At 40.5% G+C, this 144,179-nt stretch overlaps 3 protein-coding genes across 3 annotated transcripts in view; 1 reads left to right on the forward strand and 2 right to left on the reverse strand.

Moving 5' to 3' along the window:
• Positions 1-8,182, reverse strand: part of FDX1 (ferredoxin 1) — a 10,762-nt gene extending 2,580 nt beyond the window's left edge. The window contains exons 1-2 of the mRNA XM_053456454.1: positions 8,006-8,182; positions 5,073-5,197 (exon numbers count right to left, since the gene is read on the reverse strand). Coding sequence (XP_053312429.1) covers positions 5,073-5,197; positions 8,006-8,139 — 259 coding nt within the window. The 5' untranslated portion in view covers positions 8,140-8,182. The remainder of the gene's footprint in view (positions 1-5,072; positions 5,198-8,005) is intronic.
• Positions 8,183-30,018: 21,836 nt separating this feature from the next.
• On the forward strand, positions 30,019-74,790 carry RDX (radixin). Its single transcript, XM_053456453.1, has 14 exons — positions 30,019-30,117; positions 40,417-40,473; positions 51,027-51,110; positions 53,504-53,599; positions 60,528-60,802; positions 63,391-63,474; positions 64,601-64,747; positions 65,487-65,583; positions 66,030-66,193; positions 69,864-69,994; positions 72,152-72,312; positions 72,846-72,938; positions 74,003-74,260; positions 74,626-74,790. Exons 2-14 carry the CDS (start codon positions 40,462-40,464, stop codon positions 74,788-74,790), a joined length of 1,767 nt encoding a protein of 588 aa, XP_053312428.1. The 5' UTR covers positions 30,019-30,117; positions 40,417-40,461.
• Positions 74,791-87,911: 13,121 nt separating this feature from the next.
• On the reverse strand, positions 87,912-106,392 carry ZC3H12C (zinc finger CCCH-type containing 12C). The gene is made up of 6 exons (XM_053456451.1): positions 106,191-106,392; positions 96,247-97,004; positions 91,958-92,097; positions 90,631-90,865; positions 89,735-89,841; positions 87,912-89,504 (listed from the first exon to the last, which is right to left on the reverse strand). The coding sequence occupies exons 1-6, from the start codon at positions 106,212-106,214 to the stop codon at positions 88,144-88,146; spliced, it is 2,625 nt and encodes an 874-aa protein (XP_053312426.1). The 5' UTR covers positions 106,215-106,392; the 3' UTR covers positions 87,912-88,143.
• Between the last annotated feature and the right edge of the window lie 37,787 nt (positions 106,393-144,179).

Consider the following 144,179-nt stretch of genomic DNA (forward strand, 5'->3'; position numbering starts at 1 on the left):
GAGTGCTTCCAGGGCTCGGGGACGGCCGACTGGAGAGAGAGAAAAAAACTCCTGTACCTGTTCGGTTAGGTGCGTGGCCATCAGGTCTATCTGAGGAGTACCCCATTTCTCCGTGATGAAAGTGAAGACCCTTTTGTGTAAGGACCATTCTCCCGGAAGTACTGAGTTCCTGCTGAGGTAATCCGCCTCCTGATTCAGTGAACCCTTGAGATGAACCGCGGAGAGAATGCAGAGACTGAACTCCGCCCATCGGCAGATCTGAGCGGTCAGGGTCTGCAGGCGCCTGTTTCTGGTGCCATCTTGTTTGGACAGATAGGCTACAACGGTGACGTTGTCTGAAAGGATCCTGATGGACCTGTGTCGCAGGATTGTAGACCAGAACCTTAGAGCCCTCCAGACCGCTAACAGAAATTTGATGTGCAGGTCTGATTCCCGAGGAGACCAAGTTCCCTGGGTAATATTGCTTCCCATAACAGCACCCCAGCCTCTCAAACTGGCGTCGGTGGAAATTACCACCCAGACTCTCGTCTGCCAAGAGAGCCCCTGTGAGAGATTCTGGCTGTCAGCCACCATCCGAGTGACTCCCGAACGAAGGGGGAAAGTTGGACGTTCTTGCGAAAGGACATCCTGGAGCGATCCCAGTGATCCAGCAGGAACTGTTGAGGAGGTCTTGCATGAGCAAGTGCCCAGGGAACCGCTGAGATGGAGGAGGTCATTAGGCCGAGCCAAGACATGATGGCTCTAATGGACACTGACTTGTTCGTTAGAACCGCTTGTGTGAATTCCCTCAATCTTGGGATCTTGTCCCGAGGGAGAAACGTCCTCTGTACGTGTGAATCGAGGATAATTCCCAGAAAGGTACGACGTCTGTTTGGAAGTAACTGTGACTTGAGTCTGTGTACTAGCCATCCTAGGTCGTGGAGGGTCCTGGGAAAAAACTCCAGATGTGACTGGAGCAAAGTTGCTGAGACCGCTACGAGGAGCCAATCGTCCAGATATGGGACCACCTTTATGCCTTTTTGCCTCAGGAAGGCCACGACCACCGACATGAGCTTCGTGAAGATCCGAGGTGCTGAAGCAATTCCAAACGGAAGAGCCCGAAACTGAAAATGTCGAATCGCTTGAGGTAATGGAACCGCCAGACGGAGGAATCTTGGTGGTCTCTTCTGATGGGAACATGTAAATAGGCATCCCGCAGATCTATGGTGACCATGAAGTCCCCTGAAGAAATGATCTCTGTGGCGGACTTCAGGGATTCCATCCGGAACTTGTTGTATCTGATACAGGTGTTCACCACCTGTAGGTTGATTATTAGCCTGAATTTCCCGGATGGCTTTGGACAAAGACTTGGGAGTAGGTTCCCTCTCCTATCTCTTGATGAGGAACCGGGACCAGAGCTCTTTCGAGAATTAAGTTGTTGAGCGTGGAGAAGAAACCCGATCTTTTCCAAGGATCTGCAGGGGGCATGGACAGCAGGAATTTCCGGGCAGGTAGGTGAGTAAGCTCCAGAGCATAGCCTTGTTCTATGATGCGAAGGACCCAGGGGTCTGAGGTGATCTCTTCCCAGGCATGAATGAAACCGGTCAACCTGCCCTCTACCTGAAGCCTGCTGGCGTCAGAACCTTCCTGCTTTACTGTCCCTGCCTCTTCCTCTTCCTCTCTGGAATCTCCCTCTTGCATAGGGTTTACCCCGAAAAGGACTGGTAGTCCTGATTGGAGGTTCAGGGCCTGTAGGACTCTCTCTCTCTTGGAGCTCTGTAATAACTCGATCTGAAACAAGGTGGTCCTTTCATCTGAGGTAACCAGTGCTTGTCCCCCGTGGTGGATTCTAGGATCGTGTCGAGATCGCTGCCGAAGAGGCTCCCCTGGGACGGAATGCTGCACAGCTTGTGTTTAGAGGCATTATCAGCAGACCATGACTTAAGCCAGAGTGCTCGCCTAGAAACCGCTGAAAGCGCAGTGGCTTTAGCAGACGTACGGACTGATTCAATGGAGGCATCGGAGATGAAATCAACTGCTAAGCAGGTGTCGGACAGGTTGCTAGCGACCTGCTCAGTCTCTCGAATAGCTGCAAAGTCTTCCACCGCCTGTTGAAGCCAGATTTTAATGGCTCTAGAAGTTGACGCCATAGCAATCGCTGGACGAAATTCACCGCTGCTGCTTCAGAAGACCTTTTGGCAGACCTCAGCCCTCTGGTCCATGGGGTCTTTGAAATGGGCCGCGTCTACCAACGGAATGGCTATTTATTTTTTTTTTTTTTTTTTTTTTTTTTTTTTTTTTTTATTTTTTTTTTTTTGTGGCCTTGGTTACTGCGGTGTCGACTTTCGGGACTTCCCAGGCCTCAGAATTCTAATTATCGAAAGGAAAAAGCTTCTTGGTTCTCAAGGATGTGAAGAATCTCCTGTCAGGAAATTTCCACTGCTCTGTGATAATGGCAGAAAGAGAATCCTGGACTGGAAAGGTCTGCGGTTTCCTAGAGTGACCCTGAAAAGGATCTGGTTTTGCAACTGGTATGTCCTCCTGTAGATTCAGAGTAGAGTTTCCCTGTTTCTGTAGTCATATTCAAAAGGGAGCCGAATAATCTTCCGGGTTAACCGGGAGGTAATTTGGTGGACCCTGCTGGTAAGGTTGTTGCAGGGGTGCCTGAGAGGGGCTTGCCATGGCTCGAAAACAGTTAAAGGTAAACTGAAGTTCCCCCTTCAACCAGGAGGTAAATTCCGTTGTGGAAACTTCTTTAGGCCGAGAGCAGGGGTTGCACGTTTTGACCGAAGGGTCATGCAGGGTCTTTTTGCAGGATGAACAGGCTTGTGTTTTGACTTTCCCACAGATTTCCTATGTGGGGAGGCTTCAGGAGGGATATCCTGATTTTTATCAGACATGACTGAGGAGAAGAAACACAAGCTGTAACTGTAGAAAACAATGGCATAGGCAACGTAAAACTTCTTCCAAGCAAAGAGGGCAACACCTACTTGAAATGGCAGTAGACAATCCTCAGGCACGGGCAGGCACAATAGCAGAGAGGTATATGCAAAACTACAGTACAGAAACCAACAGCAAGGAAAGATCTTACCCATTCTGGCGTTGTATACAGAGGCATTTAGGTGCCCAGGGCCGGAAACCTCACATCCGGAAATTCCCAGCCAATTGACCTCTCGTGACCCCGGGTCGCTGCACCGGAAGTGAAGCCGATTGGGGATCTGAACATGTGCCGAGAAAACCGGCACAGCCGGTTAGAGATCTCCTCCTGCCGTGCCACACTCTGAGGATTCCCCGGGACGGAGTGAACCGGAGCCCGGGGATATACATCCCAGTGAGCCCCCTGGGCTGTGGGCAGAGCCGAACGAGGACTGAGCCTCGTGTGCGTTGCCGCGATACACGCGGAGTTGCAGCCTCCGAGGCTGCCGCACGAACCCTGGATCCACACGGGACCGCTGCCGGGTATCAGAAAAGGACGCCCCCCCGGGGCTCCGAGAAAACAAAAAAAGGAAGGAAAGGTAAGCTTCAGCCTAACCGCTACCTGAGTAGGGCAGGAAACAACACTGGGGAGGAAGGGGGAGGTCTCCTTTTTTTATAGTATTTCCTGCCCTACCTGGTAGGCGGAGCCTTCTCTTCTCATGTGCCACCTGGAATGGCAAGGGAAAAGGTTAATGCTAATCAGCTTCTATCTAATATTCCTATGGACATTGTGATCAGACATCCCCATTTAACAGAGAGAGACAGAGAGAGAGAGAGGGGGGGGGACGTAGTACACTAGCGGTGTACTTCCCAAATAAAATTGAAGTTCTAGTAATGTACAGAAAACCATCTAATGTTTAGAACTGCATTTCAGGAATAGGCTGTACGGCTGTTACTCAATGTTTATAATATGAAAACACAATGTGTCCAATGCAGCTGGGCCCAGGATAAAACGAGATCACATACGAGATGGAGATAAACACATACGGGATGGGAAATACATCAATGTTGCTTCATATTATGGCTTGGGTGTGGAATTGGACACTGAATAAATACTTGGGCCTTTACCCCAATCACAGAGTGCTGTAAAAAAATATTTTCTGCATATTTGTAACACTTAAATCTGTTAGATAATCAAACTAATTTTACTATTAGCCAAATATAAATGATGATTCCATGCATAGAAGGGGAAACAGCTATCCAACCCTACATGGCCATGTGTGAAAGAGTTAATGAAGTTACTAAGTCAACCAAATAAATTAAATTGATAATTGGGTTCAATGTCATTAGACACACCCAGACATGATTGCAAGACCGGTTCTATTTAATGTTTAGGTTCAACGGGTACGGCAGCAAAGTGAAATCGGCTAAACAGTCTCAAAAAGCAGCAGATGAAGCCACGATCTAAAGAAATTCAAGAAACCTAAAACTTTTGGGATAATGCTCTCTGGACAGGGGTGCTGTTACATCTGGCACAAAGCCCCAGGGCAACTATCAGAAAATCCTGAAGGAGAACGTCCAGCCGTAAGTTTGTGACCTAAAGCTCAAGTGCAGTTGGGTTTTGCAGCAGGACAACGAACCGAAGCACACAAGCGAGTCCACCTCTCAATGTTTCAAAACAAACAAAGTGAAGGTTTTGGAGGCCGAGTCAAAGTCCTGACTTGAATCTGATTGAGATGCTGCGGCACGACCTTAAAAAAGGCAGTTCATGCTTGAAAGCCCTCCGATATGGCTGAACGCCACAGTGTAAAAGACTCATTGGCAGTTATCACAAAAGTTTGGATGGCACTGATTGCCAGCAAGGGTGGCTCAACCAGTTATTGGGTTTACACACCCTTGCATGGTGGTAGCTGATTTATAGTTACATCAGCTTGACAGCATGCAGGGGCAACTCCTCTCCCAGTATCAAAACTTCGTATGCTGTTCTCACTTCTCAAACTTTTCTCAAAACGGGTTATCTAGGGCCTTTTCCCCACAGCCAGAAATATATACACGTGCATACATGTGTGTACACACACACACACACATAAACCGAAAGGTTTTCATACAGCATTACGATTTTGCAACCACCTATAATGTCAATAAATAAAAATGTTCTCTTTGGTAAAAATACTTACCAAATCCATCAATATCCAAGTTTTTCTCTACAACGAGATCAAGAAGCGACTCCCCAACTTTTCCTTCCGCTACCATTGTGTCGCCATCACGGTTTATAAACTTCACTGTGACTTTATCATCTGAACTGAAAGACATAAAAGAAGCACATCAAGTTAGAAAAGCACATTTTATACGACTCATTTCAGTTATGCATTAGGAAACATTATGAAAATATGCATTATATAGAAATATATATTTCAACTTAAAAATTTTAAGTTTTTATATCAAGTTTTGAAGAAAGCTTGAAGATCCTCAGCTACAATTTTAATGTCGCTGTTCTATAGATGAGCTTTTGCAGACAAACGTGTCGACCATCGCTGTATAGTGGCTTTTAGCATGTGTTTAGGGCTATTATACTGGTCCAATCAGCTAATGTTCTTACCATACTGCCCTGTGATAAACAGAATGCCCCAGTCTCAAAAACCCACTGGGACTTTTGGATTTACGAGCCAGGAACACCCACTATAACTGTATATCCTTTTGTCATTGCCCTATGATTGTAAGGAATATGTATGTCATACTTGTCACAAAACAAAGCATAAATAGTAACTTTATAATGGATTTCTGTCATAAACCGGCAGTTAAAGAGCTGGATCTGAAACGTCTTTACACAAGTCACACATGGTCGTAAAAATAGAAAAATACATCTGTATTCGCAACAATATTCTGGCTTCACGCATGGTGCTTCAGACATTAGCCCTGGCCGATATTCCTTCTTAGTGTAGTCCAGCAGGGAAAGGCGACACACCTGTACCAAATAACCCGCAGGTAAATCGCACTGGGAAACTCAGGAGCCAACAAGCATGCATCCAAAACGTTATACAATATTTTCTGATCTTCAGGAAAAAAACCCACAGCCAATAAATAAAAGTTGGGTGCAATGCAGGTAAGTGTGACGGTACACATACATCGTGTTAGGGAATTCACCAAACGTACATACAAAAAGTTATACCAACTCCTGTCCAATCCCAAAGTGCTGCGCATGCAGTGGGGGCTCACAGCGTCCTAGCCCCCCTGCTCAGCAGCCATAGTTGCATCTTTATGCATGCTTACCGCACCGATTGACCTGCATGTATTAGGATTAGTGCGATACAATGTATGGCTTGTTCTCGCGTTTCTATGTGTGGGGCTGGATTGTGCAATTATTACGGCTACTGAACAAGATTACCGACCACAAACGGGAACATTATCTCAGATTTAAGAGATTACGGTAAACCAACAACCTGTTCTTTCACTTCTACATACAGAAAATCAAAGGATTATTTAACGCTAATCCAACAGCTTTCTTTTACACGGTTTTTCCAAATACCAAAAGAAACCGGGTATATATCTAGAAGGAATATTCTACTTCTATATCAGTGCCACAAATATTGTTTTATACGTACGAGTATCGTTTCAAATGAAAGCCACGATCCCTGGAGAAGAAATAAAAATGTATAATGGGCAATAAATAATATTTAATAAATGTCAACCTTCGCCATCGTTTACGCTGCAATACACCCTATACTTCTTTACATGCATTAGCATACAGCGATGGATCAGAAAGCTAGCTTTACGTTTGCACCGCCGCAGCTCTTTGCCGGAGATGCAGATACTCAAAGCCATCCATCTCCAGTGCCGACATTTGCAGGGGGTCTACCGAGACCCCCACGTGTGCAGAAAGTGCTGCCACTGATTTTATTGGGGGAGCTTTGCTGTCAGGCGCCCTGTTTTGACAGGTAAAGAACGCATATTACAGGACCTACTAAGAACTCATGCGCAGTTACTGCTGATCAGCACCAGAGAAGACAGGAACGTGGAGACAACCATCGGAAGCCCAAGCTTTAAATCCAGGATTAACGCGGCCACCTAGAGCAGCATCCGCAGTGATAATAACGCCTTACGCGCTTCACGTTAATGGCTCTTAATCCCAGATCGTGTCTTTAGGAAAAAGGAAATCCGGACAAAAATAAACAAATTCAGTTCAGCTAAAAGTGCGGACGATGACAGTCGACTTCGTTAAAGCGTTCGTTTTTAAGAAAAAAAAAGAAATATGATTTAAGTATTATGCGCTAAGCAAAGGAGCGTCTAAATATGTTGGGGAAACCTTACATGTACTTAATAATCAATTCATTAAATTCTTTGATTTTCTTCCCCACTCACATCACAGAATAAATGATTATGATTTATAGAAAATATATGATTTCATCTAGAATACCCCTACCAAGCCTCTGTGTAACCCTTTCATATTACCGGTATTTCGTTGGGCACCATTTAACGGATCATCCGATCTATAACCGGTACACACAAACACAGCTACAACTATAGTTGGACTACAACTCCCATAATGCAGTGCCATTTTCAAGCTGCGTTCCTAGTTAGCAAAGGGTTGTGGGAATTGTAGGCCAGAGACAGCTGGATGCTCACACATGCAAAGCGTATTACCAGGGGGCCTTACAGGTGACAGCAGTAATAAGGGTATCTGGACCATTCCCGGCACAGGGCCGATACTCACCTGCTTCACCCACAAGCTGTAGATTTTCCATAATAGAAAACAAGTCAAATATAAAAGAAACGCCGCTTTATTCTATATGATACATAGATTGCCACAAGACACCTGATCAAAAGAACAGGAACACAATGGGTTAACAGAGCTGGCAAGAAGACTCTGAATGAGTAACACGAGGAAAGGGTTAAACAGAGTGACAGCCCAGTGACCTTCCGGCACTCCAGGGGTTAGACACTCAGAACTTACAGAAAAGTTTAACGCGAGAGATACCGGGAGATTATATCTATATATAACCATAACTGCGGGGGATAAAAGCGCACTTGATACAGGAGGGCGGAGGTTAAGGTGGCGTACAGGGTTAATTTGCCCCCCAAGGACCCCCTCGCCTTGTACCCAGCCTGTTACCTGAAGCATCGCGCCTGTCCCGGATTTCGCCTGCTCAGTACCTGCCAGCACGCTCCATGCGCGAAGGGGGAAGATAGCCGGGATCTGGCCAGCGAACAACACGAGGACACCAGCAGTCTGGCGGCGGCTGCCATGTCTTCTACGGTGTACCGGCCTACCGGAACCAGCCTGACTTACTGTGTTACACAAACGGGGGCGGGGGCACCGGGGCTCGCTCCGCCTCCCGTGCAGTACTCGCGGTGCTCCAGCAGAGGGCGCTCATAGGCTGGGAGCTCGTTCCGTTGCTCGCTGTTTTGCTTGGGACTGTCGGTATTAGACGTGTGCGCGCTGTTTGCTTCTCGGTTACATGCAGATCAGTCGTTACTCGTTTTTTGGTTATACCGCCTAATAACGCTATTTATACATAAGTCGCTGCCGCTCCAGCCCATACTAAATTACTTTAATTGTAATATAAGGTTCTGGTGTGGATTTAAATCGCCCCTGGTGCTTTAAAACCAGCAGCTGATAAATGTCATATGGGGCACAATATCCTCTTCCACTCTTATCAGTACCTGAGCCCAAAGCTGGGTGAGATGACGTTGGCTTGATCCCCCCTGCTTAACCTAGGATTTCAAGCTCGCCGACCTAACTACATTTCTGACACCCCTCTCATGCATGCATTTGCTTACAAACGTAAAATAAAACTTACCAGTGTCACCCTCCTCAAGTTCAACCCTTCTACCTAAACTAATTAAGCTACTTCGAATTCTGCCATCAGGGGAAAAAAATTCCTTGACTCGAAGAGGCAATCGGATTTCTGCTTGGATCAAGAAACTCTAAAATATTAATGTTACTCTATTTATATCCCTGTGTATCGTGCCTTTCTAAGAAAATATCGAGGCCCCTTTTGAAGGCATCTAATGTATTGGATAACACCACCTCCCTTGGCAGTGAATTCCATACCTTTATTGTCCTCACTGTAAAGAATCCTTAACTTTGTCGTCTATGAAATCTCCGCTCTTCCAGTCTCAGAGGGTGACCTCTTGTTCTTTGTATATTTCTGTTAATGAACAGGTCACCGAAGAGCTCTTTATATTGGCCCTGCATATATTTATATAATGTTATCACATCCCCTCTGAGACGCCGTTTTTCTAGCGTATATAATTTTCACTTTTTAGTCTCTCTTCATAACTAGGTTGCCATATATGATAGGATTTGGCCTCCTGGCTCAGCCTTGTTCAGCAAACGGTGCGGAGTACAAGCTGGACCCAAATGGCTTAAAATGCTTATGTGCTTCTTTGTATGCATCATCACGGTGGTCATGGGGCCTGACTGGGGTCACCAATAGGCTTGGGCATTAAATCAAACCAACCCATAGATGATTATAGTAGCACTGTGCAATATATGGTGACCCTTAAACTGGGATAGACCTACCTTCCAAAAACATACATGTGTGTACACATAATCTCTCCTGTCATACATACATACATACATACTGTGAGACTGTGAACCCCAGGGAGTTGATTGGCATGGCATCTGGGTACAGCTGCTATGCAGATTATACATATGGGTCCCTGGGGTGGAGCAATTGGAGAGCAGGGTGGGCCAATGCTCCGTTTCCCCATTCTGTGGAAAGTCCATCCCGGGTTTTCCAGGAGGCAAGAAATCTGCAGGATCCGGTCCGGGATTCCTATGGGGCCGGCATCAGGCACAGGTGCTGGGCATTAAAAACCCCTGGAGCCTGATACTCAGAGAGACTGTTGGGGAAAGAGGAAGTTTCCCTGTGCTCCCAGGGCAAGGAGAGGCCCTGAACAAGAAGACCATCCTGACCCTGAGCCAAGTGAGGCAATACCTGCCTGGACATTTTGTGTGCTGGGGAGGTTTTCCAGAGCCTGGTGTAGCTGGGTCTGGCTGGGAGGTTGAGGTAGTGGGTGATTAGGCTGGTCAGTCTGCACCAGCATAGTTCAGTTAGAGAGGGCTCCAATTGGGAGCTAGGTTTTCTCTTTATGATTTGTTTTTTTGGGGTTTAAGCGATTAAAATAAAGTGCTGTTTTGTTCAAAGCTGCTGTTCCTGACTCTGATTGCCCTAGAGGACTGTGCTTAGGACCCCTAAATGTGACCTGTATGGCCCTCATGCTACAGGGTTTGTCACAATACATACATACAGTTTCCCACCACAAACATACAAATACCCGTCCTGTTAATGACAAGTGGGGAATCTTCTCATAAATTAGCCATTACCCTATATTGCCCTCTGACCATTAATCATGAGATCAGAACCAACTGGGGCGGGAAAAGTAAATCATGAAGAAGTTAACTAGAATTAGGATATCAGATACAGATGGGTCGATGGCCAGAAGATAGACCGGAATTGGGGTGCAGGGACTGACAGCAAAGGGAGGAGTCCCTTTTATATTACACAAGACACAACTAAAATGCAAATACATTACCTTGTGATATCTAATCTGGATTATTGCAACTGGCCTCCCCGTCTCCCACCTATCACATCTCTATTCTGAACACCTCTACCTCTCAGACTTGTTTTCTTATCTTCTGCCTCGTGGCGCCAGCCCCTCCGCTGGATACCCGTACCAGACAGGATTAAACTACAACCCCTTGTATGTATGCTCCTACCTCCAATTACTCCCTAATTGAGTAGATTGTTAATATTGTTGCGATGGAGTGTGTGTAGTTTGTGTAAGTGTGTATGTTGGAAGGGGGGCAATGGGCAAAGAAGGCACAGACCAGTTGTGTGGGGCCACAGACTAGCTGTTGAAGTTGGGAGCTCTGGGCAACTTTTGCACCAAGGCCCAGTGGTTTCCAGTTACGCCCCTAGTGATAACCCTTTAAAGTATTGCAGGTACTGGGAGGTTAGCAGCATCAGGTACTTGGGTAAGACAGGATTCAGAACGATCAAGGGTAAACCAAAAGAAAATGTCAGGAGTGACCAAATGGGGATCACGCTAAAGGGTTTAAAAAATAACAAGTGATAGATAGTAAGGGCAGGAGCAGCTATAATGCAGTTACCAGGGCACTGGGCAATGAACAGGTGAACCAGACTAGCGACTTAGTGCTTAGTTAAACAAATGCCTGATGTTCAAATACCTTGACACAGACAAATGAGCATTGCGTCAGGCTGCTTTCTGCGCAAGGAGGACTGAGATTTCCGTGCCTTCGTCGTTGAGGCACAGCTGTTTGCAGTAGATGACCAGATACGTAATACTTCCCCTAGATCGTGAGCTCACCAGCCAGGAACTTTGTGTAAAAGTACCATAAGGTTAGATGGCAAGCTTACGGGCTGAGTTCTCAACTCCTGATGTATTTGTATGTGTTAGTGTATATTCGTTATCTGTGTGTTAACTGCCCCATTCAAATTGTACGGCGCTGCATCATTTCTTGGCGCTTAATTTAAATAAAAGATAATAAAAATAATAGTTGTTACCAGAGGACTAAAGGAGACTTGCTGCGAAAGTAAGTGACTTTAACACACGTTCTGTATGCATGTCACCACTCATTACACCAACATCCCCCATGAGGATTTGTCTAAGCTCCTGCAAGAATGCTGCAGCATTTTAACAAGATATGCATTTTTCATTTTCTTACAAATAAAGAATGCATATTAAAGTACTTGCTAAGTACTAAGTAGTGCTTACTTGAATATGCTTTTGTTGTTGACGAGCCTGTTTGTGGCCGAAGACTGTCCCTTTAATGACTTGCAACATATAATCTCTGAGGAGCAGGCTCTTAGAGACATTTTGGTAGACCCACACATCATACAACCGTCCAATCTCCAAAAAGCGCCAGTCAGAAGCAGATTTCCATCTATTGAGACATCTCTCACAGGAGTAAATGTGCCAGCACATGTCTGCGTATGACAAGTTACCTGTAGCCAAGGGTAGCACTAAATGCCACCACCAGGGAGCACGCCCAATACTGGTGTATGAGGGCCAGCTGGCCTGCCTGCTCTCTCAATGCTAGGCCGGTGTTTCAGGTCAGCGTTACTGTGTGTAGGTTTGTTAGTATGTGTATGTAGTATGTTGTTACTGTATGGTATTAGCATGAGTGTGTATATTCACATGCAGTGTTAAGAGTGTATGTGTGTGTACTAGTACATGGGGTTAGCATGTCTATGCATGAGTGTATGTGTGAGCGTATTATGTTAGCATTTGTCACTGTATGATGTTAGAGTATGTAAGTGTATGTCATTGTATGTTGTTTGCATGTGTCTATGTGTGTTAGTGTTTGGTGTTAGCATGCGCGTGTGGGTGATTGTCAGTGTATGGTTGGGACAATGTTATGGACATGGGGTACCAGGCTTTTAGCCTGTACTGGGCCAGAGATTTCTGATGGCGGCCCTGGCGAGTGAGTAGTGAGCAAATCCTATGTCCAGACTGTTCAATGGATGGTGTCCTGACGGTCCAGTTACCAATTCTTGGGTATTCTACCTGGCATACCTGGTTCTCTTCTTGATCTCTGATGCTAACTCCTGGCTTATTTTACTGGGTTCTGTTTGACCGTTCCTGCCACCTGATCTCGACCTTGAAACTGTTGACCACTTACATGCCTTTGTTTTTTGTACCCTACTTGGATTTGTTGCTGGCACTATTCTTGCTCCACGTTCTGCATCATTGGTGCCATCAGTTGTCCTGGCAGTCTAAACCACTCTCCAAGATGCACAAACTAAAGTTCTGTTACTTGCAAATCCAACAACATGGTATTTTTCAAACAATGCCAAAAATTCTTCAATATAAAATATTAAAAACCAAGACACTGTTGCACAAAATGGTTAACCACCATAATTCCTCATTCTGGCTCCACTGATCCTATGTCCCTATCAGACGATTACCGACATTACATCTAGTTGCTTCTTATAAAGACTTGGCTTGGAGTTCATCTTTTGTTGCAAATCCACAGAGAGCTCCAAGTAATAACTAGATTTGTTTCCCTGTCCCCCTAGCAGTGAATACGAAAGTAAGACATATCAAAGATGGAAATCATATCACATGAAAAATAAGCCACTTAACGCACTGTGATAAAAATGGATGAAGCAGTTAAGATCAAACATATTATTCAGGCTGCTGGCAAATTATAGAGCAGGCTCTTTGCGGAGTTGTATGCACATTGTCCAGCATGGTTCTAGAAATACAGCTATTATAGGCTGTACAACCAATGAACGCAAGACGTACCAAGGAATAAGGACCGTTACTCAAAATGTCTAATGTACTAATTTCACTCCAGGTTCAAAAAGGACTCTAATTTTGATTTTTTACAGTAAATTGGGTGAAAATGGTTGACTACTGAATAGCACACCATGGTAAAATGTCAAGCAGACATAATAGCCTAAAATCATATGCATTTAAAATACATAAAAATGAGTATGTAGGCATATAAGTAAATATCACTTACAAAATAGCCACAAAATATTCATAATAATAATAATAATAATAAAAGCCAACTATATGCAGTAATGCAATAAAAGTATAATAAATCAAATAATTAACCATAGCGATCTTAGGAAGCACTATTAGATCCTAAAAGAAGTATCCCAAACTACCATTTGGACATAATAATACATGATACGGACTATGCACCTTTGAGAGAAACATCCTACAAATACATGGGGAAGGGAACGGGCTTTTCTAATGACTAGAGTCTGCCCTGTCAGCAAGAGCCAGCATCACAGTATATAGTTTGTGTGGGTACACTAAAACCAGGGAAATTAAGATTGTAAAAAACTGCTGAAACTGCTCGTTTTTTTGAAGCACAAAAGACGTCTGCAGAACCTGGGTTGATGTTGAAGCTTTTCACATGAGCCTTTCTCTGCAAAGGTTTTTATTTAAGTTATTTTAAATGATTTTATATATATCATAACACATTGTGAGATTGTGAACCCCAGGGAGATGATTGGCATGGCATCTGAGTACAGCTGCTATGCAGATTAAACATAAGGGTCCCTGGGGTGGAGCAATTGGAGAGCAGGATGGGCCAATGCTCCATTTTCCCATTTTGTGGAAATTCCATGCCGGGTTTTCCAGGAGGCAAGAAGTCCACAGACCATAGCAGTGCTTTGCCCGCATTCTCCACCATATGTGACAAACCCTATAGCATGAGAGCCATACATGTCACTTTTAGGGGTCCTAAGCACAGTCCTCTAGGGCAATCAGAGTCAGGAACAGCAGCTTTGAACAAAACAGCACTTTATTTTAACCGCTTAAACCCCAACCCCATGCCAACCATCTCCCTGAGGTTCACAATCTCACAACATATATAACAGTATTAAACTATTGTGGTTTCGTTCTTCTCGTTTACTCTTTTATTTTCACTGAGATTGAGATAAGCCTTTCTGATCTCTCTGTGCACTTCAGCAAAACGGTAGAGACACAGGAACAGTCTCTCCCTCGTTCTGGCAATGCAGAAGTTCACCAGGAGGCCAGAATAACGAGAACAGATTCACTGAGAAAGAGAAGCGTTTCTGTACCTCTCTTTCTCTCCAAATCTATCTGCATTATTCTGATCTCTCTGTGCACTTCAGCAAAATAGCGGAGCCATTCCTGGTTCCTGGGAGAGGGTGTGCCCGGAGGCTCTGCACTTTTGTGGAAGTTCTCCAGGAGGACATGTCCATGGAGAAACAGACAAAGAAAGAAGACACAAGGAGCAGCTGACAAAAAGGAAGACAGAAGAACAAGAAGATACCTGCAAGGAGACAGAGACACACAAGCGGCTGGCGGAGAAGGTAGGGACACATCCAGACAGTGGTTGACAGTGTGAGGGAGCCTGAGAGTGGAAGAACCAACCCAATTCAAGCAAAAATTCAGAGCTCTTTTGCTTTGTTTTCAATTGCTTTGCTGGGGGTTCCTCCTCATTTTCAGAGCCCTCCAGCCCTTCAGCGAACAAACTGCTTCTGCTATATCCAAAGATTCATCAATCCAGAGCACCTGTTGCCATTTTCTGCACCCCAGTTCCTGTGTTCTTGTGAATATATATTTATATATATTATATACATATATTCTGTATATGTATATCTATAAAAAGTGCTGTTGGATGTTGTGTATGGTGTTCTGCATGTTATATTATGCGTTTGTGAGTATATGTGTGTTTGTTACCGTATGGTGTTAGTGTGTGTAAGTGCATGTTAGCCTATGGTGTTAGAATCAGTGCGTCTGTGTGTTAATATTTAGCGTTGGTGTGTAGGTGTGTGTCAGCTTATGGTGTTATTGTGATAGAGCGTGTGTGTCAGTGCATGGTGTTGGAGTGTCAGCTGTGAGCCTATGGTTAATGTCCAGAGGAAAAGCAGGAGAAACAATGTGTGTGTAAATTTATGATGTTGAGTGAGTTTGTGTATTAGTATGTATGCATGTTAGTTATGGGAGGGGGCTGAAGATATACTTTACCCAGGGGCGATTAACCCTTATGGGAGGATTATAATGAAGGACAATGAGTGGGACAACGGGATTGACATCTCGTTATTATAACATGTTTTTCCGGTGTCAGCTACAAGTTCATTCAGTTCCTGGATAGTAGACTGGGCATAACAGTGTTCACCTGTAGGTGGCGATAGTGGACAAAACTATGTAAATATTTCCACATTACCTGCAAAAATGAATGTATCTGGCAGTAATAGATGCTTTGTATCAGGTAACCCTAACCTTTGTTCCAAATACATGAATCAAGATGAAAAATATTTAAATTACTCCTACCAGAAATTGCTACTTGTGGACATTATAGGGGGTCACACGATCTTTAACAGGGAAGTAACATAAAAAAATCTTTGAGCTTTAACTAGTATTGTACAGGATAAGGTACTAAAGTGTTCCTTCCGCTATATTTTTTCAATGAACATTGTTTATCTGCAAGCCTGTGGTTCACCATTTTTGTAACTGTATGGTATATGGATGCCATTCACCAATCACAAACCACAATGAGATGACTGACCTGACAAAATTAAGGTGTGATATTAGACCTGATAAAATTAAGATTGTCTAATTAAGTAATTTCTGGTAATCTCAGATTTCATAAAGTTAAGTTTATCTAATTAAGTCATTTCATCTGCAAACATTCATTACTCAGAAGTAACATAAGAAACACGACTTTAGTTGTAATGGAAGGAAGTTTTACTTTATAGAAAGTTTTATAAATGTAACAGTGAGGGAATTTAAACATTTATGGTCAGGGCCAGACTGGAGATGATGAGGCTGAATGGAACTTTAAGGATAGCATCTGCAGTGCTGTATCTGCCTGTTGGGCAACTGCCTTGGTCGGCACATTTCAGGGGGAGGCAAAATGCCCATTGAATGCCCCCACAGCAGTTACTACTTCCCAGTCCCTCCCTGCAGTCATACTGATGATTGGCCCCACCCCTTTCTGCTTCCCAGCCCCTCCCGGCAGTCACACTGATGATTGGCCCCGCCCCTTTCCTTATAGCATCCACACTGCTCAGCAACTCATCTAACAGTAAGTATAAAATTAATATTTGGGCTGCTGAAAGTTTGGGGAGGTGGGGGTTAATTTAGGGGCAGTTAAGGTTAATGGGGCGTTTAGGGTTAATTAAGGGGCGGTTATGATTAATGGGGTCTTTAAGGTTAATGTAGGGGCAGTTATGGTTAATGGGGTCTTTAGGGTTCATTTAGGGGCAGTTATGGTTAGGGGTGGGCCAATTTTAGATTAGGGGGGTGCCCAAGTTTAGTCTTGCCTAGGGCAGCACAAAACCAAAATACACCACTTAGCGTCTGCCTGAGGCTAGGTTTCCACTTGGGTTTTTTTTGCTAAAAACGCCCATTATAACGCCAATTCAGCCACACTGCGTTTTTTTAGTGAAAAAAACGCTGCGGCCAGATGTTAGCTGTTCTACAATAGGAAATCGCACAATGCCATATCCACTTGGCGTTTTTCTGTTTGGCATTTTTCAGTCCTCTTTGCCGTTTTTCTGCTTTTTTGGGATCTGTGGAGGTTTTTCAAAATCGCAGCATGTTGACACTCTGGCATTTTTTGCAAGGAAATCTTGGCGTTTTTCTCCAATAGAAGTCTATGGGAGAGAAAAAACGCAATGAAAATTTGCACCATCATTTGGGGCCAATCTTTCTAGAGGAGCAGACATTCGGAATAAAGCATGGCTTACAAACCACAGAAAAGAGACAAAAGGGTCTGCCGTGGCGTGTTTAACCCCTTAAGGAAAATGGGCGGTCCCTAAACCCATTGAAAACAATGCATTTTGAGCCCGTACATGTACGGACTTTGTCGCTAAGGGGTTAAGTAGAACTCTACCAAGGAAATGACATCAGGAGGGGGCATATACTTGCCATTTATCCTAATCCCTTTAGCTGGGTGACAATTCTAACGTGTAAAGGCTGGAAAAACTGCCTAAGGTCAAAAAAGCAATTTCCACAGAAAGGCTAAAACGCCAGAAAAAACGCCAAAACGCAGGTAAATGCAGTGGCAGTTTTCTTGGTGTTTTTCCTGGCATTTTTCATCAAGAAAATGACGCAGGGCAAAAACCCAAGTGGAAACCTAGCCTGATGGCGTAAGTGCAGCTGACTAAGACCATCTGGGGCCCAGGCCACAGAAAGCCATGGGCCCCTCTTTGGTGATGCCCCTCCCTTAACCACACCCTATCATGACCACACCCCTTATCAGTTAAGCACCTCCCTTGTGCTTACACCTCCTCATATCTATTTTACAGTATTTGTAGTAATAAATGTGTAAAAAATATAATAACTTTTAAACAGTGTTAACACATTTTAATTTGTGGTTTTCATATAATTATTATTAAAGATATATTAAATATTATCAACAGCAATTGACTGTAAACAAGAACTAAAACTAGGAAGTATAAAGGCTAAATGAAAGCATAACATAGGTCTTTTTAAATAGAAACTTACAGGGATTGCACAGTAGATTGGCCTTGCTAATGTTTTGGCTTATAACATATTGAAGACTGAAAGAGCTGAGTTCAGCTGATGTCTTGGCAAACCTGTCTATGATTTTATCTTTGTCACTCTTTATTTTCAGTTTCAGAACTTCCTTTTCTATGGCAATAAACATCATTATCTCCAAGTTTTGCAGTGAAAGAGATATAAAAACTTTTTGTAAAAATGTTTAATGCATTCAATACAATACATTAAATAAATTACAATTTCTGAACAGATAATACTGCTTTTTATAACAAAACCCCCAAAAACACATAAACAAAGTGACCAAATCGGCCTATTCTGCAAAAGAATTACATCCTCTGCAAATGTATAACTTTATCAAAGCCATATTCATGTTCACTATATACTGAACCACACATTGACAGTGGTACAGCATAACTACCATCACTATATACTGAGCCAGACATTGACAGTGGTACAGCATAACTGCCATCACCATGTACTGAGCCAGACATTGACAGTGGTACAGCATAACTGCAATCACTTTATACTGAGCCAGACATTAACTGTGGTACAGCATAACTGCCATCACAATTTACTGAGCCAGACACTGATGGTGGTACCACCATCAGTGCCTGGCTGAGTATATAGTGTTTGGAATTAAGGTGCACTGTAGAGACTCAGACCTTATGAGTTAGTGAGTAACTTACATACAACAGTAAGGCCAGTTTCTCCTGAAGGATGCATGTATTGTAAATGTTTATTATTAAAGGGACAGTATGGCTATCCCATAAAATGTTGTGTAAAAATTACATGCACAAAATAAAAAACATTTCCCTGCCACCTGCTGTTCTTGAAATGCCTTCTACTTTTAACAATTAATTGCATGACAGTAGCCAGTATCTACTATCTGTTCGCTTCTGTTACTTAAACAACATCTGTTTTCATTTCCGTACAGAGTTTATGTAAATTATGTTGAATCACAAAGCATGCACCAGGTCAAGTTGAATTGTGATAAGAACACATGTTAAATAAAACATGCCTTTAAGTGAACTCTTTTTTATTTGCATTTGAAGATAAACTTTTACAGCCGAGATGTGGCTATAAAGATAATGCCCTTATTATGGCAATAAAACAATAAACTATATAGAATTTAGTGGTTACATAAAGATAGTATTTGCGCTTGGATATTCTGAACTCCAGCATGAGGTATCTTGAGCAGTCACAAATACTCAGCTATTGTAATTTATATCTTGTAAGGATTTATCGCCGCATTATTCTGTGATTAAACATTTTGGATTTTGTATCTCAATCAGTTTAATTATTATGGGGATGTTTAAAAGTTCGCCTAGTAAAAAAGGGCAGATCAGGGGCAGTGTATGGAAAGCCAAAATTGTTTAATCAATTTCCTTTCAATTTCAATTTCCTTTCATGAAGTTCACTCCCTTCTTCTCCATCACCCTTACAAAGGCGTCCTAAACCAGTGAACAACAATCAGCAACTCAACAGTAGGCAGAGATGACTTTCCCGGGAAAGAATAATCATCATGTTATTTTTTTGATGCAAATGCTGCGTTTCCAATGGTCCTCTCAGCTCCACCTTCCCTGCAGAGTGTTTTCTAGCAAGCAGCTCAACCCCTGCCCCATTTATTTTGATCTATAAGCCCGCACATACTTGCAGCGAAACACATGCCTATTATGCACAGTCAGCAGATTCTGAGTGAAACTGCTAATTTCACTGAATGATGGGCATCAGTGTGAGTGTTACTGACGCTTTTCTATGTTTCTTGTATTACTTGCATGCCTGTTGGGCACAGGTGGGGGTATTTGGAGCATTTTATATATATTTTAACTCATATGGGTCTATTTAACTATTGGTATGCCACTCTTTCTATGTTGCATTTTTAGACATAAATATTAGACATGTGCAAATGGACCAAAAAACGATTTGGACAATTATTTTGGTTTGTTTTTGGCCCATTCATTTTAGGGCAATGAATTGCATTCCCTACCCATTGGGTTTGGATGAAAACCAGGGAGGCATTTTTAATTAGGGAATTAAATTAATTGCCAGGTGCTCACATTCACTCTCATTCTCCTTCACTCTGTCATGTTCCTTACCTCAGCTACCCACCATTTCCGCCTCTTCTTGTTTTTGATCTTCTCTTTATGTCCATATCTCTGCGGACATAACTAAACATGTCAAAATTCTGCAAATCTGTAGTTCGTACATGCACAAGTCTAACAAACAAACACCTTTGCACAAACCAAATTACTATTGTCTACAGGCTATAAGCACTGCAGAAAATAATCATGAAGTGTGTTTGTTGCTTTTTGGCATATGTTATTTCTAAAAAGCTCATGGGAGAAATGTTGTCATTAAATTATATGCAAAAAAAGTCTGTACAGAGAAGGAAAATAGATTAGAATACATAGAGTGCTTTTTTTTACATTATTGAAGGTTCTTTCTTTACTAAGAACCTTGATCTCACAAACAGCTACCGCTGCTGGGTAAACACCTTTAATTAAATGAATATTGAATTAAAAGAACATTCCACAGCAATTACAAAATATTGACTGTCAATGTGGCTCAAGGACACTTACATATCATGAAGTATGCTTGTGTTCGCTAATCCGAGATTAGGCTTTAAAGGCTGATTCATCCTTAGAAAACCCTTTTGCAATTATGTTATTATGGTAAAAAATGTCCCTGTTTTCCGTGAAAACAGCCAAGTGACCCCAAACTTTTGAATGGTAGTGTATTTATTTATTAAGACAACTGATATAAGTTCTAGTGTAGCTAAGACTCAGTATGCAGTAGGTTATGGTTTTTAGCAACCAGATCCCCGCAGAGACTCACTTACTACTCCAACAGGGAGCGACTCATTTGCCGCCAAGGTCAGTAGAGGTGTTCTTAAGATCACTTAGTTATAGGAGATTACTCCAGTGGCATCTAATCTTAACTGACAGGCTGAAGCGCTGATCAGCTGTCAGTGGCGTGGATACAGAAATTATGCGCATCTTGATGTCTATCTGAAAAGTTATTTAAAAAATTTAATGGTTCTTTATTTGGTTGATCTTCACATCGTAATCCCGTGGTGAACAAGCACCAAAAGGATTTATTTACCGAAGGCAGAGGTGGCAGGAGATTTTGCAGGAGAGGGATTCATTACAAAAGAGACCTTGAAGAAACCTCAATGATTTAACCACACTTTATACAAAGCCAGCTGTGCTCCTCCTGCAACAGAAGGTCTCAAGGGTTGGCTCTTCATAATATAAACATGAATAAACCCCAGTGTACGCCCATGGAAAAGACGCATATTGATAATAATAAACACAAGAAAAATCAATTATGAACAAACACAAAGTTGGTTAAAGTAGTATTGTTGTCTCTTTGCATGACTTTTACTTCCACTTTTTCATCTCGGCTTTGTCCTCACTCCTACATTGTAAAATGAGCCGAGTAGAAGGGGAGACATAGCAGGTGGTCCAGCAGCGCACAGGCCAGTTGTCATGGTTGCACAGCAAGATTGCTCTAGTGTTGTGAGCTCTCTGCCTTTTCACTGTGGGTGGTACTTTGAAACTCCACCTTGCTCTGGCCTATATAAGCCTGCAGCCTGCATTTGCCCTTGTGTTTTGCTTCCTGCTACCAAGTGCATTCTACTATTCCATGAGCTCCATGAGACTTTTCTGACTACCCTCCTGGCTCCTGATTCCTGGCATTCGTATCCTGACTTTGCTGATCTCTGTACTCCTGATTCCGGCTTGTTTGATTTCCCGCTTTGGTTCCTGCCCCGGCTTGTCTTATTGGTATATGCTCCTAAATTGCGATTTGGCTTTGTTTGCTTGCTTTTTACAATAAAGGTGTTTTGCACTATACATTTTGTGTCAGTCTGGTTCCTGGTCCATAACACCAGCACCTCCTGTACGTATCACAGTTACTTTCCCCTTCTGCTGGCCGCCCTGTGCCATATGACATATGTGCCGCGGAGAGAAGAGAGATCTCTGATGGATGGCCTACCACCCCTCTCAGGATGCCACACTAGGTGTAGTTGGCCTAATTATGGCCAGCATATATGCCAGAATACACCTGTGTATTTAGAACCACATAGATGTATCTGATGTATCAATGTTTTTGGAAACAAAAACATGCAGAATTTTTCAGCGTTTTTTCATATCACTAGTTTTTAGAATTTAGACAAAAAATGCCAGAAAAAAATCCACTGCAGCCCCATTGAAACAAACTTCTTCGCTCTACAGCGGTGTCCAGCAATTACATAGTAAATTCACCTCTGCAGGGATTTAAACATATTGTTTTTCCAACCTCTTCTTCTCCGGTACTCCAATATGTTATTAAAGAACTCTTAAACTAACTCTACTATTGAAAAGGTAAATACTTTAATTAACAGCGCATAAAGCACTCCCTGTCTGTAGAGGTAACATTTGCAACCAACAGAAAAGCATTTTTAAGGAGAAAATAATTATAGGTACATTTCCTGTAATTATAATCATTTTCACAAAAGGTCTGTTGAATTTCTCTAAATTGAAAATCTTTATAGCAAGTATCCAAAAACAATCTCTTTCAGGATTATCACATTTAGGACACAGAACAAACTTTTATAATGAATGCATGCCACATGTCTTGCAACTTATTTGCCTCATGAGATCTATTGACAATATAATGGTCATTCTTAACATCAAACTGGGCCAGGGCTCCCAGCTCACAAGCATGACTCACCTGGCCAACTGCTATACTCGTTAACTTTGAAAGGATTGCTTAATTATGCATATTTAAGATGAATTAAGAATCATTATATTTATCAATAAGTATAATTATATAAAAATATTATTACAAAAAAAAAATGCTTTATGTACAGCATAAGATAATGGGATGGGGCTTTAAATGTGCTTGAAACGTAACAACGGATCCAACAAGAGATCCATCCAAACACACAACTGAAGTTCTAGCTACGATAACTAAACTTATCCAAGAAGATAAATCTAAGGATGCATTCATAAGACATGCACTGATAGACATATTCTCTGGGTTATTAATTAACACAACCCCTGTTCTATATTTATTTAACCCCTTCGAGACCAGGACGTACCTGGTACTTCCGGGTCAAAGGTCACCGGTAGACTGGGATGTACCAGGTACGTCATCGATGATGCGCGATCCAGCGTCGCTATGGACGCTGGGATCGCGAGGGGCGGCTGCTACTGATCGCTGGGTGTCCACAGCGATCCGTAGCAGCCACTCCCCCTTAATTCCGTGCACGTGATTGCTTTGCAGCAAATCACGAGTATGGAATTGAAATATTTAAAAAAAAAAAAACGCAGCCTTCAAGGGAAGACGCAGTTTGCCAACGCCGGTCCTGAAGGGGTTAATGTTTGCACTCAAAGCTTCCACTTCACACAAAATTAAGCAGAATATATTAAAAAAATAACATGATATCCAAGAGTCTATAATGCTGGTTATAATGAAATCATGATAAACTTTACTGCATCATTTCAAAATATAAAAGAACATAAATTACACTAGAATTCCAAAAAAAACCCTAACCTTCCATATATATTTATATACAACTCCTATTTACACATCTTGAACATGCATGCTCATATGTACCTGGCTTGAGAATGCCAGGTGTGTGATGTTTTGCTTCTCCTACATTCTCTGAAGATTACTCTTCTCTTTCTAACCCAGCAGCAGAAAGGATACCGGCAAGACTTGTAGCCATGATGATAACCCTTTAATGCTTGTCTTAACCTAACCTTCTTAGTAAGGTCTTCAAAACCATGATATTTAAAGAGAAAGGCCACAGCAGCAATCATTCTTTAAATGGTTGCACCCAAAACACCATCAGCATATGACCTACCGTATATTCCGACGTATAAGACGACTGGGCGTATAAGACGACCCCCAACTTTTACAGTCCAAATATAGAGTTTGGACTATACTCGCCGTATAAGACTACCCCTCTACCCAGCGTACAACAACCAGCCAATCACGGCAAGCGATGTACCTTACCGGTGATTTGCTGGTTGATTTGCTGACATATACATACATGCACTGCCCTTACACACACACACACATATATAATATATATATCTATATATATATATCTACACATATGCCTGTCCATACATACACATTTATACACTGCCCTCACCACACACCCCTGCCTTTACACACACATGTATATGTATATATATATATATATATATATATATATATATACACACACACACGTATGTATATATGTATATATATATATATATATATATATATATATATATATATATATACACACACCAGTATATATATATATATATATATATATATATATACATATATATATATATATATACACACACACCAGTGTGTGTGTGTGTGTGTGTGTGTATATATATATATATATATATTTCTCCCCCCTTTGTCCCTTTCTCCCCATCTCTTACCTTATCTTCTGTCTTCTGTCTTCTTTCTTCCATCCAGTTGTGGGAGCCCGATGTCTGGCACTTCAGACCTCGGCTTCCCTGCTCTCTAATCACTACGCGCCGGCTATTGATGCCGGGCGCCGGGACATGACATCATCCCTGCGCTCGGCATCAATAGCCGGCGCCTAGTGATTAGAGAGCAGGGAAGCCGAGGTCTGAAGTGCCAGACCTCGGGAAGCCCGAGGTCTGGCACTTCAGACCTCGGGCTTCCCTGCTCCCTCATCACTACGCGCCGGCTATTGATGCCGGGCGCCGGGACATGCCGGGACGTGATTAGAGAGATTGGTGGCTTCGTGGGAACCTCCGGCTTGGTAAGTACCCGGCGTATAAGACGACCCCCCACTTTTAAGAAGATTTTTTGGGGTTAAAAAGTCGTCTTATACGCCGGAATATACGGTAAATACCAAAGTATCCGAAGATATCCTCCTCAGTTTCCACCTCCACCGACTTATCAACATCGCTTAAAAATCTCTCCCAATTCCGCCACATACAGTACGCAGGCCAGGTGCCTGGAGCTACTGAGCCTTGAATTAGTTAAATCGCCTGCAATTCACCAGCTGCCATATCTGTGTCGGAAAGGAGGTCCCCTGACTTTCTGCTGTTGGAGCCAATGTCCAGAAGCGATCCCATTGAAACCAAGACAGAGAGTCAGCCACCTCATTAGTCACCCCAGCACATGATGTGAATGTAAACATACATTGAGCTGAAGGCAAAAAAACAAATGACAGGAGGAGAAGAGGTTTGATGTGTAGTAACCTGCAACCTTTCATTTTTGCAAATGAAACAGCATTTAAACTATAGAGGACAACTCCAGAAGAGTAATATTTAGCAGGATCTAAAAACAAAAAGACAATTAGCTCACAAGCAAGACATAGGAGCACATCATGGTATGTTTGAAACATGTATATGTTCTCCTAAGATCCAGGTGCTACCCAGCATTAATGAATTAATGCGTCAAAACATTCCAAAAGCAAGGCTCCACTGACTCAATTCTACCCCACTTGTTTGTCAACTTTCTAGGTTATGTTTCAGGGGCATATCCTATATTTGGCACCCATGGTGAATCCTATATTTAGTATCCATCCCCCACCCACTTTAAAATGTATCCCTGTGTCCTTTCCCGGAGCTCCATTTCTTCTATTGGCTCTTCTTCCGTCTTCTTCCTTTTCACTGGCTGCCTGTGTGCTTCAGGTTCATTTCAAAAGCCTGACTCTTACTTTCAAAGCTTTTCATCTCAGTTCCCCTACTTACATCTCCTCACTCACCTCTAAATACACTTCTAACCGGTCTCTCCACTCATCCGATAATCTTCTTCTGTCCTGTTCTCGATTTCTAGTTCTCATGCACACTTACAAGACTTCTCAAGGGCTGTCCCTATTGTCATGGTTTCACAGCCACACTTGGGATTTCTCTAGTGTTGTGAGCTCTATGGCTTCTACGGTTCTTTCTAAATCCACCTTGCTCTGTTCTATATAATCCTGCAGGATTCCATTCCCCTTCTGTTTTTGTACCTCTGGGTACCAAGTGTTCCTGACTTTCCTGTGTATGACCTGGCTTGGTGTGACTACCCTTCCGGCTCTTGAATCCTGGCTATTGTAACCCGACACCTATGGCTTCCATATTCCTGACTCTCGCTCATCTGACTTGTTCCTGATCCCGGGTTGTTTATAGGACTACCATTTTGCATTCCATTTTTGCTACTTTATTGTTTATTGACACCACTCACTCACACCTATCACACATCATTCTCATCACACAAAACATGTCATTTCCTCACACCTATCACACATCACTTCCTTCCACTTCCCACCTCCCTACTTTGCACGGAGGCATTCTTTACAGATGTTAGCACGGTGTGTGAGCAGCCGTAATATTACCGTAGGGTAAAGTAACATTGTGTTGAAGTGATCCCACTAAGGTCCTGCCTCCGTGGCCAGACTAGTCCAAGTTAGACTGGCCCTGTTTAAAGAATTTTGGACTGGCAATTGCCCCCTGGGCCAGCTCACCCATGACAACATTTTATGACACACCAGCAACACATATGCAGCAGATAGTATTCTAACCCCATCTCAACAGCACCACAGTACAAACAACTGACTGATATTATAGACGTGACATGTCATCAACAGGGCGAGTGTTCCGTCATGGCTTCTGAAATCTTTAAGGCAGGCTCGATGGCATCCTTCTTATACTACATTACAAAGCTTCAGAGTAATAGTACAATGTTTTACATGCAAATCTGAGCAGATGAGTCTTTCCCAAGTGTGCAGTTCACAAAAACAATGGTTTATAACACCCAAAGAAAGAGTCATGAACAGGCTCGGTCATCAAAGGCATCATGGAAATCAATTATCAAACTTTTGTTCCATGTGAGTACAAACAAAACTAATTAGTTATCATAGGTGTCAAAACATACCCCTGAATCAGGGCTGTCTTTCAGACAGGACAAAATGGTAACTACTAAGCACCCATGCTATAGGAGCATATAGTACCTGCCCCTTGTGGGATAATTAAGATGGCTGTGATAATATAAGAGGGTGACATTTGGGAGAATTTAGATGAGATGGCTCAGCTCTTCTTTCATGTCCTTTGCTCATACACACTGCAACACATCCTCCCCTAGATGTATGAATCAGGTCAGACCCTTATGGAATCCATATGTCACACTTGTGACTGGGTAAACCTGTATTGGCCTGGAACAGCTCAGATAAGGTGTTTAATACATACTGTAGCCCAACTGGCTCAGTCACTTTCCCTCTGCATGAATGTCCATAAAGATGCTCGCCTAGACATTCATTATTTTGTTTTTATTTATTTCATTTTACATAAACATTGTTTACAGTATCAGATGTTATATCATTACAAAATATTTGCATACTACAGTAAGTACTTCAACGCAGCACATGGTAATCTATGTACATTACATGGATTGCCAGTGGTACGGCAAATATCATATTGTATGGTCTTTGTCTGGGAATACCATCAGTAATAGCAGATTAGAATGCTATTTCCAGACGAAGAGCATAGAATTGGGTTTGACACGTAAGAAACATGCCCAGGGAAATGGGTAGTGTTGTGGGTGGGGTGAGTGGGCCAGGAGAGGAGTGGGGCTAGTCCTTTTCATTTAGGCTGTCCATAATAGAGTAGTCCTTAACATGATGAAACCTGCTCCCTCCTCAACACCAGGTGGTTCCTTGCCAAACCATGAAGCATCCTTTTACACAGCATATTAGGTGCCCATCATCCTCAATGCTGTCCTCCATGTCTGTTCCTGTAATGAGATTGTAAAGTACAGAGGGGTAATACAGGTGCTTTATCTCAACAGAGTCATTGAGCAAAGACATTCCTTTCTCACAGCTTGAAAAGCCAAGCCCTGGCCATAAACTCAACTCATACAGTGAAACTGACTGGCTTGCCCACCATTACTGGGCAGCCGTAGTAAATTAGAGTTACAAAACTGTTGTTTTAATGCTGCTGTAATATAAAGCCCACACTAACCCTCTGTTCAGCCGTTCGGTTCGGACCGCATTGCTTGTACTTCAAGAAGCAATGTTAACGCCGGATGTGGTGAAGTTAACAAAAAGAAGGAAAAAGCCCTGCAATTGAACACATCAGCTGAATCAAAACAATGAAGAGGAATTGCCAAGAAAAAGCACTGACTACAACAATGACAGAAATAGGAAAAAAGCCAAGAGACGGATGCAAAGGGAGCAAAGAATTTGAGGAGACGTGGGCACACGGCCCTCTATAATACATTTTACATGCACTCCAGTGCTACAGATAGCACAAAAGCACTGCTTTCCTTTCAAGTCTTTGGCTGGGAGGATTGCTTGGGAACTACACATTTACACAGATGTATAAATCTTTGCAAGTATCAAGTAATGCTTTATTAAAACAATATATTTTAATTCTGGATGCAGAGCATCGAAAACAAATACAGAGTGAGATTATCACAAAGAACTGAAATGTTAAGAAAAATGTAATGTTTTTCTACAGTGCTTACATATTACATTCCTACTGGTGCTTTTAACAAAAATAATCTAGATGACGCTAAGCAGGGTAATAATTACATTATGACCAAGGGGTTCGGATGCAGTCCAAGGTCATGACTTTTATTGAGCCAACGGTACAGAGTCTCCCATTACAATGACTCCTCTGTGGAACGCAGTATTCCAGCTGATTCCCGGTGTTCTTGTTTTGCCTCTTCCTCCTACACCAGGAATAACGTTCCTTCAAACCAGAAGATCTTCCATTCTCAGAGTGGAAATTTAGTCTATTTTTCTGATTTCTACTAAACAGGTAGCTAGGAATTGAATATCTACAATAAGAAAAGCGTTAAGAGTTACGGAAGGCAACAGGATTATGGAACAAACGTCCCATAAGCATAATAGGTGTGTATGAGAAGGTATAGTCCCTTTGGTTGATCCATCATACTAGACGTGGACGTTAAGCGTAGTCTTTATTTGAGTCAGGCTCATAGGGTGACTTCCCATATATACTCGATTGTGAGTTTAACCAGCTTTAGGTGATCTCTTAAATATAGTACAGCAAATATTCTGGATATCAGGTGCACATTGACCATTTCAACCTGTTCCTATTTTTTATTTACCTCACTTTTATTAATTTCATATTACCTATTAATGCGTTTATCTATTTATTATGTTCATCTTATATCGTCTTATTCGTCTCCTATACATTATAAATGTCCAACCCCGGTACAGAGCATGGCTGGCTCTGTGTAAGGCATAGTTAAATCAGTAAAATTTCCTCAAAGTCTCTTCAGCCATTAAATTATGCATTATGCAGGGCCAGCTCAGGCATTGTCGCTGGAGATCCTCAATAATGAATTCAGAGCAAACAAACCGCCGTGCTGTAAAAAAACATATATTTGCCCCCTTCCCAAATTCGTCTATTTTTGCTTATTTGTCACATTTAGATGTTTCAGATCATCCAACTAATTTTAATATAAGAAAAAGACAACGTGAGTAAACGCGAAATGCAGTCTTTAAACGATTGTTTCATTTATTGAAGGTATAGAGATATTAAAACCCATGTGAGGAAGTAATCGGTACCCGACAATGAGTGTTTCCCGTGGCCCAGGGGGCATTTTGTAAATAGGGGTTAACCGATGACAGTGTGTTTTATGTGCGTGTCCCCACGGTTACCGTAACCGCATATTAAGAATTAATGACAAGAATATACATATATATATATATATATAAATATAAATATATTAAAGATAAAATATATACCTTGCCACTATTAAAAATCGATGGAAATAATAAAAAATAATGTTTGACAGGTAAAAGCCAGACAGTTTATAATAACTTCTATTATTTTGGCAGTACTGGCTTTCTGTTACACTCCAAGTTATTAAAACTGAGGGAAGTTTATTCTGAACCCAAACTGAATTTTAGGAGCGCACAAGTCGCTTCGCACTCGGGGGCTGCTGTTAAAGCGGCCCAGAGTGTCTCCATTTTCTTCGTGCCCCCTGCAAGCTGCCTTCCCTCCCCTTCCCCGGGCTGAGGGCATGAGGAGCGGGGCGGCCATATTGTGTGAAGCTGCTGTCAGGCGCCCTGTCATCCCCTCCCTCTCTCCATCCATCCTACTGTAGCGGGCGCACAGCCGACTCCCCTCCCCTCTCCTTCCTCCCCAGGGAGACTGCGCGGCCCCAGCCCTCGCTGCCGACACATCCTACAGAGCTGCCCGAGTAACGGAGCCCACTGCCGGGAGGAGGACAGGGTGAGCAGAACTCCCAGGCCTCTGGCAGGTAATTACGGAGTAAGAAAAAGCTGGGCCCCGGGGTAGGGTGGGGTGCTTGCCGGGCCTCGGGAATGTGGAAGTTTAGCTTTTCCCCTTATATAACATTATTAATGAGCGCGGGGCAGGGAGACCGGCTTTAACCCTTCAACTTGGCCTACTTGTTGCTAATACCTAACGGGATATTTATATTATGTATGTATGTATGTATATATATCTGTCCTTGTCAGTGCATCACGCTGTGTTTTGGGGGTTTCTGAGTTTAGAGCCCTGGCCTACCCACTTGCACTGGGGGCAGTGTAAACTTTTAAGTGCAGTCTCACGGTGGGTTAGGGGGGGTTAGGTGCAGTCTCACGGTGAGTTGGGGGGGGGTAGGTGCAGTCTCACGGTGGGTTAGGGGGGGTTAGGTGCAGTCTCACGGTGGGTGCTTTATCGGTGGAGTAGAAGGCAGGGCAGAGTTGGCAGTTTGCGCTCCCGGTCTGTTTGCATAAAGACCCCAGGGGGTGATCTGAAGTCTAAAACGCCAGACACCCCGCTGTATTCCCGTCCGTCGCCTCCTGATAGGCCTGTTATTTTTGTTTAAGCTGATGAATAAGTCACTGGGGTCAAAACGTCAGCATATGTTATCACCTGGATATTTTTATCTTCATTTATTGAAGCGTGGACGCTCGCCTTCTTCCTATTGCTGATCCTGACCGGACGCGCCTCCGCTACATAAGCTTTTGTTGTTGTGGTGTTTTTTGTTTTGTTTTTCTTTTTGGTGTGCAGATCCGTTATTTATTGCCCCCCCCCAATAGATTGTAACCTCTCAGACACAGGACCTCCTTCTCTACCAGAAAGTCTCAACACATTGATTTCATAAAATGTAATGCTATTGGTTATTATAATTATTGTTTTATGTAGCACCATCGTATTCCACGGCGCTGTACAGTAGCTATTATGTTCTTTCCGCTATTGTGATAACACCATGCAATCTGCTTCTAATCTAATATCTAAGACAACTCGGTAAGGGTTAATGTGCCATAGATAGCACAGCACCTCTTTACAACGTTATATGTTTTTCAAATAATTTGTTAATTTCATGTATAAGAGTAATTTTGAATATTAATGTCATAGATTAGATTACATATATGTACTGTAGGTAGAAACCTACGTTTTATGGCTTGGATGCTACTAGTGTGTCCTGAAATGGTTAATTTCCACCGGTTTAAAAAGTGCTGTAAGTCTGGGCTTGAGTCAATATTTATATTTATAGCGATATATCAGGCATGTAATAGGAGTTATGTTTCGCTGTTTTTCAATATGTGATACCGAGGGATAGTTTCTGGCAATTTATGTCCGAGAAGATCTCAAACGTATTATCCTCTATATAGCGCCAACAATTTCTGCAGCCTTTCTTACAGTCCATGCACCCAAAGGGTACCATAGACAAGCTGATACATGACTATTTTTGTATGGTTTTATATAGCACCATCATATTCTGTAGCCCTGTCTACCCACTGTACAGCGACTGTATCCTATGACTACTTGTGATGCTGGAGGTGTAAACATGTTTGCTTTCTTCGGATTTGAATAGGAAGCTCTGTTTACAATGTGCTCTTGGTATTCCTGATGGGAATATACGTCTGTTTTATGACAAGCGTGAAGCGCTAAAGAAAAACTATAACGACCAGAGGACATGGTCTTAAGTTGGAGGGCCAAAAGTTTAAACGTGGTATCAGGAAGTATTGCATTACTGAGATAATAGTGGATGCACGGAATAGACTTCCAGCAGAAGTGGTAGAGGTTAATACAGTCAAGCTTTTTAAGCCTACATGGGATAGGCATAGGTCTGATGCTGACACATGTTCCTGTGAAATCCGGGTTGCTATGGCCTCTGCATCTTTATGTCTGGTTCATAAGTATTTGCACTCATGAGTTTGTACAAATACAAACTCCCTTATTCACTCTGACTTCGTAAAGCAGCAAATTACTGAAAGGGGAAGCACTTGAGATCATTGTGTGGTGGGTTTCGTTGGACCTCCTGGAACTCCTACTCTAGAGATAGCTGGCGGCGAGTAATCTGCCCAAATGCAAGGAAATGGCAACATCAACAAAAAAGAGGTTAGTGTTTATATTCTGTAATGTGTCAAAACGTAACCTCTGTATTTTACTGAACTAGTCAGGGTCTCGACTGCCAACAACACCCGCACCTGTTTTTGAACTACAATTCTCACAATCCCCTACCAGTTTCAGAGACTGCTTGAGGTTGTGTAAGGAGGAGTCTGGTAACAAGGCGAGGCCCGCTGTTGGCATAGGCCCGCTGTTGGCATAGGCCCGCTGTTGGCATAGGCCCGCTTGGTGAATACAATGGAACGTATTCACCAACTCTATACGTTGTGTATGAGGCAACCTATTTGTATGCCCTGTAGCAGGTGATTGGATGACACATTGCATCATAGGAAAGTGTTATTTTGTTATTCTGTTGAATTAATAGTATCATGGCAGCAAGGTAAAAGTACCTCCTTGACTGGAAGGCGCATTTATTATGCGAATGTACTGTGTGAATTGTGAAATGGTGAGCTTGATGTTCCAACAATACGCAGCCATGGTTGTTAAATTCACAATGTACAGTATGTTTTCTACAGTGTGTAGAAAAAATAATGTTCTTACCCCAAATGTTTTGGTCTTCCAATGTGAACTGTGTTCCCGCAGCAACAGAAGCGCTAGGAGTGCCATCCTCGAGTGTATTGCGTGCAACGCATTCGCGGAGCCGTAACCCGTCATTGTTCATGCGCATGTGCTCAGGATTTCTCACAGCCTGGCCTAAGGATAGTTAGGAATTATTATATGCCGATGGCAGGCAGGTATATGCAGTCAATTACCCCTGAAGGTAAATATAGCCAGACTTTCAGTGGTGTAAAAAGCCCCAATGTGTTGTAGACCATTTCTTGTGAGCCACTGGTTAATATTATACAAATACTTATAGGGGTAATACCAGCCACACTCTGATGACCTGTTCATCAAATGGACTTTATAAAGAACAAGCAGCAAAAAGGCTTCTTTATTCAGAAAAGTTTGAACAGACCCCTGCGCAGCATTTAGCTGGGGTGCAAATGCGTATGGGGTGATATGGGCAGAAGCCTCCCATTCATCTGCAACATGAAAATGTAAAGGAACCACACAGCTATACTATGGACTAATGTGCATATGATGGCTGGAGTGTCCCTTTAACTCAGTTGGTTATGTTATGCCTTGGTTAGCCATTGTACAATTCTGCAGAATGTGATAGTGCTATATAAAACAATGTTATTATTAACCCCTTAAGGACCGGACTGTTTTACATTTTTGTACGCTTCATGGCTATTCATGGGTGTGATTTTTGTATTAAAATGCCACCCCATGGGGTGTGTCATTTTCAAAAAGATATGGTTTGGTAGGTGGGTAAAATTGAGTTGGCCTGCATCAAAGATGTCCCAAATAGGACATGTATCCGCGAGGACAAGCTGTTGAAAAACTGGAATGCGCTCCCCAAAACTTATTTTATTTATTTAATAAAAAATGCAATGACCAAATGGATTAATAAAAAATGAATTTTTTTGAACACTACAAGTGATCGCTTCCGAAGCACTTGTGTAGAGAAGGGCAGTGCCGTATTTAAAAGGTGCACTGCCTTTCAATATGGCGCTTTTGGTCACTCTGGTGACAATCACATGGTGCCCTGTTTTTTTTTTCCTTCTCTTTTTCGGTGTTGCTCATTGCCTTGATATCGATGGTGGTAGAACGGGTCACACTGAAGGGCTCGGTGACCTTATATGTGGTCATGGGATGTTACAAGTCGGTTTATACAGTTTCCGCCCTGCTAGATCTGCCCTAGTTTAATGTAAATGTTGTTATTGTGAAGATGAATAGGTAGCAGGGCAGCTGAGTGGTAAAGCACACAGCATATAAGTCTTCGGTCCTCTGGAACTATATGGTGAGTGATGCTACAAACTGCCTCTGGAAGCAACAGCCGCACAAACAGTACGCTTCAGAAGCTTCATGACCACTAGACTATGGAGCAGTGGAAATGTGTGTGGAGTGATGAATCCTATAGGGACAGATACATTAGGTAAAGAAACAAGAGGAAACAATCTTCTTTCCCATACAGTGAAGAATGCATATTTGTACTTTTAATTTTAATATACATTGTTTAACCTATATGGGAGAAGGGGGGGGGTGGGGAAAGAGGCAAATGCAGACAATGATAATTTACGACTGGGTCAGAGCATCTCCAAAACGACAGCTCTTGTGGGATGTTCTGGGTCTGCAGTGGTCAGTACCTATCAAAAGTGGTCCAAGGAAGGAAAAGCGGTGGACCGGCGACAGGGTCATTGATGCACATGGGGTTGAAGGCCGGCCTGTGTGGTCAAACCCAACAGACGAGTGACTGTAGCTCAAATTGCTGAAAAAGTTAATGCAGGTTCTGATAGAAAGGTGTTAGAACATGGAGCAATGGAAGAAGGTGGCCTGGTCTGATGAATTGAGCTTTCCCTTACGTCACATGGATGGCCGGGCGCGTCACTTACGTGGGGAACACATGGCACCAGAATGCACTATGGGAAGAGGGCAAACTGGCGGAGGCAGTGTGATGCTTTGGGCAATGTTCTGCTGGGAAACCGTGGCTCCTGCCATCCCTGTGGATGTTCCTTTTACACGTACCACCTACCAAGGCATTGTTGCAGGCCATGTACACCCTATCATAGACACGGTATTCTCTAATGGCATGGGTCACTTTCAGCAGGGTAATGTGTCCTGCCACACAGCCAAAATAATTTAGGAATAGAAACACGAGTTTGAGATGTTGACTTGGCCTCCAAATTTCCCAGATCTCAATCCGATTGAGCATCTGTGGGATGTGCTAGACAAACAAGTCCCATCCGTGAAGGTCCCACCTCGCAACTTAAAGGATCTGCTGCTAACGTCTTGGTGCCGGATACCACAGCACAGCTTCAGAGGTCTAGTGGAGTCCATGCCTCGACGGGTCAGGGCTGTTTTGCTGGCAAAAGGGGGACCTACACAATATTAGGCAGGTGGCCATAATGTTATGACTGATCGGTGTATGTGCACTGTATATCCAGGTGTGTTGTGTATGCTCCTTTCATTGTACCCATTTTAGAAACATAGAAAGTGATGGGCGAGAAGAACCATTTGGCCCAAACTCTGAATACTTTCCTTAGTCCCTGGCTTTTTCTCATGGTATGAAGGTTTAAATGTAAGCATGTTTTGTTTTTACAGAGAGAGCTGTAAATAAGTCTTAAGGACTGATCATGTTTTTGAATAGCCTTCATTAGCCTGTTTTCATAGAAGCAACATTTTAGTTCTGTTCCAACTTCTACATTGTAAGTTGATTTGAGGATGGCCCTCCTTACCTCTTGTTTCTTTGACTCAAATGGTTATGCGCTAATTGTTTCGTATAGCCATTGTACAGCATTGCAGAATGAAATCGTGCTGTATAAAACAATAAATAACAATAAGTTTTCATTAGGCTGCTTGTGTACCCATACAACCCAATCATAACAGCTCCTCCATATCCTGTCCTCAGCATCTCTAAACATCTGTTTCTTGCTCCAGGAAGCGCATTCGTTGGCTGAAGTCCAGCGTGTCCTGATGCAGACCAGCTGAGGGGACAGATACAATACATTTATTTGCTTACTCCCTCGTATAGATATCGGCTGGACAGTCATTCTCCGGGACCACCATTTGATGGTTTCTGATACAAGCCCAGAGCAAATGTTAACCAAGTATTCTGTTATAGAATTGCTTACATTCCAACAAGCAATGACATTCTTTTTGAGATGTGTCCCTACAATGAACCGGTTGAAAAGTCACTTTGTGACAAATGTGTTTAGGAGTCTTGGATGATGCATACCGTGCATTTTTCTAAAATAATGCCCGCATATCTAGTGATACTACTGTTTGTTTGTTTTAGGATATCTTAAAGCTTTAGCACAGATTGTCGATTATTGGATGCATTTCTAAAATGTTTACAAAGTGGATTTATATATTTCTTGTAATTCTCTTTAACATTAACAACTAAACGTAGTTTCCTCAACGTTATTTCTAGAAAAAGCACTTTATTATAACATCCAGTTGATGATATTGTCCTGACCAAATGGAATCTTCTTTGATATTGTAATCTAATCTCTTATATTTAAACTTAGCATACAGGCACGGGGTTATCGAAACACAAACAGGACTGCGAGGTGGGCAGTAGCGATGGTGCTTATAACATAGGTGATGGGAACAGGGATTTATGAACTCAATCAGAAATGTGCAGGAGAGTTGGCGTTTCAATTGGCTGGCTCCAGTATGCGTTGTGAAGGGTCACCTCCGGTTTCTTCAGCAAGAATAGCTGAGCTGGCTAGCGTAATTGCAGATAGTTCACCGGAGTCAAGTTTTATAACTTGCCATTTATTATTTGATTTATATTGCACCATCTTTTTCTGCAGCATTAAAGAGGCGTAACAAGTGGGGCATCGTATAAACATTTGGACTTATAGAAGCAAAAGGTTGTGAGGGCCCCACTCAGAACATCCAACCTTCCCACTTTAACTATACGACCAAGTTCGTCTAACTTTTTTGAAGTCTTACATTCTCCTGGAATAATCCTTCCCTGTTAAATTAATGATCTTTTTTTTGCATATTCACTTAAGCACAGGTTGCTGGTGAATTTGCTGTGCATTAAGGGCCAAGCTCTCTGGACCATGGAGAGGAGCTGGAGTAGCCCTGCATAATGCATTGATAAACCAGTGAGCTTGTGAGGGGTAAAAGCTGTCACATAAACTGCTTGCGACACCACAACCCACTCACCGTTTTGGAGGAAACTGGTGGTTCTGTGCTTGTCGTTGCTTCAGTGTGTTTTCACCTGCCTAAAAATCTTACTTTTAGCGATAACTGTTGCATAGGCGATTTTTTTAATCCTTCCCCCAGTTCAAAACACCAGCTCCCTGCTTTGTCCCGATGCTGTGAGGTCTGGCGGAAAGTTGGGAAGCATCCATTATTCTGAGAAAGCATGATGAGGGTTGTAGTACTTGGTAGCTAGTACTCAGAGAGACCGCCCATCTCTGAATAACACGCATGTGCCTCAATCTTATAGCAGTTCTCGCGTGTATACTGTGGAGCACGCTCATGTTAACAACTTACAACATTACATTTTACCTAAACTATGTTAGAAGGAAATTTCTGTATGAGCGCTACCCGTTAGTCTGGGAAGGGAAGAACGTGTATGTGCTGATGGAATAGTATCGAGTATATCGCTTCCCTTTCATCTTTGTGGCTGTGATGACGGATACAGATTCTTGTCTTTGTAGGTTTAAGGGGAGAAAGTGAATTTGTTGTAACAGAAAACATGGGTTACAAACGTGGGTCAGTTAAAAGATTGAAGCACCTGGTTTCTGGGTGCATTATGGATTGGAGACTTGTGATAATGACTCCTTTTATACATCGTGAAGGTCCAACTCCAGTGAACTTTTGCTGCAGTGAGAGCTCAGATAGGCCTGTAGTTTAACCCCTTAAGCACAGAGCTTTTTTTTTGGTTTTTTATCTGGTCATCCTGTCCCCTTATGTCAGTTGAGACATTGTTGAAGCCGGCCGATTCAATTTACCCCATCAAATCGTATAATTTTGAAAACTAGACACCCCAAGGTATTTTAACACTTTCTATGCATTCATTTTACTATCATAGAGGGCTATAAATAGAATAAACATTAATATTTTAGAGCTTCTTTATCAAAGGATTGCCTTTTGGATTAAAAGCAGGAATGATAAGTAGAAGGTTGACCTTGATGGGGTAGTTATTTTCCCCTACCTAAATTACTATGTTACTATGTGATAAGGCATATACGTTGTAATGGGTTCACCAAGAGAGCTGTAGTAACTCCCAGAGATCACCCAGTATCCTCCTGTTGTCCCTGAGATGACTTCCAGCGCACCTTGGAACGCTGCTATGTGTACCCAATAAGTAGACACAACTACCTTGAATTGAGTACAGCAAGAATGAACAGTTTATTGTTGTAAAACACTCATATATCCACAGAACTTCATTAACATAAATTAACGGAGACATGTATACAACCCAACCTTTAATTCCCCTGGCAGCAATCCTATTGATGGGATTAGTTACACAGTGGAGTTCCTACCTGTGCTATTTGTTCGACATCCAGTCTGGAGCCATCTCTGAGTACCTTGGGGCCCTGTATGACAGCTCATTCTGTCACACGCGTTATTTCATCACATATGGTAGGGTCATAACTAAGGCATTGTGATGTCTCCTTCCGCTTACCGGAAGAGAATAAATATTTAGCGTATACCTTTAGCTCAGAGTTCTTTGGAGGGTCAGATGATTAATTTTTTTAATGCCGGCCACCATCTTGCTAGAGGCAAAATCTCTCGCTATGGTGCTTGTGACCGCTCTCCAGAATGGGTCTTCAGTGCCGTGGAATGCTTAGTAATCCAGCCATTTTAGCAACAACGTTTTGAACTTGGGCAGTCCTCAACAATCTCTTTTTAAAGCAGACACTGAACACCATATTTAACATGGCGCACCTTGACACTCCAATCAGACGTGGCCCCTGCTGGAGTTTTCGCTGTTGCTGAAAGCTTCTACAGCGAGACATTTACAGCACCATTATTTGGCCTCTTTCTAAACCTGTTTAACCTGATGATGTGCCAGGCACGTTAGTCGTCGCCAACAGGATGTATTTCCGTGACGTATTTTCAAGGGGTGAAATTAATTCTTTACACATTCAATTATACGTTGTTGAGGCTCCTTTTTGCTGGAGAAATGTACTAGTGTTGACCTTTAAGGATGTTGAAATAAACTCTCCTGGCAACGCTCCCTTTAGTGAATAAACCCCTATATGTGGGTGTTTGTGTGTGTGTGTGTGTGTGTGAACAGACCTTGGCGGACCTGCAAATCTTCTTTTAGTCTTGTGGCAGAGAAAGTCATGAAATTTCAGTTGCATTTATTTAGGAACACAATATCAAAACAGGGTTAAGTCATTTTTTAAAAATATTAATAAAACTTTAAAAGAGATTAAACTAAAAAGCATAGCATACCTCCCTGTGCTTATTTCCCACAGCGTGCCTTCACGTGACCTCACTTTAGCAAAGAGACATAAAATCTACTAGTTTTCTCCCAAACATTGGCTATGGAACTGAGGATATTGGTTACTAATTTACTGTATATTTTTATATAAATCATAGATATTCATTATACTGGGGAATAAGTCGTTCGTCCACACATTGTGTACGTTTTTTTTTGTTTGACAAAATAATCAGGTCATTTATTTCACTAACCCTTGCCAGTCAATACACCCCCTCCCCATGAGACTGCTGGGTATTTTTGTAATTTATTTTTAATAAACTATATGACCTTATCAGCCATTATTTATAGGCATACAGCACATCAGAACATGAATAAATTTAGGATGTAATGTTTATTTGCATTTCTCTGTGTAAATGTCAGTAAAGTCCTTAGGAGAGCTCATGTCGCCGCGCGGTGTAATGCCTGATGGGTAGCTTGAGAGAAACCGGTCAGAGAAGAGAAGTAAACTATGTGGAAACCTTTGACCCTTGCCTAGGTCAGTAAACTTCGTTTCAGTACAGTTCCGTTCTGGGCCTAAACATTGTCACGATTAATCCTACCAAGGTTTTCCACTGCTGGGAAAGTCCATCTGTTTACCCAGTGCGGTGTGAAAATATTAAATGTTACAGGGACTCTCCAGCTGTTGTACGCGCTTTAATGCAGAAGATTGGGATGAGGCCTCTTTACATTTCTGTGCTGTCCAACTTACAAATTGGAGTTGGGATTCTGTAGAATCCCCAGTGAAGATTTGCCCCATCCCCAGGTATTTACTGTGCAGGAGATGTGTTTGGCTGAACGCACATCCGTACACCTGACCTAGCGCTGGCTTCTTTTGGGGCTCCCATAGGTCTCAGTAGGAGGCCTTTACTGCTGCAGCCAACCAGTTGTGAGGATCATTAGGTCACAGGGGTGGTGCAGTTCTGTAGCTGCAGCTTCTACCGCAGGTAATTACATATAATAGTATATGATTAGCCAGCAAATGACTATATTGTTCATTAATCATCCTCCCTAGCGGTTCTCCAGTCAAAGGCCAAGCAGGCGTCATGGAAGCTGTTAACAGCTAGAATTTTGCACTGATTTTGTTGTGAAGATGTGTGTTATATGTGGCGTTGTCAGCATTACACGTCATACATAAGGCTTTCCAGTATCCGTTTATTTTGAGTGATTATAATACCCCCCCCTTTTTTTTTTTCTCCCTCTAAGGAGAGGACAGTCTATCCCAGAGGCAGGACACGAGCAACCAACAAGATGCCGAAACCGGTGAGTTAAATGAGTAGCAACATCTTGTAAACAAATGTAGGATATTATTTAAAAACACGCCGATATTCTGGAAGTTCTGGAAACTTTTTTTTTTTTTTTCTTTTTTTAAATCTGCTTTTCCTTACCTGTTTTGAAATGTGAGAGTGTTGAAAGTTGCAAATGATTTTCCGGCATGTACAGTACAGGTAGATACACAAGATACACAAACTTACTTGTTTTTGAAAGAAACTAAATTTTGTCCATTAGAGTAACATGAACTTGATCAGAAATCCAGCGCTGACGGTGTTAATGTCGCAAATGACTATTGTAGCAATATCTTCATAGATGTACAGAGGCCCTTTATCAGTCATCGGCACTCCTGTGTTCCAATGGCGCGTTGTGTTCCCTAATCCAAGTTTAAGTTTAAAAGGCTAATGGATCGTTCGGAAACCCTTTTGTAATCATGTTACCGCTAGATATTTCCTTGTTTTCCATGAAGAACTAGTATTGATAAAGCGCTTTTCTGCCAGTGGGACTCGAAGCGCTTTCTTAGTGTGCGCTCTCGGAATTAACCAAATGGGTATAATAGATGTTATTACCCAATTGATTCTTTTATCGACCTCGGAAGGATGAAGGGATGAGTTGACTTTGCCGTATTTAACCCTGTGACTGCCAGAAAAGACTCTACAGCCAGGGTGTTTACCAACTGAGCCATCTCTGCTAACTGACCCCCAAACCTTTCAACGGTAGTGTAACCCTAGTTATTCACAACTACTATACATTTAAAATCAATCTGATCGGCTCAGTCCATCTCGCAGTGAAAACTCGTTGAGGTCAGACCTTCAATTATTTTGGAGACTTCTGGATTAGTGAATATACAGTATATCCCCCCTTTATGTTGGGACATAGTATCTGTCACATACCTGATTCACCTTATCTTAATGTGATCTGCTCTTAAATTACTGTAATCTGGTGACCGAAAAACATCACACCTGTGCTTTTCATCCTGACCTTTGTAATCGGGCTGTAAATGATGTGCTGAATGTAAAATTCCGTACCTGACTTGCCGTTCCTGTAGTTTGCCATCCACTGAATGCGACGGCCCATCTGTCACTTTAGTAATCCAATCACTTTAATGTAATACAGCTATTCGTTCTTCTGGTCCCGCCCTGCGGCACATCTGTCGTACGCCTTATCTCGGTAATCCTGTTAAAATAATGTAACAAATCTGCCGCGATAATACTGATCTTTTGAGCGAGAGAGAGTTTGTAGATGTACTAACCCCAAAGGAGCATATCTTTTAAGGCCTGAGAGTTGTACCCATTTGCCCTCCGTGTCCAGTCTGACTGTATTGTTTACTTTGAAAGTAATGCGTTTCCGGATTGCTGCCCTTGATGGTGGTATAGCTTGGGAATTTATTAGACACCTTGGACTAAATGGGATCAATAAATCCCAATGTGTGTATGATGGGGCGTCTTTACTGTCCACGGATGCCCTTAACCTAGTTACTAAAGAGTGCGTGTGTTTTTCTCAAATCTTTTTTAGTAGTTTTATACATATACACATGCAGTGCTTGACAAATTTGTTGTGAATCTAGGCGCCAGGTAAAAAAGTTAGGAGCCAGGATTTTTTTAAACTAACAGTTGGTCAAGAGTGATCTGATCATCATCAGCCCACTTACTAAACTCACAGCATTTGACCTGGAAGCACCCTGGACTTTCAGGTCAGTGCTGTTTTTTTTTTTTTTAATTAATTTTTTTTTTTTAACTCTTTTGATGCTGATGTTCCATTGGAGCACAGCATTGACTGATATTTAGTCCCCAAATGTTAACCCCTGCAATGCCACGAATGTGTCATACACAATTGTGGCACTGAAGGGGTTAACGCTGCACTGTCGCTCTCATGGAGCGATCAGGCAGCAGGGGGGTGTTGGGGCTGGTCTCCACACTCATGGGGAGACCAAAGAACCTCTCCCCCCGGCCCTGAAGCTGCCTCTGGCAGCTGGGACACAATTGCTGGTCTATAGACCAGCCATTGCAGGAGGAGTCTCTGATGACTGCTGTAGGCTTCCATGCCAACAGGAATCATCAAAGGGCTTTTGGGGGCTCGTTTTTGCTGTTGCTGGTTTGCCTGGGCTTCCAGGCAGACCACCAGCAGCAGAGCCCCCTGAAAAACGGGAATTAACCCCTAAATGCCGCGATCGCGGCATTGAAGGGGTTAAAGCTGCCCTGTCGCTCTCATGGAGCGATCAGGCAGCAGGGGGATGTTGTGTTAGGTCCCCACACTTGTGTGGGGACCCAATCAACACTGAACCCCCTTTCCTGAAGCTGCCTGTGGCAGCTGAAAACACGATTGCTAGTTTTCCAGCAACCGCGTTTTCAGCCTACAGGATCACTCCGTGGGAGTGATCTCAGGCTCGGGGGCGGGCTCGGAGTGGCTGTGCTGTCTGCCCATACTCCTGGGCAGACAGAAGAAGCAGCGCCCCCGTGTGGTGACTCAGCCTCTTACATCCACAATTTTTTCTGGATGTAAGAGGCTGACAAAACCTAGGCGCCAGGACAAAATTCTCTGTCGCCATGGCGACCTGGCGCCTGGGATTTGTCGAGCCCTGTACACATGTATGTAGACATACATACATACATACATACATACAAATCTTGCGCTCTCCATAATGCAAAATACCGGCCCTGGTAACTTCTGCTGCTGTTACATTTTAGGTGTTCTGAGCTAAGCTTCCGATTATTGAACGTTGTTCTTTTGCTTTATGTGCACCCTATCGCGTCTCATTTGTCATGATGATCACTCATTACGTTAAAGTATAGCACAGCGCTACTATCGTTGGCTTTTGTGGCAGTGTGTTCTGTGCTGGCCTGTGTTAAGCACACACAGAAACCTTTTGCTATGTGCGTCCTATTCCCCGTGTCCCTGAAAGGCAGCCATGACCTGTGCATACGGTATGTTTTCATTCCTTCTTTGGCTAGACACATTTTATAGATTACTGCTTCAGTCATTCAGAGCAGCATCATTGTAACCGCAGGCACCTTTATTTTTAGTCATTCTATGCAGAGCCGGCTCGCACCGATACGGCGCAGGGATCAGTAATCGTAAAGCGTCTGCTATTTAAAGTACGTTATTCCCAGAATCCCTTTACTCTTCACAATTCACATTATGCCGTTACTCATGTTAAGCCACGTAAATCAAACTCATTAATTATTTCATATAGTAAAGTTCTGATTAATTCAAAATAACTCGACCGGATTATTTTAAACGTTTATCAAATTGACATAAACCATAGAACAAGCATTGACCCGTTTTGTGGAAGTAATGGTAACTGTATGCTTTGTCAGGTTGGATCCCTTTTTGGTTCCGGTGTTTCTTCGTGAAAGCAGGTGTCCCTTTTATACCTTTTACTTATGGCTCCATCTGCTTCATTTTAGCATCCAGATAACATTGTGATCGAGCATTATCAGTATTCTTGGTTTTCAGAGAAATGTATTCCCTTTTTGTTTTTTTGGAAGCTTTGTTACAAGTTCCTATTTAGTATTCTAATACGCTCATGTAATATGTTTACACAAATGCTTTTCACTTGGTTTCTGTTCCAGCGATGACAAATCGGTCAGGGTGACACCGCCAGACGTATTGTCACATGGCACCTGCTACGCTCTCTGCATATCCTGATATGAAGGGCTGCTGACATCGCTGGGATAGACAAAAATAGAGCTTTTCATTAGCCCAGTTTACCTTAAAGCATGATTTTTAAAAAATAATTCTGGTAAACAAATGACCAGGGCCGGTATTTAGCGTTATGGAGAGCCCAAGATTTGTATGTATGTATACGTACGTGTGTGTATGTATCACGGACAAATCAATATAGAAAATTAGTAAATGGATAAATGAAAGAGTATTCTTGTCTGCGCTTTGATCTTAAAAAGAAACAAATCAGTAATTCAGTGATTATGTTGCTTTCTGATGTCGTTGCCAAAACAGATACTCGCACACGTGGATAGTAACAGTAAGCAAATGGCTACTGCACTTCGGGATGAAGTTACTTTGGCCACATTTGCAAATCTGCATTACCCATTCAAAACGCCACAGAGTTAATTGAGACTGAGATGCGCTCGTGGTTGGTATATTGATATTTAAGTAAAGAAAGTTAGTGAAGCCTATTAAAGTATTTTACCTGGAAACCTCCTTTCCCCTGTATCCCAAAATTGATTTATTTGGCTCCGGAGTCCTTTTCATCTGTTCCTGGTAATGAAGGAACACGGATGCTGGCTTTTTGTATGCGTCATCAAGGCAATGCTTTTATGACTTTCGGTGGTGTCAAAGTGCCAGAGCTGGAGGTGTTTGTGGGGCTGATGAGAACGGTTTCTTTTTTTTCTTAGGTGCGATTCATGGAAGCTGCTATTTTGCTGCAGCGTTATGCTGTAAATTGCTGCTCGGTTTACAGGTTTTCTTGCTAACTTTACGGATGAATCACGAGGAGTTTGTGCTCCAACCGCTAAAACAAGAGCAAAGCCAACGTGTTACAATTACTTGGCTTGGTAATCGGATTCTACAGAGGAGACGCGGCAAATAGAAATTAATACTGATTGCAGAATTAGAATAATTTAGAAATGATAACATGAGTCTGAGTTTTCTCTTTTAATGGGCGGTTAATCGAGGGAAGATTTCTTGAGTCATTTTACTGATTTATTAATGCATTCTGGAAACTGAGCTCAGCCCTCCAAACTGGAGAACATGTGGAGCGCTTCTGTGCCCACTCCCAGGGCCGGACTGGGAATGAAAAGCAGCCCTGGAAACGTTTGGAGAGCAGCCCCATATCGTTTTATCTCGCGGTCGTTTATCTCGAGTCACACTATTTGCCATACAAATAACTATAAAACCTTCTTTTTATCACATTATTTGTATTACAATGCCAGGAAGCAAAAGTGTTAAAAGGCCCTAATAAATGAAATACATTACACAGAATGGAATCAAAACATTTGCTACTGCGAACCTTTTTAGATGAAAAAGTTCCATTTTATTCAGTGGAACAAAACAGCGATCACATTATTATTCACGATATTCTTGTAAAACTTTTATTTCTCTATTAATTCGTGTAAACATTTTTTCATATTTAATAAAAGCTATGATTTGAGAAGTATTTTTTTGTTTTTGCCAACCTGGCCCCCCAGTTATGCACATCTGCCCCCAGAAATGCCTTATACCCCTTATATGCCATGATATGCCTTTTAACCCCCTATATGCCACTCTACCTCCAGAAATGCCTTATACCCCTATATACTACTCTGGCATATAGGGGGTAAAAAGGCATATCATGGGACAGAGTGGCATATAGGGGGTATAAGGCATTTCTGGAGGCAGAGTGGCATAAAGAGGGTTAAAAGGCATATCATGGGGCACTCTGCCTCCAGAAAAGCCTTATGCCCCCCATATAACATTATCCTTTTCTCAGCTTTGTGTTGCTTCCCATGAAGCATGCGCTGCTTTTTATCCAAAAGCTAATAAAGATAAGATCTGGATCTAAATCACACTGAAACCAAACCGAGTGTCTGGCAAGACCTTTCCTCTCATATTTGCCAACACGCATGCACAAAACAATGACTGAAAACGCCAGTGCTTTTATCTGCTCTATAGATGACTGCTTCATCCATTATAGATTGGGTTATGTACCTGTAACATCATTCGCTCATATACACTCATGCTAACACTATATGCTGACATACTCTCATGCTAATACCATATTGTAACATACACAGCAGCATGCACCCCAACATCACACTCTCATACACATGCACACGCTGGCTTACGCTATAAATATATAAAACACGCACATACACGCTATAAATCTGGCACTACAATATAGTAGACATACTGACTCTGGCACTACCAACACTATACATTAGGGCTGCAACTAACGATTATTTTAATAATCGATTAGTTGGCCGATTATTTTTTCGATTAATCGATTAATCGGATAAAAAAAAAGAATTTAAATTTTTCATTTATTTAAAATAATTTACTAAACAAATGGTGTTAAATACAAACAGCAGAATAAAAAAACTTTGATAAAATGCATTTCTTGTCTTTATTTCCCAACCAGCCCCCCAATATATGCACATTTGAGCCCAGGCTTGCTACGCTGCCTCCCAGACATGCCATGCTGCCCCCCCACATATGCCACGCTGCCTACCACAGCACTCCACGCTGCCTCCCACATCTGCCACTCCACATATGCCATTCCACGCTGTCTCCCACATATGCCACTCCACGCTGCCTCCCACATCTGCCACGCCATGCTGCCTCCCACATCTGCCACGCCACGCTGCCTCCCACATCTGCCACTCCACTCTACCCCCCACATGCCACTGTGCCTGATACGCCTTATACCCCCTGAAACACCACTCCATCCTCCCCAGACATGCCACCCTGCCCTCCCCACATATGCCACGCCATGCTGCCTCCCACATCTGCCACTCCACAATGCCTCCCACATATGCCACGCTGCCTCCCACATCTGCCACTCCACGCTGCCTCCCACATCTGCCACTGTGCCTGATACGCCTTATATCCCCTGATACCCCACTCCATCCTCCCCAGACATGCCACCCTGCCTCCCAGACATGCCACTTCTCTACCCCCAGATATGCCACTCTACCCCCAGATATGCCTTATACACCCTGATACACCACTCCGTCCTCCCCAGACATGCCACACTGCCCTCCCCACATATGCCTTATATACTGTATATGCCTTATACCCCCAGATATGTCACTTCACTGCCCCCAGGATTTAGATTCCCCTAAATTAACCCTAAACTCCCCATTAACCATAACTGCCCCTAAATTAACCCTTAACACCCCCTTAACCACAGCATCCCCTAAATTAACCCTAAAGACCCCATCAACCACAGCATCCCCTAAATTAACCCTAAACACACCATTAACCACAACTGCCTCAAATTAACCCCAACACCCCATTAACCACAGCTGCTCGTAAATTAACCCTAAACACCCTATTAACATAACTGCCCCTAAATTAACCCTAAACACCCCACTAACCATAACTGCCCCTAAATTAACCCCCACCTCCCCTAACTTTCAGTAGCCCAAATATATATATATATTACATACATATTTATATATATATATATATTATATATATATATATATATATATATATATATATATATACACACATACACATATTATATATATATATATATATATATATATATATATATACACACATACACATATTATATATATATATATATATACATATATATACACATATACATATATATACATATACTTACAGTTAGATGAGTGTCACAGCCATGTGGTTCTGGCCTGGAGAAGGAAGGGGCGGGGCCAGTTGTCACAGTGATTACAGGGAGGGGGAGTAAGTAGGAGCTGCTGCTGTGAGACGGTGAGTCAGACTAAACGGATTATATAATGAGGGGGATTTTTCAGAGCGTTTGCTCTGAAAAAACCCTCATTTTATAATCGATAATAATCGATTCAACTAATCGATAATGAAATTCGTTGCCAACGAATTTCATTATCGATTATTATCGATTTTATCGATTAGTTGTTGCAGCCCTACTATACATATGCACATACATACACGCTACATAACATAAGCGTCACTCGGCTCTATAATTTTGGAAGCACATGGGTTAATATGAGTTCTGTCCACTGTGCGGCTAACCTTAAGCAGCACTTCATACAATATTAACGAGACAATCCTGCCAGGGACTTAAGACAATTAGTTTGACTACATTTGGTTACTTGAAACACGCTCTTTAAACATGCAAACTATGAATCTCCCTCGTGCGCACTTCATCTCGCTTCCGTAAATGACTTCACCGTGAAAGGAACTCATGAAGAATCCAAACGTATTCCTATTTTATATTCCTCTGCCATATTCTAACCGAACGGGAGCGATTTAACACATTTCTAAGCTTCATACAGAGACATTATGAGAACATTGATCCGGTTCTTTTCAGAATGGCTGAGAGACTGTTTTGGACGATAAATAATGCATTTTTTCCTCGTCATGATTTTAGTTATTCAGAATATTTAATTACATTTAGTTTTGATTTTTTAGGATGATAAAGTTAAAGGTACTAGTGTTTTTTACACTAAAGAAAGCGTGACTCTAGTTAGTAGTATTTTTATTGTGTCTTTAATATCTAAATCGTCGGACGGAACGCAATCGTTAAAAACCTTTACGGTTTGTTTGACCGTCGGTAATGCACAGGGTTATGGGATGAATGTGAAATAATAAAGGCCTTCCGCTCTTGTAATCTGTGTGTTTTGGGAAATTATGGGCAAGTTCTGCTAAATAAAGATAGATTTTTGTTTCCTGTGTTTAATATGTATTTCAGTATTTGGAATTTAATAGGTTTTAGTATTCATTCTCGCTGGCATCCTGGCCAGACCGCTCAGAGGATGAATGAACCGGGGATGGGGACAGCTGTGTCTGGTTTTATCTCGTACTTTCGTTTGTTTTATCGTTTTCTTACTTTCCTTTGCATCTTTTCACCATTGTTTTTTTCCACCTGGAGCGTCGGACGTCTGAGGGACTATGACCAGGCCGAGTGGATGATGGCTGACAGATGGCCTTTAGTCATCGCGACTGTTAAACGATTCCGTCGTGTGTAGCTGTTGACATTAATCCCGCAGTTGAAAGCAATTCTAACAATGTTGAGGCTTCCTAGCAGTTAAAGGGTTATCCCTCTTAGGACGCGCTGCAGCTAATAATAGTACTGTGTTTAGTGGAAGTGATTAATGCCTTTTTTATTTATTATATTTTGGAACTGTAGTTTCCAAGCTAACTAAATGTTTGGAGGATATAGCCCATGGCAGCAACTTGCTTTACAAAGCTTCCTCGGCCAAAGTAAAAATATTACATATATGATATATGAGAGATTATACATTCTTCATCAAGCACTTGGAACAGGTGTTTGCCATTCATTACGTTTCATAGCGCTGTAGGTGATTATACGTTATATAATAGCACACACATCATGCATATATGAGTGAGTGTGAGGGGAATGGGGATGTAGACCGCCAGCATTTGTTCCAAACGCAAGCATTTTTATTAAGTTCACCATTTTTAGTTACCTCGTGGAAGAGCGTGGAGCCCGAGGGGCCCCGGTGGTGCGCACTAATCCTGGCATCGTTTATAACACCTTAATATCTGATGCCGTGGGTTGAGTATCTGCAGTCAGGTGTAATAATGTAGGCTTACTGATTATATTTTTATTTTATTACCTAAAAAAGAAATAACAACCCCCAAATCACAGCAAAGTGCCAAAGTGGTTTTGTACTTATGTGACTTCTTGGTATTAGAAAGGTGATGGTAATGACCACCGAGGAATTTAATCACCATTTTTGTGCTAATTCTGGTGGTGTGAATGGACAGGTTGCCGCTCGGTATAGAATGTGTGTTTGGGTGCTTCTCAAAAGAAGAGTACACGTTAAAGTACTATGTACATAAATATGGATTCTTCAATAAAACTGAGTTTCTCCGCTGAACGGCTGTGGTGTTAAATGTGACTGATATATATGTAGACGAGAGAGAGCCTGAAGCCGAAAGGAGGCGTTTTTTAGGCCCATCTGCTGTCCACTGTCCCCTTATATATTTCCGGCTGGTCGTTTGTTTTCTGTTATAATAACTGTGCTTAAGGCAAATCCTGAGACGTCAAAAGTCTGCTTTCTTTTTTTTTCCTGCAGTCCCATTTGCATAAAATTTGAGCGTTGTGTGCCGCTTTTCAATTTCCTTTTGGCGACGGACTGTCTCGCAACATGACCGTCTTCAGCAGGACTCTCAAATTTGATGTGACAGCCAGTTTTTCCAAACGCTGATTATCCATGTTCAAAAGCAGCAAACCTCAGGTGGAAACACGGAAATAACTATTTTAAACTTAACCTTAGAGCCTCGCTGACAGTTTTCTTTTTCCCCATAATCCTGTGGCTTCAAATGATAAGCTGCACACCGCCCCGTGTTTTGTGGCTACAAAGAAGAAGGATCCGTTATATGTAAAATAAGGTGTTGGGTGGATGCGGTTTCTGTTTTGAAGGGTCAGAATGATATCCCATACAGCCCCACCACCGAAGAATACGTATTAAAGTACCTAGTTGGTATTTTTAACATGCGTTCTGTGCAAGTCACCGCCGGGGGCGTCTTCTAGGCATGTGCGCAGGGAGTCTTGTTAGACCCCTGGAGATCTTGCGCAAGCCCGTTGCTGGAGCCGACAGGCAGGGAGTATACGGTATAAATGCGCTGGAACATAAGAGATCTACTCGGCTGAATGCATCTCCTGCAATGCAAGTAGCCCGGGGGCAGAAAAAGCCAACAAATGCATAAACGGGTGAATTTCTACACGGGTTGAACTTTTATTTAAATGTAAGTCTCGGCTCTTCTATGCATATGATGGCTGGAGCTTATGTGTAGTTGATGGGTTTTGTCACAATGATTTCCATTATACAAATTGAATAAATGGGAAAACAAATGAAAAAAATAATAATCCATCCTTTCTGCATGATTTCTTCTCTGTGTAGATCAATGTACGGGTGACCACCATGGATGCAGAGTTGGAATTTGCCATCCAGCCAAATACTACTGGCAAGCAACTCTTCGATCAGGTAACTGACTGGATTTACCAGCTACCCCCTCGTATTAATCAGGATATTTTTTTATTAGCCTTAATTAAATAAAAAAAAAAATCGATGAAACTATAGAAACGGACTCCTGTTTGATAAATGGCGTCTGTATATTGTTTGTATGAATGTAAGTGTTTCTCATGGACACTGGAATAAGAGTTAACCCCTTCGCGACCTTTGCCGGTTCAGGACCCTCATGACATGAAGGTCGCTAAATGACCTTTGACGGTCCTGAACCGTCATAAAATTAAATAAGCTTAGAAAGTGATCAACGATCACTTTCTTCGCTTAAACGGCGTTACTGTAATGCCTCGATGTCGAGGCATTCAGTAACGCCGAGATCGGCATCGGGGGCCATGTCTGGCCCCTCCCCGGGGCGTCAACAGCCGCCATACATTGTATGGCGGCGGACGCCCGTTTTAAAAGCGTTTAGGAGGCGATCGACGATCGCCTCCTAAACTTAAATGGTGTCGCTGGAATGCCTCGATCAGGAGGCATCCAGCGACACCAAACACTTACCTTTGGATGGGCTGTGACCGCTCCGGAGAGCGGTCACAGCCGCAGCTGCCGGTGATCTTCGCCATCAAGAAAGATGGCGGCGGCCCGGGAAAATAAACAATAAAGATGAGAGTTAGCTAGACGGTCTCCAGACCCTCTAGAGAACTCTGGCTCCACTTGCAGGTTGAATACAGGTACTGCATTCAACCATGCAAGTCAATGGAGCCCAGCTTTCTAATCACTATGTGATTAGTAAAATATTCGGAAAAAAAAAAAAAAGTGCTAACATTTAAAAATAATTATGCAGTGATGTCACTAGATGAACCATCCAGTACATTGCAAAATGTGTAAAAAAAAATATAAAAAAGTATTAAAAAAATAAAATAAAAAAATAAAGTTTATTATTTTGAGCAAGTGCTAAAATTTCTCAAAAATCTCAACAAAGAGTTAAAATAAAAGCACTTCAAATACCCAAGGGGTGTCTAATATATATAAAAAATGGCTGATGGGGTAAACTGGAGTGGCCAAGCTCAAAGATAGGGCATAGGTACAGACTGACCAAAATGGAGAAAAAAAGCGCACTTCCCAAATGTGGCATTTTAAATCTCAAACAACCCGACAAACCCATGCATGTCGGGTATCACTGCACTCAGGAGATGTTCCTGAACACATATTGGGGGGTTGTTTGACAGTGGCATATACCAGAACCTGTATATCTATAACTAAAGTACAATTTGTTTGAAAAAAAAATAATAAAAAAATACTATTACAAAGTTTGACAAAGTGTAGTTCTATAATTGGTGCATGGAAAGGGTTAAAATAACAGCATTTGGAATACCCTGGGGTGTCTAGTTTTCAAAAATATATGGTTTGAATGGGTTAAATTGAGTTAACCCGCTTCAAAGATATTCCAAAGAGGAGATGGAGGCAGAATGACCAAATGACCACCTGGATTACGCATGCCCCAAAAGTAGCCTTTTACCAGCCAAACAATCTGACAAACCCATGCATGTGGGGTATCGCTGTACTCAGGAGATGTTGCTGAACACATATTGGGGGGTTGTTTTACAGTGACATATATCAGGACCTGTATATCTATAACTAAAGTACAATTTGTGTGAAAAAAAAATTAAAAAAATTACTATTACAAAGTTTGACAAAGTGTAGTTCTATAATTGGTGCATGGAAAGGGTTAAAATAACAGCATTTGGAATACCCTGGGGTGTCTAGTTTTCAAAAATATATGGTTTGAGGGGGTTAAATTGAGTTAACTGGCTTCAAAGATCTTCCAAAGAGGAGATGGAGGCAGACTGACCAGATTTGTTAAAAAAAGATTTGGAAATCATAAAACGCTGCTTGTACTTATTGCCCTATAACTTACAAAAAACAGCAAAAAAACATAAAAACATTGGGTATTTCTAAACTCAGGAGAAGTAGTAGAATCTATTTAGCTAGTTTTTTTACTTGCTTTTTAGGTGAGTAAAAGATTTTTCAAATAAAAGTCATAAAATGTGTTTTTTTTCAATTTTTCACCATGTTTTTTTTATTTTTTTTTATAGTAAATAAGATGATACGATCAAAATAATGGTATCCGAAGAAAGCCCATCTTGTCCTGAAAAAAACAATATATAACTTATGTGGGTACACTAAATGGGTGAGGAGAAAATTACAGCTGAACACAAGCACCACAATAGTGTCAAAACAGCTGCGGTCCCACAGGGTAGAAAACGAAAAATGAGCCCAGTCCTTAAGGGGTTAATTGGGTGTTCTGCACCACAACAACTTCCCGATGTTGTACAATGAGAGGTTTGCGCGGTCAGAGCCAGTGCTGTGCACGCCGTACTTCTGTGTAATACTTCTATTCTCTCAATCCTCAGGTGGTGAAAACAGTCGGCCTTCGTGAAGTGTGGTTCTTTGGCCTTCAGTATGTGGACAGTAAGGGTTACTCCACGTGGCTGAAGCTAAATAAGAAGGTACTATGTCGTTCTGTGTGTTTCCCTTTGTTTTGTTTAATATGTTTGATTTTAACTGTTGCGTCTTTGTCATTAGTTTCTTCATTTCAGGTTTATTGGCTATGATTTTGGATCAGCAGCTTGTGGGAAAATTTTTATATATAAAAAAAAAAAATATATATATATATTTATTTATTTATTTCTATTTCTGGAGTCTGAAAGAATACATTTTTCTATTGATCAACTAATCATCTAAACATTTGAAAAGGCTGTGTAACCTGTCCTCCTCCAACGGTAGAATTTCCAGAACGCTTAAGCGCAACACAGCTTTTCTGCAAGAAGCACTATTTCCAGTCCCCTTCTTTCATCGCTGGTGAAGTAGAACCTGGCCGTTCCTTTAATGGAGCTCTTACAGTCTCCGGTGTGCTTCATTAGGAAACATTCTGCAAAGCCGCTACATAACGCCTCGATCTTAAACTCTGCTTGCCTCGCTTGTGTATGTGAATCGCTTATTGTATAAATGAATGAACCCTGTCAGTTCCAAATAATGATTGACAGCTATCCATGAATGATACTTCAGTCAAGCATACCATGTTGACTTGTAAGGTAGGCTTGTCTAGTTAAAGAAAAATAATAAGCTCCATGTAGTCACTGTAATGTCCTTTTGGGGCTCTGGAATCAAGAAAATGACCCAAGCCTATGATTAAGAGCTTTCTATTACTTGTAAAGGCGTTTGTTATTAGTTTCCTGCCTCTGCTTTCACCGCCTCACGTGATGCAGGATTACTTTTTTTGTACACTTGTTGTATACTCCTTATGATACACAGACTTACACACCCTTTACACGCTGAAGCTGTTTTTGTTTTGGTAATCCATAAAATAAAGCAGATACAGATAGACCGAGTGGGTACACCCCTCAATAAACCTCTAGTTTGGGAGTGAGATGCCCCAGGCGGTAAAGCACTTGATGTGGGGGCCTTACCTCAGCCTCCAGTAAGGAGAATGAAAGGAACATTCTATTGTATAGGAGAACATTGATGCTACTGGATATGATTCACTTCACTGGGCTGCTTCTGGATCACCTGGTGGATGCAACTGGCTGTGATCACAGGCTCTCTCCAGATCAGGAGAACCTTCAGTATGAGCCCCATAGCCACCCTTGGCAGAGACCGATCTCGGAGATTGTTCTGCATGCCTTGTCACTGTATGCTTATATCTGTACATCTATTTGTACAGTAGATATTGTTTTATATAGCACCATCAAATTCTGTAGCGCTGTACAATGGGTGGACAGGACACAACAAGTCGTATGTAACATAACAATTTGACTTACAGAGGCAACAGGTGAGGAGGGCCCTGCTCAAACGAGCTTACAATCTAGATACAGAGCCAAGCCTAGAGGGCAGGAAATTTGCAAAGATATTCAGAATTCTGAGTGTTTGTGGCCCTCTACATCTGGAGTTTGAGACCATTAGGTGCGCACAATATTTATTTCAGTCTAGCACAAGGTTGACGATAATTAGGCCAACTTCATGTTTCCATGAGGCAAAAAAAGTTCACAAAATCATATGCCCCCCCCAACTCGATAGATTTCCAATATAGCAGAGTGTGCAATTTTCCCTGCCATCCCAGGTGACACTATGAGAGACTCCTCCTCCGTACCTGAGATAGGGCAGGACTCAAAACATTTAAAAGGCCCCTCCCCTCCTAGCACCCTCAGTGTTTTTTCCTGCCCTACATCAGGTAGGGAGGACTCGTCTCCCGTTTGTTATTTTATTCGGCTCTAGGTTGAGCCGTTTCTCCCTAGGGCTAAGCCCCCTCGGGTGGGGGTAGTCTCTGCACCATAGCCTGTGGCTGGTGCCGCGCGGCCCGGCGCTTACTTACCTTGGCTGTGCGGTGATCCGTCCGGCTTCCTTCCCTCAGCTCCCCGCTGCTTCCACTGCCGTACGCTGTTCCTAGACGCCGCGGCTCGGCGTCTCAGCGTTTTTAAAGATGGCGTCTCTGCTTTTTCCGGCTCGGTTCGCCAGGCATGTCCGGTATGCGTTCCTAGCCTCGTTTTCGTTTCAATTCAAAAATTTTGGCGCCAGATTTGCTGCTGTTGCAGCTTGTAGCCTGTTTTGGAGCTATTTAAGCGGTGTGGTGAGTTGACAATGGGTTATTATATATTTTCTGACGGTGCTGTTGCATTTTGTCTGATTATGTCTGCTCCAGATAATTCTGAGCCTCCCTCTGTTGAGGAGAGACCAAAAAAGGCTTTAACTAAATCTAAACATGCGCAGTGTTCTGGTTGTCACAGGCCTCTGCAGGATGCTAAGAAAAAAGCTCTGTTCTGCCTGTCTAAAGTCCGTTGCGGATTCGGAAGCCTCTGGTGGGAGAGAGTTTTTGGCCTGGCTTAAGGAGGAGATGCAGTCCACCTTTTCGGCTTTTCGTCAATCGGTTCCTGCTCCTTCCCATCTTCCGGCAGTTCGGGAACCATCGCTCCTGGGTTACCAGCAGTTTTCTGACTCCGAGTTTGATTATCCTGAGCTGGAGGAATATTCTTCTGAGGAAGGTGAAATCCGAGAGGAAAGTTCCTATTTGTTCCCGGTGGAAGAAATTGATACTCTCATTTCTGCGGTAAAGTCTGCCATGAACTTGGAGGAAACAGCGACGCCTAAGAAGGATCACTTCTTTGCCGGCTTCTCCAAGCAGTCACCTTCTTTTCCTGTGCACCCTGCCTTATCCGACATCATTAAGCAGGAGTGGAATCATCCAGAGAGGAGGGTTAACCTGTCCAGGCGGGTGAAACGCCTCTTTCCGTTTGAGGAGGACTTTGAAAAATTTTGTGCAACTCCGCTGGTTGACACCGCGGTGATGAAAGTTTCCAGAAAGACTGCCTTGCCGCTGGAGGATGGCTCTCATTTCTCGGATCTGATGGAAAAGAAGGCTGAAGCAGCCGTTAAGAAATCTTTTGAAGCTTCCTCTGCTGCTTTTAAACCTGGCATAGCATCTGCCTCAGTGTCTCGAGCTGTTAAAATCTGGCTGTCACAGATCGAGGAAGAGGTTGCGGCAAAAACGCCTAGAGAAACTATCCTCAAGAACATTGCTGCTCTCAAATTGGCAGTGGATTTTCTCTGCGATGCCTCGGTTGAAAATGTCAGGATGTCAGCCAGGGCCTCTGCACTTTCGGTGGCGGCCAGACGGGCCTTATGGCTAAAAGCCTGGGGGGCTGACAATGCCTCAAAGAACAGACTGCTAAATATCCCTTTTAAAGGAGGGTCTCTGTTTGGCGAGGAGCTGGAGTCCCTGCTTGAGAAGACGACTGGTGATAAACATTGGATGCCTCTACGCAGAACTGCTTCCAGGAGGCGGCAGTCCTTTCGTCCATACTTTCCAGGCCAGTCCAGGGGTTATGGTTCCGGTTTCTTTCGCCCTGCAAGGGAGCATGCCTTCCGGGGCAGATTCCATCGTGAGAGAGGTAGACACGACAGGTTCGCCTTCCCCAAAGCGGCCCAGGATCCCAAAGGTTTTGCATGACTCGTCAGTCATCCCAGTGGGAGGAAGACTTCGGCATTTTGTGGACTATTGGTTCCTCATCACCAAAGATTCCTGGGTGAGATCCATCATATCCCAGGGTTATCGACTGCAATTCGAAAGCAAACCTGCAGACCGGTTTTTGATCTCCCACCTTCCTCAGAACCTGGAACAGCGGGGATTCCTGCTGTCTGCTGTCCATCAGTTTGTACATACAGAAGTCCTTATTCCTGTGCCCCGGCAGGAACAGGGTCAAGGAGTTTATTCTCGGGTCTTTTTGGTTCCAAAATCACCAAAGGGGTTTCGTCTCATTATAGACCTACGTTTCCTGAACCGTCACCTTCGTTTCCTAAGGTTCAAGATGGAGACCATAAGATCAGCACTGGACTCTCTAAACCTTCAGGACTTCATGGTCTCCATAGACCTAAAGGATGCGTATCTTCATGTTCCTATGCATCCCTCCCATCATCAGTTTCTGCGGATAGCTATTCCTTGGGGTTCAAGAATCAGTCATTTTCAATTTCAAGCCCTGCCATTTGGACTGTCTCCAGCCCCCAGAGTGTTTACAAAACTCCTTGCAGTGGTGGTGGCCCATTTCAGACGTCAGGGCATTTCGGTCATCCCTTACTTAGACGATTGGCTGATTCACACGCATTCAGCGACTCTCCTTCAGTCTCACCTTTCCCGGGTGGTCCAGACGCTTCAGGATCTCGGCTGGATTCTAAATTGGGAGAAGTCCAAGTTAGTTCCTTCTCAACGATTGGAGTTCCTCGGCCTTCGCCTGGATTCCTGCGAAGGAAAAGCTTTTCTTCCTTCGAGCAAGATCAGCGGTATTTATTCCCTAACCTGCAAGGTGCTTTCTGCACGAAAAAGTCCACTAAGGCGGTGTATGTCTCTTCTCGGCAAGATGACTTCAGCAAGATATGCAGTTCCCTGGGCCCTGGCTCACATGAGGGTCCTTCAGAACCATATTCTTCATTTGATGGAACCGAACCCATTCGCCCTGGACAGACTGGTTCGTCTTCCTCCGCATGTCAAGGCATCCCTCTCCTGGTGGCTCCTACGAGATACTCTGGCCTCGGGAAGACGATGGGCCTGGTCATCCAAAGAGCTCCTGACGACGGACGCAAGCAGTACAGGCTGGGGGGCAACTTATCGGGACGACTTTGCTCAAGGTCTCTAGTCGCCTGCCACTCAGCTCCTACCCTCAAACTGCCTGGAGCTGCTGGCGGTGGAGAATGCCCTTCATCACTGGAAAAAGCATCTCTTTGGCGGCAACATCCTGCTTCGTTCCGACAATCGGGCGGTTGTCGCCTACATCAACAAGCAGGGGGGTACAAGAAGTCCTCGCCTACTGCATCTAGCTCTCAGGATTTCCTTTTGGGCAGAATCACGTCTCATGACTTTGTCTGCGGTTCACCTTCAGGGGGCTTTGAATTCCCAAGCCAACTTTCTAAGCAGGACTCCCGTTCAAAGCCACGAATGGGCTTTGCATCCGGCAGCCTTCCACATGATTGTCCAACGGTGGGGAATGCCCGAGATAGATCTCATGGCCTCCAGGGACAATGCTCAAGTTCCGGCGTTCTTTTCTCTCAATCCTCGGGACCAGCCTTTGGCTGTGGATGCCTTCGCTCAGACTTGGAGTTTCAACCTCGCCTATGTTTTCCCTCCATTGCCTCTGATATCCAAGGTTCTGCAAAAGATCAAGTTCGACCGGGCATCAGTTATACTGGTTGCCCCGGACTGGCCCAGACGTGTCTGGTACGCGGGCCTAGTCTCACTCAGCCACGCACCACCCCTACGGCTCCCGGCCTGGGAAAACCTGCTTCACCAGGGTCAGTTCCTTCATCCAAATCCTGCGGTATTTCAGCTGACGGCTTGGAGGTTGAACGGAGAATTCGGAGGTCTCGAGGCTTCTCTGAGTCGGTTACGGAAACTCTTCTGCGCAGTCGTAAGAAGGTCACATCCCTCAGATACATTAAAGTGTGGAAGAAGTTTTGTAGCTGGTGTGGATCCAGGAAAATTCTTCCTTCAGAGTGTTCTCCAGCTGCTATTCTGGAATTTTTGCAGACGGGGTTTGACCATGGACTTCAGCCTTCGACCATCAAGGTTCAGATTGCTGCCATTAGTGCTTTACTTGGCTTTGATTTGAGTTCTGTTCCAGTCATCAGGCGTTTCTCCAAGGCTATGGTGCGTATTCGTCCTCGCCCTGTCTCCAAGATGGTTCCCTGGGACCTGAACCTGGTCCTTCGCAGACTCATGTTGCCACCTTTTGAGCCTCTTCAATCAGTGTCCCTACACCTGTTGTCTCTGAAGACGGCCTTCCTGGTGGCCATTACCTCTGCGAGGCGTATCAGTGAACTCCAGGCCCTTTCTATGAAAGAACCGTTTCTGCGTTTTTTTCCGGATAAGGTCATCCTCGCCTTGCCCCCGGAATTCTCACCCAAAGTACAGACGGCGTTTCACAGGGACCAAGAAATTGTGTTGCCTACGTTCTTCTCGTCCCCTCAATCGGCAGAAGAAGAAGCGCTCCATACGTTGGACTTAAAAAGATGTCTTTCTATTTATCTGGAACGCACGCAGCCTGTGCGCAAATCATCTAGTTTGTTTGTAGCCTCTTCTGGTCCCAGTAGAGGTCTTGGCATTTCTAAGCGTACGGTGACGAAATGGATTGTGTCTACTATCTGTTTAGCTTACACAGCAGCTGGCGGGGTTCCCCCTCCGGGGATTCGTGCCCACTCTACCCGTGCAGTTTCACTTCATGGGCTGAACGATGTCTTGTCTCGCCTGAACACATCTGTAAAACAGCTACGTGGAGATCTCTAAGTACTTTTGTTCGACATTATAGACTCGATCAGATGGCTCAGGAGGATGCCCTGTTCGGTCGTACGGTTCTTGGGGCGGTGTTTTCCCCCTGAGTTTCTTTGTTTCCCACCCTTCTTCTTTGTTATATCTCTCATAGTGTCACCTGGGATGGCAGGGAAACATTAAGTTCTACCTACCGAGAGCTTCTTTTCCCTGCCAATCCCTGGTGACACGTTTTGTTCCCTCCCTTCCTTTCAATAAATGTTTGTTTTTGCAGCGATTCTGTTTTCCTGTGTGGTCTTTGATATTCACTGAGGGTGCTAGGAGGGGAGGGGCCTTTTAAATGTTTTGAGTCCTGCCCTATCTCAGGTACGGAGGAGGAGTCTCTCATAGTGTCACCAGGGATTGGCAGGGAAAAGAAGCTCTCGGTAAGTAGAACTTAATGTTTCTGTTCCTGAGCTATTTGGTACCTTGGCATTGATATAACTAATTAACCTATCAGCCTTGTAAGGCTTTAGTCGGTGTTCTCTTATTGACACAGACACAAAATCGAGATCTACACTTTGGGACAACAGATTTATTTGGATTAAAGTTTTCAAACTAAAACAACCTTTTTTTTTTTTTTTTTTTAGGTAACCCAGCAAGATGTCAGGAAAGAAAACCCCCTTCAGTTTAAATTCCGAGCCAAGTTTTTCCCGGAGGATGTATCAGAAGAGTTAATTCAGGAGATCACCCAAAGACTTTTCTTTCTGCAAGTGAAAGAAGCGATATTAAACGATGAAATCTATTGCCCCCCGGAGACAGCCGTCCTGCTGGCTTCCTATGCCGTTCAAGCCAAGTACGGAGACTACAGCAAGGATGCCCACAAACCCGGCTACCTTGCTAACGACAGACTGCTTCCTCAGCGGTAAGCGAATAGGGAGGAACGGCAAGAATGGGATCCAGTCCTATCCATGTTAGATAATACGTGGTTTGTTCCTTTACCTTTTCCCATGCTTTGCACTGTAGCTTGCAGTAACTAGCACAGATCTGAATCCAGTTTGTCTTTGCCAGAAGCAGTGCGCTATATTTGTGAGATGTTTATCTGCTCATCGATGTCAACAAAACACGTGAAGTAGCCAGGTCTCTCTGGAGGCATTTATTGCAAAACAGCAGGGAGGCTCAATCCTAAAATAGGGGTGGAAATACAACGCCGGGCTCGTTCCTCGCCATACCTATTGCTTAATTTTTGCGAGGACCACGTCAGGAGTTGTATTTCCGTCCCTCTATCTTTGGGGTGAGGCTCCCTGCTATATTGCCATTTGAATAAATGCTGATGTACGATAAATGAAGCAATTCTAATCGGGACATCAGATTTTTAATTCTATGGCTCCGCAGAGATGAGCCTGCTCCCGTTGGTTTGTTCTTTGCTGATGACAGTGAGACTCTGGGGCGAGAGAGGTGAAGACTTGTCCATCAGGGTCCTGATTCTTTTATACTTTTGTGTATCCGGTGCCTATAGTATTAAGTAGATTCTCAATCGAGTACAGTGCTTAAAACTCCCTAAGAATGCAAAGTCAACAAATGCAAGTAATGCTTGAAATACTGAGGGCTGATATTGAGTATTAATCTTATCTCCTTAGCAACCAAGCAACTTCGTGGTTACTGTTTTTATTTAGGGCCATGATATGGCCTGGATATCATGAAAATACTTGCAGAAGAAGGGTTCTTAATTTTTCTTCTCCTAAGACAGCAGTATACTGATCTAGGGCTGCAACTAACGATTATTTTAATAATCGATTAGTTGGCCGATTATTTTTTCGATTAATCGGATAAAAAAATGTAAATTTTTCATTTATTTAAAATAATTTACTAATTTGCTACGCTGCCTCCCAGACATGCCACGCTGCTTACCACAGCACTCCACGCTGCCTCCCACATTTACCACACCACGCTGCCTCCCACATCTGCCACTCCACGCTGCCTCCCACATATGCCACTCCACGCTGCCTCCCACATCTGCCACGCCACGCTGCCTCCCACATCTGCCACTCCACTCTACCCCCCACATGCCACTGTGCCTGATACGCCTTATACCCCCTGAAACACCACTCCATCCTCCCCAGACATGCCACCCTGCCCTCCCCACATATGCCACGCCATGCTGCCTCCCACATCTGCCACTCCACAATGCCTCCCACATATGCCACGCTGCCTCCCACATCTGCCACTCCACGCTGCCTCCCACATCTGCCACTGTGCCTGATACGCCTTATATCCCCTGATACCCCACTCCATCCTCCCCAGACATGCCACCCTGCCTCCCAGACATGCCACTTCTCTACCCCCAGATATGCCACTCTACCCCCAGATATGCCTTATACACCCTGATACACCACTCCGTCCTCCCCAGACATGCCACACTGCCCTCCCCACATATGCCTTATATACTGTATATGCCTTATACCCCCAGATATGTCACTTCACTGCCCCCAGGATTTAGATTCCCCTAAATTAACCCTAAACTCCCCATTAACCATAACTGCCCCTAAATTAACCCTTAACACCCCCTTAACCACAGCATCCCCTAAATTAACCCTAAAGACCCCATCAACCACAGCATCCCCTAAATTAACCCTAAACACACCATTAACCACAACTGCCTCAAATTAACCCCAAACACCCCATTAACCACAGATGCTCCTAAATTAACCCTAAACACCCTATTAACATAACTGCCCCTAAATTAACCCTAAACACCCAATTAACCATAACTGCCCCTAAATTAACCCTAAACACCCCACTAACCATAACTGCCCCTAAATTAACCCCCACCTCCCCTAACTTTCAGTAGCCCAAATATATATATATATATATATATTACATATATATATTACATATATATATATATATATATAGATATATATATATATAGATATACACATACATACACATATATATATATATATATATATATATATATATATATATATATATATATATATATATATATACATACATACATATACTTACAGTTAGATGAGTGTCACAGCCATGTGGTTCTGGCCTGGAGAAGGAAGGGGCGGGGCCAGTTGTCACAGTGATTACAGGGAGGGGGAGTAAGTAGGAGCTGCTGCTGTGAGACGGTGAGTCAGACTAAACGGATTATATAATGAGGGGGATTTTTCAGAGCGTTTGCTCTGAAAAAAACCCTCATTTTATAATCGATAATAATCGATTCAACTAATCGATAATGAAATTCGTTGCCAACGAATTTCATTATCGATTATTATCGATTTTATCGATTAGTTGTTGCAGCCCTATACTGATCACTTGTTCAAAGCATCCTTCTGTCAAAAGGCCAATTAAATACTAATATGGATGTTTATCTGCCGCTTGCACTGCAAAGAAGTCAAATATACGTTGTAAACCTGGAAGTAAAGTTCCCTAACCTGTAGCCTTTCATTTTTCACAGTCCTGTACAATCAATCATTTTATTTGTGTCCTTCTCTCTAGTGTTCTAGAACAACACAAACTGACAAAGGAACAGTGGGAAGAAAGGATACAGACTTGGCATGAAGAACACAGAAGCATGCTAAGGTACTCTTTAAATAAATCAGAAATAGAAGAGACCATTCAAAGGTCACTTGGAAAATGTGCTTGGTTTTTTGAAAGAAAAGCTAATTTTGTCCATCAGGTGGGTCAGTTAATTGATCATTAGAAAGCCCTTATACCCCTTATGGTTACACAGATAGAAATGTCTTTGTTTTCCATAAAAAAAGTGACTCTAAACTTTTGAACGGTTGTGTATGTGTGTGTAAATGTGTAATATATATATATATATATATATATATATATATATATATATATATATATATACTAGGTCTTTGTGTCGCTCTGTGAAGCGCAGAGTAAAAAGTACCTTAGGGAGATATATATATATATATATATATATATATATATATATATATATATATATATATATATATATCTCCCTAAGGTACTTTTTACTCTGCGCTTCACAGAGCGACACAAAGACCTGGTGTATATATGCACTCTGTTGTGTGGGCATTTATAGAAACCTGATAACTTATACATGAAAAGAAAAGTCCTATAACATCAGTTAATTGAAATGCTTTAAGCAATGTGTGCAAATGGATAAATATTCGCTTATAATTCTAGAAAAAAAAGTACCTCAGGGTCAGATTCAAACTTAAGTTACAATGTTACGGCTAAAACAGTGTGGGGATTTTAACATGCATGAGAGAGGCATAGCAATCCCCCATCTAAGACAAGATTAAGTAAGACTAAATGGGCCAAAAGGTTCTTATCCAACGTCGAATTCTATGTTTCTAAGTAAAATTGAAACCCAAAACCAGAATATGGTGTAAGAACATTTTTTAAGGTATTATTCACTAAATAATGGATGACAATAAAATAAATTTCCCACACCATTGACGGCTAATTTTCCAATCTCAGTCTGTATTGCTGACTTGGAGACAAAGAAATCAAAAGTAGCTGGAGAGTTTGTCCCGGCTGGAGATCCTTATAGAAAAAATACACAAACTTAATAAACAAAATATCCAGTGACCCCCAGTAACCGCGTGAGCAAAAATCACTGGCCAGTATATTGTGACAGGACGGTCCATGCCTGTGGAACCACTTGTGCCACCAGTCGGGCATCAGCGGTGTTACTAATCTGTGCTCTTTATCTTATTATCCTCAGGGAGGATTCTATGATGGAATATTTGAAAATTGCCCAGGATCTGGAGATGTACGGTGTCAACTATTTTGAAATAAAAAACAAGAAAGGAACAGAGCTCTGGCTAGGCGTTGATGCGTTGGGTCTCAATATTTATGAGCATGATGACAAGTAAGTAATGCACATTTTTTATTTTTATATGAACGCATATAAAGTTATATATTTTTCTTTACCAATTTTTGGTGGTTGATTTATATATAATGTGCAAATGTAATTCTTGAATGCCAATGAAATATATCTAGAACGTTAAAAATGAAATATGTTATTGAATAAATTCATAAAAGCCCCCTCATAAAGTGACGGGTAAATGCTTTGTTTTATATATTCTGCATACATTATGAAACTGTATGATCAGATTGATCCCGTGTTTTGTGACTATTTATTCTGCTGTAAAATAGCTATTTCAAATATATTCAGTATTAAATTAGAATAAGTGTTCTAGGGAATTTCTACTGGCTAAAGACTTACTCGATGTAATGTGTAAATAAATACAGTAGGCAGGTGAATGAATTACTACACCCAACCTTACGTATGTAGAGAAAATAAAAATATTCCCTCTACAGACCAGCGGAAGTGGTTTCCGGACTTGAGCTTGTTGTTATCCGTGATGCCGTGGATCATTTTTCTAAGGGTTTTCTGCTAGAATAAAGTGACTCAAATTATTAGTTTTGCTGAGTTAGGTCTGTCATTTTGTCCAGCTGGGGCTTTCTAAATGAAATTGCTGTTTGCTAGCATGTGTTTAGAATTTTGTTTAGCTGTTATTATGGAATGTTCTGGATTTGCTTTTTTTTCCTCTTGCAGTAGCACATTCAATAATGGTTTTTTTTTTTCCTCCTTTAACCCTCTTTAGGTTAACGCCTAAAATTGGTTTCCCCTGGAGTGAAATCAGAAACATTTCATTTAACGACAAGAAGTTTGTCATAAAACCCATTGATAAAAAGGCTCCGGTAAGTGAATTTACATAGCGAATGCTTAGGTACTTCTCTCTGTGCTTCTGTAGTTATACTTTCTGTTTATACAAACTATTTTCTATATATCCTACAATATAATTATTCCTTTTATGTTGGTTAGTACACTGTACATATGTACAGAGTTATATAGGCCGTGGCCATTACATGATTCTTTTTTGTTACGGTGAAGTTGTGTCCCTGTTGACACAAATATCAGATTTGCTCTCCGCTTACACCTATGCCTTCTCGGTATATTTCCCAAGGGAAAGGGTGGCGTTTCATGTTGGGCTTGACTTGAAAGCCTATTAAGTTTCACAGGTTTCTTCTTGCTTTGCCAGTTATCACTTTGAGCAAGTACAGTGCATAGATATATTAGCGATAAGGCTATACCCCCCCCCCCTGTGTATGGTTGATAACCGTGGTACTTTTTAATTCATCCTTAGGACTTTGTGTTTTACGCTCCTCGTTTAAGGATTAATAAACGTATTCTGGCCCTGTGCATGGGCAACCATGAACTGTATATGCGGCGGAGGAAGCCGGATACCATTGAAGTTCAGCAAATGAAAGCTCAAGCCCGGGAAGAGAAGCATCAGAAGCAGTTGGAGAGGTACAGAATATATATGTATCTTTATACGTGTGTATATGTTCCTTATTATCCCCATAAATCACCTTAAGTGGTATTTTTCAAACATGCACATGGACCAAAAACGTTTCAGATGAATTTTTGGAGCCATTTGGTTCCAGACAACAAATTTCCTTTCCTGCCCTTTTTCGATTCAGGCAAAATTCAAAGGGCTTTTTTGAATTGAAAACAAAATTTGTTCCAATTTCGCTCTTGTTCACACAATGTCCCCCTTTTCCTTTTCCGTGTCTTACCTTCTCTGTCCCGTTCTCTGCAGCTCCTCTTCTTTTTCTCCTTCTCCTTCTCCCAGCTCTTTCCTGCATGGAGCCTCCGTGCACCCCCTCTCCCCAGAGATCTGCATTATTCTGGCCTCTCGGGGTACTTCCGCAACGGGGCACAATCTCAACAGGGACAACCTCTCCCCCGTTCCTCCAACTGGAGAGATGGTGTACACGGAAGAGGCAAGGATAATGCAGAGGAGAGCCGGGAGCAGCACAGAGCCTGCAGAAGAACAAGAGAGACACTAAATCGGTTGTCAGAGAAGGTAGGGAGACACTTGGAGAGCGTGGGAAAGAGAGAGAAGGGGAGAGTTGGTTAAAAGAAGAAAAAAAAAATCAATTGACATTTCTGACCTTTCTCCTTCATTTTCGTTTCCTCCTCATTTTTTTACATTCATACAAAATACCGTAATTGGCAAATATATTATTAGTTTGTTTAAATTCGTATTTGTCATTTTTCATATCCCTTTCTTAACCTTCATTGTTTAAAACTATTAAAAAACAACTATTGGATTTGACAAAGCCAGGGACCAAGTTCCCGGTGTAGGTCTCTTCTTCAGACACTGGTAGAATGTTCGGTGTTGCTGGATGTAGCTCCGGAGTTTATCCAGTAATCCTCCTAATCTCTCTCCGTTTAACAGTTACGCGCGTCCACCCCTACCTTACCCTAAGAACCTATTTAATCGAATGTGCCGCGGTGCTGGAGGTGTTAAACCCTTTTGTCTGGTACAGATATGCCCGTGTTATATTTGATAAACCAGGCATTATTTCATGTGCAAAACCCTACATATTCATAATGGCTATGTATGGATCCACGGGGATCTGTTTATAAATTGAACGGTCATCTGGATGTGTATGTACTCACCGGTAAATGTTCAGATGGATATATACCTTTCCTTTTTGTTTCCTTGTCCTCCCATGAGTTCACTGCAGGTACATAAGCCGTGTGCCCGTCCGTGCTCCCCAGAATGCATTGTATGTTTCTTTACAGGAAAAAAGGGTTGTGACCATAGCTGTGAGTTGCAAACATATTTTTGATTGGAAGCACTTATAGAACTCACTTGCGCTCACGATTTATTTTACGCAGTAGAACATATTACACGCTTAATGTTCCTGCTAGAACTACCCCATCATAGTCCAGCTATTGGCCTCCTTAGTTCAATGTAACAGAACTGGAAGACGTTGTCGTGAATTAGTGCATTAATATTATTTATTGCCAGACACCGAAACATTTTAGGATGAATATAAAATGTGTAGCCTGGTCTAGATGATGCATTGGTTGCATTTCATGTAAGGATTATTACAACACTTAGGTGTATTTAGCATCGCATTCAGAGAAGATTGCAGCTGGAGTTATAGATCTTCGCTGTCAGTACGTGAGCAGATTAGAGTAGATGATGGCAGAAATGATGTGGTGTAGAATATTTTTATCCAAATAATTTGCAGATTTAAGGCATTGCATATTTATTACGCGTGTATTCGTTTCTTTCACATGTATTGTTGTGATCCACCAAGAAAAAAAAAACTGTTGAATAATTTTCTAGATGGTTGATTTGTATTGTTTAAATTCTGTCTCTAGGCCTAGGTTAAAACTACTTCATGCACAGTAAACTATTCTGTTCCTTATCCTTCCAAAGATATTTAGTATTTATTATAACCTACTTTTATTAAATCATACACTAATTGGGATCACCAACACAACTACAAGAAAATTCCGCATGATGTTACCGCATTTTTATTTGAATCCTTTCCGTGACGGATTATTGCTCAGAGGGTTTAGGGCTGCAAGAAAAGCGTTCAGAATAGATCGGGTTAAACACCAGATCACCAGATTTCCAGCCAATGGCTTCCCAATATATTGCTAAGTTATTAAATTAATTCACCCTCATATATTTTGATAAGTGGTAGGAACCATTTTGTTTACCGGCTGCCCTTTATTAAAAAAAATTAATACTGAAGAGCCTCCCTGCCTCCCACACACTGCGGTCCTGATGTGGCCCCGTGCGGCCTGGGCTGGTCTGTTGGTAGTACAACCCTGTTTGGACATTTAAATCAGAGCGGAATCTCAGTTTGCTCTATTAATTCCAGGAATAAAAAAGTTATGTTTAATAAAATGTGTATTTTGGTACTAGGGTGTACTAGGGAGAGAAATTGGCTATTGGGTGCCCCTGGAGAAACTTTGAGATACTGACCTACAGCACTAGCTGGTTTTATTTATTCAGCCAGAGTAGCTCATGGACCACTTTACCATATGGCAGGGTCCTGAGCTTTCAACTTTGAAAACATGAATAAAATCCATAGCTCAAATGTGCCTTAGCAGTAGAGCCTGCCTAACGCGATGTAACAAGTATTTTTGTCACATGTTTCTATTACGTTTGAGAACTCGCTAAAACTTGAGATTCTTCATCTAATGGCAGATGATGGCCGGTATATAACGGCGGTATACAAATGTATGCTTTCCCAGTCACTAGTACCCCATTGTGCCTCACACCCTCCAACATGGTGCATCGCATTTTGAAGGATGTACAGACTAGACTTAGGCGCCAGCCAACTCTTCGTCTTCGTATTCCACGAATATTTGCCCATCCCTGTGTTCGGCGAATATGCGTGTACATTCTTTGTGTTCGTTTTTTTTTCTTCCATCTTTTGTATAAGGGGTTAATACGGGTTAACGAGTACCGCTACACAGCAGCTTTGGCGCCAGGATTTTAAATCTCCGTACGAGCAACCCTATTGGCCGCCTGCAGGGGCCTCCTCTGCAGATGTTTAAAATCCTGGTGCTGCAACTTGGCTGGGAGAGACCACTGGTATCCCAGCTCCAAGAGTTAAAGGTCCGTACGAACGACCAATAAAGTCGCTTGTACGGACCTTTAACTCTTGGAACGGGGAGACCATGGTCTCCCCAGGCCAAGTTACACCGTCACGAGTTAAAGGGACGTGCGAGTGAATCTATTGGTCATCTGCAGGGGCCTCCTCTGGCATCAACCAGATTTCGCCCGAAATACAAATGCACAAGCCTAGTACAGACTATACCCACTGACGCTTTCATATGTTTTTTCTGTTCTTGCCTACATCACTGCGGTAATAGATCACTTTTATTGGATGAGTTATTGCTTGCGTCTCAGCCCCGAGAACAAATGTCTTACGCACGTAGCATTCATTTTCCCCGTGTTCTTTACCATTGCAAGCCTCAAGGCCTGATATCTTCAAGAGTGTCGCTAAAAGTAATATTCGAGAAAACCTTGGCTAGAAAAAAATAAAAATCAAACCAAAATTCCTTTCAGGATTAATGTTTGGGCCTCGCAAGAATCATTATTTGTAATTGCCTTTGAGCTGCTGCCCCATTTTCTGTTTGAAATGTCCCTTTCCTTATTTAGAGCGCAGCTGGAGAATGAAAAGAAAAAAAGGGAAATCGCCGAGAAGGAGAAAGAGCGAATAGAACGTGAAAAGGACGAACTAATCGAACGTCTGCGACAAATCGAAGAACAGACTTTAAAGGCGCAGAAAGGTAACGCCTATAGTGCAGCGTTTGGCCCGATGCGTTTAATATCTTTACAGGGGAAGCTGCGTCTTTACACCGGACGCATTCTAACGGTTTCTGCAGGCCTTTATCTGACACGCCGACTTTAGAGAGTAACAGTCACCTTCATCGCTTTTAGGGATCGTTTTAACCTTTCTGAGGCAAAATATATGCTTCCTTGTCCTATGAGTGTTTTCCTTCACTCACTCACTCACTCTCTCTCACACTCTCTCACCTGATGGGAAAGAATAACACATGCAGCTCCCCATAAGGGGAAGTTTAGATTCCAAGCCACTTCCACGCTCTACATAAAACATAATTAATGGTGCTGGGGAATTCAAAATTAGTAAACTGTGTAAATGAAACCTTTTAGTAAGTACATTAAACTGTAAACGGAAACATCTACTGTATCGCCTACATTCCGTTTAACTTTTTCACTGCAACTAATGTTATCGTCCACTAGAAGAGCTGGGACTGAGGGACACCCTGGTCCAGTTTGTTTAGGACTGATGTATGAATTTACAACCCTCTTGAAACAGGAGTATCTGGGCCCATCGGAGAAGACCCAGTAATAAAGGAGGAAGCACTTAATTCTGAGCCTGCGCTCCTCCCCCTGCTGCCAGGCATCAGCTCATCGACCCTTAGCTAAGCACCAAAATAAACCGTGTTGGATGTGTGCTTTTGCAATGGGCAGAATTAATCGGAGTCGGATGATCTGCCCGCTTCCTTTTCTTACATATAAAAAAATATTTTTGATGTAATCAAGAGACAAAACCATGATTCGGTGTAACCGCACGAGCTTGGAATTGACACACTTTTCATTACTGTAAAGGAGGGAGCACACTAATATTTTCATCTGGCTCACACGTTGTCTGGTCAGATTTAGTTTGACAAGCTGATTATGTCCCAGGGCTCTGAAATAGCCTTGACATGACTGCTCATAAATACTCATTATACAAACCACAGGCGTAATATCGCTTCGGATTGTTCTATGCCACCGGACTTTGGAAATGGTAATTTTCTGCATTTTCTTCTCTTTTATTACTTTCTTTTATTGTTTATGTATGTATTTTCTTTGTTGAATTATAGTTACTCATTTTGGTGGCAAGAAAAATATTTAAATATATACCGTATTAAATCTGTTAGAATATGCACTCATTCGATGTGCAGAAAAAATGTTGCATACATTATTATTAAATGTTTTTAAAAAAAGAAAAAAAAAACCAGTGTAATATATTTTTATATTCTTGCAGCAGGTACTCCTCAGCAACTTAAAATTATGAATGGTGCCAACTTTTCAAATATTGTATTTCTTCTTTTTTGTAATGCGTTCCCTGTAGCGATTCGGTTGAGGTCAGTGCGGGTAGCACCAAAAACTGCATTTCTGCTAATTTGTTGATCTTTGGATCGCATACGTGTGATTGGCTGATGCTGCTCCCTTTGATCTCTATAGTTGCTGAGCCCACACCGACCACTTAGGGCCACTTTCAGTAGAAGGACCCAAGGGAAGGGGTTAAATGGGACAGAAGGCTAATTTTCCAACTTCAATACATAACAATGCTTGCTTTAACATGCCGTAAAATCGCTTTTGTAAAGGAGATTATTTTCTTTTTCTATGAAATATATTATTTATGCTGCATTAAGGGTGGGCATGATTATTCCTCCCCGTTTTAGGTTTGCTCTGATTCAGGCGGCCTTTGTAAGGCTGATGTGGGGAAAGGGGAGATCGGATTATGCTAGTTGTGCTTGGTTAGGAGACCGACTGCTGCTTCCCTGAAGTGGACCTTTAAAGGTGGATTCTCGCTAGGTTTTATTAGTAGTAGTATCCGGTTATAAATACATGTTTTCGTTAAACAGTTCTAATCTTTGCATATTATGTGTTCAGTTGAAACAAAAATAATGCTGACCCAGCATACCGCATACAGCACTATATTGTACGCTCAAGCAGAAACTCCCGCTTTAGGTAAGCAGAACACATACACATCGCAAATGTAGTACTGTCAGAAATACAGCTTTACCTGAAAGCAGAACGGTATCTTTAAAAAACTACTATTAAAGCGGTGTTATAGATTTTCTCATTTAACCAAACAGATCACCTGCTAATTGAAGTCTGTGATTCCCTTTCACTTCTCTTATGAATTACAGAATTGGAAGAACAAACTAGAAAAGCTTTAGAGTTGGAGCAAGAGAGGAAAAAAGCCAAAGAGGAGGCCGAGCGTCTGGAGAAAGAAAGGCGGTCGGCAGAGGAAGCTAAAGCAGCCCTGGCACAACAAGCTGCCGATCAGATGAAAAACCAAGAGCAGTTGGTGAGGGACTGCGTGTCAAAGCGATTATCCAGATCTTATCTTGGAAAAACAAATTACTTACGATAAGTGCCAATGGAACATTGACAGTGCTGTACCGTGTTAATTTCTTCTTACTTTTAAGTACTCGTGTGAAATGTCATAGTGCAGTGCAGAATTCTATGCCGAGTCGTCTGGTAGAGAAGATGTATTTATTCCATCGGTTACGTGGCACGTGGGGGGTACCTTGTTAATTAAAATGCCCTTACATTTAAATTGCTTGTTCAAAGGAAATTATGATTAGTATAGAATGATAATTAGGTTCAGGTGATCCATAGGACAGACTTGGCATTTGTCTGCGCTTGATGTTGTGGCTATACTATGGAATCAGGCAGCGCAGCGGTGATTCTTGCACACATTTATGTATAAACATTTCCCAGTTGAAGACTATAATATCCATAATCTGGCTTCAGGAGAAAGATTTATGTATCTTCTGATTAGTTTGACATCATGTTTTGGCTCATGTATTTTGTATTGTATCGCTGTTTGCATTATAGGCGGCTGAACTTGCAGAATTTACTGCCAAGATTGCTTTATTGGAAGAGGCAAAGAAGAAGAAAGAAGAGGAAGCCACCGAGTGGCAGCAAAAAGTAATTCCCGCTTGTGTAACTTTTTAGATGGGATAAATGTGGCTTCCGTGGGGGCCGGATTGACCAGTCTCTGCTGGTGTGATCATGGGCACTCTGGACCAGTCATCTTACTTAAACATTTACATATTTAAGATGATGAGTTACTGAATACAGTAAAAATCTTTCTTTCAGAATGAGAACACCGCCACCATTATACTGCGTACGTCGCCTCCAGCAGGCACTAATTTACAACAATGGATTTAAAAAAAAATTAAAATTGTTACTTTGAAGACTTAGAGCCCCTAGTCGCTGAAACAGTCACGACTTTCTTTTTCCCCAAATATAATTTAATGCACTGTGGTTGGAGTTGATAAATTTCACCAGCTGTGCTATTCAAATTTATTTTCCCAGAAGCACAAATCGCACAGCTTCATTTATCAAAAAGAATACTTACAGTACAGCGGCAAGCAAAGTATGAAGCAATTCAGAAAAAAAATAATTGCTTTGGAAGCCAAAAGCTTTTGTGTTTTGGTGTTAGGGCAGAGCACAGTACATTAAGTGTTAACTCTGTCTGCGGGGTACCTGAAATTAATGCGTTTCACTTGCATGCAGAAATTATTATGGAAGGTGCAATAAACTGCAAGAAATTAAATACCAAACACGTGTTTAAGTGTAACCCTGAAAGATAACCTGTTACCTGTGAGAACGTATGGCTCTTCAGGGCATCAACACAAATGTATAAAATAGTAAGCAGCTAAAAAAAATATTTCCTAAAAATATACTTAACACTTCTGGTCACTCTGTGATCAGCTACAAAAAAGTTTAACCCCTGCACTCTCATGGCTTTAGTAGTTTGCTACTGCAAACAGTACACACAAAAAAGTTTTCCAGACTTGCCTTTAGCTTGGCTGCTAAATCACACAACAAAAAAGTGTTTTAATTACAATTTGCGTAAGTACCCAGAATTGCATCAAAATCATTTAAATTGTCTTGGCAAGATAAAATAAAACAAATATAATTTAGCATATAAATTCTATTTTTTATCTGCAATAGATGCTTCATTAAATGTTCTTTCCTTTTTTCAGGCCTTTGCTGCCCAGGATGATCTGGAAAAGACTAAGGAAGAGCTGAAAACGGTAATGTCTGCTCCACCGCTACCGCCTCTTCCACCGCCACCACCTCCGGCGGCCCCTGCCGAGAATGACCACGAGCACGACGAGCAGGATGAGAACAGTGCCGAAGCCAGCGCCGAGCTGTCATCCGAGGGGGTGATGAACCACAGGAGCGAGGAAGAGAGACTGACGGAGACTCAGAAGAACGAGCGTGTGAAGAAACAGCTTCAGGTAAACAGTGTGGTCCAGGAGAATTCCCACCGAGCCAGAGTCCCTTTCCTTTTACCACTTTTTTATAACTTCGTGCTTTAAATGGAAATTACTCCCCTTACTGGGGAATATTGCAAATGGTTCTTGGTACAGCAATGTGGTGATTTATATTATAAACCTTTAAACCTTAGCACTGGCTGTTATACAGAAGTGATTCCCGGTGCGTTGTTTATTAATCACAAATGTGCTTGACTATCATATTAGTTTGATTGTTGTATGTGTGACGACCTATAAAATAGTCTCTTCCTCTAAATCGTAGCCTAAATGATTTGCTCTGGTTGCTGCTGCCTTTATCATTGTCATGCTGACTGCTGTTTGTTCTTCAGGCTCTGAGTTCCGAGCTTGCTCAGGCTAGAGATGAAACCAAGAAGACCCAGAACGATGTCCTCCACGCGGAGAATGTAAAAGCGGGCAGAGACAAGTACAAGACGCTGCGCCAGATCAGACAAGGCAATACAAAGCAGCGTATCGATGAATTCGAAGCTATGTGAGGATGTTTTACGTAATGCTGAACAACCAACATAGAAAGTAGGCCTTTGCGGGACTGATGGAGCGTGCCCTACCTTGCCAAAGCACTTGTACCCGTCTTACTGTGGAGGTTAACCAAGACGTTAAAAGAATTTCAGCTTTAGCGTTCTGTATGTCCCGATTTATGTTTAACAGCATATCGATGTGTCGCTCATTTTTCTGCATCGTCGTTGATATTTTTGTGGGGGAAAAGTAGGCGTTTGCTATTGCAGGCTTTCACGCTTTTTGTAAGAATGTGTCTGAAGTAAAAGCCTAGAGCCGGGATACCTTCGCCCTGTTTGGAATTTGGAATGTTTAGTAGACTGCTAGGAAGTGGAAATGTACATTATTTTTGTTTAATACAGGATTTGTTTATAATTTCACGTTTATCACAGATGTTTCCATTGTCGACCTCCCCGTATTAGTCTAGACCTCATTCATAAGGAAAACTGACCTAGGATACGTGGATCATCTTGATCATGTGAACCAGTTTCTCTACGAATAGCATCAGAGACAGGAAGTCCAATCTTTAGGTTCAACGTCGTAGCAATAACAAAAAAAACCTAGATAATTCTAGCTAAATGTAGAAAGCAAACCCAAGTCCCAAAGTATGTGCAGCCTCCTACTACCTCACATAGATGACTGGTTGTTTGTCATAGCACCAACATTTTGTGTTTTGCTTCATTAAAAGCTTACTCTACAGAGTTCGTATTTTTGTTAAATTGACATCTTTTAGTCTTTTTACTGCTGCGTTATACCGGTTATTAGACAGCCGTTGCTATATTCCATAGCGGTAATTTGAAAATTCTAATGTATGAGGGGCTCCATGATCTGATCATTATGGATATCCTGAAGAAGGGATTTGCTCTGTTCATCGAATTACTCGTTCTGTATTGTCTAATCGCCTATATAAAGATGTATTATCTTACACGTGAAAGCATACCGCCCAATTGATGATGGTATATATAGCAAAAAGATTGGAAAACGTACTATAGATATTATTAAACCAAGACCTTTTCTCGTACGTCACACACTTGGATAATGTGGTGTATCGGCCATAAATAGAGATGTGAGTTTTCTAATATATATTTATACGTATATATATTCTCCAATTGAGACTATACTGTTACATAGAATCATTGTTTCAAAGGGCATTATTAAGGAAACACAATTTACAGGACAAAACCCTGAGCGTCCTCTCACTAAAAGGAGAGTTTGCAGAAGAGTCGTGTTTCTGCTCCTTTGCTTATTCTGTGTTATGAACGTCTAACCCCAATGAGCTTCTGCTGCGGAAGCTTGGCTGGCCCTGAGTAATGTGTAGTTTATATCTCTCTGATTTCTTCAAGGTCTCCTCGCTCATTGAGAAACTCGCCTGTGTTGTCCCTTTTTCTAACGAATAGTGAAATAAGTGAGCTGAAATCACATCGTCTGCCTGCTCTTTCTTTAGTGAATAAACCCCAAAGCCAGCGGAGCTTCTTAAGTTGAGTTTATACCGCTAGGATAGAGCTCTTTGCTGCCATGCTTCACACTTCATACTTTGAAGCGTGGCCATAACATTGTCTTGACGTAGCTTGGTGTGTGCAGACGCCTGTTAATAACTCGCTCCCAATACATATCACGCCGCCGCCGCTGCCTGCTTTATTCCACCAGCCCAACGCTGGCAGCGGGACGACGGCCGTTTATTCTGTCCGATTGTATTAAGTAAAGCTATTGATAAGTCATAAAGGTTTGAGATTTTTTGCCAATGCGAGCTATAGCGCTTCAAATGACTCCTATAACGTTTTCATCTATCCAGGTGAAGAATGTTTGCATTCAAGCGAATGGCTTACGCTGTGGGCCGTAGCTAAAAAGGGAAGTTACCGGGATCGTGATACGCGTAACAATGTTGCAGTGTTTAGGATCGTAGTCTAATTTCATTTTGGGATGGTGATTTTGCTAGCCCCAGGCCTTGCACGGCAGGATAATGGATAATGCTAGACCATCTATACCCCAACAATGGCTAGGATTTTACCTTTTTGTTCACCCGTCTCCTAAATCACTATTTTTCCGTTAAAAAGTCAAGTGGAAACTTTTTCTTTCTACAAGATAAACTGTTTATGAAACTGTATATAATTACTACTGGACAGAATGCTTTGATTTTGCTAGCAGGGGAAAGCTGACAACTATTTTCATTTTAGGCGCTGTTCAGTTTACAATTATTTTCTCTGTTTTTTTTGTTGTACGTTAAAAGCTACAATTACTATTTCCAAAAAAAAGTTGTTTAACAATAAAGATATATTGGACAGTTCTTTTGGCTTCTGCATTCTCATTATTGAAGTATTATTCAAAAAGCTGAAAAAACGGTGTGCTTAAGAAACATGACGTAGTAATTTGAGATGTGGGCAATCTATATCAGTCGAGGGGATTATGGATTATTTTTTTGATCACTAAAAAGTTTGCATGTGTTACTTGCAATTCTACATAAGTCATTAGGGTGCCTAGGGTAACATGATTGTTTCCTTTTTATGCCTTTTTTTACATTTATTTGCATCATTCTCAGAAGAAAATTATTTGGATCATTCTCAGAACAAATTGTTTGAGGAGCAGATTTTCTTACAGGGCTCTGTTCCCTCTTTAAGATACAGATATATATATATATATATATATATATATATATATATATATATATATATATATATATATATATATATATATATACACACTTTTTTTATTTTTTTTTTTGAAGCCCTTCTCCAAGTCCACATGGCTCTTCCCCAGGTGGTGGTGGTATTATTATTGTTTTACATAGTGCCATCATATTCCATAGCGCTGTACAGGACATAAGTAGTATGTGATATAACAATATGATAGAAATAGGTGAGGAGGCCCTCACCTATTTCTTTTTGGTGCAATTAAAGAGCGTGGCTAACCACACACAGCCCAGGATAGACCTCAATGGGGTCCGGAGTGGTCATGGCCACACACTGTGACCTCGACGCCGGGTAATGAATGATGAAATTGATAGCGTTGGATCCATGCATAGATTGCATCAGTGAGTGGATATCTAAACCCTGGTATCTAGTCAACAGCTGCAGGAGACTTGAGCTATCTTTGGAGGATAGAATAAGAATTATGAATACAGGGGGCAATCCTTTGTGTTTGATATGAGGGCCAGCAATCATACTTCTTTTGACCACCTTCCTGATTCCACATACAGTACTTCCTAGAAATGAAGTATTTTAACTCTTATTATTATTTATTGTTTTACATAACATTACATAACATGTATATAACATTACAATATGAATTGGTCATTGAATCCAATTTTTGTTTTCTTAGTGATCATTTAGTTTCTGATTCCACCGTGAAATATTTCATCTGAAGCCAGGTTACGATCAGTGGTATTTGAAAGTGTTTTTTTTTTCTTTTTTATATCGTTCACGCAGTATGCAGCAATATGAAATAATGCAATATAGCAGCCGGCATACACTTAGTCAGATAATATGTTAATGATAACTACTTGAAAGAGGCTCGTTATCACCAAATATAATTGTGTTCAGTCATGTACTTACACGTTCGCTTCTTCCGCTGAACCCTTGCCAGGCTGCCAAGCGATCCTAGTGAGTATCAGAGGCAGGAGGATGAGTAATTTACAGCAAGGGTTATAAAGTCAGCAGCAAACTCTGCACAGCCTTACGATAATAAATGCAGTCAATAAAGTCTCAAAACGCAAACTTATAAAATCAGCTGATAAACAATATAACAAGCTGTGGTTATCTGTCTGTTACAGTGCGATCGGTCACTGGCTTCCTTTCTATATATATATATATATATATATATATATATATATATATATATATATATATATATATATATATATATATATATATATATATATATATATATATATATATATATATATATATATATATATAGTTCATTGCATTTAAATCCATGCAGCCCTCCTTTCGTGCTCGCCACCCGCTTACTATCGATAAAAATAAAATGAACATTGCGGATCTCACCCTAACGGGGGGAAAAAAAGCAATTAAATGTCCTCGATGGTGTGGAAAGCGGTTACAGTCGTTCCGTGAAGCAATAAATAGAGACATCTAAGCCTATTACGTGCAAATATTACTTAATACAAGGAAAGAACTGTAAAACAAAACTAGCACGGATGGGATGGGCACCAAATTACGGTCCCCTACTTGGACTTCATCTCAAGATATAGGGGAACATTATGTATGTATGTACGTATGTGTATGTACGGTGCCTACAGAAGGTACAGAGATAATTAGCATCACAAGATTGGAGCTGCAATTGCCGACTGATACAAAAGTACATGACTGATCATAGTCACGGCTTAGAGTGCTGGTCAGTGCCTCTGATCTCGCTAACTGTCTAAACCTTTTCTAAAGAAGGATACCATAGCACTAGAAAGGGTGCAGAGGCGGGCTACAAAATTAATAAAAGGAATGGAGCAATATAGTTATGAAGAAAGGTTAACTAATTTAAATCTGTTTAGTTTAGAAAAACGTCTCCTCAGAGGGGATATGATAACGTTATATAAATATATTCGGGGCCAATACAAACCATTGTGTGGAAATCCGTTCATAAACAGGACTATGCATAGGACACGTGGTCATGCGTTTAGACTGGAAGAAAGGAGATTTAGACTAAAGCAGAGGAAAGGGTTTTTTACAGTAAGGACAATAAGGATGTGGAATTCTCTGCCTGCAGAGGTAGTTTTATCGGAGTCTGTACAGACGTTTAAACTGCAACTGGATGGATACCTTGAAAAACATAATATTCGGGGATATAATCTTTAATTATGGGGAAACAGCTTATTGATCCAAGGGGAAATCTGACTGCCATTTTGGGGTCAAGAAGGAATTTTTTTCCCTGGTTAGTGCAAAATTGGAAAGAGCGAAGCCGGGGTTTTTTGCCTTCTTTTGGATCAAACAGCAACAAATTAACAGATATAGGAAAGGCTGAACTTGATGGACGCATGTCTTTTTTCAGCCTTTGTAACTATGTAACTGTCCCATGAGGCCCACTGCAAGCAAAAGCAAAATAGGGGGAGAGTGGGCCAAAATCAGGCCTGTTCCACATGAAAATTCCTAAAAACTGGTGGTGCCCCCCATTTTGTCCCCTAACCCTTTAATCCCATCCCTCCTTTCCTTTTAGCTATTTTTTGTTCCACCTCTTGAAGTAGCATTACCCCAAGTGACAAATTCTGGGGCAAATGTTACTCTATGTGCCTGCCTGTAGAAACCATGATGACATCATATGCGTAGTATATCACAATTAAAGGGTTAATAATTCCTAGCTCGTCTAATTTGAGATTTGGGAGCCAATACTTCTGTTTTCTGCCACCGTGCACATTTTTAATTGTGGACTACGGGTTTATTTCCTCTAGCGATGCAGATGCTCGTGCTCGTTCCGCCCGCATCGACAGCATATTGTTCCGAGACATTAAGTAGAATAATTAGCAATCAGATTTGGACTTTTGTTGTTTTATTTTGTTGTCGTAGGGAAACCATCCAAGAAAGGCCGCGAGCGGTAACGCTGCGCCACACAGACACCTCATTGTCTTCATACCGAGGAAGCAGAAACTCGCGCAGAAAGAGCCTCTCAATCCATTTGCCAAAAGGCACCATATGTTGCGGCATGTCTGCCTTTCAGTAGTTGAATGTAAAATCAGTTCCACTTCCCCGAAGGCAAATCGACTTTGTCTTACCCAAAAATTTCTTTGGGACTACAAAGTCAAAATCAGTTTTTAGCAAGCCCATTAAAGCCGTTAACGTGTTTACACAACAAACGATACCAAAGTATCCCCAGCTCCCTATTTGTTTGACGGATTAAGACAAAATAATCATTATAAAAAAGATAAAAAATAAAACAGCGAAATACGTGTTTTGGTTTTATCAGATTTTTACCAGCTTCTCAAAATATAAAATATCTAAGCTTACTGAGGGAATGCGCCTTTCATTTTTATTGTACAATTCCAGGAAAAACATATATAATAGTTGGACGGTGTAAAAATCTATGCTGCATTTTGTTTCATGTTTTAGTGTTGAACAGAAACTGTGAATTATTGCGTTTTGGTCCAGAGCAAAAAAAAAAAACACTTGTCAGCAGCAGCGATATAAATCAAGATTTCTGTTAGAAAGTGGCTCATTTTGTTGTGTTAAGATATTGACGACCTCGTCATTCTTTCGTGATTTATCTGGGCTCGTGTTGGCTTTTAATTAAAACACACTGCACTGTGTTCAAGTGCCTTTAAAGAAACAACCAATCAGGAAGAGAAACGACATTTTCTATTGAGAAGACCATTTTCCCAAAATGTAACACTCTACTAATTAATATCATTTCTATCTAATTGTATGTAGCGTTAAGGGGTTTATGGGCAATGTTCTTTTAAGTGTGGTATTAAGCAAGCAGCTGACCTGTGGCATCCATACTGTGCCATATTCATTGTTCAGCTAATTCACTTTCTCATAGTTTACCCAAATTGTTGCATATTGGGAACACATTATTTTTTAATACGGTTTAAAATCTAGAATCCCGGTTAGAACAAAATTCCCCCAGACCAATCTGCCTTCGTTCCCGACCAAATAAAGTTATTTATGGAGATCCCTTAACTGTGTATTTGGAGGTCTCCACAGTCCTTTGCAGAGCGTTTCACATTAAAACCTGTTCAATGTGAAAAAAATTATTAAACCTGTAATTATAGTTTCATGTTTTTTTGCTTTTAGTGACGTTAAAAAAGACATTCAAACTTTTTATATGAAGACATTATCTGTTATTTTCTCAGTATAGTCAGCAGATGATATTTTCTACCAAACTCTTTTGCGACATTAGTATATCGTATACGTATACTGAACAGTTTAACCCCGTAGTCCCCAGTAACATTGAGAGAATTCAGTTCTAGAAAGAATCTATGGTTGAGAATGAGCAGATGTAAAAATGTCTCTTCGTGTTCACAATGTACCTTATAATTGGCACCTACTTCAGTTTCCAGGATCACCCTTCTTTTACTTTTCTACACCTAAATATATTTAAGTCTAAAGTATTTCCATGACCACATATATTACCTGTTACCTGCACGGGGTTCCCGAGATGGGTTGGCCTCAAACAAAACCAAAGAGACAAATTCCAATTAAAAATGGTTTAATTGTTGCCTACAAGAAAGAATCAGACAGTGGTTTTTCACGGGACACGGGGGGGGGGCACATTGCCAGTGACACAAGGAAAATAAATGTAGGGGTTTCTTTTATTAATAAGATGGGGTTATGAGCTACGGGTACAACAATATTACATTACAATAGGTTGGGTATTCGACCCCATATCACAAACATCCAAACATTGCTTGTCCTACATCTTCATACATACAGAACTACAATAATAATAATAATATTAAATAAATATCAAGATGTGACATTTATGACCTAGGAGAAAAAAATAACTACGCTAAACATTAAAAAAATGCAAATAAATAATAATAATAATAAAAAGATTATTACAAAAACGGCTATTCACACTATAAATACTTCCCTGCTGGCTACAGCAAACCTACTGATATAACCATTATAAAAAGGAATCGCGAGATTCCAGAAAAAAATATGTGACCTTATTCCCCGGTTCCCTGCACGTTAGCCACTCGAGTCAAACACAATTACTGTTTGATACGGGAACACCGCCAGGTTTACAGCATAAAAAAATCCCAGCCTAGTTAGAAAAAGAGTCACATAAAAAATAACTATTCTTTAAAGCAGAATAACGCTTGATTTGGTAAACTATGCACTACGGATGAGTTGAAACATCTCATGGACTTCATTGTGCATTAGGAACCCCTGTGAGCTTTTATTGCAGGTAGGCCCTGCATTATGTATAAGTCAACTGGTGAGTGCTCACTTCCTCTTTTCATTAAGCTGGGCTGCTTAACCCTTTGTGTTGGATCAACGCACTGGGACTGGCCCTTCCTAATGTATAGTGAAGTCGTCTGCAGCTGCCAGTGAGAAATACAGAGGCAATATAACGAAGGATTATTCCCAAACTAGCAGATCGTAAACAAAAAAAATAAGTTAGCACGTGAAATAGTGTTAAAGTACGCCATTCGCTAACTATTTTCTAGAAATCCAACAAATTGTGCATAATTTATCACAAAAACTGTTAGGTATGATATTTATTCTACAACAAATAAAGTTCATTTAAGTACATTTGTTACAAAATACTAGCATTTGCAATGAATTTTAGTTTGTTTACTAAATATAGCGATCTGTATTCAAAACTATCAAAGAATGGCCCAGGCAAAAAGCCTCTTTAACCCCCCCCCACGCACACCCCTACCAGGTATGACCAGACTGACTGCTACACGTTGGGGGCATTTTTTGGGGTGTCTGTTGGCAGCCCCTGGTCCCGCGTATTCTACTAGAGATGAAAATGTTTTCCAAAGAGCCTTTGCTGTAGAACAGCTGAAATGGAACCCAAGATTTCTTACGCCATTTCAATAATGTGAAGCCAAATATCCCAATACTGGCAGTACTTTGACCAAAAAGGGATATGAAATTATACAGGACAACCATTCAGTTGGACTGCACAAAGCGAGTACTCCATAATACTTTAACAACTAAGAAAAAGGAAATCTATCATCCTGATAGGATCTAAGGTGAGAAAGAGGCAAAGCATGGAAGAACCTGGGAACTGCCTTAAAACTATGCCCAAAAAATGTTGCTCTCAGCCAGCACTTAGCCTCCTCTATTAGGAGTTAGCTAATTAAGCCAACTGATTTTCCTTATATACCTAATACATAGTGGCATTAAAAGGGGATGCTGTATACATTCTTTGGAATATAAGATGACACGACCTGTAAGACCTAACCTTAAGGAATAGAAAAAAGAAAATCAGCTGGTGTTTGGGGGCATTAAGAATATAGAATGCTGGTCATTTTTATATTAGTGGGCATTGTGTTCCCAAGAACACAATACATCAGATCTCACAAGCCGCAGGATTTGGGGTCTTCAAGTACCGGTACATCCCAGGGTACCAGAATATTTTATTACTCCATACAAAGCAGTTACGCAGGTATCGGCCGTTTAAGTCTAAACATAGCTGCGGAATATGGCAAATTCCAAGAAAATAGGTTTAAAAGGTTATTGTCCATACAGAAAACTAGAGAGATAAAATCGAGTAACAATATTTGCAACCTTCAAGAAAATCATCAATAAAAAGTGTCACTAATGACATTAAATACCTAGAACATTCTATATATCTATAAAAACATGTTATGGAAATTAAGAAATTACAGAGAATTCATTGTGTTTTATTATTTTTCATTAAAATCTGTCTGGCTCCTAAAGCTCTAATGTTACAGAACGCAAATGCTTTACATTTCTTTTAATGTTTGGTAAATTTTTAATATTTAGAAATATTTATTAGATTATTTTTATCCTAATGCGAGATATAAAATGATTAATTAATCATACAGATTTATGTCGTTTATATGAGCTGTTGTTCCAATAAATTACACAGACGGTGAAATTAAATATAAAGGCAACCTTTTTTTTGGTCTTGTGAGTAACATGAATCTAGTTTAGGAATCACTTCCATTTTAATGAAGAGATGTCTGCAGAACATGGTAAAAAATACACAACAGTACAACCTAAAAATCAGTTGTCCTGAAGAAGGGTTTGCTGAACATAGTCCAGACTACAGTTTTGTTCTTTTAAAATATATATATATATAAAACAATGCCGTTCACAAGCATTTACAGAATACCCACACCCTATTTGTATCAACACACAGTGCTACACAAATAGTTTAAATGCTATCAAAATTAAAAGGCATTTTAGATACATTTTCAGGCAGAATTTGTCCATATTTGTTTTAAAGCCACACCAGACCAGTTATAATGTAATTTCAATATATAGAAAATGTTTAAAGTACTCATAACCCATTGGTATATCTTGATGGGCGCTGACCTAGGCCCGGCTCAGGGCAGGTTCACAGCCACCATGTACCACCTACCCCATGGCCGCTGTCTACCATGCTGAGCAACGGGATAGTCAACGAGGAGAAGGTCACCATGGAGGCATTGCTGGCTACACAAAGTGCTCCATAGTGTATACGGCCGGCAACAAGGGAGATCTCTCATCCCCCCAACTGGCCCAAGGGGAAGTGGCACACCCCATAGGACAATCTGCCCTGGTTTTGCAGCAGAAGGCTTCCGGCCTAGATGAGAATATGCCACTGTCTACAATAGTGAACCTTTTTTAATAGTGGACAAATTGCTGTCTGAAAAAAGTGACATTTACTTAAAAAAAGTTTAAAAAAAAACACCTACAATGATACAATTTGTATCAACAGGTATTATATGGTCCTCAGGGTCTCTGTATAAAAATGGTACAATGTTCCATCACTTGTTGGAAACACATTTCCAGTTTCAATTACATTTACATACAATATAGTCACCTGTGACTTAAAGATACATTAAAAGGAAGAAGTTCTCAAGCATACCCATTCATAACATTCAGAATCCTATGTATGACAGGTAAAAAAATAATTAACCCCTCTCAATTACTCAATAAATTTAAAGGTGCAAACAAATTCCCTCTATATGGTCAGAACATTTAATTTACGTTTCCACTAGACATCTAGAGCTTGTTGGGATCAAACACCAGGTACATCATCAATAGATCTGGTATAAGAAAATGACTGAAGTTATTAAACTACCCTTCGTTCATTGTGATGTCAAATATATGTATAACTAAATATGTAGTTCTGAGGTCATTTCATTTGAATCTGAGAAAGGGGGGCACCTTTGGTCCAGGAACAAAGTATGGATATCATTAAACTCAATACATATCCAACTACAGAGGGCATTGTACCACAGGCTGAAACAGAAAATGCTAAAAAGAAAAGTGTAAAAAAAAATATATAAAAAAATGAAACATTTTCAAACTACTAGCAGTTACGGGACATAAAATCACATTCCAAAAAATCTGTATTATATGCATATGTTAAGAAATCTAATAAACAAAAAGGAAAATCTAGGCATCCGTTTAGACAGATTTATCTAAAATCAACTATAAAGAGTATAAAATATATATATTGTCTAGCTATCAATCTTGGAGGAGAAAAAAGTGTGTACTACTTGCAAAACTATTTCAGTCTAAAAATACAATCATTTTTTATTTGTGTTTCATTTTTTTTAAATTATTATTTCGTTGAGCGATCTCTGCATCATGCAGGCCTCTAGAACATCCCTGAAACCAAGAATCACATGTTTGGAATTGTAAAAACATCTGTAGGATTAAAATAACTAGGATTAAAATAAATGTCCTTATTGACACAGTCCAACAGTTTAACCCTAGCTCCATTTCAAATTTGGTGTATATTTCCCAACTGTGCAGCCCACGTCCACACTAAATTGTAATAAGCAATCTCCCCGATTCTATGCAGAATAAAATATCAAAAAATACCACTGAGTAACAAAATATTAGCAATGTTTAAACACAGTGTGGGCCACACGGCAGATCCCATTATACCACAATGAGTTTCATAAAAAAATGTATTAAAAAATTGGCGTTAAGAACAAAAATATTTTCATCATATTAAAGCCAGCCTTGTAGTAATACTTAGAACTGTAGTTCAGCGCTTAAAATCTTTACACATACATTCATTTTGTTTGCGTGTTTCAGTAATATTTTGATGGATCATTAGCTGCCTCATTCTACCGCATACACACCTGCATTGTGCCTCATTCAGTTGCTATACACAAATGGGCACGCTATCTTGACCTTGCTTTCTAGGTGAAACCACAGCTGAAAAAGGTTCGAGAGTAAAAAGTAGTAGATATCACTGGTCTATAAGACAGGAATACTGGGTGGCCAGGCACTGGTCCAGAGCTCCATTTTGGATTGCATTACAGGAGGCAGAAGAGGTTGGGTAGTTTCACCCATTCTTTCCTCTGGCCATGCATTAAGCCTTTTGTGCCTAAGGAGAGCAGGAATATACAGTGGTTACTGTGTCTGAGTCGTTTTAATGCAGATAAGGCTTCTTATTACCAAGTCATCCAATGGAACCTTGACACAAATAAGTCAGGCAATAGTAAAAATGGCTCTCCATGGCGTACCTCCATTTTTCCTTCGCTATGCTCCAGTGGGCTAAATACCCAGTTAAGCAGCAATAAACGCACCATCGGAAGCTGTCAGACATTTTTGGAACACGCATGAATTTCCGTGATCCTTTCTTGTGCTTTAAAACCAAGGGTCCCATTCATTAAATATTATGGAAGTGAGTAAAACCTCTCATACAGCTCTAAGTTAGTGTCTCTATTTGCAATCTAATCACATAATACCATATATAACTGAGACTGGTTAAGTGTACGGTATACATGCATGTCTGCTTTAACATATAGTTCTAGATAATACTTAAAATTGGGGTATTTCATGTACCATTACAAATATTTACAGGGGGGGGGGACTCTAAATCAAAAGAAAATAAAAATAGAATAAAAGTGCTGTACTGAAAATTATTACTATATTGTTTCCATTTTTCAGGTAAAATACAATGAAAGTCAGTCAGGCAGTAAAAATAAATTAATAATAATATCAGTGCTGTTTGGTCTCGGTTTCATACAAACTAACAAATAATATAAACATAAAAAGATGTTTGTAATGTTACAAAGCTGAATTACAATCACTCTAGGTTGCTTGATTTAAGAACCAGTCCCTTTTTTAATTTCACCGTATAAAACATCTTAAAAATGAAGTATGAATAACATAGCAAAGTTTTCGCTATGTCTGCACTATATAGATCCGACATACTAAAGGAAGAAGTAATTCACGCACTCATACAGAGAAATCTTTGAAAGGGCTGGCTCTTTGGGTCTGGTGTAAAGAAAGTCTAACCCCATGGAAAAGTAACAAGCAGAGGATTTTTCTTTAAAAAAAAGTGCTTCAATGAAAACCCCTGATGCACCATCATATCAAAATAAAAATAAATATCTATGCTTATAAAATTAATGTGGCGGCAGCTGAATGTTTATCTACGGCAACCACAGGTACGTAGTTATCAAGGAAGTTTAAAAAAACACACGCACAAGTTTCGTTTTTAGTTTCAAAGGTGACAACCCCTTGTGCTCACTTAGAACCCTAGCAAATAAATGCTTGTCTATAGGGTGTTTGAGCAGCAGGGTTGGTACATAAATAATACATGGCTCAGTATTTCACATACATGGATTACTATATCACCCCCTTGCTGAGAAGGAGATTACCAATGCTATTGTAGCAAACCTCCTTCAGCATGAGCTGAACAAATGAAATGTACATCACACCGCAAAGGTGTATCATATTTCAATATCCATACTGGGATTTCTCCACCAAGATGGCGGCAGCAAGTTGCTGGGCGTCAGTAACGTGTGGATTTCTCTTCATAACGATTCGCACGAGTTCCGCTGGGAAGATGTTACACAGGTTTATAAAAACCTTTTCTCTAGTACCCTGATATCGTGAAGGTTCCTGTGACATGCCACAGTAAGGGACTCTCCAAGACTGGTCTTGATGTTCAGGTGGGCTTTGGAAAGCAAACTGCTCATAGCACGGTTGTGAGTGATTGCCCGGCATCGGGAACGTCTGACGATATCCATAAGGGTCAACGCCATAATTAGGTCTGTCCCAGCTACCTGGGCTTTCCTGGCTAATGTAGGGCTTGTGGTGTCTCATTGGGGGGCTTTCATATAGGCGCGAATCCGAGACACTTTCCATTCTTGTGGATACCAAAGATCTTCCCATAATAACATTCTTGGAGACTGGGGAATTTTGAGAAATGTTATAGTCATTTGGGCAACTTGACCGAGCTGCAACAGCATGGTGCTGTGGAGGGCCCGACATATATGGAGGGTGTGGCTTGTGATGGTGTTTTGGTTCGGGTTCATGGCCATAGCTTTGAACCCGCGTTAACGATTCATGATAGCCCTGCAAAAATGCTTGTGCACTTGAGCGACTGTGTGGATGCATGTGCTGACATTTAAGGTTTTCATCCAGATGGGGATCGGGAGAGCTGACATAGGAACGATCATTGTAACCTGCATATGAATCACTGCTACCGCAACTCACACTCCCTTCGCTGCTACAGTCAGACGCAACTGAACTAATCCTGTAATCAGTATCCAAAGAGAAACGCCTTTCAGGGCTTCGATGACCGCTGAGGCTTAGGTTTGAATAAGCATTCATCATTGAGTAATATCCTACATCTACAGGGGATTCACATTTGGGGTACTGGTCGCACGAAATGGTCCCATGATTCTTTGTTGACATTAGCATTGGAGAATAAAGCCCAGGTGGTGTTGTATCCTGTGTTGGTAAATGTACAACAGAAAGAAGACCATTGCTTGAAGGGGTTGTACTAACTAGCGATGGCACAGACCTGCTTTCAAACTTGTTTTTGGTGGCCAGCTTTTCTTCTAACTCATAAGCTTGAGTGCGTATGCTTGGGTCTGATTGCCTCTTTGGAGTTGAACGCTTCAAATCACAGCTACTATCCATCCTGGTATTTGAAGGAACACTGTTACTTTTGACCAGTCCTATTTCATTCGACGTTTTGGCTATGGTGCTTCTAGACATGGCACGGAGTTCATCCGCCACTGACCTCTGTGGTTGATTGCCCCTTTCTGGGTGATAATATTTGCACTTATGTCCATAGGTACATTTCTTTCCTAGGAAGGTAAATAAAAGAGCTGTAATTAAACAAAAAAATAACTGATTTGCTTTAAAAGCCTAACAGTGTCACTTCTTGAACATACCCAAGAAGATTCAGGTGGGTTTGTTTGATCAGGGCTATATTTAAATGAATTATATATATATAGAAATTTCTGAACATCTTACTATGTAATTAATTTGGGTCATTGTTATTAATTGTAGATACACTTGACCAATGGTAACTCACCATATGGACAAGGCTGCTTCTTATATTCTGGAACCACAGGCTTCTTCCTCAAGAAGTTGTCCAAGCTGGGTCCATGGCGACCTAATGGATCATCAGGTGGCATAAACCTATAGAAAAGTAAACATTTTTCATCCATTGCAGAAGAAAATCTTGTTTACAGATTTTTTTCAACCCTTAACAGAGACCAAATACTGCATCACATTACTTTGAAATGATGTTAAATCCATACCCTAGCAAGCATTATTTTTTACATTAAAATATAACATCCATGAGGATATAATTCCCCATTTGAGAATGATTTCTAAAATAAAACTTTTATGACTCTATTAAGCCACTGGGGTACTGATTAGAACTTTCATGTATTTTTCTGAAGCATCTCTAATATAATATGCCCGTTGAGCCACTGTCCAAAATATTATGGTATGTACCCTGACATTTTGGACAATGCTATGCCTCCAACTTTGTGGGAACAGTTTGGGGGAAGACCCTCTCCTGTTCCAGATCCTCTAATCCTCCCCGGATCTGTGCATTGCAGCTCACACATGCTCACCACGCAACGCTCTGCAGCTGAGCTCCGCAAGGTGGCTTTTCTCGCCCATGTCCATGCTCCGGTCCCTCCCACTCCTGGTGTCGGCCCCACCCACTTCTGCCACAAGCCTCAACCATTCCCAGCCTCTTGCCACACCCCCAACGCAGGTGTTGGGAGTATATAGATCTATCACCATAATACCACCATACAGATATACAGTTTTCACCCCACATACATTTAACACAAAAAGATGCTGCATTTGTAGTTTTGTTGACTGCGTTGACTGTGTATTTGTGTAACTGGATTTAGAAATACTTAGGTATGTTTGTTCCTGTGATTCTGGTATGAAAAAAAATCTCCTACTTACTTGTCATTGACGAATGAATACATTAGCAACCTCTCATCAATGAATTTCTTCCATTCAGGCTTCTCATTGGCTAGATCCCTATAGTTGTCATTGGACACAATGATTCCATCTGATTCAAAAGCCAGCTTCACTATAAAACGGTCATCATAACACACCACCCTTCTACCTTGTACACGGCGAGATGGGGTAAACACGAGAATCTTTTCCTTCTCCAATTTCCTTAAGATTTCTTGATCTACAATTAATAAAGAAACATCTAAGAATGACAGACAACATGTAAATTACAGACAAACCATCGAAGGAAAAGAGTATACCAATAACCCACTCAAAAACTATTCAACTGTTACAAGCGACGTGTAGGGAAATTAAAATTAAGTAACTGCTGGTTCTGTAATTATTTCTATAACTAGAATAAAACAGAAAATGACCTCCACACATTCAATTTTTCCTCCTAATCTGTCAACCTCCAAAATGTTAGGCAAAAATGTTTAGTAAGACAAGAACACATATATTCTACTTTCCAATACTTATTACTGTATCAGCCATGGAATGAGAATTGAAAGCGGCGCGCTAATTGTCCATTGCTGGACATTAGTTATATAACAGGGGTCACTAAAAGGTCAGGAAAGTTAAGGCATAAAGTTTTGGCGGGCTAGGTTAGCTAAATCTAATTCTAGGTTGCTGGGCAGGCAGTTTATTTAGCGCAGCTGATTGGTTAATCAGCTATGCTGCAGCACGAGGTTTGAGTGGGCATTCTGTGCGGCGGGAAAAATAAGCGCAGCTGATTGGTGCAGTCAGCTGTGCTCACAGCGTGAGGCAACTCTAAAATAAATAAATAAGCTGCGCGCAGGGAGATTAAATTCACCTCAAGAGAAATCTGCAAGGAGCTGTTGCTGAGCAAGCGTCCCACCCCCCTACCTTTTGTGTTTAAATGTAATGTATGTAATATGTTAAATTGTAGTTTTATAAGGGGTAAAGGTCGCCTCTGTGTTGAGGTGGATAGATGCTTGGTGTTACACAATCTGGCTGAGAAAGGGGCGGATTGTATTTGGTGTATTATATATAAGAAGTTATTTGGTTATTACGTTAAATGGTTTGTGTTGTTAATGCCTCTTATACCCTTTTAAATAAAGCTATGGCCATTTTTATCCAATTTACAATTCTGTGTCTGTGGTTATTTTATTGATTTGTTAGGGGTTAATATGTACATGCAATGGACAATGATTGATGCATTTTAGCACCCCTGTAAACACAAGAAAGACAAAAGGGCTGCCGATGCTTATTTGTGTATAAGGAGACCTCTCAATTCGTTTACTTTCGTGCTCACCTGTAATGAGAGCATCTGGCCGAGACTGTTCTTTTCTCCATGCCGGCACGAACACAGTGACATCTTTATGGCCTCTTTCCAAGAACCAGGTGACAGCTAATTTGATCCCACGACACGAAAACACTTCTTTATTACCGTGACTAAAAGAGAAATAGAACCTAATTAGCCGGAGATCAGCAAATCGGGTTAAAAAAAAGAGAGACCTTCTAATGTATTGGACATTTGGTTTTCATCGGAATGATTCTGGATTCTGCTTCCTGGAATCATTCTATAGGGCACCATTTGCCATTTTGGGATATTAAGGCAAATTAACTGCATTTCTAGCGTATTTGGTGTTTCTGGGTAGCTGTGAGTAAATAATACAGATCATTATGTTATTAACCCTCTCAGCAAAGTAAAGCTTCCGTACAGTTCATCGAAACCTCTGACCTCAAACCTCTGACCTTGACTTTTACATTATGACCCCTTGTGCTAACATTTGTCTGCCTTTGAAATAACCCCTCCATTTGTGCTTAGTTAAATCTCTTAAGTATTTAAATGTTTATATCACTCCACCTCTCTCTCTACGTTTCTCCAAGCTATACATATTGGGCTCAGAGAACACCAACTATAAAAGGAGACCTACCATTCGGATTTATCAAATGCAGCATCATGGGAAATAATCCATGAGATAACTGGAGGGAATAATACGTCTTATTTGAAATGTATCTGTCATATTAAATAACAGCAGAAAAAAGCAGAATACATGGACACACCGTATATACTTGAATACAAATTCGTGGTAAATTAACAGCTCATTTTGTTAGAGAACAGAAATTTGGGTTCAGATTTGGCCGGCTGAGGGTGATAAGAGTTTCTTCCCACAAAAGCACGATTGCAGCGCATGGATGACTCTAGGTTTAGTTCCAGCTCTACAATTTCCAGAAGCAAAACGGTAATTATTGGCTATGTTTCCGAACCGATCCTGGAGATGAATCTGTACTTATTCACCAATCTGCTTGCATTTAGAGAGGACGTCTGAAGGACATCGAGAGTCTAACTTAATCAAAAGCATTCTGCTAGTCCCTGATCTCAAACCACCTAAGGTAATTCAGTAGATGAAAAGGAAATTATAAGAGCAATTTGTAGCTAATGATTCCTTGTCTAGAGCAGGCATTCTATTAGAACATTAGCAATTATACCAGTAAAAACTTCACGATTACATACATTTTTGTACCATGCAACGGAAGAGATTTAAGGAATTTAATTAAACATAATGGGAACTATCCAAAGTTTGAATATTCTCCGTTGCAAACACATCTTAGTAATGGCAGCGAATGATTTGCATATCAAATAATATGCAGGGCAGAGCTGCTAAAATATCCTAAAAAATCAGAGAATTGGTTGAAAGTATGATGGAAGGTATAGTAATCATGCACACATATAATTATGTTCAGGGACTACAAGCAGTCAATAAGAGTTTATTTTATTTGTTTTTAATAATGTTTCTGTTTTTACTTGCATTTCCAAAGATGACCATGAGGGGGCGTGAAAGGTAATACTGCAATAATCATTAAGGCATGACGCTTACTGTGCTTTATTTATCACCTATGTACCTGCTTAAATAAATCAAGTGGGGGTTTTTCGACATAATTGGCCATGAATTTATTTTGGTTCCTCCTGCCAGTTATAGTTTTACCCTCCAATAACCGATCTGTGAAATAGCTGTAATTTCAAAATGGAAGTCCCTTTATTCATGTTTCTGTTCCATGTTTGATGACATGCACCACTTGAATTCTGCTTAGTGAATTGCATCTTACGATAGGTCTTTTCTACATTTACACCCATCTGGTAAAGCAAATCTATTTGTCATAAATGACATTGTTTTAATTTAAAAAAAAAAAAAAACAGCAACGCAGGCATTATATAGCTTAGGTGTTTTTTATTTACAGGGCTGCATGAGATACTATACTGTCCCTTTAAAGGTCCACTCCATCCATTATATGAACTTGAAATATGTATGGGGTGGGGCATCGGGAAAATGGGTAGAAAAAAGGCACAAAAAAGAAACGGTCTACCACTCAATGCATCCCTTTTGTCTTCCTAGGTTCACGTCTTTGTAATAATTGTGGCTCCTTCTCTCTCTTTCTTGTTTATTGTAGTGCATTGTTTTATTCTAATCAGGGTTTGTTTGTTTTTTTTCTTATTTTTTATTTATAAATTAATATAATTTCAGGAGGGCTAAAAAATATATATATTTATTTTACCAAATATATGAGATTTAATATCATTTTAGAGGGTAGTTAGTTAGTATCCACTATTTAATGGAACATGCAGACATGGGTCATTTAGTACAACAATATATAAAACATAAAACAAATAAGGAACGTTAACTTACATCATATACATTTGTCAATGCAATTGGTAATTTTTTAAACATTATACAGAAAAAACTGAGTTTGAGTTTGATACAATTGAATCAGTGTAATGAGATTATAATATATACAGAAAATAAATTCCATTTCTTTTAATAATGTTCCAATTACTAACAGTGCCTCTGAAGTAACATCTCCGTTTCATGCATAATGATATTTATAGAGAAGGAGCATCTCAGGAACGTATTATAGGGCAGAATCCTGATGAAGTCTAAAACATGATTAACCCTTCTCGCCAGTATTACTGCCTGCCTCATTTGCATGCAGACATGCCGTAGGGGTTTACTGCACTCAGCAGTGCGTGGCCTTAAACATGACAGGGATTCAGATTTATTAAAATTATATACATTAAATCTAATATACAAAAAAAAATGCTTCTGTTATGCAGAGAATTAAAGGACAGAAATACAGAATTTGTGAGCAACATACAGAATAAAGAATATAGGTTCAAAAACAGGTTTAGAATATGTATTTATCTCTTATATCTTTACAACTCAGTACTGTGTTAATATATATATATATATATATATATATAAAACGTGCAAATGGGCCAAAAGCATTTCGGACATATTTCTTGGTTTGTTTTTGGCCCATTTGTTTTTGGCCAACCAACGAATTTTGTTCCCTGCCAATCTTGTTTGGCAAAAACACTTTTAATTAGAGAATGAAATTTGTTGCTCAGTGTCCACATTCACTCATTCTCTCACTCTTGTTCTCTCTCTTTCGCTCTCTAAATGTTTCCCTACCTTCTCTGACCACCGCTTCCGCATCTTCTATCTTCGCCCCTTCTCTTCGCTCTTCTATCTTCAATCTGCTATTGTCTTTCTTCGTCCGCATCTCTGCCAAAATGGCTACGCTTGATGTGATCCTCCAATTAGGGGACAGGACGTCACCATAAGCACAGTCGTTTTGCCTTCATGTGAACTGAGGACAATATGGCTCTCTCAGTGACATCCTCTCTCCTGATAGGAGGATCGGGGACGACGTCACTGCCGACTACATATTAATGTCTATGTATATACAGTATATATATATATATATATATATATATATGCACACAAGCAAATATATCTTAGTACACATTATCCAAAGGATCACTATATATACTTAGTGATGCTTAAGAATGGCCATTTTATTTCTAGAACCAATGTAATTTAATATCTTCCTGTATGGGAGCGCTACAATCTTGCCATGGCATCAATTTTTAAATTGCTGCTCTCTCCTCATATAGTTTGATGATTGCATTGCAAAAAAAATTGACGGCGCAAGGGTTTAGCGACAGCCTGATAAAAATACACACAGCACACAGGAAGCTTGTTAAGACTTCCTGCGGGGACTGAAAGTAGGATTCTAATGCAACGTTCACTAGAGCATTATGGGAAATGAAGGAAAATTGCATTTAATATCCAGGCTGTGACCTTGATGAAGGCTTAAAAGTGCTGAAAACTATAAATCTGGATAACTTTGAAATTGGAGAAATAATAGGAACACCACAAGTGATAGATAGATGAACTCAGATGTGATAATTCTACATTAAATGTCAGGGGCTATTGGAAGCCAGTGATATGGACTCAGAGTGGGGCAGGTAATGTGCATGGATTGGAAAACATATACGTAAAACTATTTACTATTTGTTAATTTTATTTTTTCTACTATCCCTGTATTGTAATAATACTATGGAATTTGCTGGTGCTCTATAAAAAATGTAATGTAACTTGTTCATGTGCTCAACCTGATGTGTACTGTGTTTCTTAACAAATGTCAAGTACACAAATACAATTATGACACTAAAGAATAAACACATATGAAAGCATAAGTCTTTCATTTTTTTATAGGAGCAAAATAATAATAACACATTTCCCCACGCTTACTCACCTCATTGCTACATTGCTGCCATCAATCACAATTGGTCTTAAGTTTTCACTGTCGTCTATCACCTCCTGATGAAATGGAGACTCTGATCTTTGAGAGTCGGTGGACAATGCCTCCCGCATCACCGGAGTGCTGGAAACACCGTTCTGATCGCTTTCACTCTTACTGCCAAGCTTGACAAGTTCACCCAAAATGTCATTAATTAAAGCATTTGGACCAAGCTTGTTAAGAACAAGTAGAACCTGTTCTTCTGAGTATCCTAATTTAAGTGCAAAGTCTAGTTTGGTTTGGTATTCTTTGACCACATCGGGTGGTTTCTTTACTTCTTTAGTCCCTGTAAGCTCTTCTTCGGTTTTAAGGTCTTGTAAAATCTCATTACGTTTTAGGATGTATGGCTCAATGCATGGGGATCGGCATAACTGCCGGTGTGCCTTTGGTATCCGACAAGGTTCTGCTCCGAGTCTTTGTGACAGTTCAGACTCATTGTCGGAATTTGTGCTTTCTTCTGATTCACCACTGGAGCTGTAAGTTTCTTCTGAGGTGTCTTTGTCAGAGTCCACCTTCCTGGAATTCACTTTATCCATTGTTGGCTTCCGCAGAATGGTCCACGGTACGACTGCACTTATGTGGCTTTCACTGCTGTCCACATAAAGATGGCCGAGGCTCTTCCCGAAATCATCCTTTAAGCCCATGAAGTTGCCACATGTACCCGACACTGCCTTGTTATTGTTTCTAAAGCTGTGATAAAATGACCCGAATTCCTGAAAAAAAAAAAAAAAAAGTTAATCTTTCCCAAGGGAAAACACAGAATAAAACATTTTTTGGAACATTTAAACTATATATCGGAAACCAACAAAAATGTGGGACATAGAGTAGCTAATACATCTAAAATATGACATCAGAAACAATAGTAAATACTCCGACTCCCCATCCCCCCCCCCATAACAGGTACAAATCCACCCTGCTTACAAAAACAAAAACTTGGGCTCTCAATTTTTCTACCCAATTACCCAGCAAGCATTTTAACGTAACAAAAAATATCTATAAAATTGTCCTAGAGTGTGAAGGCAAAGCGTTTTTAAGATGTTCCAGTAATCTCCTTAACATTTGAAATTCATAAGCCAATATTTCATTTTGCATTCAGAAAATGACGACTATTATTGTTTCAAACAAACAGGTTCACCTTGAAATTGTTCCAAGGCAACACAAAGTAAGCAGACATTTTTAGTAAATTGTGTATTTGTTCGGCGCAATATGTTTTATGAGAAAAGAACAACAATTTGTTCCACGTTGTTATTTAAATAAAAACTACAATTACATGTATTTTGAAGAACATGACTGTTCTTGATGTCAAAGCAATAAGTACATTGCCCCAGTCATGCTGCTACTAGTAACGTTCATAAGAACTGAGACATTGGCAAGAATTCATCCTTTTCTAAAATGTTTATTTTTTTGCAATGGGAACCACTAACTTTGATTTTCTTTTCTGTTGTGGAAATGTTTTATATGTTTAATCCATTATATATTTCAGTGTAGCACATTTATATCTTTGGTAGTCATAAGAATAGGGTTTTACACTCTTTATTAACAGTTTTCATCTTTAAAGAAAGTTGTAGAAATTCTTATGTAAAAAAATATGTATTTTCTATTTACTAAACTCAAGTTACGATCTCATATATATATATATATATATATATATATATATATATGAAGGCATTAATACAAATTTTGTAAAGTCATTCTTCAAGTGAGATTCAATAATCTGGTTTAGAACCAATTTATATTTTATTTTATTTTTAAAGAAAATAATGCTTGGATATAATCTCTAAATTAAAATTTAATTCTAAATATCGCTTTGTTACTAAATGAAATCATACCAACAATTTTCAAAGGGAAGGAGAAACTTTAAAGGCAAATACATTCAATAAATTTCAAACTAATTATGACACTATCCTAAGAATCTTTTTTTTAATACATTCAGCCTTTAGAGTGCATCCAACACAAATATATATATATATATATAAATATCTATATTAACAAGAAAAATCTACTAGGAGCTGTGTTGCCCAGCAACCAGCCTCGGGTTGCTAGGATACAGCTACTAAAACATACCATCCTGAATGCTATCACAGTGAAAGATTAATTTGGCATGAACAAAAGACCATGGAAAAGACCGGGACATAAGTACGTCTGGTTTACCCCCTGAGAACAATGCAGCTGCCAAGCCAATCTGGAAGCTCCGACATCATTGTTCCATAAGCCCCGCAGCGTTCTGAGGGTGGAGGAAGTAGATTTAAAAAGGAACATTTTTAATCTGGGCCTGAAAAGTTTGTGGCAACTTTTCTTCTGGCCGAGGTGCCAAACTCTGAGGCAACGGGTCAGTCCTCTAACCACTGTGGAAAATAATGCCGGTGGAAACATGCAAACGAAGTAATCTCCATGGAAAAACCAATTAAAAACGCCGAGATATGGGTGTCTGGAAACGTAGATTAAGGACACGCTATCTGGAAAGCCTGTTCTTCACGTGGATGAAAAGTTATTAAAAGGACATTACTAGGAACAATGACTTGGGAGTTATCACTCTCATTAATTCTACAAGAAAATGAATAAAAAAACCCCAACAAATATAAAAAAAAATATGTAAACTGGCAAAAAAATTTAACGTGTATTTTTTGCGTTCATTTTTTTAAATGGTTCAGCAGTTTTAATATCTCCATAACATCATTTTGCATTCACTGTATGTCACTTTAGTTTCAAACATTTCTCCTTGTGATTAGCTGCTTGTTTTATAGCCCCTTAAATCTTTGCGATATGTTCTTGTTATTTGTAAAGAAATTAGGCAATTATGCCATAAATACCCATAATATAATATATAATATTGCTACATGAATATAAAAAAAATCACAAAATTGCAAAAACAAACAAAAAAATAACATTTTGAAACTATAATGAAATAAATAATTAAATTAATATTTAATAATGTATTCTTTTTTTTTCAGGGGTGGGGTGAAAGGCCCACATTTAGCTTTTGAAATCCATACAGAGTTTATTCTTGCTAGAGCCAGGGCAGAGCCCTTGCTGTCCACGTTGCCTCCCTTATAATAAAAGAGCCACACAACAGAATACAATTCTGCCAGCATAGAAGCAGTTTGTAGTCTGAATACAAATCCTCTCTTGCACACGCCTTCCATTTACCACTTGATTTAACCGCTGGAGTTCTGGGATTTTCAATATGAAAAGCTTGTGAAATCTGAAACCTTATCATTAAGTCTGGGACAAATGGATTGAGCTCTTGGGCCTGTGGTCATCATGCAAACTACGTGGCCTCGCATATGATTAACAAGCATCTATGCCCCCTCTTTATTCCTTCTGCTATGGGATGCAAAGACCTACCAGCAGCTGCTCCTAATATTTAGATATATTCACTCTGTTGATGAATACTAATAGAGACCCAAAAAAAATTCAACCAACTTAGAAAAAAAAACTAGTGCTGAAAACAAAACCTGGGTTACTTAAAGGGGTCTATAAAACAAAATTCACCCGTTTAAATAAAGCATGCACATATTTTTGCGCATACGCCACGTAATTTATGTATGGGTCAAACGAAGATGCTGCAAGCAGACTTTTCCAAACTACTGCGTGCCTGGACCAGCCGAGTCTGGAAACATTTGTATAAAATATGTAGACGTTCCATCCTCATCGCATTAAGTGTGATTTCATAGAACATCGAGCCATGTTCGTATTCTGCGTGCACACTCATGATTCCATTGTTCTGCCTTTAATCTGGATTTCTCGTATAGTGTAAAAAGGTGTACTTGGTGTTCTACATTTCATCATAAGAGATGTGTACAGAATGTTTGTACATTTTCAGGCAAGCAAACAGTTAAACTTACAATGTATATAGGGAATCTTTAACATTCCAATTTGATAGGTGTATATGGTTCCTCCTACTTATGTTACAACATATTTCTCTTAGTCAGTGGGTTATATGCACATAAAGTCAGTTTTACCTTAAAAGTAGGCAAATTAACGTTCTTCTTTTTTATTTACTCACAATATACAGAGTTCCAAAAGTGTTTGAATCTCTTTACTTTCTAGATTTCTACAATTCTGCAAGTTTCACTCTCATCCAACCTACAGAAATCGCTGCTAAACAGCACATGCTGTGGACTTGCTTAGGAAAACCTTCACATACATACATGGCTGTAACACGGGAATGATCTATGAGAACTATACCTCCACGCATCATACCCACCACCAACCACCACCTCGGCTGTAAATATATCTCAATCTCCTATAGCAGATGTGATATCTGTGTGTATCTGCCCAGTGCGCTTCATGTGTCCCACCATTTGTAAAGGAAGCGTTAGATGCATCGGCCAACTTGAGCTGCTGAAAGAGCACGACAACTTCTTGTATATAGATAACTACTTCCGCTGAACATGGACTTTTTAATCATAAACAGGATGGTTGTTTTCTAGTTTTGTTGTTTTGCTTTTTTACTACAAAAACATTCACTGATGTCCTTAAACTGCAAGTGTTTGGCCAAGGTAGTAACTTGCTGCCCTTGAAGGATAGGGGATTCATTAAGTCTTCTGGGTTCCTAAAGGTCTACAAGATAAGTCAAAGAAATTGGTTCTCAAGGTTCTGGTTACATTTCAGCTCTTCCTATACACCGTATGTAGTCATTTATTTTCATTTAAGATTATTTAAGCTTCACCCAAGTTTCCGCTGGCATTTAAGTCACCTGACGGCTTGTGACACCAGTTGGAAACTGGCTGTTTCTTTCCATCCACTTTCAAAGCTCCTTTGGAAGCCTCTATAGAAGCAGGTAAAAAAAGGGACTTTTTCTTGGCAACTAGTGTGATAGAACTTTTGCCCAGGTCTGTTTATAAGGCCGTATCATCAAAACAAAAAAGTGCATAGAAACGAAGAGAAAAGAAATGCTAAGATCCAAGAATTCAGACTGGGTGTGGACATGTCTGATGACTTTAGTTTTGGCTAAATCATTTTGAAGTATACATTTACATTTCAATTCCATGCCATGAACCTCACAGGAAGAGCCCGAGGGTTTCTAGGCCCCGAGGTGAACTATCTCTAGCATACACTCTAGAGTGAACTCGGTTGCTAAACTAGGACATAAACTCATGGTGGGGGTCTCATTCCAAATGCCCCGGTTTCCTATAAGGTAGGGTATTCTTACATTTTAGAGTTATTTCTGTAAGAGCGGTATGTTAAGCTCATATTAAACTTACAACCTACCCCCAAGTTCCTGCCACAAAATCTCTCTATTTATGAGTTTTTCACCCAATAACACCCTTCATCATTATATGGCGCTGCTGCACCGTGAGAGAAGAGAAACGTTTGTAACCCTAGCAGGTCGTGACGTGGTTCCGGAACTAGGTCATTAATCAGCAAAGCCCTGAGCCCACGTGCATGGTGGCTTCCCTGGCATATTTTATTTATGGTTACTATTAATAAATACGTATTGTTGGTAAGAAATGTCTTTGGTGCGGAGAGTGCCTATCCCAGTGTACGCCTGTTTATTTTACCACCTAGTAAAATGGCTGCATCTGTATTGTACCTCCAATATACATTAATTTAAAACATATCAAACACATTACAATAATTCTAATACATTCATAATACAACAACCCTTCTTTTACTGGCTGTGGTTGGAGGTATGCCATAGTAGTAACCTTTTTTTTGCTATTTTATATAAATTTGTATGGAGGCATTCCTTCTACTATATATAGTCTTGGCTCCTACACTTGGCTTCTAAACGCTGTGATAGCTTTATGGCATTACTAATGGCTAGTTATGGAACATTAGGTCAAAAGAAGATCATCGGTGTGTAAAAGAGGGACACCAGTGATTTGGTTATTACTATGTGCGTATTATCGGTTAACACAGAAACTGACATTTTTTTGAACCTGACAATTATTATTATTATTATTATTTATTGTTTTATATAGTGCCATCAAATTCCATGGCACTGTACAATATCATTATGATATATTTAAAAGCCATACTTTTCTTAGGAGCCACAAAGAGGAGTAGAGCTCTCCACAGGTAGGTGTTTTTAATATCCCCACTTCGGCACTAAAACGGTTACTAAATATTGACATACTTAACACTATCACATCCTTACTCCCTGCAGATGAAGGCATAGCAATCCAAAAGCAATAAGAGGTCACTTTATATGTTAATTACCATTCTGGATACCAAAATATGTTTTTGGAGTTTGTTTATATGTCTTACATTTTAGGAGAGAGAGGAGAACAAACAAAGTCGGAAACCAAAAATGTTTTTTTATATTATAGTAAAAATCAAATTAACAAACCAAAATGTCCCACGACATTTCTTAGCCCCCTCGGTAGAAGTATGTCATAAAAATAAATGTTGTCCACAACCCAATAAAAGTTAAAAAATAAAAATAATGTGTGTGTAAGGGAGCATTTTAACACCCCAAAACATTAAAATGTATGTTTGATATTACTGTGCTGAAGCAATGCTATCGGACAGTTGGATATCTGCTTAGCAGCGAGATTTATCCTCAGCAAAACTAGGAAAAACATATTTTCATGTATCAGTGCTAGAAATGCTTTGGTATATAACTTTGAAGAAAACTGTATAACAGCCTTGGTCATGAAGGGGTTAAGCCTAACATTACTACACAGTATGTGTGAAGTGGAGATGTGTCCACTCTGATCTTTTCCTGGCATCTGGCGATCAATAGAAAAAACTTTTTTCATCCATAGGCAATTAAAGTGATCTCTTGCAAACTGAGATAAACAAGAGGACACATATATACGCAAGCAGTCATTTCACCAAATGCTTACTGGCCAAGTTGACATCCAGATTTTGCAACCAAACATACCAGATGTTAAATACTTTAATATTGTAAAGTTTTGCTGCTAAAGCAAACTCTCATCCAAATCTACAGAAGATGGACTCACAGGACTGCCTGGTGTCCAACGAGGGGAGCAGGAAATCTGTGACCCAGGGGACACTATCCATTCACACTACTCCCATCCACTAGGCACAACACAACAGGGATTGGACTGCTTGTATAATTACATTTTTCAGTTTACTTAATGAAAATGAACGTTCAATAGTGCCATTGTTCTATGCATCAAGATGCCACACAGCTCAGCATGATGACCACCCAACTATTCACACGAAGAAACATCCCGCTAATGTTACAAACCTACATTTCCAGTGCTTACACTGATGGAGGTCAAACATCATCTTCTGTCTATCATGTATTAAGTTTTCTATAGTGTTATTCTGACCATATATATATATATATTAAAAGTTATTTAACATCACCTCATTTTATTTATTCATTTACAAACTTAAATATAGATAAAAACATAATAAAAAGTTATGTACTGATGAGACCAGAAAGCCATGACTTCCAAAAGCATATGTAAAGTAGCAGGTGAATGGAAGCAACTGAATGCTTGTGAACATGAAACAAATTGTAGAGGATTATTTATATAAAATATTTTGATTAGATCATTTTAAAAGGGACAGCCATGCATAAAGTTCCATTTACTTTCTTGTACCCATTGATAGTGATTGCGCAAGAAAGCTCCTCCACATTAGTATTGTTGACCTTCCTCCCTTCTAAGCAGGACATGGGGCCAAATGGGCAGATGGGGGGATCACTGGGTCCAATATTGATCCAAGGGGGTAAATCCTTGGGTGCGGTCGCTACACCTGTGCAGGTGTGCTTACCCACAACTTCAGTCTTACTTACAATAGTGGCCATCCGTCAGGTAAGTAACAATCCAGGGATTCACACTGGAAACTGCTCATGTTACAGAGAGGCAGGGACATTGAAGAAAACATATGGGCTTATGTATATAAAAGTGACCCCCTGGAATGTAATCGCATTACCATAGCAACCAATAGGTTTACTGCTGATTACACTATTCCATTGGTTGTTCTGGTTGATGAGGCCACTTGGCACCATAATCACTTCTTATACATAACCCCTTTCTTTGGCTTCACTAGTCCCTTGCTCCTGATGTCAAGTATGCAGTATATATTAAAATATCGGAAAAATGGGAGAAAACAAATAAAAACAAACTGTATAAATCTGAATGTGAAAGTTTATCAACAGTGTCTACAACGTCCTGCCATCCGCATGGCCTATTTTTGAATGGGCAAGAAATTCCCTCGAGTCATGGTAAATATAACACGCTATACACAATGAAAAATACTGTATTTTTGGAACCCAAGAAAAAATGATCAAATAATGCTGTTCCAGAAACGGCCAAGTTGTTGGTGATTTTCATTCACTAAGTTCTTACTTTTAGAAAGTTTTGTGCACTCATGAGATGCATCCCATATTCCAGAAATAATGCTAAATTCTAGCGAGTGATGCGGGATTCTTTCGCTGCCATTATTGTATTTTTCGTATTCTCAGTTGCTTTGTAGAGAGCAGAAAAAATAGGCCACGCTTTTAAAGAATTCTATGAGATTTGCCAGGAGTTCTGTGTCTTTGATACTTAATTCAGTTTAAAACAGTAGCACGACAGCTTTTCTTGGGAAGTGCATTTATCCGATGCACAGAGACAATCCAACTAAATAATGAATATGTAATAAATAGCTCTGGCACTGCTTTCTGGGTATTTAATTACTATTGTGTTCTGGCGAGTGCTGTTGTCTGCAAACCTCCATCTAACAAAGAAAAGATGTCCCATTGAACAGATTGGTTAATACTCTGGGGTAACAGATGTCTACCGGAGCTGCAGGAGTCCAGCAACTGGTAGCCTTCTCATCTCCTGAAAACTTTCAATAGCCTAATGCATATGCTCAAATAATAGGGCATGTGGTCCGAATGCTGCCTTTCTTTTAACCCTTTGTGCAGCTGCTTCTGCTGCTAAAAGAGGTCTGAAAAGACCCTTGCATTCTGGTCAGCTTTTTAGACGCAAATCTAGTGCATAAAATAAAAGCCAGTCTTTTCGATGGATATGCAAGTTTATACACATGCACACACTTTACTTATACATAAACACACATACTGTATATACATCAATCTACATACAGTTCTGTACTTTATGCATGTAAATATAGATTTAAAACTATATATATATATATATATATATATAATTAGGAATATAAGCTAAATTTTTCAAATATGTAAGCAAAATAGTCAATGTTAAGCACATAGCATAAATTATATATATATATATATATATACACACACATATATATATATATATATATATATACATATACATTTATATAGCACATACACACACATATACATACATACACATACACACGTTTAAATAAATATTTCCATTGAATCCCCAAGTAGAATGGTACAAGGTATTCATTTTTTCATCCTGTCCTGAAGAGCTTATAATCACTTGCAATTTGAAGCTCGCAACGGCACACATTTGTATTTTTAAGACATCAGTGGAGAACGTAAAAAAAAACATTTCATCACAACATCTGCACACTGTACGCCGAGTGCTGCTTGTCATTTGTACAGAAGGTATAGGAGCGTGAGGTTAACCCTTAAGGACACGTTAGCATACCACAAAAAAACACTCTACATCATTTATCCATAAACAGAAAATACATTCTCTTCGCATTCTAACATTCAGCCCCGACTGACCCCCACTGGATTTAGATCCAGAGTAGTAGTCAATCCTCAGTACAGCACAGTATAGAAAATATTAAATACTAATAATTCTAACCTAAACAACAGAAACCCCGCAAATCTTTAAACTGAGAAAAAACGTCCATACAATTAAATCCAGAAATAGAAATAGCAAAAAAGCTACCTATATATAATTTGTTGATTTTTTTTAAAACCCTATATCTGTTTTTTTTATACCAGAAAATTATATATAAAATAAAATAAATAAATAAACAAAATACCATAAGAAAAAAAAAATCTCTACTGTTAAAATCCATTCACTTACTTTCGGCGGAGAGCACAGAGACATTGGTTTTTACGGCAGCAATGTTAGCAGCAGGTCCCTTCCACAATTTGATCTGCAAGCCTTCCAGGCAGGCACGCTGATACCCAGAACAATGAATACTTGGACAGATGGAGTTGCAATATCTTTGCTTAACCTATTACCGAGCAGAAAGGCAACCAATAGCTGAACAGCGGGCTCGCAATTACTGGGCCAGGCAGATGCAAGGCAACCTCCCCACAGCGTGTCAGGTTTGTAGGTTTCGAAGATAAGCAAGTTGATTTGATTCCCAGGGTCTGCCCCGGGCAGCGTGTGCATTAAGGAGGGGATGTGCAGTAACAATGGCCCATACAAAGGAGGCAGGCAGGCAGCTGCTCTACGAGAGCCAAAGTCATTAGGGAGCAAGCCGCCAACAAGAAACACCTGGCTCTGTGCAGAGTTCGCTTTCTCTCATTGTTTCTAAATTCGTAAAACAAAGAAAGGAATTATCTTGTGGCATTTTTTTTTTTGTTTTTGTTTTTTTTTAACAAGGGGGGGTAGAAGTGGCGCATGTACCATTAAAGTCCTTTGTGACTGCATAAAATGACGACATTAGGATTCCCCGAGACGTATCAGCGTATACTATCGGAATAATACACCGTAGTGTTTAATGGCGAATCCTAACTATAGGAAGGGAAGAGGGTTCATTATTCGTTAAGGACCCTCCTGTAACCGAAGCTCACTCCTCGCTGAACTTGTAATGGGGGGGTATTTGAAAGTGAGAGATTTACAAAAAATAAAATGTGTACAGTACTACGGAATATGTTTGCCTCTTCCAAGTTAAAAAAGGATATTCTGATACCAATGCTTTTTTAAGTACTTGTCTGCCACGGTGTACGTACACTGGGGGCTTTTCTCATGGCAGCGCCGCGAGCTAACCCCCAGCCCTCCCCGTCCTCATCTTTTCCGCTATACCCTTGAATATGATGTCATATCCGGGTGCTCATTCTCTTAAGGAAACAAGGTGCGGAGGCTGCGTGTTTTAGAGGCTATGCCAACTAGGCACAGACCTCCATAGTTTAAATGGGCCATTTATAAACGAGATCTCTGATCTACCCAACCAGTCCATTAATGAAGCGCTGCGCAGCAAAACCTGATGGCCCCATAGGCCAGTTAGCCCTTGGTTTTGCAGCAGATGGGCTGCTGCTTCCCCTGCTTTAGAGCCTTCTACCCTAGGCCTAGTCAACCTAGGACGAAATGCCCCGCAGCACGTCTGCTTACATTAATACACAGTGCTGGGAACTGACTCCTTGTATCCTCTCTGTCCCAATATTAAAGTACTATAGCTACTGGTAAGTTTCTCCCATCACGGTCAGCCAGCATCTGGGATTCAGGCTGGATGGTTGCAGGTTGCTAGGCCTTTATTATGCACAAATGTATATAAACTTGGTTAATCTGCGATTGATTTCTTTAGTGAACAGTGATTTGGGAACAGCTGGGAATAACCAAGGGAATTGAACGCGCAATATGTCCATCTTGAAGCTCCAAAGACCACATAGTGACAACAGTTTAGGTATGATTAGATACTATCTGAATCTCACTGAACTCTACAATTATGATTACAATGTAAAAAGTTGTAACAAATATACGTGCTCTGCTACAATAGCAGCTATTGAATACATTTATACTACTGGTTAGTGTGGCATCTTATATTATCCGATATGGTCAATAACCCAGACTCCAAACATATCCTTCAGCAAACACACACAGCATTCAAAATACACAAAAGTATTTGCAAAAGGTGTTCTGTGCCCTTTTTGTTCTTTTAATGTGTTCACAGCCCTCATCATTATTTGGGGAGATAAGTTAAACGGTCACGGACTCCTGCAGAGAGGACAATAGGTACAGATAGCAGCTACTGTAGATGCCCCTAAGCAAAGCTAAGTAGATGTCCCTTTCCCTCTGGCCCTGTGGACAGTTCTTGAACAGTTTCCTTTTAATGCTTAGGGGAAGTTGGCTGGTATTATTCTGCTTTAAGATCAGACAAGGGTCTTACACACTGCTTTACAATGGGGTACCCCTTAAATTCCCATTTTCTTCCCTTTTCAAGTTCATGGAGGTAATCACACCTGCTTCAAGCAGCCAAGACTGTCTTGGAAAGTTGGACTATTGTCCATAAGCGTTGGTTATTGGTAGCGCTGGAACGGGTCCCTAGGCTGTCCCTTTAACTGGTTCAAATTATAAAAAACTTTGTGGTTCAGTACTTTGGGAAACTTTAAGGTTACTTTACTGATGATATCTAAACATTGGGTAGAGTAGCAGCAGAGGGAGGTCAACCAGGGTTGATTAACATGTACAAGATTTTTTACATTTACAACCTGCCATAGATTAATTTAATGTTTTATATAAAAAATATAGTATATTACGTGCACGAGCCTGCACATGCTGGGTATAGTACTCATTAGGACATCAAGTTACTTAAAGAGGAAGGCACCCCAGGCCACCCTGTCGAAGGAAAAGAGAATGTTATGTGAGGTAGTGACACCAGGACCTACCATCCATCTGCTGGAGTGTGGAGGAGGATAATGAATTACCAGGACACCCTTATTAGTCAGGTCAGAAAAGATCTTGTTGACCTGGACTGTTCACCCTCCTTCTGTTTGACAGAGCAGCCTGGGTGCTGCCTGATTGCTGTAATAGACCAGGGTGGACTATTGTTCTAGACTTTAGTGAATGGAGAGATATTTGCATCACAGAAAAAGGCACACACTTCTAGGACAGCACCTTATTAAAGGGAATCCCACATGTTACTGGATACGTCAATTTCATTTTCTTCTGCCATTGTTGGCTTTATTTCTATTAATGTTAAAACAGTAGTAATGTTGAAGCTGGATGGGTTGGCTCAAGCTAGGCCCTGGCTCGGGAGTACTACGATGAGTATTATTTGCAGTAAAGAGCTGGTTTAAACATTAAACATTACCTCTTGGCCAGGATTTTGGCCCTACTGTTCCAGTTTAATCAAAGAAAAGAAGATCTTCTGAATCATGGACAGTATAGATCACCAGTTATTTTATTGATACTATCAGCTCGCAAATGTAAAATCTGGGTTTAGTTGTAAATCTAACTTTAATATAGATTTAGATTTCATTATATTAGCAGTTAGTGAATATTTTGCATATAGTGAATTATATATACCGTATATACTGTATATATGTGTATATATATATATATATATATATAATATATTATAATAAAGAAAATGTTCAAGAGGAATAAGGTCAAAAAGAAGCAAATTTACTGACATTTATTTTAAGCATGTTATTTGGAGAGCATAACGGGTGAGGCCACATCATCTCAATGTGGTCTATTCAATAAATATCACATTCCTTTGAGCAGTGTACAGCTGAGTTGGCCAAAAGTAAAATGTATATTTTTACCAATATATAATGGTAAAATACTATTTGGGGGGCATTATGAGAGGCAAAAGGCTTGATGGCAGATCTGCCCTCTTCTGGCTATGGTCGACCCACTCCTGTATAAGCGATGTTTTCAAACAGCTTCCACACATTTTTGCTCATGCTGTGCTGTCTATAACCCAAATACGAAAGGTTTAACTAAAAAGTTTACACAGGGAGCATCGGTGGCCATTGTTTCAAGGCTAATTTAGTCCAAGAACAGTAATTTTAATCACTCAGTCCTGTGCTCAGTAATGAACCACTGAGAGGCATTTGTAAGCAGATCTCACACCTGAACCCTCTTAAAGACCAGTGTTGGGAATCACTGCTTTATAGCACTGGTCATAGTTTGTGTATGAACAGATAAAATAATCCTGAAAAATAAGTTTATTTACAAACATACAACCTATTCATAATTCTGTTTGCTAGATTATATAGCAAAAAAGTCAACCTTTGTGTAAAGAATGAGACAAAGATCTAGAATTTGTAACGGTTCGCAGTGGCGGTGGAAAGATACCAACATTCACAGCAGGTGCTCTGATCTGTAGCACTGGATTAAACTTCTCGGCACGCTGCAAATAAAAGGCCGTGATCCTAAAAAGCTAATCAGTGCCCGCTGTGACATTCAGCCTAGATTAGTTGCTGGCATCAGATAGCGTTAAGAGCATTATAACATCTGTAGGGGAAATAGGGGGTAAGTTGCAATTAATCAACCGCATCCTCTGACTAAAGAAAAGAAAAAGTTTGCTTAGTAACGTACAATGAGTATTGTTATAATACCAGAACTAGATTACAAGACTAGCACCAAAAAGCTGTACACCCTAAAAAACGGCACTTAAACACTGTTTTTGCTACCTCTTTGTCCTACGCTTTCATACCTTATAGTATAGGTCAAAGTAAAGAATTCATCAAAAGATTAAAAGCTTTGTACCAGCACACAGCATAACTTGTTCAGTTCTCTCATTCACCATTAGCTGAATGCTTCATTGGCACTGAAATGTGTTAAAACTGAACTCTTTAGTTAATGTTCGTTGCTTTTAGCACTGGCCCAGGATTGGTGACGCACTAGATAAACCGCAGGAGGGGGTGTCAGAAATACAAGCACTTGCTCTCCCCCTACTAAGTCCTGCTACCCATATATAAGAACAACCCCGCTCCCTTCATACAGATGTTAATTCTAATTAACAATTCTAGAAGATAAATGCGGGCGTGGAGCCTAAAATGTCTCCCTGTCCAGGGCAACCAGCCACCAAACTTCATATTTGTTGTCTTGCATTACAAGGCTAATAATACAGATGACATTCTATTTTGTATAATATAAAATATAAACATGGGTGTCTGGAGGGGACACTTGGAAATTCCCTGGCCCCTGGAAATTCAGAGGTCCACTGGAGCAGAAGTAAGTGAGGGGGAAACAGTGGGCTGGTTAGAGTAGGTTAACCAGACATAGAGAACAGGAAAAACACCTGCTAGTCAGCAAAACAAGCTTTTTATTTCATTCCGTACACCCCCTGCTGTCAGAGTGGTTTGGTCTGCTCTCTTTGTCGCTCTCTATCTGGTCTTCTCCCCTTCACTCTGGCAGCTGCTCCTTCACAGGCACAGGGTCCCCACCTGGCCAGAGACACAGTTTGCATGCTAAGGACACAAGGTAGTTTATTTCAAACATGTATTGCAGCTAACCTCTTCAGTCCCAGAGGTTTTTGGTACCTCATGTCCCAGAGATATTTTACCATTTTTACCATATGTCAGGGGTGTCCAACCTGCGGCCCTCCAGCTGCTGCAGGACTACATCTCCCATAATGCTCTCCCATACTAAGGGGCTGGCTGAGGAGTATGGGAAATGTAGTCCTGCAGCAGCTGGAGGGCCGCAAGTTGGACACCCCTGCCATATGTGGTAAAAAAAAATCCACAATTTATTGTTTGCTGTACACACAATTTACACATTTTTTTTTTTTTAGAACAAATAAGGCTTTTATTTAAAACTATACAAAAATGCAAAAAATAATAATTGCCTGTGCGTAAAAAAGCCAGGTCAATGTGAAATACGTTTTTATTTTTTAATATTATTATTTTGCACTGTTATCAGTGCAATATGGATAGCTTAGGGACCTTTCAAATGTGTTATGTATGCCAATGATCACTTAACTCACTTAATTGCTTATTTTTCTATTGATTTTATTATTTTTAGTGATATTTTTTAATTAAACTTTTTACACTTATGGGAAGAGGGAGAAACATTAGTTCTCTCTCTCGCTTCCCTGCTATCCCCCTGCCCTAATCACACTGTGATCACCAAGCAAGTCTCCATAGTCTTGCATTGCTGATTGTCATCAGTGATGTCTTCCAGAATGGAATGCTTGATCGCGCAATAGACCATTCTTTAGGTAACTGTTTACTTGCACAAACGCTGCAGCCATTACAAATGATCGGCCAGCAATGCTGGCTTCTGCTGACGGGTCTGTCCCTAAAGCAGAGCACTTTAGTTCGTAGGGGACTGAAGGGGTTAATGCTCCAGCTGTTGAGACTACATTTCTTATGACTCTCAGCCAGTCTGTTATGTTAAGCATCACAGGAAAGTGAGTACTCAACAATTGGAGTGCCAAAGGTTACCTTTTATATCATTATCATTATGCTGTGGAATGTACATGTCTTGAGTCTCAGCCATCCATTTGATTGGCTGAGCATCATGAGAAATGTAATTACAGTACTTTGAGTGCCAAATGTTAGCCACAACCACTTACAAAACTCCCGATTGGAGGAGAGCGTGAGAGAGTTAACGAGAATGAGAGACAGTGAGAGAGAGTGTGAGTGAAAGCTCCAGCAAATTTCAGATAAAAATGTTTGCTTCATTTTCATCCAGTTCGTGGGTGGTCTGGCCTCATTTTTGTGGCTTTGTATGAATTTTTGGCAAAATTCGGTACAAGTCCATTAGCTACTACCATGATCATATAATTGTTTCTACTACTGGGTAACTAACATTTGTCTCCCAGGAAAATCCTCTCCTGAGCCAAGGAAAGTGGGCAACGGAGAAGACGAAAGGAGGTATTGGGGTGGGAGAAGGGAATAGTGGGGAGGGTATTCTTGCGGATGTCCATGCATATAAAAATACAGTATATTCTAATGTTACAATTTACAAAAATCATATTGATTAAGTACGGCTGTTTTTGGTGCAAATGATCTTTGAAGCCACAGTAGTACTCTGATGGTTAAGCACTGCTTCAACACAACTGAAGTTTCTGTTAAATTCCCTAGTTAATATATGTGAACAGAAGCACTTTTGTTATCAACGTCCTTATGAGTCATCCATCATGTCTATATAAGTAGTCGAAATAAAATAGCTTTTGCTTTAATATTATAAGCACAGGGCTGCACTACTGAAACAAACGACCACACTGACAATCCCTGAATCCTATTACAACCATTGTAAAGCATTGCAGAATATGATAATGCTATATAAATCAATAAATAAGAAAAAATAACTATACAGTGTTGGAGCTCATAATTGAACCCCTTTCCCGGGACAGAATATATTTTGAAGGTATTATGAAACAAAATAAGGGAAGTTGAAATGGAATTAAAGCTCATTAAGGCCCCCCTCTTCTTCTTTTATAATTTGCTGGGGTCATGGATGGCCCTGCAGAACCTGCACTGATTGGCTTATTTCTAGTACATATTGTGTGAACTTTAAAAACATAACTAGCTAAGCAAAAGTATACTTCTAAATAATTTGTATGGAGTAACATCGTAGGGTGTGTATTTCAGTCTGTGTATTTCAGGTGCTGGCATATAATATAATAATAATTATTATTATTATCTTTTATTTATATAGCACCAACAATTTACGCTACAAGACATATATTCAAGGGGTCTGACAAGACGAGAATTGACAGACTAAGACAAACCGATACATTCGGTGGAGAGAGCCCGGCTCGCAAGCTTACAATGTTAAGGGAATGGGGTGACAAACATAAGGCATAGAGAAAGGGTGGGAGGTAGTAATATGTTTCTAATCCTGCATTTAGTTACAAAATAGTTACATTTAGCAGAGAAGGTGGAACAGAGCTCTAAAATATTTATTATCATACAAGGGCACATGTAAGCCCCAAAAGCAGATTTTTTTACGGTCCATATATTTTCTGAAACTTGAAAAAAAAAATCAAACCAAAGATCAGATTTGCCTTTACATCTTTGTGGTTTGCCTTTACATCTTGGTATTTCATTTGCTCCAAATATTCAGTTGCTTTGCATACATTATTTTTGTGACTTATACTACACAGAAAAAGCCGAGTAGCGTCTTTGTTCTCGTAACAAGATGCTGTTAGTATACCTGAAAATAGCTTCACATAGTAATCAGTGTCTTCTTTGACAAAGACTATGACAAGCAAAGTTCTAGAACATCATTAGCAATAAACACTAGAGCTGAGCTCCTGCAATGACTTATTCTGCTCTTTAAGAATATAAGAAAAAAATATAACATTACCTAAAGGGTGTTCACATGGGTTTTATTGAATGTGTTGTAAGTCTGAATATTAAAACACACAAATTTGCTGGAAACCACTCTGAGACATTGACTAAATCACCTATGGTACAATGTGTACCATAACATCTGGCGCTGCCCTAGGCCTGCAGCCGCCCAACTCTGCATTCTCCATCCTCCAACATCATATCATGGTATTCTGTGGCCTAAAGGAGAACGTATTCTGGCCTAGGCCGGCTCTCAGCATACTTCCCAAGTGTCCCTTCTTGACCCCCTAACAACAATTGAAATGCCAGACGTTTGATAGAAATGCTTCCCCTAAACAGCAACTGACGTGCCTTGCACATTATGGGGATAAAGATGCTTAGAAAGCATTCAACGATTGCTTTCTTTGCTCAGCCGGTGTTGCTACAAGGCATTGTCAAGGCATTGGGCAACACAAAAAAAAACAAATCAGGAACTTTCCGGAGGGATCACAAGCACCATAGTGAAAGGCAGCCTGCCTCTCACAAGATGGTGGCGCCCTTCTTCTTCTTCCCAGAAACAAAGTAAAAAGGTTCTAAGAGGGTCTTTTCAAACCCTCCTGAGACTGCAGATTTTCTCCCTTCAGGTTGATCACAGACTTTGCAATCAACAATGCAGGGCAATTGAGCCCAGCTCACTGATCAGTAAAATCTAAAACATATATATAAAAAAATAAATGTAAATTAACTTACCATGACATCATAAGGGCAGCCATCCAGTGCCAAGAAAATTTTATCGCAATCCCGAAGCCATCACAGTCCTATGGCCTGCGTGCTCACCCTCATATTAGGCAGAAGCAGCTCAATTTCACTCTCCATTACACTCATTCACACTGGACTCTTGAATCTACTTCTCAATCTTATTTTGCGAGGTAATGAGAGGCCAACATCCAGTGTGACTTGCCATTTATATGCTTTTTTATATACTTTTGAGGCTAAATAGGCTCCTCCCCTAACTGCCACAAGAGCAACCTAAGATCCCCGCCCCCAGGGTTCCCTAACTGGGTGCTAGGCTGGGTCATATGACCCTTTCTAAAATATCTTTTATGTCGATAACCCACAAAGCTTGTATGCAAACTTGAATGCTGTATGATTACATAGTTGAGGAAACCTTACGCTATTACGCAGCAAAATATATCCCGCCGACCTACATAATCATTCTCTCCTACTTAAATACAGTTTACTGGCCTTTGCAATATTTGCAGAATTAGCATTGGCCTAAATCTATTTTAGCTTTCAGTGAAACGTGTATGAACGGTTGACGTTTATTTCTGTCTGCTTGATGGGAATGAAAAGCTTTTGAATTATTTAAATACAATTTTAGATGGACCATCAGCACTAGCGGTTTTAATTGTCATAATTGGTTTTAAATGCTTTCTAAACAATTATTGCCCTATATTTCTGGCTGTATTTAAAAATAACTCAATGCGAATTGTGCAATATTCATTAAAAAGCAGTAAAAAAAATACTGATCTCATGCCTTACAGTTTTTGAATAAGCATTGTATATTTATGTTATATTTAACACCTAAAATGGCCCAGTTACATAGCGGTCCACAAGACGAAAAACATTCTAGCTGACAGCTGTCTTGGTGGGCAATGGCCAATCCTATTCAACCAATATTCATACGTAAGGACATCATGGAAAACCAATCATGGTCATGCCGCAGCATCTCAACCATATTCAAGTCAGGACTTTGACTCGGCCTCCAAAACTTTCAATTTGTTTATTTTGAGACATTCAGAGGTGGACTTGTCTGTGTCCTTCAGATCATTGCCCTGCTGCATAACCCATATGCACTTGAGCTTTATGAATTGGGGGCCGGACATTCTCCTGGTAGAGAGCGGAATTCATGGTTTCATCAGTTATGGGCAGTCTCCCAAGTCCTGAAGCAACAGAGCAGCCCCAGACCATCACACTACCACCATCAACCTGTTTGACTGATTTATACCAGATGTAATGGGACCCATGTCTTTCAAAAATTTCCCCTTTTGACTCATCATTGAATATTATCATAAAAATCTTGGGGGTAAACAATTTTTTTTTTACAAATTTGAGACTCATGAATCATGAATACTGATCTTAACTGAGACAAGTGAGTCCTGAAGTTCTTTAATGTTAGTCTGGGTTCTTTTGTTATGTCTCTGAAGAGTTGTCGATGCGCTCTTTAGATCGCGGCATCATGTGCTGCTTTTTGAGACCATTTAGCCTACTTCACTCTGCAAGGCAGGTTCCATTTAATCAATATTTAGATTCAACAGTGCTGGTTGTAATAATGCCAGGGTTAGTTTAATGAAATTAAACCCAATTCTGAATTAAATTTGGTTAATTGGTTGATTTAGTAACTAAGAGAGCAATTACTTTTTCACATAGGGCCAGGTAGAGTTGCATAGCTTTTTTCCTTCTTTACATGAAATAATCATTTACAAACTGCATTTTTGGGGTTACCTTTGTCTAATATTAACATTAGTTTAATGATCTGAAACATTTCTTTATATAAATACGTATGCTGCTGCTGTAATAGAAGAACAAATAAAGAAATAATTAAAACTGTAAATAGCCTCCAGAGCAAATTGTTCTGGTAGAGGATACTTGGTAATTGTTTACCTACACATTCAGCCTCAGACACACAAACAGAGGTGTGTAATATTCCATTGGGCTGCTTTAAATACGTTGGCTCTTTTCATATTATTCTTACAAATCGGGGTGAATCACTAAACGGATGTGTTGTCATCAGAACTGGATCTTTCCGAAATACTTGGTTCAGTTATACAAAAAGAGCAATATAAGTGTTGTTTTTGGTCAGTTACTAGAAAGATGCCAATGTATCTTGATTGAACATTGAAAAATAATAATTACACATTTCTTTTTCAGTTATTATTATTATTAACTAATTGATTATTTTTTATCTTTAATGTAGGTACTTCGCCCTGTGGTACTAAGAGGCCAGTGATGGCTTTAAGTGCATTTCAGGGATTCCTATTGATTTTGACTTTTTCTACATGCCTTTATTTTTGCAGACCATCATCTTGTGTCCAATCCCCAAATTTGGTATAGACACAATGTAGACAGTACAGATTTATGTTAGCAGTTCTAATTTTATCCCACATTTAATATACTGTATGTAATATTTTATTCAGAGTGTATTCATTAAGTGATAGTTTGCTGCAGAGTTGCAGTTTCTAATCACAGATTTAATGATGTAATTTGAAGGGTAAATCTGAGCTTCACCTGTTTTAAGTATTTTTACATATTTATTTTTTTTACAGAGGATCACATATACAAATGCATGAAATGCATGAAACCAAGCCCAGAATAGGCCAGCAGAAAAGAGAGCTCAACACTTGGGCCAGACCCGTCATAATTCGCTTACTAAATTTCCTCAACAAAGAAAAGATTCTGGCGGTATACAGAAAATTACCAGAACGTAAAATACTTTGTAAAATCCTACATGACAACCAGATGCATTTTAACATTGTTTGTCCTGCAAAACTGAAAATAACCCATAAAGGTCTCTTTTTCTCTTTACTTGGACAACTGGAACCTGAGCACTGAGATTACTTCTTCAATTTAGACAGAGTAATGCCAGGAAGTTGAGTTCCCTTGGGACACTTTCAGACCCTTGATATAGGGTCCCTTCAGACCCCTGAGATATATCAAGACAGAACAACAATCATTTGTTCCTTTGCAGGTCTAAAAAAATGGTAAATACAACCTCAGGTGAACAACAACACATGACAGATTACACTGTCATGATTTATTCAACAAAAATAAAGTCAAAATGGAGAAGCCATGTGTGAAAACCTAAATATACCTTATGATTCAATAGCTTGTAGGACCACCTTTAGCAGCAATAACTTGAAGTAATCATTTTCTGTATCACTCTAACAGTCTCTCACATTGTTGTGGAGTAATTTTAGCCCACTCTTCTTTACAATGGTGCTTCAGTTCATTGAGGTTTGCAGGCATTTGTTTGCTTTCCACTTTTGAATAATCTCACTCTAGAATGATGGACATTAAATTGTTTGGAAATAGACTTATAACCCCTGCTTTCTCTAAGATCATCGCTGATGTTTTTTGAGCTTGGCATTGTGTTAACACACACCTGTATGCTGCATACCAGCAAACTGATAAAACTTTGGCTTTTATAGAGGTGGTCACACTTGCTTATGATCACTTAATCAGGGGTATTATATTAGCAGCACCAGTCTGCTCACTAGCATCGTAATTTCTATTGAAGCAGTAAGGGTATACTTTTTCACACACGGCTTCTCCATTTTGGCTTTCTTCTTGTTGAATAACTGATGACATGGTGTAATATGTCATGTGGTGTTGTTCAACTGAGGTTGTATTTACCTAATTTTTAGATCTGCTAAGGAACATTTTATTATTATCTCCTGATACGTAAAATTATAGAATTCAAAAAGGGTGTACTTTCACATGATTGTATGCTGTTATTACTACTGCTCTTCCATACAATCTCACACCAAACCTGACATGCCCCATGTCAGTCCCACATTTGGGTTTCCCCTAAGACTCTGGGACATGAGGCTCAGACCAATTCACACTTATCATACAACTGGATATTTACCCAAATGCACAAGTACTAAATAACTACAGTGATCGAAAGGATAGTGGAGATTAGTGGAGTATCCTGAGGAAATAATAAGGGTGAACATCACTTAATAGGCAGTAAGACACCTACTGCACAGGATAGGCAGAAAGGAAACATGCTAGAAAGGTACTGAATTTTCTTGTCTTAATCAAATTTTAAAATGACTGCCATGTTTTTTGTCTCTCTTTTTCAGTGGCAAATTAAACACATTATGAGAGTAAATGCCCAACAGACCAACGCACTCACCTGAACAGATCAGATGTTACGTGAACAAAAAAAATGTAGCATGTGGCTGCGCATATCCAGCCGGATGGGTAGCAAATTTAGCCAGACATCCTTGCCTCCCACTAAAAAAAAAAAAAGTGGTTTGTGTGTCTTCCACCTGGGTTTGGACCTGCCAAAAGTCATTCATAACCAATAAACTTTTTTTGATCTTTTTTTAAATCATTTACCTGTTCTGAAGCCACATTCCAGGACATACTAGAGTCCACAAGTAGGGATGGAATAACTTAATGATAAGGAATAATCATTTAAATAAAATGTGGAAGTTTTATTGGCGTAAAGATTACGTTAAAAATCAATTTCAGCATAACACTAACTTTTCAAGAGATGTCATACTAATTTTCTTAGTAGAAAAATAAATTATGTAATATTACCAACTTATCATTAGTGTACCTTCCAACATTTCACCTGTGTTGGGGTGGCAAGAATTGTGCAAAGCCAGAGGAGTGGCCACCCACCCACCTTACCTAAAGAAAAGACTCATGGCGCCCAGCTTCAGAACGTGGCAAGGAGGCCACGTGGGAGCTACAATGACCTACATTGATTTTACAGCTCCCTGTAACCTACATTAGCCAAATAAAATGTATCAACTTTGACCAAAGACGCGATTCAACAAACTTGAAGCGAAAACTGGGATCAGGTAAGCATGTGATACCTTTGGTACATTAACAAACTGTGAAATGAAAAAACTAACATACACTTTTACCAATTTATTTTCCATCATCAAATGAAATTTATTCTCAAAGAAAATATGAAATATTTTTCAATACTTATCATATGATATTATTAACTATTAATCATAATTATCATGAAACATTATTTCACAAAAATACATTGTGTGCATCAATTCTATGTTTCTTAATATTTACATACTGAACCACTGCTATACACAGTATGTACAAATGCCTACAGCATAGCTGTAACTAGACATATAATGGTAGTTCATAATGCAGGGCGAAGGGGGCTAATCTCCATTCAATGCACAGTTTGGAGAATCTGACTACTGCTCTAGAACACAGGAATGGGAATGTTTCAGACCCTGAGGCTACAGATCACCCAGGCAGGTAGAGTTCACAGAAAGAAGGATTCATACTGTCAGCTGATGATCAAAGTGATGAAACCTAACACGCTACATACACAATCACACTTATTAAACACATTGTTATAGGATCATGACACCCCAAACACATCCACTGTATGTGATGCTCAGCCTCAGCAGCAGTTACCTTTCACTGACACATCTGCTCCATGACTGCTGCTGGTTCTTTGATTGCTTCCATTGCAAATATGAACAAACAAAAGTGTTCTTGCTTGCTACATTCATTCCATCATCAGCTCTCAGGACACCAGCAATGCAGCTCCCAGACTCTGCTTCCACATCAGGATAAAGACACACCCCCTATGATATCATATGTCAGTCACAAGCTGCAGGAAGATGTGGACTGGATTCTAAATGCATGCAGTAGATGACATGTTGCATGTAACCCTACTTATTGTATACTGGGACTTAATCCAAAAGCAATTGATTACCTACATTAACTATGGCAATTGTGTGAAAATGGATTTACCCCAGTTTGGGTTTTTTGCACTGTTCTATATTTTTTTGATTGCTTTTGATCAGATCATTTTGGAGGGTTGAAAAAACATTTGGGAAATTGAGAAGACCAAACGACGCCAAAGTGTTTTGTTTTTTTTTTGGTGCGGAAAATAATGAATTCTCTGGTTTGGAAAAGAGAGTAACTTCTTAAAACGAATGAAGGGTATTATTAGGGTCAGCTGTTTGAAGACCATGGTGAAGAAGGCCTGGTGTATGCCAGTCATGCCTTATACTAATGGTGGCTCATGCTATGAAACTGAAGTTATTAGAACATTTGATTCCAAAGCCACATCATGCCTCGTTCAAAGGACACCTCTGGAAAAGATATTGATGCACATCAGTCTCTAATGCCACTGATGCTTCACCTAACCACTATGGGAACCATATTGACCAAATGACGAAGGTCTGGGACAGTACTTCATTTTCTGAAAGAGCCCTCTTTCAACTTAGCAAAAGCCAGTGTTCATGACTCCACTATCAGAAAGAAGAACATCACTGCTCATCTCTTGCCAAAAAGCTCCTTAAGTACTTGAATGCTACTTCTGAGTTTGAAACCAAATACTACAATGACCATTAAGAACAACATACCAAAGGTGGTGCCAGTGTCATGGTTTGGGGGTGCGTCGCTGTATCAGAACCTAGAAAGCTTGCAATCAAATTCTGCTTTTTATCAGAGGATATTAAAGGAGAATGTAAAGCCATCTGTCTATGAGCTGAAGTTCAGTTGAGTAATGCAGAAAGACAGTTGTCCAAAATACACAAGAAAGCCCACATCACAAAGTCTTCACAAAACCATCATTTAGATGTTACGGCAAGACCTATAATAAGCAATTGATATGCAAAAACGTACAATCTTCAAGAAGCCCCGGCATGAAAGGGGGGAGGGGAATTTTCACAATTGCAGAATAAGAGATTAAGCAATAACTACAGAAAGAATTCCATTACTCTTATTACTGCTACAGCTGCCTAAGCCAGGTCACCTTTACTTCACTTGGAGGAACACCGTTCCATTAGCTACATTTGTACCGGTGGTGTTTTCTAAACCAAATACTATTAATATGCCAGCCTCCTCTCAGCTACCATTAGATTCAACTCCGTGTTTAAATGGAGAGGGAAAACCCCCCCAGGTGACACAAGTGGAACAACTAATTCTGCGTTAGATTCAGTGTCAGGTTATTCCTCAATAATGCAGGTGAAAGTAAAACACTAACCAATCAAAAATAGGGGTTTGGGTGTGAATGGATCAATCACATTACTCCCAGGTGTCGCTTTTTAACCCTTCCTTTACTTAGTTTAAAGTGTTGGCTAAAGCAAGCAGCTTTTTCAGATTTTTACATTTGTGTGCTCAATGATTATTCCCCTTTTCATTTTTAGTGTATATGAAAGTGTGTATATATATATATATATATACAGTATAGTGTATATTATCTATAACTGGTATATATGTATCAACAAACTCTGAACCACGAACATGTTATGTACAAATCACAAGATATCAAGAAAAAGTACTAAAAGTGCTCACTAATTAATTCCATGAAAAGTCCCAACCACTTAATAAATTGACCAAATGTGTGAAGTTATACAAATATGTAGATTGCACACAAAGCTCATGTATGTGACAGTACTCAGCATATGACAGGTAAGACACAGATAGGATATGGTTAAATGTCACAAATACAGTATTCTAAAGAAACACGTACACACGTTTCCACAAGCATGCCTCCTCTTTTCACCATTAATGCACCTGCTTTTGTGGACTGTGCTCCCATCACCCTCATCAAAGCTCACGTGTCCATTTTTTTTTAATTTAAAAAGGAATAAATAAATATATTTATAAAATATACGCGAGTTTGTGTTCTTTATACATTATTATTTATATTTGTGGAATGACAGGTGTAGGGGCTTGTTATGGCACAATGATCCTTGGATGGTAGTAGAGACTAGACTTTTCTTGATGTTAGCCAGCTGATCGAAGTATAGGGGCCAACATGCAGACACACTTTCGTTTTTTTCTGGCATTGTATTAAGCAGCCATACTTGATTAAACACACTTTTAGAAGACCCTGATCACTGACTGATCAGCGGCATAGCTAAGAAATCTCAATGTCAGTTTCTTCCTTCTTCAGGCAGGGGAACTACACTTGGTAACGCTCACGCCCGGACCAAGTCTTGCGTTCTCCATGCACACTGACACCTACTTAACACTCACTCCCCTCCCACTAATGGCAAACTGGAGCTAGCCTTGCCGGTTGATAGAAGAGTAGCACTGGCTACCCTACGCCAGGAAGATCCTAGCACAATTCTGTTCCCACAACTTATTCTTCATGGCATACTTTCTGGAAAAAAATTTGTCCATATGGAGATGATGGCATCGCGCAGTTGCTGCAGATTTGTCGGCTGCACATCCATGATGCGGATCTTCCGTTCCACCACATCCCAAAGGTGCTCTATTGGATTGAGATCTGGTGACTGTGGAGGCCATTGGTGTTCAGTGAACTCATTGCCATGTTCAACCAACCAGTTTGAGATGATGTGAGCTTTGTGATATGGTGCATTATCCTGCTGGAAGTAGCCATCAGAAGATGGGTACACTGTGCTCATAAAGGGATGGACATGGTCAGCAACAATACTCAGGCAGGCTGTCGCATTTAAAGATCCTCAATTTTCTCTTTCTCGGACCATTCTCTGTAAACCCTAAAGATGGTTGTGCGTGAAAATCCCAGTAGATCAGCAGTTTCTAAAATACTCAGACCAGCTTGTCTGGCCCCAACAACCATGCCATGCTCAAATCCCCTTTCTTCCCCCTTCTGATGCTCGGTTTGAACTTCAGCAAGTTGTCTAGACCACGTCTACATGCCTAAATGCATTGCTGCCATGTGATTGGCTGGTTAGCTATTTGTGTTAACATGCAATTGGTGTACCTTATAAAGTGGCCAGGGAGTGTATATATTGTATTATGTATGTTTCCTGAGTCTATCTAAAAATTATGTAAGCAAAACTCACATGCATCTTTTTTTTAATAGTAGCAACAAACAGTTTGAATATACCTTGAGGCGATAACCGACTATTATAACTGACATTTGGTATAACAATGCACATAAAACTTGGCCATCACATTACTTACACTGGAGGGTATTTATTTTGGAAACAAACTAAAACCAATATGAATTATATATTTGCTTCCACAGGAATTAGTCATTTTTCTGGAGGGCCAATTATAGATTACAGTCTTGCATACTAATTATAGAACATGTATCGGTTGTGCTTTATGTGTAAAGCATAGCTGCCGGATGTCCTGAAGTTGCAGAGACAATCACCAAAGACCTGGTTGTTTGCTGTATCTGACAAGGTCCTGCTTATAAAGAATGCAGGCAGTTAAGCAAAACAAAACAACTGGTCTGCACCCCTACACAGATGAACCCCCTTCTCACCACCAGTATTTTCTCTTCTACTCATGGTTTTTTAGTGACAAACTGTTTGGGTGCAAATATGGCACAGAAAGCCTTTTGGGGTACATACATCATGGAGGCATTGTGGGAGACTAGCAACACCTCTACCAGGACGGGTCATGGTCACCACATGTTATTTCTGCCATTCAGTGACACAGTGTGGAATATTACACACAGGTGTATATTATATAGTAGACTTGTGCACGGGGCCCAAAATCACTTTAGACTAATTTTTCATTTTTGGTTTATTAATTTTTGAGCAACGAAATCAATTTCCTGCGCTTTTAAAAACGGTGGCTTTTTTCATTCTGTCTGCTCCCCTTGCACTCTCCCCCTGCCTTGCATCTACCCCCACCTGCTCATTTATCTTTTTAAGCCATTTTCTGGTCTCCTCTGATCATGACCATGCTGACAGGTATATCTGCTAATACTTAACCCCTTAATGACAAAACCCCTACATTTACAGGCTCAAAATGCATTGTTTTCAATGGGTTTAGGGACCGCCCATTGTCCTTAAGGGGTTATTAAGCAACACTTATTGGACTGTTGGGTGTACCCACTTTGAACCTATACCACATTTTCTGGGAATGCTGCCAAAAATGCTAATCACAGCTTGTTTGAGCCTGTCTGATCCATCTTGTAATTACTGGCAACCATCCCTGAAAATGTGCATGACTCTCCCTAGGATCTCTACTGCACAAAAAATTACCGGCATTAGGCTAGGTTTCCACTTGGGTTTTTTTTGCTAAAAACGCCCATAAAAACACCAATTCAGCCACACGGCGTTTTTTTGTGAAAAAAACGCTGCAGCCAGATGTTGGCTGTTCTTCAATAGGAAATCGCACAATGCCATATCCACTTGGCGTTTTTTTGTTTGGCGTTTTTTCAGTCCTCTTTGGCGTTTTTCTGCTTTTTTGGGCTCTGTGGCAGTTTTTCAGAATCGCAGCATGTTGACACTCTGGCGTTTTTTGCAAGGAAATCTTGGCGTTTTTCTCCAATAGAAGTCTATGGGAGAGAAAAAACGCCATGAAAAAGCCATGTGGGTTTTTTGCCTTGGCGTTTTTTATGGCGTTTTTTTCCACAGTTACAATGCAGAGGATGGACCCAGTATCTGTGTGTCCTACGAGAAATAGGCTGGAAACAAACAGTTTCACACAAAACAAAGTTCATATTGAATTTTACACCATTGGAAACAAACATGCCATTACAAACAAACCAACTGGATCCTGCGTGCCAAAAGCAACAGCAAACAATTTGCACCATCATTTGGGGCCAATCTTCCTAGAGGAGCAGACATTCGGAATAAAGCATGCCTTACAAACCACAGAAAAGAGACAAAAGGGTCCGCCGGGGCGTTTCAGTAGAACTCTACCAAGGAAATGACATCAGGAGGGGGCAGATACTTGCCATTTATCCTAATCCCTTTTAGCTGGGTGAAACTTCTAACTTGTAAAGGATGGAAAAACTGCCTAAGGTCAAAAAAAGCAATTTCCACAGAAAGGCTAAAATGCCAGAAAAAACTCCAGAAAAAACGCCAAAACGCAGGTAAATGCAGTGGCAGTTTTCTTGGCGTTTTTCCTGGCGTTTTTCATCAAGAAAATAACGCAGGACAAAAACCCAAGTGGAAACCTAGCCTTACAGTATTTTACTTATTCCGGCACTGGCTTTAAATCATTAATTACCGACTGTGCTGATAAAATACCGGCTGTGTGGCAACCCTATACTGTGCCTAATCGGCACAGTCCTTCATAGAGTAAATAAGACAAATTGAGATGTCAGAGATCACCCCTGTAACCGGTCAATTGAGCAACAGAGGGCTTGTTACATGTATTATGCATGTAATAATATGAGGAGATACATTGGAGCTGTGTGATGTCACCCTAATTCTGTATCCTGGTGGGGAATATTATAAAGTTGGTAAGTATATTAAAGAAAAAGAAATAGCCCCTACTCTCAAGCAAAGCTGTAGTCCAGCTAAATGAATAGTAAAACCGTGAGTAAGAAAGTAGGCACATAGACTTAATATACAGGGCAGCATATTTTATCCTTACATCTGAGCTGGGCATTGCCGTTGGCCACCGCTGCTGTTTTATTAAAATGTTCACCTATTTTACTGGTGACGTGGCTAATGTTATGACTTATCGCTCTCAGTCATTAGAAGTGCTGCTACTTAGCAATGTCACCGACAAAATGCTTTTCTATGGAAGACTAATATATTAAAATGAACCAAATAGTTTTGTAATGATCAATTGCGGTGAAAATAAAAATAATAGCTGGGTAACAGTATCTGTCTTTGTAATCAAGGCTACCCAAAATAATCTGAAAATGAATTGAATGAGGGCAGCACTTTCCTGAGCATTCCTTTGTCTTACACACAAAGGCACGGCTGTAGCAAAGCATGAAGAATAATGGATTGTTATTTTGATTTTTTATGTAGGGCACCTATTTCTGGTTTGCAATTTCAAATCAGGTGAACGTTTTTTTTCTTTCATGGATTGCCCTGCAGATTTTTTTCCTTTGAAGTCTGTTTTCTTTATCTGAGCTTCCGATAATTTGTAACCATAGTATATAACACTGAAGGGTTTGAATAGAGCAAAGGTAATTTGGGTTACTGGTATAAACACGCGGCACCACATGTAGCAAAAAGTGGGACACGCATAATGTTAACACACTTCCGTTTTATACTAGAATACAGTATTTCTTTGGAATGTATTATTTACCAGAATATAAGACCGATTTTTTTAAAGGCTTTTTAAAGGGCTATCCAGATAGTGTGTTAGGTACAGATGATGGAGGGGTTTACAGATAATTTGTGTGCCTTGGGGTGTGGATGCTGGATAGTGTTGGAGGTTATAGATATATATATACAGTATCCGATATCCCTCATCTTATATTCGAGGTCGTCTTCTAATCGGACCTCAAAAAGAGGTCTGACTACAAGTATAAGATGCAGATCCCCCGTAGAGCTGCAGGGGACCCGGATCCTTCTCTCCGGCAGCTGGTGGAGGTGTGTGCGCTGCTGCCGGCACTTCTGCTGGAGCTTCTATCATGGAGCGCCGGCGTCACATGACCTTCCGGTGCTCCACTATAGAAGCCTGGGCAGTGGTGCCGGCAGCAGCGGAGGTTGTCTGTGCGCATCCTGCAGCTGATGAACGTTTGCAGGATGCGAGCAGAAAACCTCTGCTGCTGCTGGCACTTCAGCCGGGGCTTCTTTAGTGGAGCACCGGAAGGTCATGTGAGGCTGGGGTTGAGTCATAGAAGCCCTGGCGGAAGTAGTGACCAGCAGAAGCAGAGGTCTGAAGCACGGGTCACAAGTAAAGACATGCACTGGTAAGTCGGGGGGGGGGGTTGAGAGTGGCATGGGGAAGGTTAAGAGTGGCATGGGGGTTCCGTAGTTTTCTGGAGGCAGAGTGGCATATAGGGGGTTAAAAAGCATATCAGTGACACAGGGTGGAATATAGGGGGTATAAGGCATATCTGGGGGAGTGGCAAATAGGGGGTAAAATGCATTTCAGGGAGGCGAAGTGGCATATAGGGGGTTAATAGGCATATCTGGGGGCAGAGTGGCATATAGGGGTATAAGGTATTTCTGGGGGGGCAAAGTGGCATATAAGGCATATCTGGGGGCAGATGTGCATGACTGGGGGCAGGACGGCAAATAAAAGGAAATAAAAACAAAAAACATTTTTGTCAATCATAGTTTTTATTAACCCCTTAATGACAAAGCCCGTACATGTACAGGCTCAAAATGCATTGTTTTCAATCGGTTTAGGGACCGCATATGAAAAAATTGTTTACATGTGAATTAATATTTACTAGTAAAACTTTTTTCCTATTTCTTATATTCAGTTTTTCCCCCTAAATTAATATTCACATTTTGGGTTTTCATCTTATAATCAGGGTCGTCTTATAATTGAACAAATACGGTATATAGAATCTGTGGCAGATCCCATGTGACTGTATTAGAAGGTAGGCATGGCTTCTCTTGGGCCTTACAGACCTGCTCTTCCATTGCGCAAGCCTGCCCTGCTGCCTCATTGCCCCCTGGATCCACCCCCTGGATGACACTGCGAATAACATGAGACATTGAAAAAAAAATCAGTGGTGGACCAAAATCTTATACTAAGAAGAAATTTCCACGTCTGCCCCCTTTCTAACTCTCAAGTGTCTCAAATCTTCACAGGACTTCGCTGTCCATTATAGTAAACACGGTGAGTGTGAGGATCCCATGTTGGAGGGGAACTTTGCCCTTTTTCGACCCAAACAAGCAAACCACCTTCACTGTTGATTGTCGAGTGGAGTCTAAATGTGAGTTCTAATGGCAAACATTAAAAAAATGTATTCAAAAAACATAAACTGTCTGCGCTTCTCACCCTAATAAAGCTGACAACAAATATATATAAACATAATATAAATAAGAACTGTAAAGATTAGTTAGCTAGAACCTCATTACATTGTTATGTAATCTAACTGTACGTTTGGGCTGTCGGTTCTTGAATTTCATTAAATCAAATATGCCGTTGCTTTTCTTTGTTGTTCTAGGTAATAACAAATTCCAGATTTGATGAAGATGAGATAGATGTATTTATTAGTCTAACAGGTTCTAGACTCAGGGCCGGCCCTATAATGGGGCAGACTGGGGCAATTGCCCCAGGCGGCACTTTAGAAGGGGCGGCACTTTGCCGCCCCAATCGCTTTTTTTTTTTGAAGCGGAGGAGAGAGAGAGAGAGAGGGGCACCGAGTGGTTTTCGCTTACCCGCTCGGCGCCCCTCTCTCTCTCTCCTCTGCGGCGAGTCTCCCTGTTCGGTCCCGGTGCCGGCTTGTAATGCAGAGCGCCGGAAGTGACGTCAATTTCCGGCGCTCAGCATTACAAGCCGGCACCGTGGCAGAGCAGGGAGACTCGCCGCAGGACTGTTTAAAGGTAAGTACCGGGGGGGGGATCGTAGATTATGGCGTCGGCGAAGTTTAAAATGCCCCCCCCCCGCAGTAGGCGGCGGCGTTTTAAACTTCGCCCCAGGCGGTGTTAAGTCTTCGGCCGGCCCTGTCTAGACTGATAGTGGTTCCCGGGAATAGGACATTTAAAGCGCTTAGATCATTAAGATATTTCACTATTTTCCGTGGTATCTATATTAACTGAGTTTATTCTGCCATCTGCTGGTTAATTAGTAAAGAGAAAATGAAATACCTAATATTGAAATATTTAATACTTTAAAAAAGACCCCTCAGTGTTCCATACAACCCCATCAATCAGAATGCATAGAATATCAAGGTACTTTGTAAGTGTTTTCATGTACATCCTTTAATCTATAGGAGAAAATCATACTGCAGCTCCAGAACCTGTTAGACCCCCTGGGACACTGATGCAAGGCAGCACCAGGGCTCACTAATGGTGAAAATAGTGCAAGTGGGCTGCTCTCTTGAAGTTATGGGCTAGTGTCAGAAGTTATTTCCCCCTTTTTGGAAGATTCTATGTGTAATTACCAGTATCAGCGCGACAGGGGCATTGCTAGGTCTCCAAAAGATATGGGGCAAGAGCCCACAGCAGATTTTATAGAAGTGGAGTAAAGAAGCTTTCAGTAGTGATGGTAGTGATCGAGCAAATACGGTATATATATACCGTATTGGCTCGAATATAGGCCGCACTTTTTTCCCCCACTTTAAGTTTTTAAAGTGGGGGTGCGGCCTATATTCGGGGATCCTTCTCCCCGATACGCTCAGACAGCCTCCCCTGCCAGCACTTCCCACGGGGGGGGGGTGCCGGCACGGGAGGTTATCTAAGCGTTTTACCTCTGCCCACCCCCGAGGTGTCTTGCGGGGCCGGCGGGAGACATCTACGCAATACGCGCATGCAACTTCCGGTACCGGTACCGGAAGTTGCATACGCGTATTGCGTAGATGTCCCTCGCCGGCCCCGCAAGACACCCGGGAGTCTGCTCCGGTAAGTCGAGGAGGGGGGGGCAGAGGAGGACAGTGGCAGCGTATCTCGGGGAGGGAGGACAGTGGCAGCGTATCGCGGGGAGGGAGGACAGCGGCAGCGTATCGCGGGGAGGGAGGACAGCGGCAGCGTATCGCGGGGAGGGAGGACAGCGGCAGCGTATCCCGGGGAGGGAGGACAGCGGCAGCGTATCGCGGGGAGGGAGGACAGCGGCAGCGTATCTCGGGGAGGGAGGACAGCGGCAGCGTATCTCGGGGAGGGAGGACAGTGGCAGCATATCTCGGGGGGGGAGAGTGGCAGCGTATCTCGGGGGGGGGGACAGAGTGGCAGCATGTTTTTTTTGGTGCTTTTTTAAAGAAAAAAAACTTTTTCTTTAAAAAAGCACCAAACTTTTAGGGTGCGGCCTATATACGGGGGCGGCCTATATCCGAGCCAATACGGTATATATATATATATATATATATATATATATAAATATATAAATATAGACAAATGTATATATACCGTATTGGCTCGAATATAGGCTTCACCCGATTATAGGCCGTACCCTAAAAGTTTGGGGCTATTTTAAAGATACATTTATTTTTAAAGAGAAAAATACACATTAGTGGAATGGTGAAACAGTATTTTACCTATACACAGGAATACATGTATTTGAACATTTTTGGTATCTATTATGCAGCATAGTCAGCATATGTTATATATAAACAGAAATTTGGAAAATCAAAGGGGCTTTTAAGGTCCCCCCCTTAATTCATAATGCATCTTACTTATAGATATTCCCCTCTGCTCCCCTGATAAGCCACTCTGTCCCCCAGAAAAAAGTGTGGACTATATTCAGGCAAATACGGTACTTATGGTTAAGCAATATTTATACAACATATCTAATTTCAGATTTTTACAGACACTTTCTGGTCAACTGCTTTAGCCAAATTTAGATTTGGTGCATTTTATGTAATACCTCTGTTGTGCTGAACAATGGCATAGACAACGACTACTACTGCTAGCAAAAACACAACTCCAATCCAATGTATGTGCGTGTGATTATTTATGTGTGTATGTATGTGTTTGTGTATCATTATTACCCCAATTGCACCAAAATCATCCCCTTCCATCAATATACCCAACATTATTTCCCCTTCATGTTGTCCCCCAGGTCTGAACCCATGTCTGTGGTGCGGTCTTGAACTGTGTGTCTGCCCATCAGTGGATGGTCAACCTCAAGACTGGCCCAAGGTAATGTGACTGTGACTGCCTCACAGTGCTGCTGGCTGGATTTGGCCCCTTTGGCTGTAGTTTGGAGACCCCTGCTTTAGCCCCAGTGTCTCCAGATTCGGGCTATGGACTTGAGATTTGGTGCTTCAGGAACAACTCTTGCAGCATATACACACTAACTGGATTGTTGTTCTATATATATATATATATAGTGCCTTTTGGGTTTGTTAAATAATGCTTGATAAAACAGTAAACTTTTTTGGTCAATCTAACACTCTATATATGTGGATAGTAGATAATAGTCCTGCAGACGTTGAAACACATATTATTTTCAGTTTGTTTCATGCAGTTAGATACTATGTGTCTCTGGGACCCCATGTGGCTTGATATGATATTGCAACTACATAGTTTTGCCCTCCAAAATTGGATATCACTCTAAATAGTAGTTTTTTTTCCATTGAATAATTTAATTAAACCCTAAATGTCCTATATTATGTCTGCTGGGACCTTGCTATTTGTTACCTACGGTATTTATTAAAATGGTACGTTATTTATAATTACTTCTTTGAAAATCCTTAAGGGGCCCGTCTTGTAGTATTCTCAAGGCTTCTTTAATTAGCATATCAATGAATGTGGTAGAAAATACTTATCCCAGCTGTAAGCTGTAGGTTTTCAGACAGAGAGTAAAACCAATGATGAGATTTTGAGTTTGTTGAATATGTCATTTGTGGCGGAAGCTAAGGCATATCTCCCAAGTGTCCTCATTTAGAAGGAACAGTCCTAAATCCTCTTGATTCCCTGATATTCCTCTTTTTAAGGAGCTCATAATGTTTGCTGGGTATGAGTGTATCACAGTGTTCTACAGCCCTAACAATCACAATAATGTGTACAGAAAATATTGTAAACTAAATTGTGTAAATAAAATGTTCTTCTAAATACTTTACTCTATGACATAAATACCGGTCAAAAGACTGCCAATCAACATACAAAGAATGATAAAGTGTGCTCTCTTGCTGTGCATTGCTTTTATTGTGCTGTTAGTGTAATTACGTTGGTGCGGGTTCACCGTGCTTTTTTGTGTGCCCTCTGGCTTCGCACCACTTGAAACAAAAATGTCTGTCTTTGGTCATTTAAAAAGTTAGGAGGTATAAGGAATGGATTTAAGGGCATTGCATCATAATTAGTGGCACACAGGTAATGGTCAGATGTTGACAGGCCGTCTGGCACACTAGGCAAATACCTAGTGGACTGGTAGCCAATAAGGCTGCCAACGTATTACACAGTTACATAGTTACATAGTTATATAGGCTGAAAAAAGACATGCGTCCATCAAGTTCAGCCTTTCCTATATCTGTTAATTTGTTGCTGTTGATCCAAAAGAAGGCAAAAAACCCCGGCTTCGCTCTTTCCAATTTTGCACTAACCAGGGAAAAAATTCCTTCTTGACCCCAAAATGGCAGTCAGATTTCTCCTTGGACCAATAAGATTGTTGATTCAATCGCTGATGTGGCAGATTGGGTTCTGCAGTGTGTGGCCAGAGTCCTGTCAACAAAGATTCCAGGAGTAGCTTCCAGTATCTGTAGGGTAAAGGTAAGAGTGTTACATTTAGAAAGTCATTTTAAAACGTACAGACACAACTTGTCAAAATTGCTATGTCGTGATCCTGAAAACCCTTGATATTGCATGAATAAAGTTGTCATGTATGACAAATGACATAAGAGGAGCCAATACTTTCCAACCTTACTGCTTTTTTTGGAAGGACAACAATGATTTTGGGCACTGCCCTGCTGTAACACAGAACCTGGTCACTGTCCCAGTTTATCTTTCTATCTTCTCTTTAACAGCCCACAGCCAACTCTTGGGTCCAATATAATGTATCCTCTTGGGTGACTTTCCATTCTTGTCGACTAGAAACATGAGTTACATGCCGGAGGGAGGAATGACAGAACTGCAGCAATGAGAGGTGGTCACACACACAGTACACACAGCTGCTCTGGGGCTCCTAAATGTTTGTACACATCCCAATGTTCCACAGTAATTGTGTCCTTACCAGTCACGTTTGAGAGTGTATATCCTTGAGTTGTGTTTTTGGGGTAGTGCATGTCTGTGGGCACAGTAGGTAGGTTCATAAAGCATAGATGGGACTTGTTGCGGGTAGGGGTATTGGTGGGTGAATAGACATCCTCATACAGCCCCATACTTTTTGGTATTCTGCACTGAAGTTCTAGCCCACAAAGAGAGACTTGCCCAAGGTTCCATTAACATTCAGGACATGGTGTAGGAGAGTATAGGCATGAGCACAGCTTGCTGGAAATTGAATCCGCTGATTACTTTTTGCACAGTTTAAGTCAAACACACTTGAAGCACCTTAACGCTTCCTTTATTTTATGCATTTATGGGCTTTAATAAACAACCAACAGGTTCTAAAAATGTATATTTTGAATGTAAAAAAATGAACACTTTGTATGACTGCATTTATCCTACCTTCCATTTTATTTACATGTAAAGTATATTCATTAGTGCTTGGTAATAAAAATACACATGTATGCATGCAACACATTGGGCAACAGATTTCACAAGAAGCCTTAAAATAATGTCATTCCTTTTCAGACCTGATTAGTTTTAGTGTGTGGTAATGGTGCTGCATTCTAATTTACAGTATATTAATCAATTATTTCAATATTTCATCTATAACTAATACATTAGATCTGCTTTGCTTCTGCAAGACCATCTTCTTAAAGTAATAATCATCATCATCATTATTATCATTACTCTATTTTATGGATCTATCAAATCTGTGTCTATCATGATACAAATGCCCTGGACATCAGGCACAACAAGAAAACGACCGTGACCTCTACCCACCAAGAAATTACTTTACACAGCCAATGTGGTCTTTTAATGTGTGTCTGTCCACTGTAAAAATATGATTTATCTTCTGTTGGCCTTAAAGTGCCAGCACCGATTTTCATTTCGGGTCCTGTACTGTTTTCCAGGCAGCAGACACAAATTTCATTTCATAGCTTGAATGGCCCATTAGAGCTCTACGAACACACGCACAGCACCATTGAGCAAATCGGAGTACTTAGTGCCACCCGTGTGCACCCAGACATAAAAAGGGTAATCATACCTAGCGCTCCGCATGCTTAGTAATGCTTTCTGTTTGATACACGAGCAACCATCCGAAAATTTCAGCCAACAGGCCTTCCATGGTGAAGAAGTATATATATGCCCCTCAGAACCCAATGTTCATTGAAAAAAATATATCATCATTTAAGGTGGGGGGCATAGCCCAGTGTTAGATTGTGGGGTCCCCAAGGCCCATTAGGTAGAGAGCGCTCCATAAAGCTGAATTGGATTTAATTCTCTGATGGTGGCTCTGTGTAATGCAAGAATGTATATATTCATTCACATCAGATCATTCTTATAATTCATTTGCTTCACTGTGCAGCAGGAATATAAACCGGACGTTCGTATTTATTTAAACACCAGAGGGCAATGTTGTATTTCCACAAAAATACATAGAACGTGTGGGGAAAAAATATAGGAAAATAACGTTTAGACTTTTTTTACAGATCCTGTAATACCAACACAGCAAAGCAGATATGCTATAAAGAGATTTTACTGAAAAGCCGAAAAATGCATTTCATGCTTATCTAGCCAGCTTTCTTATATCCACGGAGCCATGAAATAAGTCACATTGGTATTCCTCACACAATTTAAAAAGAAACACATTGTTACCGTCAGATAATATGGATGTCAACCTATTAATTTTTGTATAATGGCTCAAGAAAAACACATACTTTTGAAATCCTATACAGCATTGATGAATATCCAGCAATGTATTTACCTTCGGCGTTGCCCCAGGACTGACCAAGGCCAGCACCCCCCAGCCGCCCCCTCCTCGTCGGAGTCTGCGCTGCTTTAAAAGGCATATGATGTCATATCCCGCTTCCTAATGCAGACTATGGGGACAGTGCTGAGTCAGCACAGCCTTCATAGTGTAAATGGGCCGGTTAAAGAGATCAAAGATCTCCCCGCTAATGGGACCATTGAGCAGCGGAATACTGGGGTGCCTGATTGCCTAGTGTCCTATTTAGAAGAAACCAGATTGGCATCTTGGTATCACCAGGCTTTAAATGATGCCTGCTTTTAGAACACATCCATTTAAAACAGTATCTTTTATCTGACTGTGACTGCTAGATTATTCTGTCTTCATCATATAAGCAAAGCTATGTTAATGCATACAGCTACATTGATAGCAGTCACAAGTGCTTAGGTTTTCCAACATAAATATAACCATTACATATCGATGTGAACCTACAATACATTATTGGCGTAGGGAGAGTGGCCATCGCTCGTATGAATGCCCCCAGTCATTTCTATTCTTGTGGTGTCTGCCATGCACGTTGCTGCATATCTGAAATATAACAGATGGAAAAACACATTTCCAGCATTCATAATAATTACAGCTCACTGATTTTTTTAACTTGGTATTGGGCAGCGGTGACCCACACACAGGAAAACCTTCTAGCGGATCAAACAATAAACAAATAAACCTGAAGTTATTATAATTGGGTTTATTCTTAAATGCAAGGGTTCGTCTATGAGGGAGAGAAGCCACTAATGAGTATGTCTACATTGGCAGGAAATAAAATAATTTGGATGCCCTTAGAATCAACTAGATAGTATTCTGGAAAAAAGCCTGATCCCTGCTAACATGCAGGAATTTTGTATTTTGTACCTAGAGTTTGTTTCTTTAGCATAGGTGTTAACCCTTTCTTATGTGTGCCTATCCTGCAACATGTTGCGTACATGGGCTGCACGTGTGCAGTCTGCGTGTACACCGCTGTTCAAAAGTTTGGGGTCACTTAGCGGTTTCCATGGAAAGCAAGGTAATTTCTAATCAATTAGCCTTTTAAACGTAAACTCGGATTAGCGAACACACCGTGCCATTGGAACACAGGAGTGTTGGGAGTGATAAAGAGCCCCTGTACGTCTATGAAGCTATAACCCCTCACGGGATTTCAGCGATTGCTGCTGTGTCACTGACTCACCTGCAGTTCTTATGGAGTGGCCAGCAGATGGCGAACTGAAAAGCACATGGCATGAGGGGCCATTGGGAGATTTGGGGAGAGGAGTTCCGAGTTAGATGCCAGAGGTGAAGGACCCTTGCTGAGAGAGAGTGAGAGAGGCCTAGGAACAGAGGCCTGTTTGAAATCCATGTTTCTTCCTGACTCCAAAATGGAAATCAGATTTCTCATTAGATCAAAAGGCTATAACTAATCATGCCCTTGTTAACCTTTATAGCGCTATATATTCTTCTTCACTCATTCCATATTGAGTGAACTTTGTTTTTCTGGTCCAAGAAGATTATAGAGCATTCCGTACACAACAAACTGTGATGCACTGTGTGTTCTGACACTTTTCTATCAGAACCAGCATTAACCTTCTCAGCAATCTGAGCTGCAATAGCTCCTCTGTTGGATCTTTTCCACCCTGTCACTGGTTTAACACTTTTCCTCCCTTAGACCACTTTTGATAGGTACTGACCACTGCAGACCGTGAATCCCCACAAGAGCTGCAGTTTTGGAGATGCTCTGACCCAGTCGTCCAGCCATCACAATTTGGCCCTTGTCAGTTGCTCAGATACTTATGCTTGCCCATTTTCCCTGTTTCTAACACTTCAACTTTGAGGATAAAATATCGGTCATGTGGTTGATCCGTGTATTTTTATTAATAGTTTTGAGGTTAAGAAGTAGGTAAAAGGATGCCACATATCCAATGGTAATCAGCTGTGGTTCCTGAGGCCCCAGTTGCATCAAGGGGACCTTCTGGCTCAGGGGGCAGGTACAGCTGAATGGCCTCGTGGCTCCCCCTGTACCATATGCACTTGCACACGTTGGCATACTTCTTATAACACATACACACACTAACACTTACACATACTAACAAACACATGCATCAAAATCAGAAACCATCCAGAAACCAATGGTAAGGTCCTGAAAAACTGTAGCTGCCAACTAAGTGGTATGTTCATAAGGCCATTTCCTAACACTAATATATTCAGATCATTTAGTCCTATTTTATTTTAGTCTATATTACATACAGTATGTGCTATATGATATATACCCTAGATGTTATAGAAAGGGTTAACTGTTTTATTACGACGGCAGTCAAGGGTTTAGTTACCCCGCACTGAAACTCAGATATTAGTGAATAGACCTGTGAATTGTCACAAGAACTGCGTTCATTTGATTTCTGCATGTTTTTTGTTTTATTATTCACTGCTCTTATTCTGATGAACTATTCAACTGGATGTAAATCTTTGATTTCTTTATAGATTCAACGTTTCAGAAATAAGACTCTGCTAATGCAGTACTGTACATTTTTAACGTTTATCTGTATAGTAAAATGGCTTAGGAAATTAGATTGCTCAGCCATATAACACATATCCTGCAGTAAAAATATTATTGTAGCGATGGTGAATTATTTAAAGCCCATGAACTTTTCGAATGGAAACTCTTTCATGTTTTTTTTTTTTTTACTTTTCATCAACACATCCACCTTTGGGAAAAAACTTAAATCTCACAGCGATATAAATCTTGACAGCATATTAGAACCAATTTGCTTGAATGATCTATTATTCCCCATCCAAAAAGCACAACCTTTATTACCGATTCTACTTCCTTAAACGGATCCACTGTATTGGCCATTAACGTCTTCGACTGAAAGCTATTCCATTTCTTTTTCATCAAATGAGTTAGTAATGATCTACCCAAATAAAGCAACACAATACAAATAATAACCAATCCGATTCAATGTGAATGCTTTTAAATCTAAGCTTTAAAAAAATCTGTATCTGTGTAGCTAAGAGGGTTTCTTATCCCAGGACAAAAATCATTCATTCTAAGACATTTATACCCGAGAGCCCACATTTGTGTTTTTATCTCTTGGACTAGTATAAAGTGGATATAGAGGCAAAGGTGATAATTGTTACCTTATTTGCATGCGCCTACCCAGAATCCCTTGTGGTTGTGAAAGCACCATGAGATTTCTGAGGGAAAAACAAGCCTTCTGGCATGTCTGGTGTCTGTAGATGAGTGTTTAATAATACTTCTACTACCCCTTAAATTTAAGTGGAAGGGTTTCCATCACCTTTTACCCACCATAACTTATGTAATGGTATCTCTTGGACTTTAACTATGTGTAGGCAAAACCTTAAGAAGTATCTCCAGAAGGCTGTCTATAAATTACTAAACTATGTTAGAGAGATGCAGGGCTTGACTCTATAATCCATCTAAATGTTACTTGGTGTTAAAGGTGATAAAAAAAGGAATTGACTGTGACTGCTAACATGATGAAAAGTGATACATTTCGTTCTGAATTTCAAAAGCTATGTCTAGAAGTATTGAGACAGATAAAGCAAGCACCCAGCTCATGGGAAGATGGGCTCCCGTTTGATTTCAGTGGGGGCACTTTCCTGCCCGCCTATGGAAGAGGGGGGCAGCTGCAGATCTACAGATTCACCCTGAGATAAGTGTTTCTATTCCGAATAATGAATACTTCAATATGCATTCTCCTTAAGTGGCTCTGTCAGGGATAGTAAACGGCCCTTTTAACAAAATATCATTAATGCTTAAAGAAGATGACTTTTGTCAAGGATTTCAGCACATTTCACTTAGTAAGCTTAACAAGAATCTCACATATATATATAAAGGTTATTTAAGTTTATTTGTCAACTACTTTGATAGATAGGTTTCTTTTTTTGTACTTTACTTTGAGGTTAGTTATTCTGAGTAAAAGTGTACATGCTTTCAGCAGTTAGCACTGGTTATTCAGATTTATGCACTGAGAGTTCAGTTGCTTACTGGTGAGTACGTACCTGCCAACAGTGCCAAATTTCCTAGGACAGTCCGGTTTTTTGGGGGGTTCTGTCCCCGACAAATTCGGTTCGGTCCCTACATAAAAATACTTCCTATGCATAGTGTATTACACTGTGAGCAGGCAGCATTGCGTTTTTAACTATGTATCTAAGACATACACAGCCTAAACGCTTGTAAATGAGCTTGGAACTACCCAGTATCTGTACTGGGTAGCCTAGAGCTCAATGCATGTAGAGTGTGTGGCCCTGTCCCCTTTAGCCCCCCCTTTTGTCTTGGGATCCAGGAAGGAAATGCTGGTGGGTTTGTAAGTATGTATTTAATACCATTACATAAGTTATGGTGGGTAAAGGTGATGGAAAACCCTTCCACTAAAATTTAGGGATATGTAGAAGCATTATTAAACACTCATCTACAGACACCAGACAAGCCAAAAGACTTGTTGTTCCCTCAGAAATCTCATGGTGCTTCCACAACGCGCATGCAAATAAGGTCAACAAACTTGTAACAGCAAAACGATTTCTATAGATAAGCATACTTTCCTTTTCAACTGTTTTTCAATTCAATTGTTCGCAGTTTAACTTCCAGAAACATAAGAAAAATGTGAAATGATTTTACGATTTCATCTCGTGTTATAAAACATTCTATATCACCTTCCATAAGATGGTGTTGTGCTTTTGTTATGAATATGTATAATTGAAGATGTAAAACATTAAGCAGTATTCAGCAAACACTTTCTATGAGACAGGGTATAATTACTTGCCACATTTTCTGCCATTGTTATTTGAACAAATGCATTTTCTCATTTCTATGTTTATAATCACAGAGCGAGAAATAACATTTATTTTTTTTTTACGCGAAATATTTAGCATATGGCCTATAGCCCTGTGAGCTTTTGAGTTTCGTGTTCATTTAAAACAAGTTCAAGTGTTCCATTGCTCTTTTCTACTTTTTTTAACTCACAAATGCACTTTTTCAAGCTCATTAATGCTATTTCTTTTAAGAATAGGTGCCCAGACCTGCACTGCATATTCATTCTTATATAGAGGCAAAATTACATTCTCCTCCTGTGAGTTAATACCACATTTTATACATTACGATATCCTACTGGGCCTTTCAGCAGCTGCCTGACATTGAACACTCTTAGTAAGTTTAGTCCCGAGTCCTTTTTATTTAAAACACAATCCCATTTTAAGTATAATTTACACATTTATTTATTTTTTCCCCCCAAAAAGCACAACTTTGCCTTTGCCAACAATAAATCTCACCTGCCACTTGGTTGCTCAGTGCTTCAATTTGACCAAATCTCCTTGCATGTAAGTAACATTTAGTTCAAGTTGTATTATGTTACCTGATTTTATGTTATCTGCAAACACTGACATCTAGTTTTCAATACCCATTGCACGATCATAAGTAAACCCATTTATAACAGTGGACCTAGGACAGGACCCTCAGTTGCAAGCTACCCAAGTCTATCTTGTTTAAGTTGTACGGTGACCTTTTATGAGGAACTGTATCAGACGCTTTAGCAAAACCCAAATAAATCACTTTATTAAAAGACCCTGGTCTATATTTTTAGCTCACTTAACCCAATTAAGTTAGTCTGCCCCAACGTGTCTTTATAAAATCGTATTGACTCTTACTAAATATGTTATTGAACTAATTATATTCCTGAATATTTTCATTTAGTAAGCTTTCAAACTATTTTCCCGCCACAGATGTCAGGCTAACAGGTCTGTAGTTACTTGGTTGAGCTTTTGATCTGTAATTGGATATTGGTACCACTTCTGCTTTGGGCTAGTATTTTGGCACTATACCAGGCAAAAAAAGAAATCCTTGAAGATCAAAAGCAATGTTCTGGTTATTTCTTGGCTAAGATACGTAAGTACTCTGGGATATATACTATCTAGCACTGGGGTTTTATCTCTTTTAACTTTATTTAGCAGTTTTATCAGCTTTTCCTGCAAAGAATGGCTATATATGCTAACAAATGTACCAATTCCAGATGGGGCCAAAGGCTTCGTTCCTTAAATTAATGACAAAAAATCTACTTTAAAAAAAATGGATTGCTGTCATTCGCTATCCTTTTCTTATTATCTACTTTAGCCATTCTGATTGCCCTTTTTCAATTTTTGTTAGCATCTTCGCATTTGGACTAATCTCCATATAACAAAGTATCACCTTTTATTAAAAAAATATGGATCAATAAATGGATAGTGAATGATCCAGATAATGGCACAAATGCAAATACAAATTCTGATTCATGTTTATGTTACAGTATCCAGAAGGTTATGCATAGATTTAGTACAATAACCAAATTAATTTGTTTCTTAGATAGCAGTTTCTTAAAGAGAATCGCTTTATGCATAAATTCTTAGTCATTATTATTGAGTTGAACGTTAAACATTCAATACATAAATCATTACATCTGTTGGTGCGAATGAATGAATTAAAATGATGAATCATCTTAAGTGTCAGGAGATGTCCTTCCCAGGTACTTTTACACAGATTGTATTATGGGCCTTCTACAAATAAATTGGCTTTAAATTATTTCACACACAGGTTTTTTCCACGGGTTAAACAGGGAAGAACGTGACAACTGGCACACACACAACTCCTCCAAATCGTAATCTCCCTTCTTAAGTTACCTGAAATGTTCTGAAATATTTATTTTAATATTGTAAAAATAATATTGTTGAGTAGGGCAGTATCTTTTTGTCAAAATTCAGAATTTTGTATTAATATCCATTTATCCAGACTTTGGCTCTGGTCTAGGATCATACATGAAGTCCTCATTCCCCTGGTCTCCATTGACAAGGAAGTCTGTGCTGGTGGAGACTCTCTTGCGTATTAATTTTTTTAAATGCTGGACTGACTGGTAGGAAGCTCTTATTGTCCCAATGGGCACTGTGCCATGCCTTCCTGGTGGAGGCACATACTTATTACTCCCAGGAATAAAATACCTTCTTAAAATTGTGAGTATACTGAAGGGGGAAAAATGGTGTCTAGGGGGCTACAAAAATGTAGTGTAGTTAAGTTGTACTTTAATAAGAGGGCAACTGAGCAATTCCAGGAACCAGGTGTCCCCTCCCCACCTTACACAGATACACACCATAGTTTTTGTTTTACATTGTAGAGTCTTCCATTAAGCTCCATGTGGGCACCAGACCACTTGCATACTTTAGGGCATTTTTCTGAGGCCACTGATGACACCTTTCCAGTCCAGGTGGCCCAGGTAACTCCCTGAGTCACCTCACACTAAGACTGGCCCTGCTAGCAACCAATGTTAGCAACTATTATGGATGTGTCAGGGAAAGACTGGCACCATTATCCCTGGGGAATGGAAAGCTAAGTGTGTCCCCCTCCTGCACTGTTCTAACACACTTATACACAAACACAGAGACCTAGCCTAACACACATTCACTCATTCTAACAAACTCACTTTCTCTAACACAAACACTCACAAACACTGGTATGAGCTGCCATGCTACTTAAATGATCACACTGAGCACCACTTTCAAAAAGAATTAGGACTCCCAGGCCAGCATGCCCCTGAATTTTACCTTTAGAGTGTAATTGTAAAATAATTTAAACGTGTATGGGTCAGAGATAGACTTCTTGGACTATGGTTGCCTGGCATTAGGAATTTATTTCGTTCTGCAGGGGATTGATTAAGAGGTAAAATGTGTATGATGCACCTGTATGAATACATTTGGCTTGAATCATCCAAATGAATTACTTATCCTTTGTCAAACAGGAAAAAGTACATATTTATATACTAATTTGTTTGTGGAACACATTTACTGAAATATCAACACAGGTGAAAAAATCAGTTTGCTCAAACCACAAATTAAATAAAACTCACTCATAAATACAAAGTGAATTCAGCCAATGTAAAAGCTGCCACCAAAATGACCTTGTCTGACGATAATCCAAGAGTATGTTTAAGAAATTGAACATTTAATGAAGCAGTTGCACTGCACCCAAAATGTTGAGGTAATGAAGTCAAGTCAAGAATAAAATCCAGGGAAAAGTTTATTAGAATTCAAAATGTACAAATCCATAGAATGAATTTCCAGCATAGATGGCCCTACCACATAGGCGTATGAAACAGTTTTTTGACTCCTCATTGATTTTATTCGAGAAAAAACTGGTCAAGCTTTTTTGGGCTTGTACAAGACTTCAGAAGAAGAGTGTTACCGGTAGCTGGGATGCTATTAGGGGGAAGGATCTGCCTTAGGACCCTACTATGCAGTGGGCATGTCTGGCTTGGATGAGTTGGGTCAGGATCTAACTTGGCTTAGATGCCACCACAGCTGGTCTGTTGACATATTGACACAATTATGGATTATACACATATGCCATGAAATCCCTTTCACTTTCAAGTCTAATGTTGCAAAATAATCCTATGGCTAATAATGGGAGTTGAGTAATGAAGTAAGCAATATATCAACATTAAAAAGTGTTACATTTTGTCTATGATGGTATATACGTTAATTTATTAATTTATTAATGATAATAAACATTTACTCATTTTGGTCAGTATGGTCAATAACAGCAAAAATATCTTCATATCATGCTAGTGAGACGGTATTGCAATTTCATTTTACCATTAATAAAAACTTTTCTGTAACAATGCATGCAACGCAATGTAATACATTAACCCCTTAAGGACAATGGGCATTGAAAACAATGCATTTTGAGCCCGTACATGTACGGGCTTTGTCATTAAGGGGTTAAAATCATTTTTTATTTGCCAAATTGTGATGAAACTAAGGTGTAAAAACCCACATGAAAACATCATCCCAGTGGTGAAGTATGGTGGAGGGAGCATCATGATTCATGCTTTGCTGACTCCGGACCCGAATAGCTTGCCATCATCGAGGGGACACTGAATTCCCAAGTTTATCCAGGTATCATACAGGATAATGTCAGGTTGGCGGTCGACAAGCTGAAGCTCAGTAAAAATTGCGTAATGCAGCAGGACAATGACCCTAAACATCAAAGTAAATCTACTATACAAAAAGCCATCGGGGATGCCTGCTCTCATTTTTGCTTTTTGTCATGGCACTAGATCTGTTT

This window comes from Spea bombifrons, chromosome 2, assembly GCF_027358695.1.
Source record: "Spea bombifrons isolate aSpeBom1 chromosome 2, aSpeBom1.2.pri, whole genome shotgun sequence".
In the NCBI taxonomy this organism is placed as follows: Eukaryota; Metazoa; Chordata; class Amphibia; order Anura; family Pelobatidae; genus Spea; species Spea bombifrons.

Bases quoted from the DNA above. Each gene is read 5' to 3' on its own strand.
- RDX (XM_053456453.1), top strand. The intron at 51,111-53,503 runs GTAACTGACTGG...CTCAATCCTCAG, and splicing joins GCAAGCAACTCTTCGATCAG to GTGGTGAAAACAGTCGGCCT. The intron at 74,261-74,625 runs GTAAACAGTGTG...TTTGTTCTTCAG, and splicing joins GTGTGAAGAAACAGCTTCAG to GCTCTGAGTTCCGAGCTTGC.
- ZC3H12C (XM_053456451.1), bottom strand. From the start codon at position 106,214: ATGTCTCTGTGCTCTCCGCCGAAA. The intron at 92,098-96,246 runs GTGAGTAAGCGT...TTTCTCTTTTAG, and splicing joins GGCAGCAATGTAGCAATGAG to TCACGGTAATAAAGAAGTGT. The intron at 90,866-91,957 runs GTGAGCACGAAA...TATTAATTGTAG, and splicing joins GCCAGATGCTCTCATTACAG to ATCAAGAAATCTTAAGGAAA.